Source organism: Pimephales promelas, chromosome 2 (assembly GCF_988280905.1).
Source record: "Pimephales promelas chromosome 2, fPimPro1.hap1.1, whole genome shotgun sequence".
NCBI classification, from domain to species: Eukaryota; Metazoa; Chordata; class Actinopteri; order Cypriniformes; family Leuciscidae; genus Pimephales; species Pimephales promelas.
Genome location: NC_142770.1, coordinates 47,932,875 through 48,077,053, shown reverse-complemented (window position 1 = coordinate 48,077,053; position 144,179 = coordinate 47,932,875). Strand labels below are relative to the sequence as shown.

Genomic DNA, 144,179 nt, shown 5'->3' with positions numbered 1-144,179 from the left:
ATATGACATTTTCCCAAATCGTGCAGCCCTACTAAGCATAGATTATAGATACCATCCCTTCGCTATGTTCTTTTCAATGTGAAGCGTTGCGTGCTGTGACTTGGTGTTGCTTCAAGTGCATCATTCTGCACACGGGATGCGCATGATTGCTTATAATACTTTGGGGAGACAAGGGGGCGTGGCCTAAGGGAATATCACTCGTGATGTTAAGTGATGTTACCCCGCCATCGCTGATACAACCTTTAGCAGTCATGTTTTTGCTTCTTGAGAGAGAGAGAAAGTGTGTGTGTGTGTGTGTGTGTGTGTGTGTGTGAGCAGTGGCGGTTCTAGGCGGGGGCCTGGGGGGGCCAGTGCCCCTGCGACAACAAGCTTGGACCCCCTTGTGGCCCCCCTAAATGTGGAGTCAGTGTGAAATATTTTTTTTATAGTGTGTCACGCATTGAGCATGACAGTCACTCGTTTCAGTCTTTTGTCTCACACTCCCGTCACACATTGTATTTCTCATGCGGAAAAACTATTATTAATATATTTAATATACGCAATTTCTCTGGCCGCGCCGCTCTCACGTGAGAATCAAGCGCGTCTCGCCTGGAGTTCAGCAGTCGACCCTGCTACGCATCAGCCAATCAAAAAAAGAGAAGTGCTACTTAATAGCCAATCAGAAAAGGGCACTATTGTATCTGGGTAAAATTTAACGCAACAACCAATGAAAAAAAGCATATCCTGGAATTGTTCATATGATTCTGTTACATCTTCCGAAAGTTTCTTCACCCGTCCCACAGATGAAACTAATCACTAGAGCTCCGAACATCACTTAGAGCACGGAGTAAGTCATGATCTCCTGTTTTAATGTTACAACAAATTCACAACTTGTTTGACAAAAACTATGACAACTTGACTGATGTAAGATGAATCTTTCCCGTAGCGTAAGCTAGCTTACGCAATGCTCGTTCCCTCATCTAGAGAGAACCGAGGTTACGTTAGGTAATCGATTCGTTTCCCATTTAATTAGTATCAGTCTGTAACTTAGACAACAGTTTTACAGCCTGTTCACTGACAACACCTGCTCAGAACAAGTAGTCTAGGCCTAGTCATCTTATTACACGAATCACGATGACTGACATATTGTCACATTATAAACATCTCTCTCTCCAAATAGGCTTAATAATTTTATTAGCACTAGATAAATTAAAGTGTAATGCATAGTCGATTTTAAAACATCTCTCTCTCCAAATAGGCTTAATAATTTTATTAGCACTAGATAAATTAAAGTGTATTGCATAGTCGATATTATAGGTCACTTTTAAAATCATGTCATATTTTATAATTATATCCTGGCCAAGGATGCATTAATTATTGCTTCTGTCTTTCAAAGATGTCAGGAAAAAAACAATTATAAAAAAGCTCATTCACCCTGAGAGGAAAGCCCCCTAAAAAGGCCAGTTTAGAGGATAATTTGCTGATCTTTTTGCAAAAAAAAAAAAAAAAAACCCCACAAAAATCGTAGATTAATTTGTAAAAAATTATATATATATATATATACATACTGTATATTCAATGTAAAAAAATAAAATGGAAATTCAAATACAGACTGATATATGTAATGCAAATGTAAAAATATAATGGAAATGCAAATTGTTGGATAATTATAAACATGGTATTTTGCTTATTTATGCATTCAGTGCAGTGCAGAAAATGATAAGGTCTAAATGTAACTGGCCCCTCTAACAGTACAACTGGCCCCAGCTTGGCCCCCCCAGTTGAAATGGTCTAGAACCGCCACTGTGTGTGTGAGAGAGAGAGAGAGAGAGAGAGAGAGAGAGAGAGAGAGAGAGAGAGAGAGAGAGGAGAAATGTTACAAAGTTTAATATTGTTTGTAAACTGTGTTTGAGAGAGAGGAAGGTGTTCAGAGAGTCTGTAGGATGTTAAGCTGTTATTTGTTTTATGGACTCAATGTTGAAAATTTAAAACATTTCAAACACACTGTTGGCAGAAGTGAAAAATAAATAATTTTATGAAGTTACAATTTTGTTTGATTCCATGGTGTATTTTACTGAACATGAGTATTTACAATGCAAATTATTGTAATTTACTGGCAAATACTTATCTTGTCTTTTCATTTTATTAAGATCAGATTCTGCATGTAAAATTAAAATAATAAGGTGACTTGACTTGCACTTGACTTAACCTACTACAAGACTTGACTTGACTTGACATAGCCTGTGACTTGACTTGACTTGCCCCCCCCCAAAAAAAATGCTGGTGTCTGCGTTTATGTGTGTGTGTGTGTGGCTGACTGTAGATTTTTTCTGCAAGTCCTTATCTTTTTGCATAACAATTTTGTATTTTTTTAAATGACAAAATATGCATATAACCCTAATCTTTTAAATGTATAGTTTGCTTTAAATAAAAGTAAGATAAATTGGTAAACTACAAATTGGTAATTGAAGCTGAATGAATTTAAAATTAATGTGCTATATTTCAATACATTTGCTTTCCTTAATATTGTAAAACACTAACCTCATTTATATGTGTGTGTATGTGTGTTTGTATGTATATATATTTTGCAAAGCCCTCACTGATGCAAGCTCTTCTGCACACTTCTCTTCGACAGTTAATGCGGAGGTTAAGTTTTTGATGCAGAATAGTTCGTGCAGAATAACCCTCTTTATATATATATATATATATATATATATATATATATATATATATATACTTAAAAAAGCGGGGGTTAAGTTTTTGCACGTCGTGCAGAATAACACTAAAGGCACCATATATATACTTAAAAGTGTGGTTGTTAGTTTTATCTACAGTTACAAAAATCGGTATATACATTGTACTCCTCAAGCCGTACAACTTTCTAATACATAGTCATTAGCTCGGACCAAGAGGAAGTCAGATATTTTGGTCTGAATATGGTGAGCCTCTCTCTGAGCCTACGTCCCTGTATGGCAAGCCCTTTTAACATTTAAAAGCTAAGTTTGCCTGTCCGGAATTAACATTGTAGATATCAACAAAGTCTTTCTGTCTAGTCGTTACACTTTGGATAGTTTGTATTATCATTTAAGATATCTGTAACATAATTGTGACTAGTCGAAATGACAGAGTATGGCAAGCCGTTTTAACATTTAATCATGAAAGGGCCAAAGCCTTCGGCACCGCCACCCGGGTGCCTTTAGGTAACTAAAGGAACCGGGGTTGCGGTGCCTCTGGCTTGGGCCCGCCATCGCTGCTCGCAGCTATATTTATTCTTTAGTATTATTATTATTTTGCTACCTTTTGGGCACTTTTGGGGCCCTTAACGTGCTCGAAAACTCTTGAAACTTTGCACACGGGTCAGAACCCGCGGCCATCAGAGCCGGGCTGAAGATGGTACCCGGGCGTGGCAGGGCAGCTCGTCAGCGCCCCCTGGAACGGGGTCCGAACACTTGGTCCATAACTCAAACACGCTTGTATGTAATAATATGAAACTCGGTACACACGTTGATCTCATCGTTTCATCTATACCTCGCGCTCTTACTTTTTACCCCAGCCCAACAGGAATTTGGCTATTGAGGTTTGTTTGTAAAACGCTCGCAATGGAATGTCAAATACTCCTCCTAGAGCTTTGATCCACATTCGACGAAACTCGGTCAGCGTGAAGTCAAGACATTGAGGATGAAAGTTTGCGAGGGGATTTTTTATATCTCGAACGGTTTGTCCGTGGCGAGGAAACGAAATCATGGCGAGAAACGTGAAACAGGAAGTGTGTTATAACTTCAGCATACATTAACTGATCTTGATGAAACTTCAGCAGTGTGTTCGCTGTAAGAGGACGATCACATGGATGTGACTATTGTGAGTCAAAGTTATAGCGCCACCAACTGGCAGCAGGAAGTGTGTCACTTTCAAAATGCTTAGATATCACCCTTTTATTTTTACCCGATTTGCTTCAAACTTCATATGTATAATGTAAACATACGGCAGATGTAGACCTGTGAATGGATTCTTGATATCTTTGAAACTGTTGCCGTGGCGACGCATCAAACTTTACCCTTCTTTTAGGATGCTTTTAGGATGCTTTTGAGACCCTTAGCATGCTTCAAATTGCATGAAACTCGACAGACACATCACATTTATTAGCCAGTAGACATGTGCAAAGTTGCAGAAACGGGCGTGGTGAGGGCTCAGTAGCGCCACCTTTTGACAAAAGTGGGGTGGTTAGTTTTAACTAGAGTTACAAAAATTGGTATGTATATTGTACTCCTCGAGCCGGACAACTTTCTAATTGACACTTATTAGCTAGGACCCACAGAAACTCAGATATTTTTGTTTGAATATGGCCACTCTGAGCCTTTGGCTGGCTGGCTGGCTGTCTGTGTGTGTGTGTGTGTGTGTGCAGGGGGAGGGGGCTTAACCATTTCACTGCTGTGTGTATGACCTGCATAAAGAAAATACATTTCTCAAGCCTGGTATTTTTTAAATAAGTTTTTATTTTTATTTTTTATAAGTAAAGGCATATAACTAGTTTAATTGTAGTGAATTGACAATAGTTTTATATAATTAGTTTATTAATCAGATTAACTTGGTCAATAAACTTGGTCTGAAAATTTGGTCCATAAATCAAACACACTTGCATGTAATAATATGAAACTTGGTACACATATAGATCTCATCGTTTCATATATACTTCACACTCTTACTTTTTACCCCAGCCCAACAGGAAGTTGGCTATTTAGGGTTGTGTTTAAAATACATGCAATGGAATTTAAATTATTGCTCCTAGAGCACTGAACCAAATTCGCCGAAACTCGATCAGCGTGAAGTCAAGACATTAAGGATGAAAAAGTGCCACGGGATTTTTGATATCTCGAACGGTTTGGCCGTGGCGAGGAAACGAAATTATGGCGAGAAACATGGAACAGGATGTGTGTTATAACTTCAGCATACATTAACTGATCTTGATGAAACTTCAGCAGTGTTTTCGCTGTAAGAGACCGATCACATGGATGTGACTATTGTGAGTCAAAGTTATAGCGCCACCAACTGGCAGCAGGAAGTGTGTCACTTTCAAAATGCCGTGGCAACGAAACAAACTTTAACATTATTTTTTGATGCTTTTGGGACTCTTAGCTTGCTTGAAATTGCTTGAAACTCAACAGATACATCACATTTATTAGCCAATAGACATGTGCAACTATGGCAAAAGATTAAAGTAATGTCAAAAAAGTAAACACTAAAAGCCTCATATCTTCTAAAAATGTAATTATACATCATTTGTTTCTAAATTAAATTATACAAATATTATAACTTCCCCAATTTTTCCTTTTTTTCATTTAAGAATTGTGTTTACGTTCAAAAACAGCCAGAATTGTTGTAAAATTCATAAAAAAATAATAATCTGAGTCATACGTAGTGCTATACTGCCCTCTTGTGTTCAATATCAGGTAGGCCTATTGTGTATATTCCCACCGGTTAATCAACGTGTGACTCCGCTGGGACTTGGGAGCTTTTAAATCGCTTACTTAAAACCGAAAGTCAAAATACGGATGTCCGCACAAGACATTAATGGTGTGGAGTAGAGCGAGCATTTTAAATAAATTCCTATTAAGTAGGATTGAACTAAACAGAAAGAATGTTCACTCTGTTCTGCTGGTTCCTCGCTGGTGGATCATATGATTACTTTGTCATAATCTATGACAAAAATGCTATTATAAACCATATTAATAATAGATAATACACATTGCTCTTATTTTTGAAAAATACATTCATGAAAAACAAGATAACAAAAATCATAAAAAGATATAGCCATGGCTGCTATAAATGTTTGAAATGCATAGGACAGATGTTTAATGACGCAGCAACATATAATTGAAAGGCAATTAATAATCTGTCATTACGTCACTGCATTATGATATTACGGCTCCAATACGGTGCAGCACAAAGCACTTATGTGCATCCCGAGCGGAGAATGATGTGCTTGAAGCCACATGAAGTTACAGCGCATTGAGTCCGTATTGAAAAGTTCAAAGCACAAAGGAAATACATATTTATGAACAGTGTATTATACATTATCTATCTATGCAATAGTTTATTGAGCCTTTTCTTTTAAAGGTTTTAAATTTCAGTTACTGTGTGCGTGAAGAACAATTATAGTGCTCTGACTCTAGTGTTGTGATCTAACCGACAGCGTCCGACACCCGGTAGAAAGTAACACGATTAAGTTACAGCAATAAAGTCCAGCAAGAAAAAGTTTCTTCATTCGAAAATATAGACCTTTAGACCTTTATCTTAAAGATCCAGTATAATAGGATTAACATTGAATCATTGAAGATCGTTTCATCATTGACTGTAACCGAATGTGACGTGCTGTTTGAATGCTGAATGGAGAATGACTGACAGGCGCAGAGAGGGAAAAGTTTGTGTTCTTGAATTTAATGACTTAAATATTAATTTCTATATCACATAATAGCTTCAGAACACTAATAATACAGTACACAAAAACTTTATGGTACTTTAGAAAGTTTTTGTGCCTTTGTGCCTAACATAGAATAGTATATATGCACAATATAGAATTTGAATCAGCCTCGTCAAAGATGGCAGTGTCAGAGCCGATACCGATCCTGAGTATCTAATCGGCGCACTTCTTTTCAACATTCAAATTTGAAATTGAAATTGAAATTGCTTGAAACTCAACAGATACATCACATTTATTAGCCAGTAGACATGTGCAAAGTTTCAGAAACGGGCATAGTGCAAGGACTAAATAGCGCCACCTTTTGACAAAAGTGGGGTTGTTAGTTTTATCTACAGTTACAAAAATCGGTATATACATTGTACTCCTCAAGCCGGACAACTTTCTAATACATAGTCATTAGCTCGGACCAAGAGGAAGTCAGATATTTTGGTTTGAATATGGTGAGCCTCTCTCTGAGCCTACGTCCCTGTATGGCAAGCCCTTTTAACATTTAAAAGCTAAGTTTGCCTGTCCGGAATTAACATTGTAGATATCAACAACGTCTTTCTGTCTATTCGTAATTACATTTTGGATAGTTTGTATTATCATTTAAGATATCTGTAACATAATTGTGACTAGTCGAAATGACAGAGTATGGCAAGCCGTTTTAACATTTAATCATAAAAGGGCCAAAGCCTTCGGCACCGCCACCCGGGTGCATTTAGGTAACTAAAGGAACCGGGGTTGCGGTGCCACCGGCTTGGGCCCGCCATCGCTGCTCGCAGCTATATTTATTATTATTATTATTAGGGCCCAAGCCCTGAAAGGGCGAAGGCCCTATTGTTTTCCTTAGGATTATTCTTTTCTATTATTATTATTATTATTAGGGCCCAAGCCCTGAAAGGGCGAAGGCCCTATTGTTTTCCTTAGGATTATTATTATTATTATTATTATTTATACGACTATTCGGGCACTTTTGGGGCCCTTAACATGCTCAAAAACTCTTGAAACTTTGCACACGGATCAGAACCCGCGGCCATCAGGGCCGGGCTGAAGATGGTACCCGGGCGTGGCAGGGGGGCTAGACAGCGCCCCCTGGAACGGGGTCCGAACACTTGGTCCATAAATCAAACACGCTTGCATGTAATAATATGAAACTCGGTACACATGTTGATCTCATCGTTTCATCTATACCTCGTGCTTTTACTTTTTACCCCAGCCCAACAGGAAGTCGGCTATTTAGGGTTGTTCGTAAAACACTCGCAATGGAATTTTTAATACTCCTCCTAGAGCTTTGATCCAAATTCGACGAAACTCGGTCAGCGTGAAGTCAAGACATTGAGGATGAAAGTTTGCGAGGGGATTTTTGATATCTCGAACGGTTTGGCCGTGGCGAGGAAACAAAATCATGGCGAGAAACGTGAAACAGGAAGTGTATCATAACTTCAGCACACATCAACCGATCTTGATGAAACTTCAGCAGTGTGTTCGCTGTAAGAGGACGATCACATGGATGTGACTATTGTGAGTCAAAGTTATAGCGCCACCAACTGGCAGCAGGAAGTGTGTCACTTTCAAAATGCTTTGATATCACCCTTTTATTTTTACCCGATTTGCTTCAAACTTCATATGTATAATGTAAACATACGGCAGATGTAGACCTGTGAATGGATTCTTGATATCTTTGAAACTGTTGCCGTGGCGACGCATCAAACTTTACCCTTCTTTTAGGATGCTTTTAGGATGCTTTTGAGACCCTTAGCATGCTTCAAAATGCATGAAACTCGACAGACACATCACATTTATTAGCCAGTAGACATGTGCAAAGTTTCAGAAACGGGCGTGGTGAGGGCTCAGTAGCGCCACCTTTTGACAAAAGTGGGGTTGTTAGTTTTAACTAGAGTTACAAAAATTGGTATGTATATTGTACTCCTCGAGCCGGACAACTTTCTAATTTACACTTATTAGCTAGGACCCACAGAAACTCAGATATTTTTGTTTGAATATGGTCACTCTGAGCCTACATGTCTCTGTGTCTTTGGCTGGCTGGCTGGCTGTCTGTGTGTGTGTGTGTGTGTGTGTGTGTGTGTGTGTGTGTGTGTGTGTGTGTGTGTGTGTGCGCGTGTGTGTGTGTGTGTGCAGGGGGAGGGGGCTTAACCATTTCACTGCTGTGTGTATGACCTGCATAAAGAAAATACATTTCTCAAGCCTGGTATTTTTTAAATAAGTTTTTATTTTTGTTTTTTATAAGTAAAGACATATAACTAGTTTAATTGTAGTGCATTGACAATAGTTTTATATAATTAGTTTATTAATCAGATTAACTTGGTCAATAAACTTGGTCTGAAAATTTGGTCCATAAATCAAACACACTTGCATGTAATAATATGAAACTTGGTACACATATAGATCTCATCGTTTCATATATAGCCTACTTCACACTCTTACTTTTTACCCCAGCCCAACAGGAAGACGGCTATTTAGGGTTGTGTTTAAAACACATGCAATGGAATTTAAAGTATTGCTCCTAGAGCACTGAACCAAATTCGACAAAACTCGATCAGCGTGAAGTCAAGACATTAAGGATGAAAAGGTGCCAAGGGATTTTTTATATCTCGAACGGTTTGGCCGTGGCGAGGAAACGAAATTATGGCGAGAAACATGAAACAGGATGTGTGTTATAACTTCAGCATACATTAACTGATCTTGATGAAACTTCAGCAGTGTTTTCGCTGTAAGAGACCGATCACATGGATGTGACTATTGTGAGTCAAAATTATAGCGCCACCAACTGGCAGCAGGAAGTGTGTCACTTTCAAAATGCTTTGAAACCACTCTCTTATTTTTAACCGATTTGCTTCAAACTTCATCTGTATAATGTAAATACACGGCAGATGTAGACCTGTGAATGAATTTTTGATATCTTTGATACTGTTGCCGTGGCAACGAATCAAACTTTAACATTCTTTTTTGATGCTTTTGGGACTCTTAGCATGCTTGAAATTGCTTGAAACTCAACAGATACATCACATTTATTAGCCAGTAGACATGTGCAACTATGGCAAAAGATTAAAGTAATGTCAAAAAAGTAAACACTAAAAGCCTCATATCTTCTAAAAATGTAATTATACATCATTTGTTTCTAAATTAAATTATACAAATATTATAACTTCCCCAATTTTTCCTTTTTTTCATTTAAGAATTATGTTTACGTTCAAAAACAGCCAGAATTGTTGTAAAATTCATAAAAAAATAATAATCTGAGTCATACGTAGTGCTATACTGCCCTCTTGTGTTCAATATCAGGTAGGCCTATTGTGTATATTCCCACCGGTTAATCAACGTGTGACTCCGCTGGGACTTGGGAGCTTTTAAATCGCTTACTTAAAACCGAAAGTCGAAATACGGATGTCCGCACAAGACATTAATGGTGTGGAGTAGAGCGAGCATTTTAAATAAATTCCTATTAAGTAGGATTGAACTAAACAGAAAGAATGTTCACTCTGTTCTGCTGGTTCCTCGCTGGTGGATCATATGATTACTTTGTCATAATCTATGACAAAAATGCTACTATAAACCATATTAATAATAGATAATACACATTGCTCTTATTTTTGAAAAATACATTCATGAAAAACAAGATAACAAAAATCATAAAAAAATATAGCCATGGCTGCTATAAATGTTTGAAATGCATAGGACAGATGTTTAATGACGCAGCAACATATAATTGAAAGGCAATTAATAATCTGTCATTACGTCACTGCATTATGATATTACGGCTCCAATACGGTGCAGCACAAAGCACTTATGTGCATCCCGAGCGGAGAATGATGTGCTTGAAGCCACATGAAGTTACAGCGCAGTGAGTCCGTATTGAAAAGTTCAAAGCACAAAGGAAATACATATTTATGAACAGTGTATTATACATTATCTATCTATGCAATAGTTTATTGAGCCTTTTCTTTTAAAGGTTTTAAATTTCAGTTACTGTGTGCGTGAAGAACAATTATAGTGCTCTGACTCTAGTGTTGTGATCTAACCGACAGCGTCCGACACCCGGTAGAAAGTAACACGGTTAAGTTACAGCAATAAAGTCCAGCAAGAAAAAGTTTCTTCATTCGAAAATATAGACCTTTAGACCTTTATCTTAAAGATCCAGTATAATAGGATTAACATTCAATCATCTTGAAGATCGTTTCATCATTGACTGTAACCGAATGTGACGTGCTGTTTGAATGCTGAATGGAGAATGACTGACAGGCGCAGAGAGGGAAAAGTTTGTGTTCTTGAATTTAATGACTTAAATATTAATTTCTATATCACATAATAGCTTCAGAACACTAATAATACAGTACACAAAAACTTTATGGTACTTTAGAAAGTTTTTGTGCCTTTGTGCCTAACATAGAATAGTATATATGCACAATATAGAATTTGAATCAGCCTCGTCAAAGATGGCAGTGTCAGAGCCGATACCGATCCTGAGTATCTAATCGGCGCACTTCTTTTCAACATTCAAATTTGAAATTGAAATTGAAATTGCTTGAAACTCAACAGATACATCACATTTATTAGCCAGTAGACATGTGCAAAGTTTCAGAAACGGGCATAGTGCAAGGACTAAATAGCGCCACCTTTTGACAAAAGTGGGGTTGTTAGTTTTATCTACATTTACAAAAATCGCTATATACATTGTACTCCTCAAGCCGGACAACTTTCTAATACATAGTCATTAGCTCGGACCAAGAGGAAGTCAGATATTTTGGTTTGAATATGGTGAGCCTCTCTCTGAGCCTACGTCCCTGTATGGCAAGCCCTTTTAACATTTAAAAGCTAAGTTTGCCTGTCCGGAATTAACATTGTAGATATCAACAACGTCTTTCTGTCTATTCGTAATTACATTTTGGATAGTTTGTATTATCATTTAAGATATCTGTAACATAATTGTGACTAGTCGAAATGACAGAGTATGGCAAGCCGTTTTAACATTTAATCATAAAAGGGCCAAAGCCTTCGGCACCGCCACCCGGGTGCATTTAGGTAACTAAAGGAACCGGGGTTGCGGTGCCACCGGCTTGGGCCCGCCATCGCTGCTCGCAGCTATATTTATTATTATTATTATTAGGGCCCAAGCCCTGAAAGGGCGAAGGCCCTATTGTTTTCCTTAGGATTATTCTTTTCTATTATTATTATTATTATTTTTCTTACGACTATTCGGGCACTTTTGGGGCCCTTAACATGCTCGAAAACTCTTGAAACTTTGCACACGGGTCAGAACCCGCGGCCATAAGAGCCGGGCTGAAGATGGTACCCGGGCGTGGCAGGGGGGCTCGTCAGCGCCCCCTGGAATGGGGTCCGAACACTTGGTCCATAACTCAAACACGCTTGCATGTAATAATATGAAACTCGGTACGCATGTTGATCTCATCGTTTCATCTATACCTCGCGCTTTTACTTTTTACCCCAGCCCAACAGGAAGTCGGCTATTGAGGTTTGTTTGTAAAACGCTCGCAATGTTATTTGAAATACTCCTCCTAGAGCTTTGATCCAAATTCGACAAAACTCGGTCAGCATGAAGTCAAGACATTGAGGATGAAAGCTTGTGTGGGGATTTTTGATATCTCGAACGGTTTGGCCGTGGCGAGGAAACGAAATCATGGCGAGAAACGTGAACCAGGAAGTGTGTTATAACTTCAGCATACATTAACTGATCTTGATGAAACTTCAGCAGTGTGTTCGCTGTAAGAGGACGATCACATGGATGTGACTATTGTGAGTCAAAGTTATAGCGCCACCAACTGGCAGCAGGAAGTGTGTCACTTTCAAAATGCTTTGATATCACCCTTTTATTTTTACCCGATTTGCTTCAAACGTCATCTGTATAATGTAAACATACGGCAGATGTAGACCTGTGAATGGATTCTTGATATCTTTGAAACTGTTGCCGTGGCGACGCATCAAACTTTACCCTTCTTTTAGGATGCTTTTAGGATGCTTTTGAGACCCTTAGCATGCTTAAAATTGCATGAAACTCGACAGACACATCACATTTATTAGCCATTAGACACGTGCAAAGTTTCAGAAACGGGCGTGGTGAGGGCTCAGTAGCGCCACCTTTTGACAAAAGTGGGGTTGTTAGTTTTATCTACAGTTACAAAAATCGGTATGTATATTGTACTCCTCGAGCCGGACAACTTTCTAATTGACACTCATTAGCTAGGACCCACAGAAAGTCAGATATGTTTGTTTGAATGTGGTCTTGCTCAATCTGAGCCTACATCTCTTTCTTTGCCTGTCTGTGTATGTGTGTGTGTTTGTAGGGGGAGGGGTCTTAACCATTTCACTCCTGTGTGTATGGCCTGCATAAAAAATAAATGCCTTAAGCCTGGTATTTTTTTAAATAAGTTTTTTATTTTTTATAAGTAAAGGCATATAACCAGTTTAATTGTAGTGCATTAATAGTTTTATATAATTAGTTTATTAATTAAATTAACTTGGTCCATAAACTTGATCTGAAAATTTGGTCCATAAATCAAACACACTTGCATGTAATAATATGACTTGAGTGTTAATCACATCATGTTTTCAGTTTGAATATAAAATATATAAATGATGTAAAAAAACATAAAGTTGATCCAGCTGGAGCGCAGGCTGAGAATAGCGCTGTCATGACTGGATCAGAGATCATCAGTCATGCCTTCTCATACCTTACGCGCACACCACGCCCACTTACATCAGATCACATCAACATGTCAGCCGGAGGGATAACGAGGGTCGTCGTCGCTTTTGGATTCAAGAATTTCTTACAACAAGATGGCAAAAGAACAGCGCTTTGCAAGACATGCAACGTTAAGATCGCGGACAGTCAGATGACAACCTCCAATTTCGTCCGTCATTTGAAGAGCCATATTCTGCCCAGTAAGTGCTTGTCAATTTGTTAATGTTATCTGGTTAGCTCGTTCGTAGTTAGCTAGCTAATGTAAGTTAAAGGAGAACTCCGGCGCAAAATTACACATTGTTACCTAGTCAACCGTTATCTGAGATTTGTTTTCATGACTGCCGAACGTAAATAGTTTTATAAAAACAGTTTAGCCTATACGTGACGTCCGACATTCTGCATATTGTGTTATTTTGTTAAGCCCCACTAAAGGCATAAAAAACTGTAAAGCACAATCAAGTTTTCACACTATATTCCAAGACTTCTAAAGTCATTCAATAGCTTAATGTGTGGTAAAATTAATATTTTAGTCTCTAAGTTAAAGTTAACGGAAAGTCATCTCGCCTCAGTCATTCTCCATGCATCAGCATTCACACAGCGCGTTGCGTTCGGTTGCGACAGTAACACGACGACACTCTCTTCAAGATGTTCCCAATATTATACTTTATTTGTAGATAAGGCATAAAGGTCTATGATTTGCATAAAATGACTATCTTGCTGGAGTGTATTGCCCTTTAGAATACACTAAGCATTAGTGCTGCACGATTAATTATATCGCAGTCGTAATAGCGATCTCAAACCTATGCAATTATATAACGCAAAATGCCGCGATTTTATATGAAATAAACAAAGTAGGGCTATTAGCGCAGCTAATGTCATCCTTTGACTAGTGTTACAAGATCCCCCTCTTATTGGTTCAAATGCCTTTTCGCATTTTGCACGACAAGAAGTGAAAAGCTGCCTGTGAGTGCCCTAGATTAGAATAGATGATACTCGCATAATGCGCATGCACTGACCGTGTGCCAGCCCAGAATAAACAGTTCTCTTTCGAGCTTGAACGAACAATAGCACACACAATTATGCCAAAATGTGGTTTTGTCTAGTATCTTCATAACATAAGAAAAGTCTATGGATGAAAAGAGTTGTGCTATGAGGCGCGTGTGAGATCCGCGTCTCGGCAACGGGTGCTCTTAAAGGGCCAGCAGCGAATAAAGCGTTCTTTCAGTAAAGTTAAAAGAACAAAGGGAAATTAGAAAATTACTCACTGATCTTGAGTAAAGAACTTTTGTAGCTTTTATAAGGATTATTATATATATAATTTATGATTCAGGCAGCGCAGACTGTTTGATAACTTTATTCAATTTCTGTACCTGTTAAGACAGGAAGGGCACAGGTAAATATGTTTTTTATTATGGGTTTATGTGGGGATTGTTTGAAGTTCACTTAACTTAAAAGCTGTTATATATTTTTTTTAAGCCTAATAATTTTTTAAAAAGTTGATGGCTTTCAATTGATGGAATCACTGTAATGTTGGTTTGGTTGATGGTTTATTAGGGCCCAAGCCCTGAAAGGGCGAAGGCCCTATTGTTTTCCTTAGGATTATTCTTTTCTATTATTATTATTATTATTATTATTATTATTATTATTATTATTATTTTTCTTACGACTATTCGGGCACTTTTGGGGCCCTTAACATGCTCGAAAACTCTTGAAACTTTGCACACGGGTCAGAACCCGCGGCCATCAGAGCCGGGCTGAAGATGGTACCCGGGCGTGGCAGGGGGGCTCTTCAGCGCCCCCTGGAACGGGGTCCGAACACTTGGTCCATAACTCAAACACGCTTGCATGTAATAATATGAAACTCGGTACGCATGTTGATCTCATCGTTTCATCTATACCTCGCGCTTTTACTTTTTACCCCAGCCCAACAGGAAGTCGGCTATTGAGGTTTGTTTGTAAAACGCTCGCAATGTTATTTGAAATACTCCTCCTAGAGCTTTGATCCAAATTCGACGATACTCGGTCAGCATGAAGTCAAGACATTGAGGATGAAAGCTTGTGTGGGGATTTTTGATATCTCGAACGGTTTGGCCGTGGCGAGGAAACGAAATCATGGCGAGAAACGTGAAACAGGAAGTTTGTTATAACTTCAGCATACATTAACTGATCTTGATGAAACTTCAGCAGTATGTTCGCTGTAAGAGGACGATCACATGGATGTGACTATTGTGAGTCAAAGTTATAGCGCCACCAACTGGCAGCAGGAAGTGTGTCACTTTCAAAATGCTTTGATATCACCCTTTTATTTTTACCCGATTTGCTTCAAACTTCATATGTATAATGTAAACATACGGCAGATGTAGACCTGTGAATGGATTCTTGATATCTTTGAAACTGTTGCCGTGGCGACGCATCAAACTTTACCCTTCTTTTAGGATGCTTTTAGGATGCTTTTGAGACCCTTAGCATGCTTCAAAATGCATGAAACTCGACAGACACATCACATTTATTAGCCAGTAGACATGTGCAAAGTTTCAGAAACGGGCGTGGTGAGGGCTCAGTAGCGCCACCTTTTGACAAAAGTGGGGTTGTTAGTTTTAACTAGAGTTACAAAAATTGGTATGTATATTGTACTCCTCGAGCCGGACAACTTTCTAATTTACACTTATTAGCTAGGACCCACAGAAACTCAGATATTTTTGTTTGAATATGGTCACTCTGAGCCTACATGTCTCTGTGTCTCTCTGTCTTTGCCTGTCTGTGTGTGTGAGTGTGCAGGGGGAGGGGGCTTAACCATTTCACTGCTGTGTGTTTGACCTGCATAAAGAAAATACATTTCTCAAGCCTGGTATTTTTTAAATAAGTTTTTATTTTTATTTTTTATAAGTAAAGACATATAACTAGTTTAATTGTAGTGCATTGACAATAGTTTTATATAATTAGTTTATTAATCAGATTAACTTGGTCAATAAACTTGGTCTGAAAATTTAATCCATAAATCAAACACACTTGCATGTAATAATATGAAACTTGGTACACATATAGATCTCATCGTTTCAGATATAGCCTACTTCACACTCTTACTTTTTACCCCAGCCCAACAGGAAGACGGCTATTTAGGGTTGTGTTTAAAACACATGCAATGGAATTTAAAGTATTGCTCCTAGAGCACTGAACCAAATTCGACAAAACTCGATCAGCGTGAAGTCAAGACATTAAGGATGAAAAGGTGCCAAGGGATTTTTGATATCTCGAACGGTTTGGCCGTGGCGAGGAAACGAAATTATGGCGAGAAACATGAAACAGGATGTGTGTTATAACTTCAGCATACATTAACTGATCTTGATGAAACTTCAGCAGTGTTTTCGCTGTAAGAGACCGATCACATGGATGTGACTATTGTGAGTCAAAATTATAGCGCCACCAACTGGCAGCAGGAAGTGTGTCACTTTCAAAATGCTTTGAAACCAATCTCTTATTTTTAACCGATTTGCTTCAAACTTCATCTGTATAATGTAAATACACGGCAGATGTAGACCTGTGAATGAATTTTTGATATCTTTGATACTGTTGCCGTGGCAACGAATCAAACTTTAACATTCTTTTTTGATGCTTTTGGGACTCTTAGCATGCTTGAAATTGCTTGAAACTCAACAGATACATCACATTTATTAGCCAGTAGACATGTGCAACTATGGCAAAAGATTAAAGTAATGTCAAAAAAGTAAACACTAAAAGCCTCATATCTTCTAAAAATTTAATTATACATCATTTGTTTCTAAATTAAATTATACAAATATTATAACTTCCCCAATTTTTCCTTTTTTTCATTTAAGAATTATGTTTACGTTCAAAAACAGCCAGAATTGTTGTAAAATTCATAAAAAAATAATAATCTGAGTCATACGTAGTGCTATACTGCCCTCTTGTGTTCAATATCAGGTAGGCCTATTGTGTATATTCCCACCGGTTAATCAACGTGTGACTCCGCTGGGACTTGGGAGCTTTTAAATCGCTTACTTAAAACCGAAAGTCGAAATACGGATGTCCGCACAAGACATTAATGTTGTGGAGTAGAGCGAGCATTTTAAATAAATTCCTATTAAGTAGGATTGAACTAAACAGAAAGAATGTTCACTCTGTTCTGCTGGTTCCTCGCTGGTGGATCATATGATTACTTTGTCATAATCTATGACAAAAATGCTATTATAAACCATATTAATAATAGATAATACACATTGCTCTTATTTTTGAAAAATACATTCATGAAAAACAAGATAACAAAAATCATAAAAAAAATATAGCCATGGCTGCTATAAATGTTTGAAATGCATAGGACAGATGTTTAATGACACAGCAACATATAATTGAAAGGCAATTAATAATCTGTCATTACGTCACTGCATTATGATATTACGGCTCCAATACGGTGCAGCACAAAGCACTTATGTGCATCCCGAGCGGAGAATGATGTGCTTGAAGCCACATGAAGTTACAGCGCAGTGAGTCCGTATTGAAAAGTTCAAAGCACAAAGGAAATACATATTTATGAACAGTGTATTATACATTATCTATCTATGCAATAGTTTATTGAGCCTTTTCTTTTAAAGGTTTTAAATTTCAGTTACTGTGTGCGTGAAGAACAATTATAGTGCTCTGACTCTAGTGTTGTGATCTAACCGACAGCGTCCGACACCCGGTAGAAAGTAACACGGTTAAGTTACAGCAATAAAGTCCAGCAAGAAAAAGTTTCTTCATTCGAAAATATAGACCTTTAGACCTTTATCTTAAAGATCCAGTATAATAGGATTAACATTCAATCATCTTGAAGATCGTTTCATCATTGACTGTAACCGAATGTGACGTGCTGTTTGAATGCTGAATGGAGAATGACTGACAGGCGCAGAGAGGGAAAAGTTTACGTGTTCTTGAATTTAATGACTTAAATATTAATTTCTGTATCACATAATAGCTTCAGAACACTAATAATACAGTACACAAAAACTTTATGGTACTTTAGAAAGTTTTTGTGCCTTTGTGCCTAACATAGAATAGTATATATGCACAATATAGAATTTAAATCAGCCTCGTCAAAGATGGCAGTGTCAGAGCCGATACCGATCCTGAGTATCTAATCGGCGCACTTCTTTTCAACAGTCAAATTGAAATTGAAATTGCTTGAAACTCAACAGATACATCACATTTATTAGCCAGTAGACATGTGCAAAGTTTCAGAAACGGGCATAGTGCAAGGACTAAATAGCGCCACCTTTTGACAAAAGTGGGGTTGTTAGTTTTATCTACAGTTACAAAAATCGCTATATACATTGTACTCCTCAAGCCGGACAACTTTCTAATACATAATCATTAGCTCGGACCAAGAGGAAGTCAGATATTTTGGTTTGAATATGGTGAGCCTCTCTCTGAGCCTACGTCCCTGTATGGCAAGCCCTTTTAACATTTAAAAGCTAAGTTTGCCTGTCCGGAATTAACATTGTAGATATCAACAACGTCTTTCTGTCTATTCGTAATTACATTTTGGATAGTTTGTATTATCATTTAAGATATCTGTAACATAATTGTGACTAGTCGAAATGACAGAGTATGGCAAGCCGTTTTAACATTTAATCATAAAAGGGCCAAAGCATTCGGCACCGCCACCCGGGTGCATTTAGGTAACTAAAGGAACCGGGGTGGCGGTGCCACCGGCTTGGGCCCGCCATCGCTGCTCGCAGCTATATTTGATCATTATAGGTGTTATCAATCATTTATTGTTGTTGTTGTTTTTAGTTTGAGTTGAGAAATAAACATTAATCTGTGTGTGCATTTTACTTTAGAACCAAGCAAGTTGGACTCATGAAACCATTTTATTATATCGGAGTCGCAAATCGCAATTGCAATATTGGCTCAATAATGGCAATATGACATTTTCCCAAATCGTGCAGCCCTACTAAGCATAGATTATAGATACCATCCCTTCGCTATGTTCTTTTCAATGTGAAGCGTTGCGTGCTGTGACTTGGTGTTGCTTCAAGTGCATCATTCTGCACACGGGATGCGCATGATTGCTTATAATACTTTGGGGAGACAAGGGGGCGTGGCCTAAGGGAATATCACTCGTGATGTTAAGTGATGTTACCCCGCCATCGCTGATACAACCTTTAGCAGTCATGTTTTTGCTTCTTGAGAGAGAGAGAAAGTGTGTGTGTGTGTGTGTGTGTGTGTGTGAGCAGTGGCGGTTCTAGGCGGGGGCCTGGGGGGGCCAGTGCCCCTGCGAAAACAAGCTTGGACCCCTTGTGGCCCCCCTAAATGTGGAGTCAGTGTGAAATATTTTTTTTATAGTGTGTCACGCATTGAGCATGACAGTCACTCGTTTCAGTCTTTTGTCTCACACTCCCGTCACACATTGTATTTCTCATGCGGAAAAACTATTATTAATATATTTAATATACGCAATTTCTCTGGCCGCGCCGCTCTCACGTGAGAATCAAGCGCGTCTCGCCTGGAGTTCAGCAGTCGACCCTGCTACGCATCAGCCAATCAAAAAAAGAGAAGTGCTACTTAATAGCCAATCAGAAAAGGGCACTATTGTATCTGGGTAAAATTTAACGCAACAACCAATGAAAAAAAGCATATCCTGGAATTGTTCATATGATTCTGTTACAACATCTTCCGAAAGTTTCTTCACCCGTCCCACAGATGAAACTAATCACTGGAGCTCCGAACATCACTTGGAGCACGGAGTAAGTCATGATCTCCTGTTTTAATGTTACAACAAATTCACAACTTGTTTGACAAAAACTATGACAACTTGACTGATGTAAGATGAATCTTTCCCGTAGCGTAAGCTAGCTTACGCAATGCTCGTTCCCTCATCTAGAGAGAACCGAGGTTACGTTAGGTAATCGATTCGTTTCCCATTTAATTAGTATCAGTCTGTAACTTAGACAACAGTTTTACAGCCTGTTCACTGACAACACCTGCTCAGAACAAGTAGTCTAGGCCTAGTCATCTTATTACACGAATCACGATGACTGACATATTGTCACATTATAAACATCTCTCTCTCCAAATAGGCTTAATAATTTTATTAGCACTAGATAAATTAAAGTGTATTGCATAGTCGATATTATAGGTCACTTTTAAAATCATGTCATATTTTATAATTATATCCTGGCCAAGGATGCATTAATTATTGCTTCTGTCTTTCAAAGATGTCAGGAAAAAAACAATTATAAAAAAGCTCATTCACCCTGAGAGGAAAGCCCCCTAAAAAGGCCAGTTTAGAGGATAATTTGCTGATCTTTTTGCAAAAAAAAAAAAAAAAAAAAAAAACCCCACAAAAATCGTAGATTAATTTGTAAAAATTATATATATATATATATATATATATATATATATATATATATACATACATACTGTATATTCAATGTAAAAAAATAAAATGGAAATTCAAATACAGACTGATATATGTAATGCAAATGTAAAAATATAATGGAAATGCAAATTGTTGGATAATTATAAACATGGTATTTTGCTTATTTATGCCTTCAGTGCAGTGCAGAAAATGATAAGGTCTAAATGTAACTGGCCCCTCTAACAGTACAACTGGCCCCAGCTTGGCCCCCCCAGTTGAAATGGTCTAGAACCGCCACTGTGTGTGTGTGTGTGAGAGAGAGAGAGAGAGAGAGAGAGAGAGAGAGAGAGAGAGAGAGAGAGAGAGAGAGGAGAAATGTATTAAAGTTTAATATTGTTTGTAAACTGTGTTTGAGAGAGAGGAAGGTGTTCAGAGAGTCTGTAGGATGTTAAGCTGTTATTTGTTTTATGGACTCAATGTTGAAAATTTAAAACATTTCAAACACACTGTTGGCAGAAGTGAAAAATAAATAATTTTATGAAGTTACAATTTTGTTTGATTCCATGGTGTATTTTACTGAACATGAGTATTTACAATGCAAATTATTGTAATTTACTGGCAAATACTTATCTTGTCTTTTCATTTTATTAAGATCAGATTATGCATGTAAAATTAAAATAATAAGGTGACTTGACTTGCACTTGACTTAACCTACTACAAGACTTGACTTGACTTGACATAGCCTGTGACTTGACTTGACTTGCCCCCCCCCCCCCCCCAAAAAAAATACTTGGGACTTACTTGAGACTTGACGGTTAAGACTTGAGACTTACTTGAGACTTGCGTGACCTGCGCCCATCTCTGCTCTAAGTTTTAAGACAGTTCAAATGGAAGTTGGGAATTATGTGTTGTTTGAATAAATCTCCTAGGAGAAATACATCAAATTACAACGAATGTGTTTACCAATCACCACCATACTCAGTGTGCATGAAGTCAAGACATTGAGGATGCTCAATTCCGGACGGATTTTTGATATCTCGAACGGTTTGGCCGTGGCGAGGAAAATAATTTTATGACTAAAAAAGGACACATAAAATGTGTTAACTTTGCTCGTTTTACCTACAGTTACAAAACATGCCACGTATATTGTTCTTGTCAAGCCGATCAACTTTCTAATTAACAGTAAGAAGCTCAGACCAAAAGTAGGGATGCACCAAATATTCGGCCGCCGAAAATTTTCGGCCGAAAATGGCCCAAAAGTGCATTTTCGGTTTTCGGCCGAAAGACTTTTATCACCGAAATAATACGGCCGAAATGTTGTGATGACGCAAACAGAAACCGCGACCTGCACGTGCTTGTCTGAAGCAACATGTCTGTGGTGTGGACGTATTTCAGTGTATCTGAACCCGCGACAGCGCGCGCACCGCTCTTGACCCGCTCGGAACCGGAGTCGTCGTCATGGCGGCACGCATTGTTTGGAGCAGGAAACAATTAAAAATTATAAATTAGACTCGCGCTGAGGAGGCAGGCGAAAGTAAACAAGGCAGCGCGAGTCTCCACAAACAGCGCGTGCACCGCTCCAAACGGTCGAGGCGTTTATACTTGACGCGCTCTCCGTTGTAACTGTTACTATTCCTTGAAACGACAGGGGACGACTCAAGCAACTGTCCTCTAACCATCAGGAATCGGCGAGAAGAAGACAGATAAATACATGACAATGTTTATTTTTTAGTATTCCACCACCAATACAAAAATAATCATGTAAAGTAAAACCCAGTAAACCCTGAGATTATTACTTGTGACGTTACAAAAAAAAATATGTATATGGGAACATGTATAGAACTAAATTAATGCTCTACATTCACTAAAAATGTTTCATTAACTTTCATGTACATTTGTATTAAACATGGACCATTGTTCATTTAAAAAGGCTTTTTATGCTATTGTATGCTACATTTTTTAAAATGTAACTAATTTAGACCTGCAAACTGTGTGCTAGTGATGAGAAGTTTGCGGTTGGCTTTGTTTTTGAGAGAACATTTCATTTTAAAACCTTTCTGCAGGCCAGTAGATTATTATTTAGTGCACACATGAGTGGGGTCAAGTTAAACATTTTAGTTTGAATTTTATTTTATACTGTGCATTGTGCTAAATATATATTTGCATAATTTGTAATTGATTTATTCTTTGAAAATGTTATATTAATTTATGCAATTGCAATGCCTTGATTTTAGTAAAGTTTGCACAGTCATAGCCATAAATGCAATGATACTAATAATTGGCATAATTTCTTTCGGTGTTTCGGTTTTCGGCCTTGGTTTCCTTTTTTTCGGTTTTCGGTTTCGGCCAAGAATTTTCATTTCGGTGCATCCCTAACCAAAAGAAAGTCAGATATTGCAGTTTGGATGTGTATCTTGTCTCTATCAGTGTCTGTGTGGGGAAGAGGGAGGGGGGGGGGGTTGCTGGTGTCTGCGTTTATGTGTGTGTGTGTGTGTGTGTGTGTGTGTGTGTGTGTGTGTGTGTGTGTGTGGCTGACTGTAGATTTTTTCTGCAAGTCCTTATCTTTTTGCATAACAATTTTGTATTTTTTTAAATGACAAAATATGCATATAACCCTAATCTTTTAAATGTATAGTTTGCTTTAAATAAAAGTAAGATAAATTGGTAAACTACAAATTGGTAATTGAAGCTGAATGAATTTAAAATTAATGTGCTATATTTCAATACATTTGCTTTCCTTAATATTGTAAAACACTAACCTCATTTATATGTGTGTGTGTGTGTGTGTGTGTTTGTATGTATATATATTTTGCAAAGCCCTCACTGATGCAAGCTCTTCTGCACACTTCTCTTCGACAGTCAATGCGGAGGTTAAGTTTTTGCACGTCGTGCAGAATAACCCTCTTTATATATATATATATATATACATATATATATATATATATATATATATATATATATATATATACATATATATATATATATATACTTAAAAAAGCGGGGGTTAAGTTTTTGCACGTCGTGCAGAATAACACTAAAGGCACCATATATATACTTAAAAGTGGGGTTGTTAGTTTTATCTACAGTTACAAAAATCGGTATATACATTGTACTCCTCAAGCCGTACAACTTTCTAATACATAGTCATTAGCTCGGACCAAGAGGAAGTCAGATATTTTGGTCTGAATATGGTGAGCCTCTCTCTGAGCCTACGTCCCTGTATGGCAAGCCCTTTTAACATTTAAAAGCTAAGTTTGCCTATCCGGAATTAACATTGTAGATATCAACAACGTCTTTCTGTCTAGTCGTTACACTTTGGATAGTTTGTATTATCATTTAAGATATCTGTAACATAATTGTGACTAGTCGAAATGACAGAGTATGGCAAGCCGTTTTAACATTTAATCATGAAAGGGCCAAAGCCTTCGGCACCGCCACCCGGGTGCCTTTAGGTAACTAAAGGAACCGGGGTTGCGGTGCCTCCGGCTTGGGCCCGCCATCGCTGCTCGCAGCTATATTTTATGTTTGTTTTGGGATTTCATTTTATGGCGCGCCGCTTACCTCTCTGTATACACAATATGGCGGCCAATATAAATACAAGAGGTTATAATGGTTGCCCTGCTAACTTCATAAGTTGGAATGTTAAATCACCTAATCATCCAGTGAAATTTAAAAAAAAGTATTCTCACACCTAAAACAGCTCAGTGCAGATATTGTATTCTTACAAGAGACACATATATGTTCTTGTGATAGTTCTCTCCTAGTTAGGGGATGGCCTCGCCAGGTGTATCAATTAAATTTCTGCTCAAAGGCTAGGAGTATTGCTATTATGATAAGCAAAAATGTACAGTTCACACCATCTCATGTGCAAACTGACTTTACAGCACTGTAAACCCCAATAAGTTCATATTACTCAAAACTTTTGTAGAAACCGATTACATAATAACTTTTAAGGTAAGCACTTAATTTTTTTAAGTAAGATTTTCTTAAAAGTTACAATCTAATCAAACTTAAACATTTAAATATTATTTTTAATTGTTTTAAGTGAACCATGCTTAAAAATATTAAGTTTCTACATACTTAATTATATATTATTACAAAATAATATTTTGATCCAATGGTTCTTAAATAAAAATCTATTAACTCAAAAATATATTTATTTTATACAAAATATACAAAAATCAACTTCAGCTGTACATTTTCTTTTTTTTTTCTTTTATTCAGTCTTAAAATGTTTATACAAACATGTCAGAACACTTCAACAGCAGTCATTTTTTAAAACTCTGTTCTAGTTCAGAGGTGTCTAACCATGTGCCATGATCCGCTACTAGTTTCACCACCCAATAACTGTAAGTGTGTTAACCAGTGAAATTACCTGGTGAAGTATTCAGTTGGAATGAAAACCTGCATTGACACAGCACAATTAAACACCTCTGCTCTAGCTACAATTATAACTAACATCTTTTAAACTCAATTAGTGTATGGTTGTGTGTGTGTGTACACATGTCTACATATTAAACTGGATAAAGATAATAAGGAACTGAGCATCTTAAATCACTTAATATAAAAAGTATGGAAAGAAATGCTGATTTCTTAAAACTGCATTAACAGCCATGATGACCATGCAGGTGCAAAGTAAGTTGGTTATGTGGGCACAGATAAAACAATCAATATAAAACCAATCAAATTATGCAATCAACCTCTTTACAAGTTAATGATACAAAATATGATACAAGATTTGTTGTATACAAAACAAAAGTGTTAATGTAACTTACCAATAAAGTTGAGCTCTGGTGACAATGAATGTAGGTCTGCCCATGCACACAAAAACAGACAGCAAGATAACTTGTTATTCACAAATATTAGCTCAAGAGATAGTGTACGGCCAGCTTTATATGTTAATAAATTAGGCTCCAAATAAAAGAAATGGTGAAAAATAGGTTACAGCCTAAATGAGTCACCTTGACTTTGGGGAATGCACTTCTCTGCACTTCTTACGATTCAACCTGTAATGAAAAGACGTTTGTAAAGGTTTAATGAAAACTAGCAGAGTACATTTCGTTAACTTATTTCCATAACCTTAACTTGAGTAAAAGTTACAGCTAACTTCCCAGATAGCAAACTGACATTAAATCAACGTGGAAATATGACATCGAAACAACGTTGATCTGACATTGTTTTGCTCATCGAATTAACGTTGAACCAACGTCAGACGCGTCATTCTTTCAAAACTAACGGAAAATCAACTTGAAATCAACGCGTTGTTTTAACGTTATGAAAGCAAACCAATTTTCGATTTTCATTTAGCTTTGAAGAATGCCGCGTCTGACGTTGGTTCAACGTTAATTCGATGAGCAAAATCAACGTTGTTTCGATGTCATGAGAGACGTTGTTTCCACGTTGATTCAATGTCAGTTTGCTATCTGGGTTTAGCCACTGCTAGCTCATTTGGGTGCATGTAGGAATAACATCACATTCAATTTACCAGAGCAGGTCACTTAAAGGAGAACTCTGGTGAACAATTAACCTTTGGTCTAATAAAACATCAGTACATAGTCAACCGTTCTCTGAGATTTGTTTTCATGATAATCGAATGTAAAGAGTTTTATCTCTAAAAACTGTTTAGCGTATAATGCTAGTAATGGGGGCATTGAGTAAGTAAAATGAAATCGCTAGTTTATACCACTAACAAAGCTCAAAATAGCCCCACACTAACACAGCAACATAATGAGGCTCCATACATGCAAAACGAAGCATTGAGAACTTTGTAAGTGTACAGACCGTTTAATAAGAAGATACTTTATGAAGACAGTTCACTTTGTCTATACAGACAAAAGCCATCTTAAAAAATAGTCTCGATAAGTCAAACCACGAACGTCGTGCTAAGTGATCTGAACTGTATGAAGTTCAGCGAACTTCTGAACTGTATTCATATTCAACGGCGTTCGGGGATCGACTTATCGAGACTATTTCCTAAGATGGCTCCTGTCTGTATACACGAAGTGAACTGTCTTCATAAATGTGCCAGTTTTGCGGTTGATTTGAGTGTCTGATAGTGTTGGAAATCATCGTCCAGCTGTGTGCGGTGCCAGGTTATGAACGCCATTTTCTTGGCCTTGATTGCCTCTTGGACGTACTTACTCCACCACCATACTTGTTTGTCTATAAATCGCCACCCTGGCTTCGTCGAGCCAAGGGCACCGGTGGCAGCATCAAGAATGCTGGAGAGGATATCGTCCCAGATTTTTTCAACTGATTGGTCGAAATTGATGTCTAGTGCTTGGAGGGCCATCGCAAGCTGCTGCTTTTGTTCCTTCAATTTCCACCACTTGACCGGCTCAGGCCCAGTGATTCTCGGTTTAGGTTTCCGCTGCAAATTAAGTTGGAAGTTGAGGACGAGTGGCCGGTGTTGGGGGCCGATATTCTCTGAGGGGATCACCTTGGCATCAAGTGCCAGTTTCAGGTCACCTCGTCGGATCATCCAGTAGTCGATCTGGGCTCTGTGGCTGCCACTGGTGTAGGTGGCCAGGTGCCTTGATCTCTTTTTGAAGAAGGTGTTGACGACGACGAGGTCATGAGCTTCAGCGCAATCCAAGATGCGGGCTCCCTCGTCGTTGCGTGTACCTAGCCCCTGTCCTCCATGGACTTGATCGCATCCTCCACGATCTTCGCCAACACGGCCGTTTAGGTCTCCTCCGACCAGGATGTATCCGTCTGTGGCGATTATCTGTAGGTGGGCGCCGAGGGTTTCCCAAAACTGGTCCTTCTCCTGATCGGTACAGCCTACTTGAGGGGCATAGCATGAGATGACTCAGAGGGTGGTTTGGGCCGGAAACAATCTTGATCGAGATTAGGCGGTCAGAGATGTTATCAGTGTTGTGCATGAAAGCGTTCAATGAACGACGTTCACTGAACTCGTTCATATTTTCGCAGAACGCTGAACTGAACGAATCACTTTTCATACAATGAACGTGAACAAGAGCGGCGCTCACTCTGTCAGGAATAAACGAGCAGCACGCACAGTTCACGTTCACGCTCATTTGAAAAGTCAGGTTTTACCTCCAACCCCCGTTTTGAGTCGCCAAATCCACCCCCCGACAGTATAGAGGTGGAGACTTTGTCTATTATCACTGGGTATGTTAGACGAGGTCGAAGTATTCATAGTACGGATAGGGGGTAACTTGAAGGGAGGGTGGGGAGTCGCAATAGTGTGCATACTTGGAGTGCGCGCGCGAGGCAGATCTGGCCGCGCTCGCGCTGCACGTATCATTATGATCTGCGCTTTTCCATAACGAGTGATCTTTTGAACTAAACAGGTCTTATCTACTTGTTTTTGTGTGTCATATGAATAATAAATGCCCCATACATGGAATCAGAGTGCCTACTGTATGTAGTAAGTTAAGTTGTTCAGCTGCTAGCTGGTCATTTTCTTTAGACAAATATAATCAGGAAGATTGTTTTATTATAAATGAATGTAAATAGCATTTTCATCGTTTACTCACTGTTTACTTCCTTTTGAAGGTGTGAAAATGTGTTGGTTGAGTATTGCACATTGAGCAGGGTAAGCCCAAGCTAATTTGACATTACAGTACATGACTACTTTGGTCTGGTTTACATAGTTACTGCCATTCGGAATATGCTGGATTTTTGTCAGTAGACTTATCTTTTCCCCATGAACCTGAATATACCTTTTTAAAGTCCTGGGTAATTTGGTTCATGCTGGCTAAATAAAAGTTTCATTGAACATACAGTATACCTTGATTGCACCTTATATTTTCCAATTTCCATATATCATGATTACACATTATTTAAGGGGTAAATATATTCTCAACATTCTTTTTCTCCTGGCTATAATAATTGTCTCTTGTTTATTGGTACAATAGTTTTGATTAGTTTTGGAGTGGCAGTGATTTGCAGCTGGTAAAGGATGGTAAAGAGGTTCTATTGAGTAAGATAGTGGCCTATCTTAAAAAAATTAACTATGAACGTGAACTAGTTCATTATCATCTGTGTGAACTGAACTTTGAGCTAGTTCTTTTTAAGTATGAACTGGCACAACACTGGATGTTGTCGACTTCGGCTATGCTGTCTCGTAGTTGTTGGCAGACGGCCATGTCTACTCCATTTCGGCTTGATGTGACACCATGATAGATGAGTTTGTACCAATGTTCTCCAATGTCTCTTGCCTTTCTCCCCTTCCACTTGGTCTCTTGGATACACGCGATGTCGATGCGTCTGGTCTTAAGAGTATCAGCCAATTGCCACATGAAGTGCCAGACCGTCCATGGGCTAAGCTGGGTCCTGACATATTTACTTATAATTGAACAGATCACATACTCGTTGTTGATTATTTCTCTAAGTACCCTGAAGTGGTGAGTCAGAGAACCAAGACAGCACAAGAGATCATCAACAAGCTGAAGTCTCTTTTTGCCAGGCATGGAGTGCCGGACATGCTGGTGAGTGACAATATGCCATATGCCAGTCAGGCTTTTCGCCAGTTTGCCGCAGATTGGAACTTTAACCTGGTGACGTCTGGTCCTACATATCCTCAGTCTAATGGATAGAGTGAGAGGTTTGTACAAACAATAAAACAGCTTATGATTAAAGCAGCAGAGGATGGCAAGGATGATGTTTTTAGTGCATATCACCTCATTTAGTTTGGCTCCAGGTCCGTAGAACTGAAAGAGCCCAATGTTCCCCACAGAACAAGCCCACACTTGCTGGCCTGAGCGAAACCTCCAGCGGGAGTGTAAACACACTCGTATGAAAGCATCTCTATCTGCGTTTAGCAGGAAGGGTGTTGATTTCCCGGTGGACGAAACACTGCGTACACAAATCTTTCTCTCTCTGACCCACTGTCATTGCTGCCCCAACATGCATCATCTTTGAGCAAATAAATAAAAATGCATTTGGCGTTTTTATTAATTTCCTGCATAAAACCCCTTAATAAACACAGTTGGACTTTTTTCTGCAGTTGGGAGCAAAATCTTTCTAGAAAAGATTCCGAGGCTAAACAGCAAACAGCTGAAAAGCTCTGCCGGATGAGAACTTTCCAGAAATCCTGGCCTTACTGTAAAAGATTATCGTGATTTTAATGGCAACAGAGTGTAGTACAATGCTACGGTGACAAACTGTTAATTGATTAACAGAAAGTTCCCATACTATTGTGACGGATCGTCTGCCTCTCCCTTGTAATCAGCGCTGCCCCGTCCCTTAATTCGCCACCCTCCACCAGGTTCCCGACTGGAAAGGGTGTAATTGAAGAGGAGGGTCGCTGATGAGGAGAATTGGCGGCGTGTGATGAGGCATACCTGACGAGAATGAAGCCTCATCACTGCCGCCTGTTAAATGCTGGACAGGAGACCAGTCTCTTCCCTGAGCATGCACACGGGTGTCCTAGTGGGTCCAGGAAGGGAGCGCGGAGGGATCCCCCTTGTCATTTACACAACTGCCATTTCACTGAGGGTGAACTCACTCAATAAATAAAAATAATAATTAAGCACTGAATTTGGTGAAGGTATTTTAAAGCTGTAGTTTTTGCTATGTTAAGTGACTAACATACCTTGTGCCAGTTGGTGGGAAAGAGAAGAGGCCCGAAAGATTCTGGAATCATGCACTGAGCCAGGCCATTTTACCTCTACATTTGTGTTGATGCAATCAGCATCACAAATCATCTAAATAATTAAAAATGTAGGTCACTACATTGTGCGCACACACACACACACACACACACATATATATATATATATATGAGAGAGAGAGAGAGAGAGAGTTGATAATGCATTTGCTATGAATAGAACACTGGTGCCCAGCTTATTGTAGAGAACAATCGCTTCTAGTCTACAATATAACCTCTGTGAGACTGTACCTGTACATTGATACTGTGTAATGATTTCCTAATAACGAAATCTGCTTCATGCGGACCAGACGGGCGCTTTATGCGCACGTGGGTGCAGTCCAGAGCTCTGATAACATTTGGGAAAGCCACAAAAGTTGAGTGTTTTTTTAAGTGCATTAACAGACAATAAATATTTTCATTTTCTATATAGTTCTTATTTGAACTTACCAGCGATTCCATAAAAGGCCTGTTTAATACTGTGAATCGCTCTGTGGCCAGGGAAGGTGATGAACACATTAAGTAGTTTTTTTAAAGACAGGTAGGCTACACAATCCGTACAGAGCGGCAAAACGATGCTTTGCTGATATTCTCTGCATCTCCAACTGTGTACAAAAATGTTCCGCTGGCAAAAAAGCGCTTTATTGCGCCGTGTGCTATTTGCGATGTGTGGGCTCAGTAATCTACAAATATATGTTATCCCTTCCCTCGAGAATCTATACCGCTCATGCAGGTAGTAGTCAGAAAAAGCCAACGGGTCTGCCCTGTCCCCGAAAGTACGTTCTCTTCGAAATGCTCTGCGTATGATTATCGCTCCCTCATCCACCACCTCATCAATGAAAGGACACGCCATGACTACGAGTCCTCCTACACATATGGGTGGAGGTCCCTATTTATAGACATTTAATTGATTCATTACAAAAATCACACCAATTAAACAAATAGGCCTATTCCTTTACTTACATTAGTTTTACTTTTTGTATGTTCGAATGTATTACATTCAAACTTTTTAAAGTGCATTTGTTTTTATTGTTGGACTGATAGTTACATTAAATATAAGTGGCAGCATGCCAGAGAGCCAAATGTCACATTCCCAGTGGGTCAGTATTAAAACGGTAGTCTGGTTAAGCATCATTAGCCTGTCAGTTAGCCTGCCCCGGACCAGGCTAGTTTCCCAGCATAAGTTTCCAGGGTAACTGAGTTTGAACTATTTTAAGTTTGCTTTATGAAACAGAAATCAGCGACAATAAGTTTGACTAACCAAAATAAGCCTGCCTTATTTTCTAATCTTGTTTTATGGAACAACCCTCTGGTATCTATGTTTTCGGCATTATCCAAGGAATCTATTAAGATCAGTTTCATTGCAATATGTCTTCAAAAGTTATTAGCATTTTCGGAAATGAATTATAACTTTGGACCAAGAGGTGGCGCTGTCTCAAAATCTTTTGAGTACCTTCAGGGCATGCTGCTTATGGCACACACTGAGTTTCGTAATGTTAGACCAAAGCATTTGTTTAGTATAGCATTTTATTTCACAAAAATGTATTGAAGTCAATGGAAATTTCATGTTTTGTTCTCTTATAGTGCAAACAAGAAGCTCAGTCCCACAATTTTTTATTATGTGTCCTCAGAGTGAGCCCATACATATGTGTCTCAATTTTAGACACATTTATACACATTTATATGAAAAAACACGTAAAAAATGACTGACACATGACTTTGATTGAGTTTTACTACCCCTTAGAATCAATATTTTCGCTTTGGGCGTTTTAGTGTATAGCTATCAACCTATGTTTCCAATTTTCTGACGGTGGTTCAGTCTCGATCGGAACAGCGGTTTCAAAGATATCGCCAAATGTTTTTTTCGCACTAAATCGCTACGCTACACCAACCGTAAGACGAAACCCAGCATGTTTGGTATCGTTGGACTCGGCAACGATTGAGGAACGCAATGAGATGACTCCCATGAAAATAAATCAACCACAGCCAGAGTTATAAGCATTTGGAAAATTAATTTTACCACTAGGTGGCGCTGTTTCAAAACTTCTCAGGCTCCTTCAGGGCATCGTACTGATGACCCATACTGAGTTTCGTAACAATTTGTTCATGCGTTCAAAAAATACAGCATTTTAGCACATAATTCAAAATGGCCGACAGCTAAAATGGTCGATCTGGGAAAATTGGATATCAGTCGACTCGGCATGACGCCCTGAATCTAACAAGACCAAGTTTATGATTTTTGGACAAACCTTTCAGAAGTTATGAGCAAAAATAGCCATTTTTCATATCTGCTGACCACTAGGTGGCGCTGCGTTGAAACGCTGCATGTAGCCTCAGGTCATGCTTGTGATGACCAAGGGGGTAATCCATCAGCCGGATGTTGAAGCTGCCTACTTTCGCAAAAGTAGTTTTTTTGGACAATTCAAAATGGCGGCCATTTTTTTATGACGGAAAATGATGTCATAGGGTGCGATCGAATCGTCATGAGCTCAGGAATTTTGTTGATAGGCCTTACGGTTCAAAAGCTATTAGCATAATAAAAGTGAAACTTTGGACAGTTGGTGGCACTAGAGGGAACGAGTTAGAGACACCAAAATTGGTGTATTTTATGTTGGGACTGTACTCTATCAGAATGTCAAACCAAAACAACTTTCCCGCAAACAATTCTATGGGCTGCCATAGACACCCAGTCGGAAGAAAAAAGAAAAAGAAGAATAAAGAACGGGAACAGATACAATAGGTGCCTAAGCACCTGCGGTGCTTGGCCCCTAATTACAATACAAGTCAACTCCTATTTTCACTTTAGGAACATTTCACGAGTTCACACTCACTAATGATCAGAGAATAAAAATAGTTATGCGTATTTGGCGTGCTGTCCGGGGGGAGGGCTCCGAGCTCGGAAATTGGGCCCGAACCCAGAGTACTCCCCCCGTATCTCTGTTTAGGAAGATAATTAGGCAAGTGTGAGGAGATGGGGTGGTGGAGGGATGCTGAGAACAGTCGAGGAATAAGGGTGAGTCAACTGTGTGTTTTTATAGGCTTTACTTGTGCTGATTGAGTGAACCAGTTGATTACTGATTGCTGACAGCTGGCTGACTTGATTGTTTGATCATTAGAACGTGATCCTCCCGAAACTTGTTAATAAAACATCGATTCACGAGTTCACACTCACTAATGATCAGAGAATAAAAATAGTTATGCGTATTTGGCGTGCTGTCCGGGGGGAGGGCTCCGAGCTCGGAAATTAGGCCCTGTTGTGGAAAAATTTAATATTAACTAATATGAATAATAGCCATCATATGTTTTTCTCTCTCTCTCACACACACACACACACACACACACACACACACACACACACACCCACACATACACAGAGTGGTAGAACAAATGGCCCTGTTTCTTATGTTAATTATACAGCCCTGGGGTGGCAAGGAGGGGCATGGTCACCTTTTGAGACAACAGATGTGGAAAGTTACAGAAACTAGGAAGGAGGAGTTTTACTGTATAAAATGTCATGTTTGTGGTAAATCAAACAGGTCTTCTGGTTTTCCGAGCTGGGTAGCTGCGGCTCTGAAAAGAGGCCTCCTCACAAGAATAAACCTTTTCTCTTTATTACAGTTTGCCTGTTCGGAAAGTTTCTTATACCTTTGATGCTGTTTTCATTAACCTCTAAAACTTGCCATTACAGTTGGTGTCAGAAGTGTTGATCCTGTGCAGAATCTTCTTTCTCCTGGTCGTGGAACGGATTGGACGGAAAGTGCACAACCCCGGCAGCAACAGGCGGCCGGTCTCATACCTCGATGGTTTGAGATAGAACTCAAACACAGGTTAAGAGAGAGAGAGCCAACAACCGCATCCAGACCAGGGGAAATGAAATCTCACTAGGATTAAAAGAATCCGTGGCAATTACAGAAAAGGAAAGGGCATCTCTGGGTAAGAAACGGCAAATTGTTTTATTGATGTTAAGTGTTGATGGTTGTGAGTGAACATGAACCGTATTGGCTGAGTTTGGTTCTTTGGTACGAGCAGAGTTAGTTTTTTGAGGGAGAGATTGATCTGACAGTATCAGACCGATCTCTAAAAAAAAAACTAAGCTCATGTAGATGGACGGAAGTGGATGCGACGTACCATAATTGCTCGTAGGTGTACAGGGAGACACCTTGGTGTACAGGTAGAGACACCCAGTGAACAGGAGATTCACAACTGAAGTACAGGTTTAGGCAAAATCCTGTTGTAAACTAATCATTCTAGTAAAAGCGGGCGGAGAACCGCGCTTGAATTAATTCTTGTAAAAGTGAACGGAAGAATCACGCTTGATTGATTTGGTGCACAGGAAAAATAGTAAATCGTATTTACAGAGCAAATTTGCTAACCTTGCCGATACGAGGTGACAGAATCGGGTCTGCTGAAGACGTTCAACAGATTATTAGACGCGCGTCGAGGAAAAAATCCAAGAGGGGAGATTCAGCCAATATGGGGTCATCTAACCGTAGACTAGGTAATTTTTACAAACCAGTTTTCGGTCAAATGAAAAATAAGTGCGATTAGGAAAGAGGGTCCGTGAAAAGCAACAAAGGGGGTTGCTGTCGGTGTTTTTTTGTTTTTTTTGTTTTGTTGTCGTGTGTTTGTGAGGCTCTGACGGAGCAGAATTCTACTGATAAACAGTGTGTTTGTGATTTCCAAAATGAAAGGATCTGAATGTAGGGGAAGAAAATAGGAAAATATGGGTTTTTCCTGATAGAATTTAACAATGAATTGTTGGATTGAGGATAGATAGATGGTAGGAAAAATGTGAGTTTTTCCACGCAGTGAGTTGTTGGATAGAATCAGAATGTAGAAATAAAATGTAGAAGGATGGTTTATGCATGTAGGGGAAGAAGGCAGGGAAAACAATAGTGTTGGAAGAAAACACCAGATAAAGAAGAAGCTGGAATATAAAAGGGAAAAAAATAGAATTCATGACCATTTTTGAACACTTGTTAAGTCCAAGTAAGTTGAAATGGTATGAAAGGTTTATCAAGCAGAATATGGAAAAGTATTTCCAGTAAAAGTAAAGTACAAACGTGATAAAATAATGATTGAAATGATGATGTGAATGTGCTTTATTGTATTATAGATATAGTAAATCGTAACTGAACAGTCATGATGGGAAGACAAAAGAGAGCAAAATGCTGTAAGCAGCTCTTCTCTGAAGCTCTAACTTTAAAGATACTTGCAGATTTAGTTTAATAACCATTGTGTTTTCGAACCAAAGGTTTTATAGTGGGGTAGTGAAAAGATGGACTAGCCATCAAACCTTAATTTATCATAAAATAAATTGGAAATTATAGTTTATTTTTATAAAAAATTATAAATAGATAAACAAATGCATATATCCTGGTATTTGCAGATGATGCTTTTTCCTAATAACTGAGAAGGGACTAAGTAATACAGCAAATAGTGCATGCTTATTAGCCCGGCTTCCGGATGCTATAATGGGTTTTGAAATCAGTGTTATTGATGATAATGCTAAATTAAAGACAGTCTGTGTTATGAAGGAATTTTGGATCAGGGAATCATTTCCCTGGATAAGTATGACTAAAGTTAAACTTAAGCAGCTATTTAACATGTAGCTGTGGATGAAAGCTGAGATTTTTAACTGAAAAATGTATTTACAGTATTTACCATTTTGAGGCCAAGAAGATTAAGCCAAGCATTCCAGGTGTCAAACATTAGCTTTTGTCTTTATGCACTTCCTGGCCAGTATAAGTTCAAGATACAGCTTTGCTTTTGTAATGGTTAAGGTTTGACCACTCTGGTCAGACTGATCAGATTAGCGTGTCTGCTGCTGCTGAATCATTTACATTTGCTTTGTCTCAGTGTATTAATGTAATCCTGCCCTCTTTTAAATGGATAAGAATAGTTTTGTGTGCATTTGAATATAGATCAGTGTTTAAGTGATGATATTAACATTTTGGTCTGAGAAAGAACAGGAGGGGGCTTAGAAGGACGATCGTATTATGTATTGTTTTAAGTTAAAAGGGGTGAAGTTGTCATAACAAAGACATTTTAAACAATGTCAACTTTGCATTTAAAGTGTCATAATTTACCGAATGACACTTAATGACAACAGTCATAAACATTCATAAAGACTCCTTCATGTTCACGACAGGTGTTATGTCATGTTTATGACAGTGTCATGTCAGTCTTATGCACACCCCTTCAAATAAAGTGTTACCCAGGATGCTTTTACTGTATTGTCTCTTGTTGGCTGACATGTTTTAATTTGGCTAAAACAATATGGAGCTCGGCCTATATGTGTTGTCTTCCGCTTCTTGACTCTCGCGCCGCGCGTTTGGTTGTCATGACAATGGCGTAGTTTAGAGCGGCACAAGTTGGCGCTCATTTACACTGAAGCAAAACAATATCAGAGTCATCTTTGACACTAGCGGCTGAGGCGGGTCAGGCCGGCATATTCTCAGTTTGCTTTTATGCGGCATTGTGTCTTTACACAGAACTTTGAGCAGACACAGAGCCGCTTTAGAGCAGCCTTAACTCGGCTGTGTAAAGATGCCTATAGAGACAGTTCAAGGGGAAAAGAGGAAAATAACATTCATATTATTCTCACAATCAGTAACAACAGTATGAGCAGAATTACACTCATATTAAACAGTTTAAAGTTCAGAGACCGACAGAAACTCAAGCTGAATTTAAGACTCATTATCTGATGATCTCAGACACAATCTCCACACGCACACACACACACACACACACACACTAGTTTGTTACTGAACTTGAACCTTTATTATTATTTCTAGCGAGTAAAACAAGTAAAACAGCCATTTGAACTTTAAATGAAAATATGATGATGAAAATCATTAAGAACTATTCTTACCACAGTTTCTCCAGCTTATAATGTGGATCATCCCTCAGATCCTCCAGCTGCTTCACTCCTGAGTCTCCTAGTTTATTAAATGACAGATGCAGATCTCTCAGGTGTGAGGGGTTTGATCTCAGAGCTGAAGCCAGAGCAACACAACCTTCATCTGTGACTCCACACTTATACAACCTGTAGAGAACAATGACACACATTAAGCCTATATCCAGAGATAAACACAACACTTAAACTATAAATAACATAATGCTGTCAATACCCAGGTGAAAAAGACGTTGTATTAAATGTATTAAAAATATATTTGAAATACAAATAGTGTGTTTATAATACATTTGTATTTACAACATGCTTATTTAAAGTGTACTAAAAATTTATTTTATTGCATTTTAGTATATTTCTAAAAAGTATACTAGAAGTACATTGGTAATAAATATATATTTAATTACACTTTTAAGAAATATACTATAGAAAAGCATACTTTTAATGTATTTATAAAAAGTATATTAGTAATATATTGGTAATAAATGTATGCTTTATTATATTTTTAATAAATATGCTAATGATAATTATACTTTAAATGTATTTCTAAAAAGTATATTAGAACTACATTGGTAATAAATATATGTTCAAATACACTTTTAAGAAATACACTATAGAAAAGCATACTTTTAATGTATTTCTAAAAAAGTATATTATTAGTACATTGGTAATAAATGTATTCTTAATTATATTTTTAATAAATATGCTAATGACAATCATGCTTTAAATATGTTTCTAAAAAGTGTACTAGAAGTACATTGGTATTTAATTACATTTTTAAGAAATATGCTAAATACAAACATATTTTAATTGTATTTAAAAATGTTTTACTAGAAACGCAATGCAAATAAATATACACTTAATTACACTTTTAGAAATATGCTAAAAACAAACATAGTTTTAGTGAAATTTTAGTGTATTTACAGAAAGCATACTTGTTGCTAAATTAAAGTATTTTTTGTGTTTACTTTGTGTGTATAGCAATTTGTAACCTTACTTAACTTATTTAACCTTGTATAGGACTAGAGCAATATATTTTTAATATTTATGTTATACTGTAGCATGTGCTTCAGCCCTGCTTTAAAAAAATATTGTGAAAAACAACTGAGACATATATCTATCTATCTATCTATCTATCTATCTATCTATCTATCTATCTATCTATCTATATATATATATATATATATATATATATATATATATATATAAAGTTTAAAAATTACAAGTAATGCACTTCTATACTTCTGCATTAATTAATCAAATAGTCTTTTCCACAAAACAAGTGAATACCAGTACTTGCACACATCAACATAAAAGATCAGGTACATACTAGAAAAACTAAATAAATTTTTTAAAGCTTTACTCTTACATTTGTTTAGCCAAAATGAATAAAAAACCTGTTTATAAAGCATGTTATGTTTATATTAACAGAGTTGTTTCTTTTTTTGTGGCCGTTAGTTAGTTAGTATTTCCAGTTGCATTCATTTGGACCAATCAGAGCTAACCTTTTCAAAACAAGCTTGCCGGCAATTGTCCAATCACACACTGCCATTTGAACTTACATGTTGGGCGGGGCGCAGACAGCGGATACTGACTGTCTGTGGTATCCCATTATAGCTTCGGATATTTCAACAGAAATCATGTATTTTCCAAATTTTGCTTTGTTATTTCACTGACTCTGACCTATGTGGATAGCACCGATCTAATATTAAGAGAACACACGAGCAGATTACCAGGTCGTCAGCTCCCGCGAACAATTTAGCAGTGAAGAGGACAACGCAGAGGTGCGCCGCCACGACATGGACAGAGCAAGATACTGCCAGAAAAGATCTTACTTCTTGGTGGTAAGTTTATTAGTTTAAGTGATTAGTATAATTGGCTTTATTCTCACTTTGGGTTTAGTTTAAAATATTTTCAGAAGTTGGTGACGATGTTCTGTGGATTACTGGCGTTTCTGTTGATTTGACACTAAAGCGAGTTAACGTTTATCCATTGACGTCTATCAACTTAATGTTATAGATCTAGACAGTGAAAACAACTATAAAAACATTGCACACTGTGTTTGCAGAAAAAAAAGGTTATTAATGGTGATTACACAACAGGCTTGATTGTCCCTAAGTAACTTCTTGTGTTTTAAATATTATAATATATTTTAAACTCTAATAAAACTTACACATTTGTAATATTTAATTCATAGTAAAATCTAATTAATTATTAGTAGGCTGTCAGTTTTCATGTCAATTCGATAAATAAATTAAGTTGTAATCACCAACTATAAGCTTTCACAAAACCAATTATTAAATATCTTGCACTGAGAAATTAAAATGATGCTAAATAATAAAATGAGAGATTTTATATTTAATATTTAGCCTAGCCAAGGAATTTGCACATTGCAAAGACATTTTTTTATTAAACCTAACCGTGAGTAGATGAGGTCAAGTCGAGTAAGTAGTAGTTGATCCTCTTGATTTGTAACTTTTTGTTGGTGAAAAACAACAAAAAAGGCAATAGTGTGTCAAATAGCAGCTAAGTAGCTAAGTGACCTATTATATATTAACACGTATTTGAAAAATGAATATGTATTTTGCCTGATTATGCATTGAATTATGCAATCACATAATCGTGTTTTTCTCAAGGGACTGATTTATATGATTTTATGTGTGGCATTCAGCTTTTTTACATTTAATCAAGTCGTTATCAGCTGTCACCAACTTGTAACTTTCAATAGAATGTTCTGTCTTTATTAATAATGAATAATTAATAATAGCGTGGAAGTTACAGTAATGGTTCATTAAATATGTCACCATTTAAACAAAAGACAAATTATATATGAAGAACACAAACTAGTGTTTGTTCTGCCCTAACTTTGTATAACATGCAACTTGATTTTTTCTTGTAGAGCTTCCAGGGATATTAGCATCTCTCAAAGAGGCCCTGGAGTCCATGAAACGAGGTTCATTCAGCTCAAGCCCAAGATCATCTGAGCTGTGCCTTCCTGAAACCTCAGAAATGGTTAGAAAATTCTTTATGATAAAGAAAAATCCTATTTGTTATAATAATTATATCTGAATTTTTGTGCATTAAGTGTTCTGAATTAAGTAACAAAGTGACAGCTTTTTATTAGAATTATAAATGAACAAGTTTATACTAATGCTTGTTTTTTTTATTCTTTCCAGATTTCCCTCGGTGGTTCTGATGTCCCCAAAAGAGTCTATGGCAGACTGAAAAAGTCACGAACTTCTCTTTTTACTCAAGATTTGGCCACTTTACTTTTTGCTATTGTATTTCACTTTGTTTGACTTAAAGGATTAGTTCACTTTAAAAAAAAAAAAACCTTTTGCTGATAGCTTACTCGCCCCCATGCCAAGATATCCATGTCATTCTTTCTTCAGTTGAAAAGAAATTAAGGTTTTTGATGAAAACATTCCAGGATTTTCTCCATATAATGGACTTCATTGGGGACCAAACGGTTCAAGGTCCAAAAGACAGTTTCTATGCAAACTGTTCAAAGGGCTTTAAACGATTCCAGACGATGAATAAGGGTCTTATCAAGCGAAACGATCGGTCATTTAAAAAAAAAAAAAGTTTAAGTTTTATAAGCTCAAATGGTCGCCTTGCTCTGTTCTGTTATGCATGTTCATGACTCTCCTATTTGAACTCGTTCATCAAAATTAACAAATCTTTTTCCGAGTCATTAGGTTCATTCAATGAACGAAATGAATGAATTGACTCGAAAAAAGATTTGTCAGGGCTGCCAACTCTCAAGCATTCAGCACGAGACTCTCGCAATTGAGCCAATTATCATGCTTTCACGACAAATTGACTGTTAGCCATTGGACCCTGAACCGTTTGGTTCCCAGTGAAGTCCATTATATGGAGAAAATCCTGGAATGTTTTCATCAAAAACCTTAATTTCTTTTCGACTGAAGAAAGAAAGACATGGACATCTTGGAAGACATGGGGGTGAGTAAATTATCACCAAAAGTTTTTTCAAAAGTGAACTACTCCTTTCAGTTAGTTTATTTATTTATTTATTTATTTTTGTTCTGTTTAATACCTCTGCAAATCAATGCATTTTATGTTAATGTATTTTGTTTAGTTTTCATAATGCTTTACTGATGTAGTGCATTAAAGTTTATCTTTCAAAGAGTGTTTGTGTGTTTTGTAGAAATATTTTTTTACTGGGTTTTGTTGAATTCAAATGTTTAAATGTATTTTCAATACATTAAAATATATTATTTTTATATTAAATGGTTTTTGGAAAAATATATTTTTAATATGTTAATAGTGGGTCCTATAGTGTTCTACTAATACATTATTAATAAGCTGAAATTATATTTAAAATATACTTAGAACGCATTAATGTGAAGCTAAAAATATACTAATGCTGTATTTCTAAAGTCTATTTAAAGTGTATTAAAATACACTTTAAATAAGTGCTATTATATTACATTAAATGTACTTAAAATGGTTCCATTTTAGCACAATTTAGTATAATAAAATATATTACTATTACCTTAAAATTGAACTTAAATACATATTAAAGTACACTTAATATACTTGAAGTTGTTTCAATTTAGCACATTTAATACATATTTAATACGGTATACTTAAAATACATTAAGTATATCAAAATAAGTACAATTTAAATATATTTCCTTTTCACCTGGGTATGAAATATACATTTCATATTCATGTGTGTGTGTGTGTGTGAGAGAGAGAGAGAGAGAGAGAGAGAGAGAGAAGTATATGTATGAGTGTGTCATGGGCACAGCTGCACATTTGTTGAGGGGTTTGCAATATCAGTGTTAGTGCCACCCATCACACACACACACACACACACATTACAACTGCACATCCTTTGGGTACCCAGGTGAAAAGGAAATGTATTTAAATTGTACTTATTTTGATATACTTAATGTATTTTAAGTGCACCGTATTAAATATGTATTAAATGTGCTAAATTGAAACAACTTCAAGTATATTAAGTGTACTTTAATATGTATTTAAGTTCAATTTTAAGGTAATAGTAATATATTTTATTATACTAAATTGTGCTAAAATGGAACCATTTTAAGTACATTTAATGTAATATAATAGCACTTATTTAAAGTGTATTTTAATACACTTTAAATCGACTTTAGAAATACAGCATTAGTATATTTTAGCTTCACATTAATGCGTTCTAAGTATATTTTAAATATAATTTCAGCTTATTAATAATGTATTTGTAGAACACTATAGGACCCACTATTAACATATTAAAAATATATTTTTTCCAAAAACCATTTAATATAAAAATAATATATTTTAATGTATTAAAAATACAGTTAAACATTTTAATTCAACAAAACCCATTTAAAAAAAAAATTTCTACAAAACACACAAACACTCCTTGAAAGATAAACTTTAATGCTCTACATCAGTAAAGCATTATGAAAACTAAACAAAATACATTAACATAAAATGCATTGATTTGCAGAGGTATTAAACAGAACAATAAATAAATAAATAAACTAACTGAAAGGAGTAGTTCACTTTTAAAAAAAAACTTTTGCTGATAATTTACTCACCCCCATGTCTTCCAAGATGTCCATGTCTTTCTTTCTTCAGTCAAAAAGGAATTAAGGTTTGATGAAAACATTCCAGGATTTTTCTCCCTATAATGGACTTCAATGGGAACAAAACGGTTCAAGGTCCAATGGCTAACAGTCAATTTGTCGTGAAAGCATGAGAATTGCTCAATTGCGAGAGTCTTGTGCTGAATGCTTGAGAGTTGGCAGCCCTGACAAATCTTTTTTCAAGTCAATTCATTCATTTCGTTCGTTGAATGAACCTAATGACTCGGAAAAAGATTTGTTAATTTTGATGAACGAGTTTGAATAGGAGAGCTATGAACATGCATAACAGAACAGAGCAAGGCGACCATTTGAGCTTATAAAACTTAAACGTTGTTTTTTTTTTTTTAAATGACCGATCGTTTCGCTTGATAAGACCCTTATTCATCGTCTGGAATCGTTTAAAGCCCTTTGAACAGTTTGCACAGAAACTGTCTTTTGGACCTTGAACCGTTTGGTTCCCAATGAAGTCCATGTGGAGAAAATCCTGAAATGTTTTCATCAAAAACCTTAATTTCTTTTCAACTGAAGAAAGGATGACATGGATATCTTGGCATGGGGGTGGGTAAGTTATCAGCAAAAGTTTTTTTTTTTTTTTAAGTGAACTAATCCTTTAAGTCAAACAAAGTGAAATACAATAGCAAAAAGTAAAGTGGCCAAGTCGTGAGTAAAAAGAGAAGTTCGTGACTTGTTCAGTCTGCCATAGACTCTTTTGGGGACATCAGAACCACCGAGGGAAATCTGGAAAGAATAAAAAAAAACAAGCGCATTAGTATAAACTTGTTCATTTATAATTCTAAAAAGCTGTCACTTTGTTACTTAATTCAGAACACTTACTGAAGTATTAATGCACAAAAAGTCAGATATAATTATTATAACAAATAGGATTTTTCTTTATCATAAAGAATTTTCTAACCATTTCTGAGGTTTCAGGAAGACACAGCTCAGATGATCTTGGGCTTGAGCTGAATGAACCTCGTTTCATGGACTCCAGGGCCTCTTTGAGAGATTCTAATATCCCTGGAAGCTCTACAAGAAAAAATAAAGTCGCATGTTATACAAAGTCAGGGCAGAACAAACACTAGTTTGTGTTCTTCATATATAATTTGTATTTTGTTTAAATGGTAAAACATATTTAATGAACCATTACTGTAACTTCCACGCTATTATTAAAGTAATTATTCATTATTAATAAAGACAGAACATTCTATTGAAAGTTACAAGTTGGTGACAGCTGATAACGACTTGATTAAATGTAAAAAAGCTGAATACCACACATAAAATCATATAAATCAGTCCCTCGAGAAAAACACGATTATGCGATTGCATAATTCAATGCATAATCAGGCAAAATACATATTCATGCGGGGGACGCAATTTTTCAAATACGTGTTAATATATAATAGGTCACTTAGCTACTTAGCTGCTACATGACACACTATTGACTGTTTTTGTTGTTTTTCACCAACAAAAAGTTACAAATCAAGAGGATCAACTAATACTTACTCGACTTGACCTCATCTACTCACGGTTAGGTTTAATATAAAAAAATGTCTTTGCAATGTGCAAATTCCTTGGTTAGGCTAAATATTAAATATAAAAACTCTCATTTCATTATTTAACATCGTTTTAATTTCTCAGTGCAAGATATTTAATAATTGGTTTTATGAAAGCTTATAGTTGGTGATTACAACTTAATTTATTTATCGAATTGACATGAAAACTGACAGCCTACTAATAATTAATTAGATTTTACTATGAATTAAATATCACAAATTTGAAAGTTTTATTAGAGCTTAAAATATATTATAATATTTAAAACACAAGAAGTTACTTGTTTCCTGTCTGCTATTATTGGCCAAACTTGATTAATTCAGGTGTGTCTGATTATTGTTGCCGTGAGTACTGAGGTCAGTCACACCTGAATTAGTCAAGTTTGATAATGGCAGACAGGAAACAAGGAGCTGGCTTAAGTTCAGGAAGTAGTGCAGCTGTGCATAAAGTCAATTAGCAGCAGCCTACATCTTTAACAATAAAATGCAACACAAACATTAATACAGCTGTAAAATTAATCCTGTTATATTGATGAAACTGCTATTAATATTAACCCAAAACATCATAATAGTAAAACACTGACTAGGAAAATTTACCACACTATGAGTACCGGTACCCTACTTTTATTCATTACATTCTAGTACTTTTATGTACATTTTGGTGAAAGAAAATAGTTTCTCTGCATTAGTGGGATACAGTATGTGAGAGAGGGATGACTTACTATCTGACCCTGATTATATAACACAAATCTTAACATGCAGAGATGTATTGATTTCAAATATAGAATTTAACATGCATGAAACTGTTTGAAAAACTACATTTATTTTTGCCTGCAGGTGGTATTGCAACAGTGTGGACTAATTATTTTTTACTTTTCCACTCTTTTTCTTTACATTTAGAGAGAACTACAGGATGTTGTTCACCTCTGGAACACTCACAGAATTCGCCCATCCAGAAATGCTGTGTCTCCACATGGACGTCCATTGATGATGTACACTCTACCCCAACTTTTTGGTGCTAGGGAGTACCTTAAAGAGGCATCCCAACAGAAGATACAGGCTTGTAGGGAGGAATGTCGTGAGAGAGGACCATATCCCTGTGATAATACAGTGTTTGACATTTGTTGTCTTGCAATGGCAGAAAACAGTCTTCACCCACCAACCTCTCCAGAGGAAGCCATTGATCTTTTTTTGTTCTTACGTGCTTACATACGTACCCAAATTTAATAATCATAAGTTGTTATACTGGATCAAATGACTGAATGTGAGCACCCACTCATAGCCAAAAACAACAACAGAATTTCAGTTTGGACAGAAAGACTGTGTTTAAGCAATCAATAATAGACAACTCTTTCATAATTGACATTTTCCAAATGAGCTCCTGTGGTGAGGGGGGCGTGGTTGGCACGCTGTCTGCACGGAGAGATGAGTCAAGGGGCTGTGCGGTGAGTAAGTGGATCAAGGACAAGTGATAACACCTGTGTCTGATTCCAGTGATTGGTGTGGAGAGACGGTTAAAGCCAGCACAGTGGGAGAAGAACGGGGAGAGAGAAAGGACTGGGACTTGTGCAGCGATTGAGTGGAAAGAGTGCTGGAGGAAGCAAGGAGAGCTGAATCAGCGTGGAAAGAGTTTGATTGAAGTTGTGCTGTGCTGTAGCGAGACTACGGTGAACGCGCTTTGTGCGCACCTTTTGTTTTGTTTGATTCTGAGTTAATAAAGTCTGTACAAGTCCCAGTATCGCCGACCCTGTCTCCTTCTTCCTATACCTCTACTAAGAACTGTATTACACTGGTGCCGAAACCCGGGAAGAAGGAGTCTGCCGCCGCCATGCAGAGCCCGTCAGGATCGCCATTTGCGGACATCATTCAGTCACTCGCGGCTCTTCAGCGCGACCAACATCAAGCCCTGCTGAGCATGAAGGAAGAACAGGATCAGCGCTTCCAGGCGCTGCTCCAAGGCCAGCAGGAAGACCGCGAGTTGTTCCGGAGCTGCCTCGGCCGGGAGATTCCGGCCACTCCCCCACCAGCATCAGCCTCGGCCACACCATTGACCCTCGGGAAGATGGGTCCACAGGACGACCCGGAGGCGTTCCTGGACCTTTTCGAGAGGTCGGCCGAGGCCCGGGAGTGGCCCAAAGAAGACTGGCCGTTGCGTCTCATCCCGCTGTTGTCCGGTGAGTCCCAGATCGCCGCCCACCAACTGCCAGTCTCGAATCTCCTGGTCTACGACGACCTAAAGCGCGCCATCATTCAGCGGGTCGGCCGGACCGCCGAACAGCACCGACAACGCTTTAGGTCCCTGACCTTAGAAGAGGCCGGCCGGCCCTTCGTGTTGGCGCAACAGCTCCGGGACTCCTGCCGCAAATGGCTGATGGCCGAGGGTAGCGACGTCGAGAAGATAATCAATCAAGTGGTGCTGGAGCAGTTCGTGGGGAAGCTTCCAAAGAGAACTGCCCAATGGGTCCAGTGCCACCGCCCGACGTCGCTGGACCAGGCCATCCAACTGGCGGAGGATCACATGGTGGCGTGCTCGGGGGTCGGCGAATCCCTCCCATCGGTCTCTCTCTCTCCCTCTCTCTCTCTCTCTCTCTCTCCTAAACCTCTCCCCGCTCCCAGGTCTCGAGGGGGCCTGGTGCCCCGCCCAGCGCCGCGGTGGAAGGCTGGCTGGCCGACGGATAGCGGTGCCGCGGGGAGAACGGGTCCGCGGGGGCCGACCGCGGGGGACACATCCACCCTGGTTCCGGGGACAGCCCTCTCCCCACGTCAATCCCTTGGCCCCCTTCCCTCCGCTGGGGCAGCGGTAAAGCCTGGGCCGGCTTGTTGGCGCTGTGGGGACCCGGACCACTTTATTGACCGGTGTCCAGTGATGGAGGTGGGGACCCTGGTCCGGATCCCCGACGCGCCAACGGCCGCCCCCGATCAAGCTGGCCTGTACCAGATACCCGTGAGTATAAAGGGGGGTACTTATCAGGCTTTGGTGGATTCGGGTTGTAACCAGACCTCTATTCATCAAAGCCTGATTCGATCCGGGGCATTGGATAAAAGCCGCGTGGTTAGGGTGCGGTGTGTGCACGGGGTGGTGGAGAGTTATCCCTTAATGTCCGTCGCGGTTCTATTTCGGGGACAAAAACATAGTGTGGAGGTGGCAGTTAACCCGCGCCTCCAGCATCCGCTGATTTTGGGAACTGATTGGCCAGGTTTTGCGAAACTATTGGGGATTTTATGTGCGGATGCCTCTTGGGAAACGAAGCAGCGGGGAAAGACAGCGGTGGTGCAGGTGGGGGATGCTGTACCGGGACCTCTGGGTGCTGCTGCAGGGGAAGAGAGAGCTTTAGAGAGGAATCTCCTCTCTGAGCGCGATGATTTTCCCCTGGAGCAGTCCCAGGATGAAACGCTCAAACATGCGTTTGGTTCGGTCCGTTCCATCGACGGACAGCTACTCCACCCGGACCAACCGCTCTCGTACCCCTATTTTTGCGTGATTAAAGATCGGTTGTATCGGGTGACCCAAGACGCCCAGACAAAGGAAGATACAACCCAGTTGTTAGTGCCAAGGAGCCGCCGGGAAATGCTTTTCCAGGCGGCTCATTGTAATCCGATGGCCGGACATTTAGGGCAACGGGCGACACTAAACCGTCTCATGGCCCGATTCTTCTGGCCGGGCATTCACGAGAATGTGCGCAGGTGGTGCGCGTCTTGTCGTGAATGCCAGTTGGTGAATCCACCGGCCAATCCAAAAGCACCCTTGTGCCCCCTTCCACTGATGCAGGTCCCCTTCGAACGAATTGGTATGGACCTCGTCGGGCCATTAGAACGGTCAGCACGAGGGCATCGTTTTGCGTTAGTCTTGGTGGATTACGCAACACGATATCCGGAGGCAGTTCCGCTCCGCAACATCTCGGCTAAGAGTGTGGCAAGCGCGCTGTTCTCATTAATCTCCCGGGTGGGGATCCCTAAGGAGATCCTCACCGATCAAGGCACGGCGTTTATGTCACGGACGGTTCGCGAACTGTATGAATTACTGGGCATTAAATCGATTCGTACCAGCGTCTATCACCCACAAACGGATGGTCTGGTCGAACGTTTTAATCGCACGTTAAAAACCATGATTCGTAAGTTCGTTCACGAAGACGCCAAAAATTGGGACAAGTGGCTGGAACCCCTATTGTTTGCTGTACGCGAGGTCCCCCAAGCCTCCACGGGGTTTTCCCCCTTCGAGCTTCTCTTCGGTCGTCAGCCTCGTGGGGTGTTAGACGTGCTGAGGGAGACTTGGGAGGACGGACCGTCTGCTAGTAAGAACGAAATTCAGTATGTCCTGGACCTGAGAACAAAACTCCACACCCTGGGGCGGCTATCATTGGAGAATTTGTTACAGGCTCAGAACAGACAGAAACAGCAGTACAATAGGGGGGCTAGACTCCGACAATTTTCACCGGGAGATAAACTGCTTGTATTACTCCCCACGTCCAGCTCGAAATTACTTGCAAAGTGGCAAGGGCCCTTTGAGGTCACACGGCGAGTCGGGGATCTCAACTATGAGGTAATTCGAACAGACAGGGGCGGGGGACGTCAGACGTACCACCTCAACCTACTAAAAAAGTGGGTTGAGGCGGAGGCAGTGATGCTGGCGACGGTGGTGAGTGGGGAGGAGGACCTCGGGCCAGAGGCGAGGGTTAAATCTCAGTCCTTCTCTCTGGCGCCATCTGGTGACCATCTCTCGCCCTCACAGCTCACTGATATTAAAAGGGTACAAGCGGAGTTTTCTGACGTGTTCTCGCCCCTGCCTGGTCGAACGAATCTCATTCAGCACCACGTTGAGACAGATCCGGGGGTCGTTGTGCGTTGCCGTCCGTATCGATTACCTGAACACAAGAAGAAAACGGTTCAGGCCGAATTAGAAACCATGCTGGACATGGGGGTAATAGAAGAGTCCAACAGTGACTGGGCCAGCCCGATAGTTTTAGTTCCAAAACCTGACGGCTCGGTTCGATTCTGTGTGGACTATAGAAAGGTGAACGCGGTGTCCAAATTCGATGCTTATCCAATGCCGAGGATTGACGAATTGCTTGATCGGCTTGGCTCTGCTCGCTTTTATTCGACGCTGGACTTAACAAAGGGGTATTGGCAGATCCCCTTATCTCCAATGTCCAAAGAAAAGACAGCTTTTACCACGCCGTTCGGGTTACACCAATTCGTCACGCTTCCGTTCGGGTTGTTCGGGGCACCGGCGACTTTTCAGCGTTTGATGGACAGAATCCTCCGGCCGCATGCTGCGTATGCCGCGGCGTATCTGGATGACATTATCATCTATAGCAATGATTGGCAGCGGCATATGCAGTATTTGCGTGCTGTCCTGAAAACGCTGAGAAGGGCCGGGCTCACGGCGAACCCGAAGAAGTGTGCAATTGGGCGGGTAGAAGTAAGGTATCTGGGCTTCCACTTGGGTCACGGGCAGGTGCGTCCCCAAATTGATAAGACAGCCGCGGTTGCAACCTGTCCGAGTCCTAAGACCAAAAAGGAGGTTAGACAGTTCCTGGGGCTAGCGGGATACTATAGACGATTTGTGCCTAATTATTCGGACCTCGCTAGCCCGCTGACTGATCTGACTAAAAAGGGCGCTCCAGATACGGTCCAGTGGACGGAGCAGTGCCAGCAGGCTTTTACCCAGATAAAGGCTGCTCTGTGCGGGGGACCGCTTTTACATGCTCCTGACTTTTCTCTCCCTTTTATCCTGCAGACAGATGCGTCGGACAGGGGCTTGGGCGCGGTCCTGGCCCAGGAGGTGGAGGGGGAGGAACGGCCGGTGCTGTACATCAGTCGGAAGCTCTCTAAGAGAGAGACGATGTACAGCACCATTGAGAAGGAGTGTTTGGCCATCCGCTGGGCTGTCCTCACCCTCCGCTACTACCTCCTGGGACGGGAGTTCACCCTGTGTTCGGACCACGCTCCCTTGCAGTGGCTCCACCGCATGAAAGATACCAACGCGCGGATCACCCGTTGGTATCTGGCGTTACAACCTTTTAAGTTTCAGGTGGTCCACAGGCCGGGGGCGCAGATGGCTGTGGCCGACTTCCTCTCCAGGAGGGGGAGGGGGGGGGCTGCAGGCCGGACGGTTCCCCGGCCTGAGTCGGGCGGTGGGGGTATGTGGTGAGGGGGGCGTGGTTGGCACGCTGTCTGCACGGAGAGATGAGTCAAGGGGCTGTGCGGTGAGTAAGTGGATCAAGGACAAGTGATAACACCTGTGTCTGATTCCAGTGATTGGTGTGGAGAGACGGTTAAAGCCAGCACAGTGGGAGAAGAACGGGGAGAGAGAAAGGACTGGGACTTGTGCAGCGATTGAGTGGAAAGAGTGCTGGAGGAAGCAAGGAGAGCTGAATCAGCGTGGAAAGAGTTTGATTGAAGTTGTGCTGTGCTGTAGCGAGACTACGGTGAACGCGCTTTGTGCGCACCTTTTGTTTTGTTTGATTCTGAGTTAATAAAGTCTGTACAAGTCCCAGTATCGCCGACCCTGTCTCCTTCTTCCTATACCTCTACTAAGAACTGTATTACAGCTCCATTTCATCTCTTTTTATTCATCATTATGTAAAAAATACATCTAATCCACACAACTGGGAACAATCCTGTAACTGCAAATGAAAGGTATCAAATGTTGTCAAAATTGGCACATATGTCCTTATGAAGGAACTATTTTGTATCACCAGAAGTGGTCAGACACACTTTGGGCTCATTGTAATCAGGGCAACCATGATGTTTGAATGGCCTTTAAATCAAACTTATTATTGTATGTTGTTATCGTGTGTATGTGCTTTTACACAATTATTTGGCATCATATAAATAAATGGTAAATCAGTGCAGTACAACATTTTTTCTCCCCAGTGTGATTTACTGTGTATGTAGGAAATAGGCCTATTTGGTTAACTTGGTAATGTATGACGGTTTAAATATGTTGACTAAAGAGTGCCGGTGAATGCAGGAACTGCAGTGCATTTGTCAAAACTCAGTAATTCTACTGTGTGAGACAAGATCCATGTGTGTTAAAGGTTTAGTTCACCCAAAAATGAAAATTCTGTCAGTATTTACTCACCCTCAAGTTGTTTTGAAACATTCTTCCAAATATCTTCCTTTGTGTTCAGCAGAACAAATAAACACATAGAGGTTTGGAACAACTTGAGGGTGAGTAAATACTGACAGAATTTTCATTTTTGGGCGAACTAACCCTTTAACAGCAGTAAAGACTGATTTGTTTGAAAAAATCTGTACAAAACCAGAGAGAAACCTGTGCTTTTTATTTGTAAAAAGCAGAACACCTTCTAATGTACAGTACTGCATGTTAGAACAGATTTCCAGTCACTGCCAATAATATTAAGATTTAACATGACCTGACATTACCTCAGGGTCCAAGTTAATTATAATTTCTCAATGAAAATGCAACTTTACAAGAACATTTCTTTTAAATTGTCAGAAAAAGTATGCTCCTAAACTGCTAACAGAAATGATGGCTTACATAAAAGTACATTTAAAACATTGGTACATGTTTCTAATAAATCACTTAAAAATTTAAATGTATTCACATGCACTTATAACTTTGTGTAAAAGACTTACAATTGTTTTGTGGTTAAGTGCACCTTAAAGTATATTAACAAAATGTTCAGCCACTCAATATGTTTCTACAGGCAGTTTAAGTCTGGTAATAACAGCAACTGCATATGGAACTTTGCAAAACATTTGGCCATTGTCAAAATGGAACTTTTTGGTGGAACTATTCAGCACGTCCAAATGTGCTTTGACACACTTTGGGCCCACAACAAACAGGGCAAACTAAATGGCATTTGAATGGTGCCGTATCATTAGCAAAAAAATAAACGGATTATTGTATCTTGTTATCATGTGTAAATGTTTCTATGGGCTGGATATAATCAGAGTGCATCAACAAAATGTTCATCAGCCAGTAAACATGTTTCCACAGTACGGTAATGACATTTCACTTCACTTCACTTAGTCTCTTTATTGAACATGTTAAAAAAAACAACAACAAAAAAACACAACAGCAAAAACTGAATTAAAAGTAAAAATAAATAGTTAATCATCAACATCAAGAAAAAAGATCATCTACAGATGGTCCAAACAACAATCATGTTCAAAGGGGGTAGGAAGAAGTTAGAATAACTTTTCTTGTCCTATCCCCACTTCAATAATATTTTAACTACTTAAAATAACTTACCTAAGGTTTACTTTACCTAAGGTTGAAAAAAAGAAAATCACTGTTCCAGCTCATATCCATCAAGGATTCTTTTTTTAAACATATATTTCAATTGCAATAAGTTTTTACATAATTTTAAATCATTGTTGCTACTGTTCCACAGTATAACACCCTGGGTTGGTATACAGTGCAACTTAGTGTTTGTGCGAATCTGCGGTCTACTAAACATTGATATTCCTCTAAAATTATATGTATTTTCTCGTAATTGGAAAAGCTCTTGGATATTTCTAGGTAATTGGTTGTTGTGAGCTCTAAAAACAATTTGAATAATTTTATAATCAATCAGATCTTTGAACTTTAATATTTTGAGTTTGATGAACAATGGGTTTGTTGGTTCTCTGTATGCTGTTTTATGTATGATTCGAATAGCCCTTTTTTGTAAGATGAAGATTGGGTGTGTATTTGTTTTGTAAGTATTCCCCCATACTTCCACACAATAAGTCATGTACGGGAGTATGAAGGAGCAGTACAACATATTTAGAGAAGCCTTATTCAATAAATCTTTAGCCTTATTTAATATTGCCAATGACTTGGATATTTTGTTTTTAATATAGTTTATGTGAGGTTTCCAGCTTAATTTGTTATCAATAACTACCCCGAGGAATTTTATTTCAGATACTCGCTCTAGTTCTATACCATTTATCATTAGTTTTTTATCCGTGTCAGTTGATCGGTTCCCAAATATTATAAATTTAGTTTTACTCAGATTTAATGTTAGTTTATTTTCATCAAACCAAATCTTCATCCTACTCACTTCCTTTTCCATGGTATCCAGTAGCTTCTCCAAATTTTCACCACAGCACAATAAATTTGTGTCATCAGCAAAAAGAATGGTTTCTACAATTTGCGATACTTCACATATATTATTTATATAGAGGTTAAATAATAATGGCCCCAACACTGAACCCTGTGGCACCCCACATGTAACCTGCAACAGTTGTGATTTATTGTTTTGTATTTCAACATACTGCTTTCTGTTCTCCAGGTAACTGGACAACCATGTCAGTGCAATTCCTCTAATGCCGTATCGTTGTAATTTTTTAATCAATAATTTATGATCTACAGTTTCAAAAGCTTTTTTAAGATCTAGAAATATCCCAACTGCATATTGTTTTCTGTCTATTGCGTTTGTAACTTTTTCTATGAATTCTATCATTGCAAGAGAAGTTGATCTGCCAGCTCTAAACCCATATTGTTGCTCACATAGAATACTATGTTTGGCGATGAAATCATCCAGTCTCTGAAAAAAATTTTTTTCCAATATTTTAGAGAACTGTGGAAGCAACGAGATGGGTCTGTAGTTTTGTAGTATACGTCTATCTCCGGTTTTATATATTGGTATTACTTTAGCTATCTTCATTTTATCTGGAAAGACACCGGTTTGTAGAGACTGATTGCAAATATGGGTTAGGGGTCTTGCTATAGATTCAATAATACTTTTGACTGTACACATATCAATGTCATAGCAGTCAGTAGACTTCTTACTCTTCAATTTTTTTACAATATCAATAAGTTCTTCTTCATCCGTCCCTCTTACAAACATTGTTTCTTCCACAAATAACTTCTTACATTCTACTCCATCACTACTACCCGTCTTTGGAATATCCCTCGCTAGTCTTGAACCAACACTGACAAAGTATTTATTGAATTCCCCAGCAACTGAAGCCCTGTCAGTGATTTCTGTATCATTCGATGCTAACAAGTAACTTGGATATTCTTTTTTCCCATTTTTTTTAATGATAGCATTTAAGACATCCCATGTTTTTTTAATATTATTTTTATTATCCTCTAATAAATTACTGTAATAATCAACTTTACAGCATCTTATAATTTTTGTTAATTTATTTTTATATAGTTTATATTTTTGTTCTGATTCCATTGTTCTTCTCTTTAAGAATTCTTTGTATAATAACTTCTTCTTCTTACATGCATTTATTATTCCTTTTGATATCCATGGTTTCTCAACATATTTTTGCTTTACAATTTTCTTTGCTAGAGGACAATGCTTGTCATATAATCCTGATATGATTGTCATAAATGTTTCATAGGCCCAATTGACATCACTCACATAAACACTTTTCCAGTCTTGTCTCAAAAGATCTTGTTTAAAAGAATTTATAGCATCTTGTGTTTTATTTCTTTTCATCATAATTATAGGAATATCTTTATTCTTCTGCATACAGTTTTGTATAATTGCAAATACTGGCAAGTGGTCACTAATGTCAGTTATTATTAGGCCACTTGAAACCGGTCTGTCAATAACGTTTGTAAATATATTATCAATTAGTGTGGCACTGTGAGTTGTTATTCTAGTTGGTCGTGTAATTGTAGGGTATAAGCTGTTGCTATACATTGAATTGATGAATTCTGTAGTTGAATTATGTTGTTGCGGATTTAGCAAATCTACATTGAAATCACCGCAAACAAACAGAATTTTTTTGTTGTTATGTCTATTATACAACTCCTCAATCTTTTCCCTAAATGTATCAATACAAGATCCTGGTTTTCTGTACATACAGCTTATCTGAATATTTCTTTCTTTCTCTCTCTCAATTTCTACAGTGACACACTCCATAATATTTTCCATTACAAATGACTTGTTACTGACAACTTTACATTTATACATTTTATCAATAAATAGTGCAGCCCCCCCTCCCTTAGACTGGGTCCTATGAACAGAAAACATTTCATATCCCTCAATTTCAATTGCGTCAATTTGCTCATCATCAAGCCAGGTTTCTGATATTGCAATAACTGTGAATTTCCTTTCTAATTCATTTAAACAATGCTTAATTCCTGCTAAATTTGAATTAAGGCTCCTACTATTGAAATGTATGATTGACATTGATCCATCCATTATTATATTTCTCCTATATTGTTTTTCTGTATAATATTCGCATTGACTTTGCAAGTCCTTATAAAAGTTATTTTCAGGATCGATTTCATTTTCAATGTCTTTTGCTTTGTAATCAGTAAATTCAAAACATTTTAATTTCAGATTTTCGTACTTTGTAAATAGGTGGTTTCTGTTCGAGGTCATTGTGGAAGTTCATGAAGTATTTTGTTCAGTGTTTATTCAGTTACCTGCATTGTTCCTGTCGATTTTATTCCACAAACTTATCCAGCTCAGCGACATCTCTGATAATGAGCACTTTCGCTGCCTCTGGTGTGGATCCGTTTAACTTGATAAATATTTTGCAGTTGGAAGTCCATGTTGCTTGGATCTTGTTTTGTTTTCTTAGTATTCGTGCTCTTCTTGCAATTTCCGCGTTCTTCTTAGTAAGGTGTTCATTGATGTATACGTCTGTCCCTTTTAGCTTCCTCCCTTGTTTAAGGAGTGCATGTTTTTTCTTCCTGTTGGTAAACCGGATTATTATTGCAGGTGTAGCCGTTTTGATTTTATTGGGCAGGGTATGACAGGCTTCGATATCTCCGCTGTTAATGGAAATACCCTTACTGTCCATGAAACGCAGCACCTGTTGCTCCAGCGACTCACGATCTTCCTCCGAGGAGTCGACCCCACTCCTTCCCGTATCGACATCCTCCGACGCCATGACCGCTCTGGCATAGCTCCGGTGTTTGGTCCTCAAGCCGCTGACAATGAGGTCGTTACTCCGGGTAAATTGCTCAAGATCGGCCACTCGATTCTCCAGGAAAGTTATAATTTTATCCTTTTCCTTGTTCTGCGTTTTAAGCACTTGAATTTCTCCCATCAGCTCCATGATCTTATTTTGTTGGGCTGCGATTTTTGTAATCTCCGCTGATAAAAAGTCGAGAGATTTCTTAATTTCATCCACCTCGTCGGGTTGGGTTACATTTTTTCTTGGCGGCATCATTCAGATCTCCGTTTACAGCCTTCTAGAGCTGCAGTGTTTTACCACCTTCCAGAGGCCCAGCAAACTCCATCCTACATTCTGGATAAAACTGAAAATGAAAAACATAAAATAAAATAAAATTAATCAACCTGCGCTCATAATGCAGCAACTAAGTGAATTACTTCCCCTATGTGCTCTGTCTCACATTCACACACTATCTAAAGGTAAACAGCTGGCACTGATAAGGATATAACTGGGCAAGAGGGAAGAGTACATGTGAGTGAGTGAGACACTTCTATGCAATGTCCATTGCATAGAAGTTGCTGGACAGTATAGCCTCCATTTCAGCTCGGAGGTCAGGATAGCTGTTGTAAGTTGATGGCAGCTCTAAAGTTGGGCCACACGTATGTGCAATAGGCCGCCTTGATAACCCTTCCAAAGGGGTGAATATGACTTGAATGTCTTTAACGCAGATGACATCAGACCCTGTCACAAATCTCAACATCTTCCGGAGGCCTATCTCATCCAATCCCCTGATGTACTGATGTAAAAATCTCAAACTTTGGTTCTCTGCTGAAGTAGCTGGAGAGGCTGTGATTAATTTTATTACTTTTCGTGTTGATGGTTTAAGATCCTCATACAACTTCTGTATATCCAGCACACTGGGGAAGAACTCCCTGAGAGTTGATTGTGCGACTGCTGCAATGTTATCCAGTGCATATTTCGGCTGCTGGATTATTTGCTTGTGGGCCACTTGGAGAAGCACAGCTTTCAAGTTCTCTTGTGTTGGTACTGTTCTTACTCCCATGCGAACCATAAGATCAAGAAGCTCATCTTCATCATCACCATCAAGGGCGTCTTGCAAAGCAGTGGACAAGAGATCACGCTCAGACTTACTAAGATACAACATTAGAGAGTCAAACAGTAAATCGGGAGAGACAGTGTGTTCACCAAATGTGATTGCAGCTGTAAAAGCTTGAGCCAGCCGAGAAGGAAAATATCCATGGTCCTTTAATCCCTTGACCATTATCCTACCAACAGATTTCCATTCTTCCTCTTGCCATTTTGGGGATAGGGATGGCACCCTCACATCTGCACCCTCTGCTGCACAGTCTAAAAACACTGTCCAGAAGGCAGCATATACATCCCTGGACACGCCAGCCGCATCTGCCCCCATTTCATGAATGAAGCTGTATTTCACAGTGTAGGACATCATCGCTTCATCCTTGAATTGGGTAATCAGTTCCTCCAAGAGATTGACTCTGTGCAGTTTCACTGTCACATGCAAAAGTTCATTAGTAGGACTTAATGGGCCTGCAGGCACTGTGTCAAAATGGACAGGAGTTGAGCTGTGGGAATTGACGTTTACCTGTGCCTCTTCTATAGGCTCATGGAAGATTGTGTCATCAAGATCTTCTAAAAATGGTCCACCTTGCAAAGGGCCAAAAATGATCTCTGATGTATCACACAAAGATGTGAGATCGACAGTCTCTACAGCAGTAGAGACAAAAGCTTCCACAGTGTGTGTCTGCTGTTCACCGTCATGTGATTTTTGTGTCAGCTGCTCATTATCTTCTGTTGTGTTTTTAGCCTCGCTGCATCTGTCTGTTCATCAGTTCCTTCTGTCATCTCTTCATCTGTGAACACTTCATCTCCATTTGTAAGGTGCTCTGTGAACAAGTAAAATCTTAAAATCCAACAATGTTGTGAGTGTACTTTTTCCCACTTTCCCTTTCTCGACTTCTCATTGGGGAAAAATAGCTTTTTAGCTTGTGATAAAATGTCTTTTTTTGTGGCTTTCTTGGAAATATCAAGAACTCTGGTTCCTCCACCATTGCGTTTTCTCACTTGTTTCTTGTCGTGTATCCATCCTAGTTCTATTCTCCTTGTCATCTTCACGGCCCTTTTGTTATTTCTCAGATGCATCTTTGTTGACTGCATAGAATGCTCCTGCTCAAAATCATGATCATGTTCTTTGTCTTTACTGCTTGTCAATGTGCCCATCTTTTTTCTAAGTTTTTCAAATAAGGACAGTCTTCTTAGATCATCACCACCTTTTCTCTGTTTTTCCATACAGAAACGTCTTGCAGCAATCCTATCACCATATGCTGGAATGTAAGCAGACATAGTGGCATCATCTATTTCTCCAATTACCAAGCTGTCAATCTGTAATTTTGATTTGAGACATTTTGGCTATCTTAAATCTAAGAGATAAGTGAAAACTCATTTCTTAGCAGAAGCTACAACTCTAAATTCTCTCTAAACTCTAAAAATTATTTCTATTTTTCTTAACTTGCTTGTCCATTTTTTCACATGGAAAGAAAAAGGAGCTAAAATATTAAGTAATTTAGTAAAACAAGTAAAACAAAAGTAAACAAAAATAAGTAAAACAAAAACTGCCATCTAAAAAAATTGTAACCATTAAGTCTGAGTGACATACTGATGCTGAAAATACAGTGTATTAACAGTGAAAATCCTTGACATCAAAGTTAGACAGGGGACTGATTACTTTCATGTATTCCTCTTTAATTATATAAACATTTACCTCAATTACAAGAAAAGCACTTCTCCCATATATTACTGCTATTATGTACTCCATACTATTGCTATTCCATAGCCTATTGATTCCATACTTCAGCTCCCAACCAAGGCCTGTGCTGGCATCTAAACATTACTCCATCCTTTTAAAGGAACACTCTACCGTTTTCTTTCTTTCTGGGGTTATTCACCGTCTCCCCTCCATTTAGATAGGTGGGCAAATGCATTTTTGTCTCAGTGCATGCATTGTCTTAGTTTGGCAGCGCCGCTGCTAGCTTAGCTTAGCAAAATGAATGGAATCCTATGTTTTCAGGTAGCATGTTGTGAGTAAAAGTGATTAAAAATACTTCTTTTGGCCTGCTTCTTCACAACGAGTAGAAATAGCAATGCAGGTTAACACTAGGCAATTTCCTGGGCAGAGATTGATTTGGGACTATATTGGGGTAAAGCACAGGTGAAGCACTGCTTCATAGGCGTAGAGATATCACACAACACCTGAAATAAAGCTTGCCATAAAGAACGGCTAAAGTAATGATTATGCATGAAACATTTGAATTGTTTATTAATAAACTCGTTTTTTTCAGTCAGTGGCTACAAAGATAAAGTTGACGACGCAGACTCGCAATCTTCGCAGTAGTGAACGGCCTATAGAGAGAAATTCATACTTCATATAGCTATGCAGAAAGTAGCCAATTTCTTTGAGTTTTTAATTGTTTTTTTTAATTGTTTTTTTTTTTTATTAAAAGTAGACATTTCAAGCTTTCTATATACTTCTCAGGTCTGTGAGACAAGTAGATTATATGCTGATTTTCGGTTCATTTATGAGACACACTCCAGTTCACGCACTGGCATCTCTGTGTCCTGATTATATTGTCTACTATATTTGCTTCTTATTTATTAATCCAGGCAAATTTGCTGATGAAACATTGATTAAAATTAAGATACAATTTATCCAAAACAAAATTCAATTTAAAGAAAGGCTTTCTATAAAACAAAATGTAATAAATGGTCAAAATGACCCATTCCAAATGTTTTCAGATATATTGGTATTCTATGATCCTAGCCTATATCTTACTCATCTCATGCGGTTTCCTTTTCATTTAATCAACATAGATGAAATTTAAAAAATAACATTATATTATTTAAACATAAATATATATAAAACGTAGGCTATGTTTAAGTTTGTTTTACTTATATTTAAGCATCACACTGCTCCACTTTGCTCACATGCTCTGGTGTGTGAAGTAGAAATTGGCTACTCTCTGCGTAGCTAGTTCATATGAAGTATGCATTTCTCTCTATAGGCCGTTCACTACTGCGGAGATTGTGAGTCTGCATCATGAACTTTATGTTTGTAGCCACTGACTGAAAAAACTAGTTTATTAATAAACAATTCAAATGTTTCATGCATAATGATTACTTTAGCCGTGAAGCAGTGCTTCACCTGTGCTTTACTCCAATATAGTCCCAAATCAATCTCTGCCCAGGAAATTGCCTAGTGTTAATCTGCATTGCTATTCTACTCGTTGTGAAGAAGCAGGCCAAAGAAGTATTTTTTGATCACTTTTACTCACAACATGCTACCGGACAACATAGGATTCCATTCATTATGCTAAGCTAAGCTAGCAGCAGCGCAGCCAAACCAAGACATTGCATGCACTGAGACAAAAATGCATTTGCCCACCGAACTAAATGTAGGGGAGATGGTGAATAACTAGCCTGGCTAACGCCAGACCACGTATTCTTTAGAATGAGACGTAGTCTGGAAACCACATATTAATTTTCTCGTATTTGAGGCATGGTTTACGAATGCCCAGAGCCGTATTATTGGGTGCTACGAATGTCTATCAAATGCGCCTGTGCTCCCTCCCCGTTCTGTGATTGGTTCCCTATTTCAGGGGAGAATTTGGTTCATGGTGTCCAGGCTGCCTGGCAGCGTGAATAAAATCACGCTGCGGAAAGGCAGCATGGGGAAACCCAGGCTAGTGAATAACCCCAATTGGCTTTATGCACAGCTGCACTACTTTCTGAACTTCAGCCAGCTCCTTGTTTCCTGTCTGCCATTATTGGCCAAATTGATTAATTCAGGTGTGTCTGATTATTGTTGCCGTGACTACTGAGGTCAAGCACACCTGAATTAATCAATTTAGCCAATAATGGCAGACAGGAAACAAGGAGCTGGCTGAAGTTCATGAAATAGTGCAGCTGTGCAAAAAAATTTCAAAAACGGTGGAGTGTTCCTTTAAAACGATATCAAATCACAACAAAATGGAAAGCAGTAGTTGTAAGGGCACAATATTTTATTTTGTGAATATATTTATTATTCAAACATATAAGCAGAGCCGTGGACAGGGTGGCCTGGTGGCTAGAGCCACTGCTCTTCTGACCTCATCAGCTGAGGTGCCCCTCTCGCCCCCCCTCCCCCCTCCCTAACCCACCAGAGGATTCCCTTTCCAAGTCCATCATTAAAAGCATTTATGAAGAAAAGTACTGATTTTTGCCATCGAGTGGTCTAAAAGAGAATTAAGTCAAATGCGCATTTTACCCCAGTGTGACTTCAGAACTGTTGTAACCTACTGTATATCATTTCAATTTATACTGTATAATAAATTAAATGTCCATTACTTCCATTTAAGATGAGGCAGCTTACAGAGTGAGTGAGAGCCCACTGATCATCAAACAAATTAGACAGTTAAACTTGCTGACAGTATATAAATATGCTAGAGTGTGAAAAGGCTTTTAATTATTTAATAATGGGAAGAGTAATTATAACAACATAAATTGGTAAAATTGAGCACTAAATCCTAATTGTTAGGACTACAATAGTGCATGATTATAAAAGGCTCGTTATTAATTCTCTATATTAAGATGATCCTTCCAGTCAAACTTCTTATACGTTGATTTCACCATAGACAATAAAAGAAATGAACACAGCGACCCCATTGATTTCAGCAGAGAAGACTGAAGCCCGATTATTGCACTTCCTATCTGATCGTGACGACAGTCTGACAGTTGTAAATCTTCTATTAGCTGTGCTGAGACAAATCTGAATCACCTAATTCCTCAAAAACACTGTTGAAATATTTTGTGCCGTTATGGACTCTCTATCTATGGGCTTCTCCCTTGACTTTATGCCTCCATGTCCCCCTGATTACCTCATAGACAGTGAAAGATTGTCTGTGAGCTTCTCCTCCTGTCTATATGGCAATGTCTCTATTGTGCGACAGAAAGTCCCATGGTTATGACACAATCTTTAGCCTATTTTTACAAAAATATTTTGTTGTCGTGTTTCTTTAGAAATAAATAATGGACAAATGGTTATTGTAAAAATGGTAAAGTTATTCGCTGTCAAAGTGACGCCAAAATGAATGTGAGTCAATGGGATGCTAACAGCAGGTAAAGTTCTGCTACGATGGTGATTCTAGCAAGGATTTAACTTCCAGCTGATGGATTATTCCCTTGCCTTTTTTGGTTTAAGCCACTGCCCCTAAAAATATCTGTACACGGCCCTGCATATAAGTCAGTACGCCTAAATGTATAGTGGTTATGGTACTGAGTGTTACAGTCTAACTACTGTTACTTATTTATGTAGGGTAGAGACCAAAATTGAATTGACCTAGGAAAGACATGAATACATTGTTGGGAGAGGCAGGTGTACTTGGCATAAAAAAGAAATCGGAAGCACTGGCACTAAATGTAATAGGGTTACACTTTATGATGATTAGTTGTATAATCTGATGAGATTCAGTAACATGTAAAACAATATAAAATAATAAATTGCAGGAATTAATATGCTGTCACCTACATGATCTTGCTGCATTTTCTGAATATTTTCCTCCGGAATCCCTCGACTCTGAAGAAACATCCACAGATCATCATCTTGTGGGAGGGGGGTATTTGAAGACGTAGCCATAGCTGGCCCTAAACAAATGTCGGAAAAATGCAGCATTTATGTGTATGTGTTGCACCACAAACAAATTTAGTAAAGAAACAGTAAAGAAAGCAATGTCAGAATATATTCAACATTATTACTGGTGTAGCACGCTGAACACTATAGTAAACGCCCTGCAAAACAATCAAAATAGTATCATGCATTGCAGGCTCTGAAACTGGCAAAGTTCTGATTGTTTTCTGTTATGTAATGTCACGATGTCCAACGTGCTGCATGCATGCACTAGAGATTTCTGATGTGACTTTTCCTTCCCCTGTGTTCGATGAGATCTTAATTTACAAATTAAGCACTATAAAGTCACTAAAAAAGAGTGGTTTGTTAACGTAACATTCCTCCAAAAAATCAAACGTAATTATCCCCTCGACCTTAAAAGTTAAGGTTCCTTTTGCTGACTAACGGTACAAATGGTAGCTTACATTACATACATTAGCCTACCAACTGCAGTGGATGGTTTAACTGAAGTTAACGACGTAGTAAGTAAAAAATATGCCCGTAACATTAACGTTAGCCTACATACTGCGGTCAAGTGTTTATAAAAAGCTATTCTAACCTCGTTTTACATGTCACGCGAACAGTAGCAGATATCATTTGGCTTAACTATAATAATATAGTAACTATAATAGTTATCTTACCTGCATTGAACCCATATAGGCCTGATTGTTGTTGTTGGAGGGTCAGGCTGATTATCGACGTTTCTTCCTGCAGGTGAGAGCTTTCTCGCAGGATTTTGAGCGATCTCGTTAATTCAGAAAAACAGAGCAAAAACTTTTTTTTCATGAAAAATTAACTCGTTAATTCAGAAAAACAGAACAAAATATTTTTTTTTTCCATGAAAAATTAACTCGTTAATTCAGAAAAACAGAGCAAAAACTTTTTTTCTCATGAAAAATTAAGTCGTTAATTCAGAAAAACAGAGAAAAACTTTTTTTCTCAAGAAAAATTAACTCGTTAATTCAGAAAAACAGAGCAAAAACTTTTTTTCTCATGAGAAATTAACTCGTTAATTCAGAAAAACAGAGCAAAATTTTTTTTTTCTCATGAGAAATTAACTCGTTAATTCAGAAAAACAGAGCAAAAACTTTTTTTCTCATGAAAAATTAAGTCATTAATTCAGAAAAACAGAGCAAATTTTTTTTTCTCATGAAAAATTAACTCGTTAATTCGGAAAAACAGAGTAGATTTTTTTTTTTCTTCAAGTGAATGCAATAGGCCTCCGTAGAATAGAATGTACGGTTTATGGAAAAAAAAAATGAGACAGAGACAGAATTGGCGCAGTAAAGGCTTTATTTGCAACAGGACATTTCTGCAAGATAACAAAAATATGCAATACTTGCCATTTACAGCATTACTGTATGTGAAAATACAAATTATATTGACTGTAATCATCCCGGTCTTCTCCGTTTGGCCACATGTTCTCATCCACATCACACACTATTCTGGCAAGGCATCAAGGCATCTTGGGAAGACTCATTTGGCATTCCTTATTTACCCCTGGCTGTGTTTATGTCTTGGGATGCAGAATCCATTGCATCCAGGAGGGACATTTGGTCCTGATCAAATTTTTATTTATTTTTCCTTTTAGAAGGCAATACAGGTATGTACAAGCCACAGAAAAAGAGTACAGATATATGTAGCCAACATATACAGTATATATAGGCATATGTATGCACACACCTCCATATATACAAGCATTGGCATACATACCTATAGACGATGGTCAAAAACCTTCCATCTCCAGGCTAAGAAAGGGAAAGAGGACATCATCCTCTGATGGGATCAAACCAGGCCATGACTGCACTGGAATTGTGAAATGCCACATTGTCCCATATTTGCATTATTCAATCGGCTGTTTCTCAGTAACAATAGAATAAAATACAGGGGATTTATTTGTTTTTCAAGTCACAATATAACCAGCTGTTTACCTTGACTTTAGCCTGTAAGATTTGGTTTAGAACATGGTGTTATCTGTTCTGACATACAGTGTTAAAGCAATGGTAAATTTGGCAGTAAAAATCCATTGTTTTGGGCTTGTGTGTAAAAGAAGTTCAAGCATTTTAAATTTGTGTTCATTGTATGCATTTTGTGTTAAAGCAACAAGAAATGTGTTAATAGTATAGCTTACACAGCCGGATGTAGTGCTAACTGTGTTAAGAGTTTTGGAAAATTGTTAAAAGTATTGAAAAATCTGTCATAGCAATTGTAAAAAACGGTAATTTAAAGAATAATGTGCAATAAAGTGCCGTTTGCATCAATGTAAATGTATTCGTTCTCTCCTTAATTGTGGTGATTCTTTGGAATCACAACATGCAATTATTTGACTAAAGCCTCGTCTGTGTGTGTGTGTGTGTGTGTGTGTGTGTGTGTGTGTGTAGTCACTGATATCTGCAGCACTCTCCTGCTCTACACACAAACCAGACTTTCTGTCTGTTTTGCTTCTGTGAAAGACCCTATTTCCTGTACTTGTTTTGTTCCTGTAATCAGCGGTTTGGTGGCCGTTCAAAAACACAGGATGTGACTTTCAACACGGCGAACTTATCACAGTCAAAATATGACATCCTGTTATTGTATCAGTTTAAAAATCCTTGGTATAAAAAACTTCGTGCAATTATTTGAGTAATCACTTTATGTGCAATTATTTGACTAAACACTTTATGTGCAATTATTTGACTAAAAACTTTATGTGCAATTATTTGACTAAATGCAAACTTTGTAAGTGAAGATGCACATTTTTTTTAAATAAATGGTACATGTTCTGTGGCTCTTGACCTCTTTATTGTATAGTACAATAAACAATTCAGTTAATGAACATGACATTTTGCTTGTGTATTTTGAATGTTTTAAAGATTTTATCACTTTTCAATATAGTACATAAAAGAGATGACTCTCAACATTGTTTAAGGTTCTTGCAAGAACAAATTTACAGTTACCGTCTCATTTAAAAAAAATTGACAAAAGCCAAGAAAATGTCAATTCCGTGATTACCATCATCTTGTAAAAGATCAAACGTCTGATGGATTTCATTAAGGGTAGTGTCATTCACATGAAAAGTGGTTTCAGGAATTGCAACTTGGTTGCTGAGCGCATCTTCTGCCAAGGGTCCAGTGTCAACATTAATTGAAGAGTCATTCATGTCAAATGCACTGTTCACTGCCATGTTATTCTGTCCAACACAACAAATCACTCCTCTGTACCACAATTGCAAAGGTGTCATGTGTCTGGCCACCTGAACGGTCTGCTCCGCACTGGCCACCCAAGGTGTCTTCACCGCCCTGGCCACCCGAGGGGTCTGCACCACCCTGGCCACCCGAGGGGTCTTTACCGCCCTGGCCACCCGAGGGGTCTTCACCGCCCTGGCCACCCGAGGGGTCTTCACCGCCCTGGCCACCCGAGGGGTCTGCACCACCCTGACCACCCTAAGGGTCTTCACCGCCCTGGCCACCCGAGGGGTCTGCACCACCCTGGCCACCCGAGGGGTCTTTACCGCCCTGGCCACCCGAGGGGTCTTCACCGCCCTGGCCACCCGAGGGGTCTTCACCGCCCTGGCCACCCGAGGGGTCTGCACCACCCTGACCACCCTAAGGGTCTTCACCGCCCTGGCCACCCGAGGGGTCTGCACCACCCTGGCCACCCTATGGGTCTTCACCGCCCTGGACACCCGAGGGGTCTTCACCGCCCTGGCCACCCGAGGGGTCTTCACCGCCCTGGCCACCCGAGGGGTCTTCACCGCCCTGGCCACCCGAGGGGTCTGCACCGGCCTGGCCACCCTAAGGGTCTCCACCGCCCTGGACACCCTAAGGGTCTTCACCGCCCTGGCCACCCGAGGGGTCTTCACCGCCCTGGCCACCCGAGGGGTCTTCACCGCCCTGGCCACCCGAGGGGTCTGCACCACCCTGGCCACCCTAAGGGTCTTCACTGCCCTGGCCACCCGAGGGGTCTTCACCGCCCTGGCCACCCGAGGGGTCTTCACCACCCTGGCCACCCGAGGGGTCTTCACCGCCCTGGCCACCCGAGGGGTCTGCACCACCCTGGCCACCCTAAGGGTCTTCACCGCCCTGGCCACCCGAGGGGTCTTCACCACCCTGGCCACCTGAGGGGTCTTTACCGCCCTGGCCACCCGAGGGGTCTTCACCGCCCTGGCCACCCGAGGGGTCTTCACCACCCTGGCCACCCGAGGGGTCTTCACCGCCCTGGCCACCCGAGGGGTCTTCACCGCCCTGGCCACCCGAGGGGTCTGCACCACCCTGGCCACCCTAAGGGTCTTCACCGCCCTGGCCACCCGAGGGGTCTTCACCACCCTGGCCACCTGAGGGGTCTTTACCGCCCTGGCCACCCGAGGGGTCTGCACCACCCTGGCCACCCTAAGGGTCTTCACCGCCCTGGCCACCCGAGGGGTCTTCACCGCCCTGGCCACCCTAAGGGTCTTCACCGCCCTGGCCACCCGAGGGGTCTTCACCACCCTGGCCACCTGAGGGGTCTGCTCCGCCCTGGCCGCCTGAGGAGTTTGCACCGTCCTGGCCGCCTGATGGACTTTGTGTTTCGTCCTGGCCACCCGATCGACTTTGTGGTTCATCCTGGCCCCCCGATGGACTTTGTGTTTCGCCAGTGTTTCCCAGAACTAAATGTTTTGTCCCTCCTGCCCCACCCTGGACGGTGAAAAGTCGGTATGTATATTGTTCTCCTAAAGCCAGACAACTTTCTAATTTAAAATTATTAGGTCTGACCAACAGAAAGTCAGATATTTTGGTTTGAATATGGTGAGCCTCTATCTGAGCCTACGTCTCAGTATGGCAAGCCCTTTTAAAGGGGGGGTTGACTGCGATTTCACTTTTTTCATTTTAAATAGTGTGTAATGTTGCTGTTGGTGCATGAACAGTATCTGCAAAGTTGCAGCGCTGAAAGTTCAGTGTAAGCAGAGATATCGTCCTTTAAAAATCAGGAAGTATAAATGCCTACAAAAACGAATGGGACTACAGCTGGGTTATGGTACGTCACTAACCCACACATTTGCATCAACCCTCCCTCCGGAATAAGCAGAAAAGGGCATGGCCATATTTCAGCAGCTCCAGCTCGTCGAGTGTGTTGTTCACGCAGCTGTCAGGTCTTCTGTGTTCAGGCTTCCCACAGAAGCTGTACTTCCTCAACAATGGATACAATTTATGTTTGATTATGTTCCTGAAAATGACGATGGTAATCTAGCTCTCTGTGCTGCGCATTTTACGGAAGACAGCTTCCAGAATCTCCACGAGTTCAACACCGGATTCAACAAGAAACATGAAGCAGTTCCGACTTTAAAACAAGAGGCAGCAGTGTTGGGCCACAATCTGTAAGTAGGCTAAGACTTCATCATTTTAAATGTATTTGCATGTATAATTCCAGACGTAACGTTAGCCTTGTGTTTTAGTTTTTTTCAAATGCCAGCGCTGGCTTTATAGCCACTACTAGTTAGCCTATGCTATTTTGTGTCCACGACAAACTCGTACAAACATTATGGATCTTAATTTTCTATAAGTACTAATGTTTTAAACGTATTTTTCATGTGAAAGCTTTAGCATAAGTTCTGCCAGGAAGACTTAATTACCGCGTCAGGTGTTACATTCAGGTTATCCAATCATGTTATCCAATCATCTTATTCTTGTGGTATAAAAGATCGGTATTTACACATGTTTGAGTTTGCAGATGCCGACGCGACAACAACCTCCACCCTCCCCACCACCACCAGGATGGTCCCGTCTACACTTCCCTGGGGGATCGGCTGCGCCCCTGCCTTCGTCTTCAGGCAGGAAATGCTGATCCGCTACCCTCGGATTACGATCTATGGACGGGGCCTACGCCAAAGAACTTTGAAAATAATTGCTTGCTGGGCTGTCAATAAATGGATGCTTTGTAACATCATTTTATCTCCCGAGTCTTTATGGTAGAAATATGCTTTATGACGTTATTTTCGATTTGATCAAGAACGTAAACATACCAACGCTGTTTGAGTATGACATTAGTAGCCAGTCAGTTGCTATTGTTGCCAGTCAGATGCTATTGTGTAAAACATGCAAAACGTGCAAAAAGTTAAAAAATGTAGCAAATTATTATTCAGAAACGTTTATTAAGAGCCGTGTGTGGTGAGGTTCTGTTTGACTCTCTTCATCGCGGCTTTCTCGGTCTGATTCTGCCTCAAACTGATACTGCAGTTCGACACATATTTACATTATGGACCGGACCTCACGTTCCGGAGCGACAGTTTAGCCAATTACAACACACCGGGCCAAACTAACCAATCTGAGCCCACTACGTGTTTCTGAAGGAGTGTTTTCATAGACTCAGGAAGTCAACCGCTCGTTCGAGGACAGAGAGCGCGGCTGACAATAAACGTGAAGTTTATGAAAAATAAGACTTTTAAAAAAAGAAAAAACACGAATACATGTTATATTGCACCCCATAAATACAATCATGCAAAGAAAAAAAGCAGTCAACCCCCCCTTTAAGATTTAAAAGCTAAGTTTGACTATCCAGAATTAACATTGTAAATATCAACAACATCTTTCTGACTAGTCGTAATTACAGTTTGGATAGTTTGTATTATCATTTAAGATATCTGTAACGTAATTGTGACTAGTCGAAACGACAGGTAGAGTATGGCAAGCCATTTTAACTAGGAGTGGGAGAAAAAAAATCGATCCATCGATGCATCGCGATTCTCTCTCCAACGATTCTGGATCGATTCTGAGCCTAGTTTTTAACCAGATGTGCGATGACGCTGAGTTTGCTTTAGAAACACCCGTATTCTGCTTGCTTCCAATTCCTCACATAGGCCTACAAACACCACTCGAACCTTCCGTAAAATAATCTTTCATAAAGTTCGGAAAGATTACGAGCGAATTACGAGGACATTCACAGGCTTCATTGCACGCGCTTCAATGCGCACTTTGTTTGATGTTACACTTGAAGTGTGCTGTCTCGCCCGTCGGTATATTTTCCTTACGAATGCTCTACGAAGTCATCATTTATGTGGTTTGGAATGCAGTGGCCTTATATATTTAAAATATCAACCTCACTAACGGAAGACTGCTTTAAATTTCAAATCCTCACGCGCGCTTTGTTTGTGTAGACTGCTCGCGCATGCGGCTGTGCGTCTCCGTGGTTTAATGTACTTGTGCAAAATTAACGTAAACACAGCCAGTTATGTCTTAAAGGGATACTCCGCCGGGTTTGAAAAGTCCTCTTACCGGCTCCCGCTTTGTCGCATGTCACGTTGGCTGCATTGACGGTGTCAAGTTTCTGGGGGATTTCACGCATCAGTTCTGCTTTAAACTTGACAAATGCTTAGTCAACCACGGACACAGGAATCATCTCAAAAATGGCTTTTACTTTCATTCTTCATTAAAGTTGTTACAATCTTAACTTGCAGTCTCTTCTTTTCATTCATGTCACAATACATTGGAACAGATGAGCTTCATTTGCAGTCAGATTATCTTCAAACAGTAAATTCTTTGATAGAAGGCTTCAAGCTCAAACTAGGTTGATAACCTTTTTAAAAGAAAAACAGGAAGAGAGAAAAAAAATACAAGATCTAATTATAAACGGATATTGACATTACATCACAGCAATATACACTGTACTAGACATTTTAAATTCATTTATAGATAATACTCTTGTTCACAATCGTGTAAAATGTCTCATAGCAATATAAATCAATCAAGCGTCAAGCAGTCATCCTACCAGCAGGGTCTCGGGTTGATTAATCACTGATGCACATCCGATTTGCGTTGTATTTCTCTCTCATACCTCATAACTTCCAGTTACAAAGTTTTCCCCATTTTGTAAAAGGAGGGAAGCTGGAAAAGCCTGCAAGCGACAAGCATTGTTCTCATTTCTCTTGTTTTTGCCTGTGCTTAGTCTCTAATGCGCTCTGAGGAATCAATCTTTATCAGGTGCGCTCGTAATTAGGGTTCGGCTTTTTCCGACAGATGCCGGATGACGTCACCCGGAAGACGGCGCTCTTCGTGCCTTTCCGTAACACCATCTATGACCGTCAATTCGGCGAAACCGAAAGAGAATTCTCTTCAGTAATTTCTCAAGTAATAATAAATTACATGTTTGACTTCACACCTCCCACTTGACCTTCTTGATTCTTGAATCCAAGAGGTCAAACCTACTACTTTCCTTCCAAATCCTTGTACTGTTGTTCCACTGGGAGCAAAACAACTAATCGCCGAACATCCCTACGAATGATGGTTGATGGAATTTTAGTGACTTCCCATTTGGTAATTTTCCTCGTTACCGATTTCTCTGGTCCTGAACAAAAAACTGGGTGACTTGAGGAAACTCTTACTTCCACATCTCTCACAATACCTTTAGGATCAGCATTTGCCTTGGTGACTCTTCCTAATTTGTATTGACTTCTAAGAGCATTCTGGTCTGCAATCCAGACAATGTCCCCTTCGGTAACATTCCTTTCCCTTGTGTGCCATTTACTCCTTACGAACAGGTTTGGTCCTGCCAACTGGCTCCATCTTTCCCAGAACTTGTTAATTTCCCCTTGGATAATCCGTAACCTCCTGTATGGGTATCCTGCAAAATCGAAATCGCCAGGATCTCCTCTTGGGCTTGCTCTTCCCAGCAACAGGGAGTTCGGTGTGACATATTCCAAACAATACTCACGACTTTGAGTTCGTGCATCTATCGGCCTCTCATTTACAAGATTTGCTGCCATATACAGAAAAGTCTGGAATTCCCCCCAGGTGAAGATGCCATCGCCTCCTAGATTGAGAAGAGCTCTTTTCACAACACGAACAGCAGCTTCAGCCGCTCCATTCCTGTGGGGTGAGTTAGCTGGATGAAACTTCCAAACCCACTCAGTTCCATGTTTCCCAGCTTCCTCTTCAAATTCTGGTTTCTTTACTCGCTCCAAGAATTCATACAGATCTTTCAGGGCTGACTGTGCTCCCACAAAGTTCGAACCTAAGTCTGACCACACTTTTGTGGGATGTCCTCTCAAAGCAGTGAACCTCTTGTACGACAACAAGAAACTTTCAGTGGATTGATCGCTTACAACATCCGTGTGAACAGCCCTTGAAGCCATGCAGCAATACACGATGCCCCAAACCTTCAACCTCACCCTTTTCTTCACTTCATCCTTCACTTCAAAAGGGCCGAATAGATCTACCGTAACAAACTCAAAGGGTGCAGCTGGTCCAGTTCTTTCAGGTGGGAGATCACTCATGATCTGCTTGCATTTCTTTGCCCGTGCTTTCCTGCAGATGACACAATTTTCCACCACCTTTTTGGCCAATCTCCGACCTTTCACCACCCATGCTACTCTCCTCATCCTCAGAAGTGTTCCAGCAATCTCTTCATGGTTGACATTATGCGCCTCATGAGCCAGTAGCAGCGATACTCGTGCTTCCATAGGTAATAGTGGAATTGTGGGTCTGTCTCTTCCAAAGGCTTCATATCTTCCTCTGCACACAAGAAGTCCTGTTCCTTCTTCTTTAAACACAACCAGTCTGCACAGTGTAGTCTCAGGGAATTTTGTACTCTTTTGTGCTGCCAAAAAGAGTGCCTTCAAAGCATCCTCCCTTTCCTCAACTGTCAGTACAAATCCACTGTTTCCAACTCTATCTTCTTTCCCAGATGATGAATTTATACTCCTTTTCCCAAGCCATTTTCTCACGCTGCGCCATACCCAGCCAATGACTCTTGCCAACCTTGACAGACTACTGAATCTTTCGACATCCACCAGTCCTCCAGTAATTAGTCTACTCAGCATCTTCCAGTGAAACGACCTCTCAGCTGCTGATACCTTCTTCCCTTCAGTTATCTCCTCCATTTGGGCTCTAGTCACTGCTGCAGTGAAGACTTTCCTTTGGATCTTGTTAACACTTTCTCTAGCATTATCAGCAATTTCAGCTGCTGATCTCTTCGGCCATTTGTCCACTGATTCTTTAAGGAACTCAGGTCTATTTTGCCACATAGAGTCTTCATCAAGATCTTTAGAGCTCGCCCCTCGTGTGATAAAATCAGCGATGTTCAGCTTCCCTGGAATCCACCACCAGTCATCAGTTGCCCCTGTCTTCTGAATCTCTCCAATCCTATTTGCAAAGAAAGTTTGAAACCCATAGCTGTCACGGTGAATGGCTCCCAGCACCGTCTGACTATCCACAAAATGGAACCATTTCTCCACTTTGATTCGTCCATGTTTTTCAAAGTATTTCCTCAGACGAATTGCAAAGACGGCACCACAGACTTCAGCTTTCACTGGATCTCCCTTCAGTTCTAGTGGTGTCAGTTTGGATTTAGACTCAACTAAGCGAACATCCACTCCTTGACTGGTATCCCACCTGAGGTATAGTACTGCACCATAAGCTTTGTCACTCCCATCCGAGAACGTGACTCCCCATGGTTTTCCTTTCCAGTTTGCAGGCGTAAGACTTCTGTGGAACTTTATTTTTTGGAGTCGCACATACTCTTCAAACAATTCAATGGCCTCTCTTCGGATTCCCTCAGAGAGCGCAGAGTCCCATGTATGTCTTGTTAGACACCCACTTCCGCCTTCCTGGAACGCTCTTCTAACGAGAATTGCGCCCTTCTGTTTTACTGGTGTGACTAGACCAAGTGGATCATAGAGTCCCGCTACTTGACTCAAAAGGTGTCTCCTCGTCAATGGATTGGGTGTCTTCAACCTAACCTCCTCTTCAAGAAGATCCTGCTCAGTCCTCACTTTCCTTTTCCTTTTGGAGAAATTTACAGAAGTCATCATATACAGTCTATCCTCCTCCGGCAGGTATCCAATTCCCAGGGCTTTCTCATCCCCCTCTACCAGTTGATTAGGAAGTGTTACAATTCTCTCAGGAGTCAGGCTTGAAACTTTGCTTGTCTTTTCAGATCCAAACCTCCCACTTCGACCAGACCAGACCCATTCCTTCAATGCGAATCCATCAGCTTCAAGGATTTCCTCAATGCCCTTGACAATCTCAGCCAGCTTCTTCCGATCATCTTGAGATGTGAGGATATCATCCACGTAGCAGTCTTCTTTTAGGACTCTTCGCTCCTCCTTCAAATGAGCAAAAGCTGCCAATTCAGCGGTCTCCCTCATCGCTAGTTGTGCGATACAACCTGCTGGACGATCTCCAATGTTAACCCTAGTTATGGCGTACTCTCCTATTTCTTCCTCGGGTGCGTCTCGCCAAAGAAATCTGTGAAGATGCATTTCTCGTTCTTCCAGCCATACTGAATTATACATTTTCCTTATGTCTCCCAACACTCCAAACACTCCTTTCCTGAATCTGAGCAGGACAGCTCTGATAGAATTCAGCACATCAGGTCCTTTTAACAGAAGGTCGTTCATACTCAGTCCCTTAAACTTCTGGCTGCTATTCCATACAAGACGCACAGGCGTGGTGACTGAATGTGGGTTTGGTGCAACTAGATGGCTTACATACCAGACCGGTCCTGTCCACTTGTCAAGCACTTCCTTTGTCAGTTTTACTGCAGCTTCTCTTCTAACCATCTCATGAACCTTTGCAGTGTAAACTTTCTTCCACTCAGGCACCCTCCCAAGCTGTTTTTCGGTTCTCAGAAACGTCGATTCCACTCCGCTCCGATTGCAAGGAAGACAAACAGGGTCTTGGATCCATGGGTACCTTGCATCCCAATGAGGTCGATTGCTATGAGAATCCACTTGCACATAGGTAAGTCCACTTTTTATGATTTCTAACTCTTTTTCCTCAGCCAAAGTCATCTCTTTCCCTCCTGGCTGGCAGGTCCCGCAGCGGCAACCTCCACACTTCGGCTCGCATGCAGCTCCTATGCTATCCCAGCTCCACCATTGAAGGAATTCCTTTCCACTTGTGAATGTGCTTCTTCCATCAATACAGGGAATTTTCTTTGAGATTTTGGAGAAAAATAGTGGCTCACTTTCTCCACGGACCTCTGTATACCTGGTCACAGCAGTTCTCATTGACCTTGCAAAATGTGTCTTCGACTCATAAGCTGTCATATGGATCTCTTCAAACAAGTCTGGGTGTGCCCCACCTACCATTTTTCCAAGTGGGCTGTCCCAAAGGACAAGATCTCCTACAATCTTTACTCTTTGTGGTGCGAGCTTTCCTTCCCGATGACTGAGAAGTAGTTCTATCTTTTCAGGCCTCTTTAGTTCTGCCAACTCAACATCTGGAAAGAACTTTTTCAGTTGCTGTGGACTCACTCTCTTGTGCATTCTTGCAATCTCTTCTAGACCATAACAGACAAGTTGATGTGCTTTGTCTTTTCCTGCTGATGTTCTTACTCGAATTCTGAGGAGATACCTTTTGGTTCTTACACGGATAGCCATCTTACCCACTCCATGAACAACCAGGTTGATTTCTTCTCCACTCAATCCGAGCCTGTCGGCAGCTTTGTGAGTTATATAATTTGTGTCAGATGCCAGATCAATTAGAGTTCCAATTGTTTGTCCTGCATTTGTTGTCACCTCTTTGAGCATCATGATGACTGGAAGTTCCTGAAGTTCATTTTCATCCAACAATCCAGGTTTCCCTTCTTTGGAACTTTCCCTCATAGCTCTGTTGGTAAATGCTTTCATACACCTTTCCACCATTTCAGGAGAAAGCTCAGAGAGAAATTTCTCTTGTTCCACAGTTAGTCTACTTCCTTTTTTCTCCTCCTTGATGGTAACTTTGCTTTCATGTTCAGATCTGGTCTCCCCTTTGGGACAGAAAAGATAATGATGATCTGCAGAGCCTCCTCCTTTGCATTCCTTTCTCCTGCACAGAAACATCTCTCTACACTTACTGTCATCTTCATGATAACCCAAACACCTTCTGCATAACCCAAGCTTCCTGAGGATTACCTTCTTTTCTGTAAATTGCAGTTCCTTGAATTTATTGCAAAAGAAGATTTTACCTTTGTGCTTCTCAGATCCACACACAATGCACACACCTTCAAACGGAGTTATCTTTGTTGACTTAGTAAATGCATAACTTCTCTCTGGCTTTCTGTCCAGCCTTTCCACTTTTTCCGTGACTCTTAGCTGCTCAAGTCTCTCAAGGATTCCTTCCTTCTTCTTCAAAAACTCAAGAAGTTTGTCAAAGTAATTTACTGATGTAACCTCACTATCTGGAGCAGTCACCAAAGCAAGCCAGTCCCTCTTCATAAACTCAGGAAGTTTACTTTCTATGGACTTAATTACAAGAGGATTTTTTATGACCTCCGTGTCTCCAAGGTCAGTAAGATCCACTAAAGCCTTCTCCACCGTTTGGACAAATTCGATCACTTTGCGTGGCTGGTTTCCTCTCATCACAGGAATTCTCTCTAATTCCTCCACAATTTCCATTGTAATTGCATAATTGTTCCCGTATCGATTTTGAAGCACCCTGAAAATCTCTACAGCAGTGTTGTAAGAGGACAAACGAAGATCTTTCACAATCCTGGCATCTATGCTGTCTAATAATTGAATTTTCTTGATCTCCACAGATCCAGAAGGTTCTCCCTGTTGTTGAAGTTTTTCCCAGTCTTTCCTCCACCGATAGAAGTTTCTTTTGTTTCCATCAAACACAGGCAAACTTGCTGGTCTGAATCTCACGATTGGGTTGCTTGGAGGCATAAAAGGCGGTGCGTGTGGCACAGTGGGGTTTGCGACCAATGCATCTTCAGCGGCCCTCCGCGCTCTAGCAAACTCACCCTTCCTTGCTTCGAGCTCATTGCGATCTTCCCTTAATTTCCTCACACGTCCTTCCCAAACTTTCTTTTCGGCATCAGGGGTCCACTTCTCCCAGCTTGACAAAGCTCTTAGTGCTTCTTTAACAAGATTTTCAAGAAAGATGAGTTGAACTTCATAGTTTTCATACTCACTACTATCAATAGCTATGTTTGCTACTCAATCACAAGTCTTCTCCGCTGCAGTTATTGCACCAGTCACTTCATGCAGTCCATATCTTGACCAAAGATTAATTTGAACAATTTTTTCAACTTCATTAAACTTCTCATCACACTCACTTGCAGTTTTCTTAATATCAGCTTCCTGCTGCAATGGCTCTTCATCTTTGCTCTCATCATCCTCCATATCAGCGAGAAGTCCAGATCTGAAATCATCGTTTGTCTCGAAAACCTTTCGTGCGTTAAGTGAGAGCTTTTTGAACTCTTCCTTGAGCTCCTCTTCTAATAGCCTGTGAGCTTCTCTTTTAAGAAAATTGACTTGTCTTGTGAAACCAATTTTTGCAGCAGTCCTTTCTTTTTTAAGTTGCTCAATTGGTTTCCCCACTGCTTCTTCAGCCATTTTCAACTTATCCACTTAACACGTTAACAGCATCAACAACCTTCCTGTCCTTCACCTTTTTGCTCCAATGACGCACAGTCTGAGCTTGGACGTTCAGCACTGCCCCAAATGTGAAGTCCACCGCTGTTATGCTGATCTTCAAACTGTGTTGATAAGCTGGGCTGTCAGCTTTGGTTATCAACTGTCAAGTTTCTGGGGGATTTCACGCATCAGTTCTGCTTTAAACTTGACAAATGCTTAGTCAACCACGGACACAGGAATCATCTCAAAAATGGCTTTTACTTTCTTCATTAAAGTTGTTACAATCTTAACTTGCAGTCTCTTCTTTTCATTCATGTCACAATACATTGGAACAGATGAGCTTCATTTGCAGTCAGATTATCTTCAAACAGTAAATTCTTTGATAGAAGGCTTCAAGCTCAAACTAGGTTGATAACCTTTTTAAAAGAAAAACAGGAAGAGAGAAAAAAAAAATACAAGATCTAATTATAAACGGATATTGACATTACATCACAGCAATATACACTGTACTAGACATTTTAAATTCATTTATAGATAATACTCTTGTTCACAATCGTGTAAAATGTCTCATAGCAATATAAATCAATCAAGCGTCAAGCAGTCATCCTACCAGCAGGGTCTCGGGTTGATTAATCACTGATGCACATCCGATTTGCGTTGTATTTCTCTCTCATACCTCATAACTTCCAGTTACAAAGTTTTCCCCATTTTGTAAAAGGAGGGAAGCTGGAAAAGCCTGCAAGCGACAAGCATTGTTCTCATTTCTCTTGTTTTTGCCTGTGCTTAGTCTCTAATGCGCTCTGAGGAATCAATCTTTATCAGGTGCGCTCGTAATTAGGGTTCGGCTTTTTCCGACAGATGCCGGATGACGTCACCCGGAAGACGGCGCTCTTCGTGCCTTTCCGTAACACCATCTATGACCGTCAATTCGGCGAAACCGAAAGAGAATTCTCTTCAGTAATTTCTGGAAATGCGACGCGAATACTTTTTGTGCGAAAAAACAAACAAAAATAACGAGTTTATTCGACTATTTCTTTTCTTCCTTGTAGGCCAGACTGAGACTTCCTTATAGATTTCCACGACGCATGCGCGAGAATTGCGATCTAAGCAGATCGCAAATCTCGCGCATGCGTCGTGGAAATCTAAGGAATTCTCGTTCTGGCCTACAAGGAAGAAAAGAAATAGTCGAATAAACTCGTTATTTTTGTTTGTTTTTTCGCACAAAAAGTATTCACGTCGCTTGATAAACATATAGTTGAGCCACGGTAGTCACTTGGGATATTTAAACATTTTCTTCATTGACTTTCTGGGCCGTCAAGAGGCAGTCCCTTAGGAGCCAATGTGGTAGTTATACAGCTCTCAAATTTAATCAAAAATATCTTCATTTGTGTTCCGAAGACGAACGAAGGTCTTACGGGGTTGGTACAGCATGGGGGTGAGTAATTAATGACTTAATTTTCATTTTTGGGTGAACTAACCCTTTAATAAATGTTTTGATTCTGTGGTCTCTCTCGAAAAGGCAAAAGTACAGGGGGCTGCTTACCTTGTGGACGCTGGTGTTCTAATGCGCAAATGGACTGCACATAATACCGGTGAAGACTGGGATACAGTTTGGCAGGTAGTCGTTCCATCTCCACTACGACAGCAAGTATTGTCACTGGCTCATAACCCTGCATGGTCCGGACATTTAGGGGTAACTAAAACTTACAACAGAGTCCTCCGACATTTCTTCTGGCCAGGATTAAAATCGGACATTGTGAAATACTGTAAAACCTGTCATGTCTGCCAACTTGCAGGAAAAGTGAACCAACCTGTTCCTTGTGTGCCACTTCAACCGATTCCCGTGATTGGAGAACCGTTTGAGCGGGTGATTGTTGATTGTGTGGGTCCATTGCCAAAAACTCGAACAGGTAACCAGTTTCTGCTTACCATTATGTGCAGTGCCACTCGGTATCCAGAGGCTATTCCTCTCCGGACAATTACAGCTAAGACGATTATAAAGAGTCTGATCAAGTTCTTTTCCACCTTTGGTCTCCCCAGAGTGATCCAGACGGATCAAGGAACTAATTTTATGTCCAAACTGTTTTCTTCTGCATTAAAAACATTGTCCATATCGCATCAGGTCTCCAGCGCTTACCATCCAGAGAGTCAGGGGGCTCTTGAACGCTGGCACCAGACCCTCAAAACTATGCTGAGGAAGTATTGCATGGAGACAGGTGCTGATTGGGATGAGGGTGTGCCCTTTGTTTTGTTTGCTGTAAGGGAAACGGTGCAGGAATCTTTAGGGTTCAGCCCAGCTGACCTCGTGTTCGGACATACACCTAGGGGTCCGTTAAAAGTGTTAAAGGAGCATGTTTTATCTGATGCGCCTAGCAGTGCCCCTAAAAATGTGTTGCACTTTGTAAGTCAGATGCGAGAGAGGCTGCATGCTGCCCGCATGCTAGCTCAGGAGTCTCTCTCTTCTTCTCAGTCTCGTATGAAAAGACAGTATGACAAACAAGCAAAAGACCGTGCGTTTTTGCCAGGGGATCAAGTACTGGTTTTGTTACCAATTCCAGGTTCATCATTGTCTGCCAGTTTTTCTGGGCCATATGTTGTAGAGCACAAAGTTAGTGATACTAACTACATTATTAAAACACCAGATCGCAGGCGCTCTTCTCGTTTGTGTCATGTTAACATGCTGAAGGCCTATCATGTGCGTAATTCTTCCGACACTCCCTCTAGTGTTCCAGTCCAGTCTGTAGGATCCAGCGTGGTGTTGGTGGTACCTGTGCCTACTGTGGACCTAGAGAACAATGATGGTTTGGAATTGCGTCTCTCATTACAACAGTGTAAACGACTTAGTAATTCAGAGATGCTACAAAACTTGCCTTCGTTGATGGAACATTTGGATGGTAGTCAAAAAGATGATCTTGTGTCTCTAATACAGTCTTTTCTTACTGTGTTTCAGGATGTACCTAAGAGCATGTCTGTTTTGATGCACGATGTGGATGTTGGCAGTACAACTCCTATTCGCCAACATCCCTATCGGGTAAATATAAAAAAACGTGAGTTAATGAAAGAAGAGGTTGACTATTTGTTAAAACATGACATGGCAAAACATAGTCACAGTGCTTGGAGCTCTCCGTGTATTTTAGTTCCAAAACCGGACGGCACGTCCCGTCTATGCACAGATTACCGTCGAGTCAATGCAGTATCGGTGCCAGATTCTTATCCGCTGCCCAGGATAGAAGACTGTATTGACCGGATTGGTTCGGCTGTTTTTGTAAGTAAACTTGATTTACTTAAAGGTTATTGGCAGGTGCCTTTAACCCCACGTGCTTCTGATATTTCGGCTTTTGTGACTCCCGATACTTTTGTACAGTATACGGTTATGGCGTTTGGAATGTGCAATGCACCCGCTGCATTTCAGCGTTTAGTTAACATTGTGTTTGATGGCGTCCCTAACTGTACAGCTTACCTTGACGATGTAGTAGTATACTCACCCACATGGGATGAACATCTATCCACGTTGAGGTTGGTGTTCCAACGGTTGGAGAACGCTTCGCTAACCCTCAACTTGGCTAAGTGTGAATTCGGTAAGGCTACTATAACATATCTGGGGAAACAGGTGGGTCGTGGGCAAGTGCGTCCTATTGCTAGCAAGGTGGAAGCTATTGCTAGCTATCCTACCCCTAAGACACGTCGTCAGTTACGTCGTTTTCTTGGAATGGTGGGTTATTACCGGACTTTTTGTAAAAACTTTTCAACGGTAGTAGCACCCCTAACCACTTTGCTTAGTCCAAAAATATCTTTTAAATGGTCTGCAGAGTGTAACTCTGCTTTTGAGTCCGCAAAAGCACTGCTTTGTAACGCCCCTGTGTTAACCGCTCCTAATTTTGACAAACCTTTCAAATTGGAGGTAGACGCCAGTATGGTGGGGGCTGGGGCAGTCCTTGTACAGGAAGATGAGGATGGTGTAGATCGGCCAATTAGTTTTTTTTCCAGGAAGTTCAATCCATGCCAGTCTCGGTATTCTACTATTGAACAAGAAACGCTTGCTTTATTGTTGGCCTTACAGTTTTTTGAGGTATATGTTGGTTCTAGTGTTGAGCCTGTAAAAGTATTCACAGACCATAATCCTCTTACATTCCTCGAAAGAATGTACAATCAGAACCGTCGTCTTATGCGGTGGGCTCTGATTCTACAGGGATATAATGTCTGCATCACTCATGTCAAAGGAACATCTAACGTTGTTGCTGACGCATTGTCCCGTGTGTACCAAGACTAAATGATGTGCAAATGGTGGTTTGCACAACTTTTGGGAGGTGGCATGTTACGTCCCCAGAGAACTGGGTACGTATTATAGTGATTTTATTTTCTGGCATTGCTTGTGGTTCTTGTGTTTTTCTTCCTACAGGTAAGATGGCTTCTGTAACCATTCCAGCAGCTGATTGGTGGTTTAATGGCAGATTGGATCTTGGAACTCCTCCTACTCGTCAGTGGCTGCAGCTGGCTGGGCTCTTTAAAAAGCCTAGTTTTAGATCTGTTCTTTCTCTGCTCTGGGCTTTGCACACTGTTCCTACTGTTGGTGTGGTTGGTATCCCTTTTTGGGGAACCTTGTGATTTGTAGATAACTTTATTGTTGTCTATTTTGAGATTAGGATTGGAACATTTGACAATGCTTTTGATAATGTTGTAATCTGATTTGTTAGCTAGTAACACACTAGTTTTGTGTTCCACTTTTGGAACTTGAGCAGCAGGACTGAGTTTGTTGTTTGTGAATTATTATTATTATTATTTGTGTTAACTTCTCTTTTCTTGTTCTTTGTTTTATAGGGAGTTGGGGGAGTAGATTTAGAGCTACCCCGGGGAATACATCACCCGTTGGCATACTTCTCTGTCTATAAACACCAGTTAGACCTGGGCGGACCACCATCTGTAATTTTGGTTAGGGCGCCTTGATCGTGTGACAGATAGGTGATGTGTATAATTAGTGTAGGTTAGGGGTGGGGTATTTTTGTTTATTTCTTTTCTTTGGTTCGTCCAGCTCTCCCCTTTCTCCCTTAAATTTGTTTATCATTTACATTATTACCGTGACAAAAATAAAGAAACACAGTTTGTACGGTATTTGGAATTTGTCTCCTTTTCTCGCACCACGACTCCATTCCTCTTTTGCTGGCATTTGTGGGTCTGAGCAGAGGGTTCTCAGGTTCCCCTCCCTTTCAGGGGGCTGGAACGTAACAGCAGGATACAGGTGAAACTCAAAATTAGAACATTGTGCAAAGTTATAATTTTGATGATTATGGGTTACAGCTTATGAAAACCCCAAATTTAAAATGTCTGAAAATTAGAATATTACATAGTCTAATCATGCATATGTATATGTAAATATATTAGTTTCACCTTTTAATTTGAATTACTGAAATACATGAACTGTTGCACGATATTCAAATTTTCAGAGTTTCACCTGATTTGTCACACACATTGAGGGATTGTATTAACCAAATTAAAAGTTTACACACAAACATAAACAAACACAATACATCCCTTCCTTTGAAATTAAAAAAAAATGATGAAATGTAAAAGGCAATAAAAACTGGCACATAACCTCACAGAGTCGCAATGTGCTGAATTAGAATCACTTAAAAAAGATTGGATTTTAGTGATTCAAAATGCTGATAACGGTGGAGCACAGGTAATATTAGATCAACATGATTATGAGTCTGAAATTCGGAGACAACTCTCCAATACAGTGTTCTATGAGAAGTTGAAGAGCAACCCTGTATCCCAATTTAAAACATCTCTAGATGACTCACTAAACCACCTTTTAGAGTTGGGACTGTTGACTAAAGTTGAAGTAGATTATATGTTGAACATCCCATTACAACGGTTTTATACACGCTTCCTAAAATTCCTAAAGTTTATAAAGACTTTCCCCTTGAGAGGCAGTTGGTTCACTCACAGAAAGATTTCAGCCTTTGTCAATTTCTTTTTTTCAACCTTTAGTCTCATAATGTATGGCCCTCTTATATCAGAGACACTATGGACTTCATTGAACTCTGAAACTCTATTTCTGTTACATTAAATAACTCTTCTGTTCTTTTTTGTGACCTTGGGTGTTGAATCTTTATATACAAATGTATCATTCCAGGGTGAACTAGAAGCCACAAAACATTTGCTCGATGTTCTAATTGAATTGACCAAATTGGTGTTGTCATATAATTATTTTTTATTTGGGTCTGATTTTTATATACAGATTTCTGCTGACATTATGGGTTTGAAATTTGCCACCAGTTTGCATCCCTGTTTTGGGGTATGTTTGAACGATGCTTTGTGCAGCCAGATTGTAACCCTTTCTTAAGACATATTGTACTATGTATGGAAACAAAACATTGATGATGTTTTTATGCTATGTAATGTGAGACTTAGTTAGAATTGTTAGATTTTCATAGACTGGTTAATGATATGTATTGTTACGTACCCTAATGGCATAGAGGAATGAGGATTTCTTTTCTTTTCTTTTTTTTAGATGTGTTCATGTATCAGGTTTTGAAACCAGCTATCATAAACCTTCTTATTAATACACTTTTACATCCTGCATCACTAAAACGTTCCTTATATATCTTTCATTTTAGTCGTATAAGTTGTATTTTCTGTAGAGACAAACACTTCCAACATCAAGCAGCATTTTTTTATCAGATAGGTTTAGAGCAAGAGCATATAAGAAAGAGTGGATTTAGTCTGCTGCAAGTCATTTTATGAATATGTCACAATGTGAGTGTCTGGTTAAAAGGCATCTTGGACCATCGAGTGAAATTATATATTCAATATACACCACTGGCAAAAGACATAGAAGGTGTTTTTCTTTAAACTTTAGCAAATTGTGGACACATACCCTAATCTCAAGAAATGCTCTGAAAAACCACTGTGTGTGGTATGCAAGAGATCACCTAATCTTCGCAATATTTTAGTTTGAGTGGATTTAACCCCTCCCTCACATTATGATTCACCACGGCAACAACACCCGACAAAAACACGTCCACATATGGTGCGTTCAAGTCATCTCTTAATGTCGTAAAGATCTCATCTCAAAACCTCAGTTTTTGGAACCGAAAGTTGAGGTTCTCAACTTATCTTTACTTACTTATCCTTAAACATAACCGGGTAAGTCACATAGCCTGCTTTCTGAAATACCCCCAGCCCCTGCTCTATGCTCCTATAATCCCTAATGTACAATGTAGCTTTCATATTGTGGTTATAAGAATATGTTGTGGTTATGAAGTTATGATAAATTTGTATATTCCAGCAAGATATTTTGCTGTATTTCCAAGTTAAAGGAACACAATCATAAAAAGCTTCTGCAAAATTAAAACAGCTGTCACCATTATGTTCTGTTGGCTTACTCATTGCTTTAAGTTGTTTTTATTCTCATGTATTCCAGAAAGAAAACAGTACATGTTCATGTTGGTTTATGTATGTTTATTTAACCATTTTATTGTAATCACGTAATTAATACAATCAACTGTAAATTTCAATAAGGTACAAAGATATTTATACTCCATATCAACAGTTTCTGGCTATTTGTTGATTTTATACCAAACCTTTATAAACACCTATGTGTGATGATAGTATGCATTATATCCCCATCTAAAGCAGTCTCTAGAACTTGTTAGAACAGCAGAATGACATTATTTAGATATTATGGCTATTAGTATAATCACAAAAGCATCCATGAAATTCAACATAGCCATGCTATTCCACAATATCCCCCTCAAGTTGGTCCTGTATTACATGCACTAAGAACATTTTTAAACTTTAAAAGTTAGTAAAGGAAAAAAAATAGTACTACTACATTATAAAATTAGAATTAGTCAGACTTAAAAGCATACAAAACTTTTCCCTTTAAAAAAGTGAAATAAGAATAGTATGTTGTCCTGAAAAAGGTTATTTAGTATAGTTTTAGTAACTGAAAAATAACTGAAAGTACTTAAACAATATTCAACATGCAAAACACAACAATGGTAACAATTAAATTTAATCTAATGTAAATTATCAAGTATAATCAATTGCAGGATACAGGTGAAACTCAAAATTAGAACATTGTGCAAAGTTATAATTTTGATGATTATGGGTTACAGCTTATGAAAACCCCAAATTTGAAATGTCTGAAAATTAGAATATTACATAGTCTAATCATGCATATGTATATGTAAATATATTAGTTTCACCTTTTAATTTGAATTACTGAAATACATGAACTGTTGCACGATATTCAAATTTTCAGAGTTTCACCTGATTTGTCACACACATTGAGGGATTGTATTAACCAAATTAAAAGTTTACACACAAACATAAACAAACACAGTACATCCCTTCCTTTGCAATGAAAAAAAAAACCCTCAGCTTTCTTGTTGCATCACTGCATTAATAGGAAATGAATTACAATAATATATGAAATAAAGTGTCAGACCAAATGAAACACCGATCACCATAATAGTGAGTTCAAACAAAAACCTTGGAAAACCAACATCCATTTATGAAGTCAGCTCATGTGATGTTCTTTAAAATTTTCATTTGTATTGACAATTGAACATTTAAAATGACTTTGTAAAATTATTGAATCCAGAAGTGGAGGAAATAAGTGAAATGTCTATTAAGAATTGCCCCGCCTCAAACATCTTTTTTTTTTCTTAACAAAATGGCTCAAGGCATAGTATTGGAATAGTACAGATTACTAGATTTTTAATTGTTATATCAGCATATATATCACATCTTCTGAAGGAGACCTGTCTCCAAAGCACAACATATGCTAATGATGTTCTATTTTGATTGTTTCAGCAGGTTTGCAGCATTAACTCATTGCATTATCCGTCTTTTTTTCTGGAAATATTTGATGTACTATCCCAGTCAATTTTCTTCTTTTGCTCTCTTCTTGATCTTTTCCAGTGCTTCAGCCTTTTTAGGCTCATTTATTTCCTCCATCTTCTCAATCAGAAAATCAATGTGCTGAATTGTGTTCAGAGAAACAGCATTGAGTGCGATCATCTCCAGAGTTTCCACACAGTTAAAAGCTTCCATTACCAGCTTTATTTTCTCAATCTGTAATTCCTGCAGTTCTTCTTTCAGCTTCTGGACCACAGACACACTGCCCCCAATCTTCCCATCATATTCCTTCTTTAAATCTTCATATGTCCTCGTCTCCTTCTTTGTCTTTGTTACATATATTTTTGCTTCTTTGACATGTTTGGTGTAGTGGCATTTCTTTGTGCACACTGTACAGTGATTATCTTTCATCACACTACACCACGAGAGATCTTTGACCCACCAGCAGTCTGGATAATGACAGTTCTCCTCACAGACACTGCAGCACATCGCCTCATATGCCACAGCAGGATCAATATCAACCTTCTCTTGATAGGACACTTCAACTTCATACTCAAAGTTCTTATTGTTCTTGACATATTTCTGGTTCTGATTCAGAGCTTCCTGAGTTTGTTTCAGCTCATTTTGTTTTTGTTCCATCATTTGAACTCGTGATTGGAGATTGGAGATGTTTGAGGTCAACTGCTTCCGTTTTTGTAAAACATGCTGAGTCATCACTAAGGATTTTGGTTTTATGTTTTCAAGAAACTTGAACAATCCTCCCATTCCTCTAAAACTGAGATTCCATGATTGTTCATGGATCATTTCATATTCTTCATCAGCAGAGTCTGCCTGACAATTGTCGAACAAGAAAAACACTGGCTTACTCTTGTCATTCACTGCACACTTGATTTTAGCCTCTTTAACAGCTGTCAGGGCATCTCTTGGTGGCATTCCATTTGAGTGTGTGAAGAGCAAAACAATGTTTTCAGCAATATCTCTTCCAAATAAGGACTGAACAGCATCAAATATGTATTGTTGAAACTCTGAGAGTCGATTTTGTGCTGCTTTAATCACCAGACACACTGCATCTACTTCATTGATCCCTTCTTTGGATCTACTTAAACTAAGCAAACTCATGGCAATATTTTTATCTTTCTCAACTCCACGTGTGTCTCCGTATCCTGGACTGTCGATGATTGTTAGATCAGTTTGACTCTCTTGTAGATAAAACCCATAAACAGTGATGCTGGAGGTCTGACTGTGAACTGATGTTCGGTCACTCTGATCATCTGTGATCTCAAACCAAACCTTGTCTTTTCTCTGAACACCCAACATGTAGTTGATCATCGTGTTGATTAGGGTTGTTTTTCCAGTTCCTGATTCTCCCACCATCAGAATGGTTTTATGGGTTTTTTTTGTGTCTCTCTCACCAAAGGTAATTTTCCTGTACGGTTCAGATTCATCCAATCTGTCTGAACTTTTTTGCAGATGATATTGAGCTGGATTTCCATCTTTAATTAAGATGGCTTTCTTGATGACTTCCATTTTGTTCAATTCTTGACTTAAACTAGTCATTTTTCCCCTCTGTAATGTTATAACAGAAAAACATGTTATTTTAAACTGCTTGTAATATGTTATGGCTGTACATATATTTCTTTTATCAAACAACTTTAATTCACATTAACATTGTATGTTAACACATCAAGCATTTACCATACAGCATGAAGTTGAGGACATTGGAAAAATGAATATTATTTTAATATCAAAAATGGGTTCGAAAAATGGGCGAGACAAGGCAGGCAAAAACATAGTTTTTTTTTTTTTTTTTCACTGGTCAATTTTGAGATTTTGGGCTATTCTTCAATAACATGCCTTTCAGACTTATGCTGAAAAAAAAGTCTAAAATACACATTTAGGTCTTTATTTTACTACACTTTGTCTGTTTGCGTGTGTAGATTTTGCCTAAACTCATCAAAAGTTGGCATTCTAAATCATAACATCGCTGTCCCTGCCATCACATATACCGTTAGAAAGCTCTCCCTCTCATTTGTAATGCTGTCGGATCCAAATATGGAACAGGTAATTTCCTGTTTATCAGCAACCAATCATGAAGTAAAATGGGTGTTCCGGGCAAGATGGCGGAGTGAGTGCATGTGCGTGATGGAGCTGTTCACCCTAAGACATGCATATTAGTGAATCATAGTTACTTTAGATTTGTTTTTGGAGATACATTAACACTGAGTTGAGTGCACCGTCTCTATTTATTGTTAAACTTGTATCATGTAAAATTTTCGCTTCTTAACGTCACACGTGAGGAAAACCTCGGCTAATGGCTTACCTAGCTAGCAAACCACTACTTCAGCAGCATGCAGGTACCGATAGACAATCCGCTTGTCAACAACCTACACGACTACTGTATGGCGGATGTTTCCGGTGATCTCCCTCGGGGACCCAGATTTCCCCTCTCTCCCCATAACTCCTTCCTCAACTCCCTCCAAAAAAAATGAAGCCGCGGTGCTCCGTGGATCTAGACAGTGCAGATATTGTGCAAAGAATCTCAGTCATCTTCAACACGAGAATCGACTCTCTGGAAAAGAGTAAGGAGAAAATGATTTCCAACAATACTCTAAAGATTGAGGGGCTAAAGAAGACTGTTGATTTTGCCTGCGCTGAGATTCGTGAAGTGAAAGGTAAAGTGACACACATTGATGACCGAGTCAACATGGCAGAGAAAAAGACGATCCTTCTGGAACAACGAATCACTGAGCTGGAAAACTATTCGTGACGTTGGAACCTGCGTCTCTACGGTATGGCTGAAAACGTAGCAGATCAAAACGTCCACCAAGAGGTTATACACATCTGCCAGTCAATCCTACCGGAGCACAAGGCCAAACTCCCTGATGTTATTGACTCAGTGCATCGTCTGGGACAACTAAAGAAAGGTACCACCGAGCCTCGAGGGATAATTCTACAGTTTAGTGCTCGTATTTACCGCGACACTGTATGGAAGGCTGCAAAGAAGTCCACCTTCCTGCAAAACAACAAGCTACGTTTTGCCGAAGACCTGTCCCCAGCCGTCAGAGAGCGAAGAATGGTGTTGTGGCCACAGGTGGCTAAAGCGCGAGAACAAGGGAAGGCTGCTTACTTCGTGGGTGGTCGTGCTTTTGCCAACGGGGCTGAACTTTTTCCAGTTACCTGAAAGTGGTAAACGTCACACCTGTTAACATGTGCCTTAAGTCGAGTTAAGCCATAATATCCTTAATACTTGTCATCCACTCTGTTTTTCTAAGGGAAAAAATGTGCACTTTATAAGAATTTTGAGCACTTTAATGACACTCAACTTAACATACCTTCAAGACAACTTTTATTACTCCTGTTCAATTTATTCAATATTCAATATTCTGTAGGCTAACATTTTATGTCTACTGATTGCTAATAACTTTGTGTTAAGTTGTCGTCTGAAAACCTAGATATCTCTTTAGTTTTCACTGTATCACTAAGTTTCGTTTTGCACCTTTCATTTAAGTTAAGTGGTGCAGCTCCTTACAGTATGGTTAAAGTTTAATTTAATCCAAACTTTACTTTTTGCATTGTTCTATTTGTTGTTGTTAATACGTCTTTATCTATCATTACTCTTAATGCCAGGGGGATAAGGAATATTGTTAAGCGCAAGGCGTTATTTTTGTTTGTCAAGCAGCACAAATCTGATTTCTGTTTCATTCAAGAGTCACACTCAGTTCCGGAAGATGGTAGATTATGGAGATCCCAGTGGGGAAATGATCTGTGGCAGGCTCACGGGTCTGAACATTCTGCTGGTGTTGCGACTCTAAAATATAACTTTCCAGGAACTATTCTTCTATCTGTCACTGATACTTCAGGTCATTTTATTTTTCAAGTATTAACCATTGAAAATTTTACATTGATAGTTATCAACATATATGGTTATAATTCTAACCATGAGACGACATATTGCATGAGACTTTAGAGAAACATATACAAAATTCCCTTAATAACTTTCCAAATTCAGGTATAGTAATAGGGGGGGATTTTAACATGATTCTGGATCACAATATTGACTGTTGGCCTCCACGTGTTTCCACTGCAGTAAATGCTAATTTAACTTTATTTATGCAAAAATTTAATTTGGTTGATGTATGGAGATTTAACAATCCTGACATAAATGCTTTTACTTGGAGTAATAGAAGTGCCACCAGACGTTCACGATTGGACTACTGGTTAGTTTCTGATCATTTGAATATTGATAAAATCTCAGTTAATATCATCACAACCCCATTAACAGATCATAATGCTGTCTACATATCTATCCCATTACAATCTGCCCCTTCCTCAAGATGTAGGAATGCCTACTGGAAATTAAACAGTTCGCTTCTAAAACGTGATGAGGTAAAATCAGACATTAAAAAAATAATATTGAAATTCTGGAATAAAGCAATATCCGAGGGTGCTTTTGGTAGCAATTGGGAACTTCTGAAATTTAAAGCTGGCCAATATTTTAGGTATATTGGTAGTATGTTATCTAAAATCGTAAATTGAAGGAAGAAAGAGTGGTCTCTAATATATTTACCTTTTACCAGAAGGACCCTGCAGATATATCAGAAGAGGAACGGTTAACTTTAATTTCGGAACAACTTAAATTAAATGAGATTTACTCCAACAAAGCAAAAGGTGCCTTTATAAGGTCAAGAAAAAGATGGATGGAAGAAGGGGAGCAGAACTCTGCCTATTTTTTCGGCTTAGAAAGATATCATGGGAAACTTAATTTAATCAACTTACTATTAATAATACTGTAACTGATAATCCAAAAAATATAGCTTTTTTTCTGTGCGGAATTCTATAGAAATCTATACAAATCCAAATATTGCCATCAATCATCCACTAAATTCTTGAACTCTCTGATCGTCACTCCGATCTCTCAAGATGATAGGAAACTCTGCGATGACCCTATAACTTTGCAGGAAATTACTTTTGCAATTGAACATTGTAAAAATAACAAATCTCCTGGAGTTGATGGCCTGTCTGCAGAATTTTATCAGGCTTTTACACAAGACTTAGCGCCCTTTCTGCTTGAAGTAATATTAGAAAGTATTGAAAAAAGTTTTCCCCCCTCACTGACCCAAGGCTTAATTACGTTAATCCCCAAACCTAAAAAGGATTCACTGTTTATAGAGAATTGGCGACCTATCTCTTTATTCAACACCGATTACAAAATTTATGCCTCAATTATTGCAAAATGTTTAAAAAATGTTTTCGACCCTATTATTGATGATATCCAATCAGGTTTCATGAGAAATAGACACACCTCAAATAATAATCGGCTTGTCTTATATAATTGATTATTCATTTTTATGTCCTGATGATAGCTTTATCTTTTTCTTAGACTTCTATAAAGCCTTTGACACAGTAGAGCATAATTTTATATTTAAAACCCTTGAGAAATTTGGTTTTGGGGATTTTTTTTTTTTTTTTTTTTTTGTAATGCTGTTAGAACATTGTACTGCAATGGCAATAGCTCTATCAAATTAAAAAGTGGGACATCACTGAGATTTGAGTTGCAAAGAGGCACCTGACAGGGCTGCCCTGCCTCCTTTTACCTATTAATTTTGTGTACTCAACTTCTTTCCACTCATATTAAAAATAGTGCTTTAAAAGGTATTTCAATTGCAGATAGAGAAGTTATTCTCTCCCAACTAGCAGATGATACTACATTATTTTTTAAAAATGCCAGCCAAGTACCAATCGCTATCAAAACAATAGAGTTATTTTCCGCAGCTTCTGGACTTTGCTTAAATCTGAAGAAGTGTGAACTTTTTCCCTTAAAGAAAGCGATACCTCCCAGATCTCTGTAGCATACCGATCAAAGATTATTAAAAATGAGGAGGATAGATGCTCTGTAAACTTTAATTTAATTAGTGATAAGACAAAGAAAAAGTTAAATCAATGGCTGCAGAGGGATTTATCCTTGAAAGGACGAGTTTTGTTGACAAAGGCAGAAGGTTTATCCCGTCTTACATATGCAGCTATCCGCTTATTTGTCAACAAAAAAGCTCTGTAATTCAATTGATAAGTTTCTTTTCAATTTCATTTGGAAAAACAAGACTCATTATGTGAAAAAATCTGTTATTATGAACACTTTTGAACGTGGTGGTCTAAACTTTCTTGATTTTACAACCCTCAATTATACTTTTAAAATAAATTGGATAAAATCCTACATCTACCTGGAATTTTATTCCAAACTATATTTTAGGTTGGTGGTCTAGATTTTTTACTTTTATGTGATTATAAAATAGAAAAAATTCCCCTAATTTTATCGAAATTCCATAAACAAATGCTCTTAGTATGGTCATTAATCTACAAACATAATTTCTCCCCACATAGGTGCTTCATCTGGAATAATCAGCTTATTAAATTCAAGAATAAATCCTTATTTTATAAAGCCTGGTTTAATAATAACATTTTTCTAGTAATGGTTTGTAATGCTAAATTATTCTGAATTCCTTCGAACTTTTGGCATTCCAATCACCCCAAGAGATTTCGCAATTGTTATGGATGCCATCCCTTCTGGTATCTTAACTCTCTTAAAAGGGACTGGAAAACCCGTTTGCCTACCAGCTTTGGACCCTAAGTTAACCTCAGTTGGTAATATTTGTTTCGCAATCACAACGAGGAATAATAATAGGAATATTCACTCTTTATTCCAGAGAGATGTCACATGCATCCCTAATGTTGTTCCCTATTAGTCTAAGTTTGTTGATAACCTGAATTGGGGGATTATTTGGACCCTTCCTTACAAATACCTCCTTACGAATAAAGTAAGAGAAATCACTTTCAAAATGATACATAGGTATTATCCTGCTAAGCAATATCTTCTGAGGTTTAAGCTTGACATTTGTGTTGACAGCTCTTTCTGTGGACTAGTTCCTGAAACAATGGTACACCTGTTCTGGCAATGTCCCTAAACCATTAGTTTCTGGAAAGATCTGTCCCGATATATATTTCTGTTAAACTCATCTCTGATTTTTCTTTGCTATGGAGGGATGTGCTGTTTGGTCTCCATGTTGACAAAGGTAAAAAACAAAAAGAAATATACTTAATTAATCTATTGATCATTTTAGAAAAAATATCATATTCACAAAGCCAAATTTAGTAATTCAAAACCTTCCTTTATTGCTTTTGATAATGAGACGGAACAGTACATCAAAATGATCCATTTATGATTCACAAAATAAGAAGGCTGCTAAAACCATTCAGTTATGCTCCATCTTTAATGTATTAATGTATTTATTTGAAGCTCCCCCTGGCTCTGTTTTTGTTTAATATTGTGTTTTCTGTATTAATGACTTTATTTGTGTCTTACTGTGTGTACTGTTTTGTTAAGATTTAATAAAAAAAAAAAAAATGAAGTAAAATGGCCGATTAACTCGAAATGCGCAATCTCATTGGCTAATGCCAATTTCTGACAACGTGATTTGTTCAGAGTCGTCAAATGACGCGCTCTGACATTATATAGATCACATATACATATACTATAATTTACACACTAGGCCTATATCTACAAAACAATTACACATTTCAGTTTTTGTATAATATAATACTAAACAAATCTGTAATTGTGGGATCCTAAAAATGATCCAAAATGCATATTTGAGAAAATACATAACGAGCCAATGTTTAAAACTCTGCTTGCCGTAGCTCGATTTAATGCGGTAAGCTTGTAATAATGTTTTTAATTCCAGTGGTACTGGTGGATTTCCACAGGAGATTCAAGCATTTCTTTGCGTCATTACGTCACATCTGTACACATAAAGAACAGTCTCGGCTAGTAGACTATATTAAGTCATTACGTCACATTGTAGCCTACTAGCCGAGATTTATAGTCTTTTCTCACAGCACTGGATATAATTAAATATCAATTGGTTGGCGGATCCAGAAAGGTTCAAACGACAATCACCAGCGACAACAGATTCACCCGCTGTAAAATGCAAAAGACTTCGTTCGGACTTCACAGTGGCTACAGAAAAAAAAGAGACTGCAAACGGACCCATGCGAAAACAAGGATACATATCGGAAGGACATTACATGTAGTCACGCAATGCTTGCTTACGTTGTTAACATTAACAACTTGAGAACAAAGCATAATTTGCACAGTTTTGCGTGATATGATAACTGATTCAGCGCAATTTACTGCAATGTCAGAACCAGAACAAAAGTGGATGTTTTTTACTTGTTCAGATGAAATTTTCCGGTGAAAATTCTTATGTTGGTCATACTTCTAAAAAAAATAATCTGTGACTCTGAATGCCAGTATCCACACCGGCGCGGTGACTGACAGCCTCACACTCTCCTCAAACATTCTGATCATCAGTGCTTTGCCGTGTCGAGGGTGTTAAAGTACAACTCACGTAATACACATAGATAGTTTTGAACAGGCTGGTTATGTATTTTCTGAAATATGTATTTTGGGTCATTTTTAACCCAAAAAAAGCTACGGACTGCAGCTTTAATTTCAGAGTTAATTCAACAGCAGTGATGTAGATTCAACAACAAGTTTAACGTTGATTCAACAATATTACCATTGATTATATTTGTTAATTTCAATATTGATTCAGCATCTGTGATGTAGAATCAATCATAGTGTAATGTTGATTCAATAGCATTACCATTTTTTGTTAAACAGCTTCAACATTAACTGAGGATGCAAGAGTGATGGTGATAAAATATGCACTCTGTAATGCGAAATCAATACTATTACCGTTGATTTGTTGAAATCTAAACACTATTTCAACATTAACTGAGGGTGCAAGAGTGAAACTAAAGCAACATCAATTTGTAACGTTAATTCAACACAATTAGCGTTGACGCATAAACACAGACTGATTGTTTCAATGGTTACATGCTGGGTATTCACAGATTTAAACTTTCCGGATCAATAAATCGAGCTAAATGTTGTTAAAACATGAATGACACCCATTTACAATCATGGTAACGCAGACACTGAGCTACAACTCAATTTTCCTCAAAACAAGCTTTATAATATTAAATTGATCTAGAAGTTAGTTTACACATCACTGGTCTCCCACTCGTCACACTTCAGCACTTAGTTCGACAAGTAATAGCACATAAAATAAGTAGGCATATTCTTCTCACAAATTATATTGTTTTTGAGCTTTTTTTTTAGCCAAAGCTAGCTTTGCATGATAGTTGCTTATTGAATTTGATAGCAATACATCTGTCACGGTGTTGAGCAGGCAGACGAGCAGACTGAGTCCAGAATCACGATGAAGATATATTTATTATATAAATACAGGCATGAAGACGGGGTACACCAAGTAACATCAAACATTGACCGACAAAGACAGACTGAAGGAGGGAGAACTAAATACACAGAAGAATCAAACATAATGAGGTGAAGACAGGTGAAACAGATGAACAGGACGCTGAACGGGAGGCTGATGAGGGAGTGAGTTCAGGTGTGCAGACGAGAGGATCATGGGAAGTGTAGTGCTGGAGACGCGGACAGGATGGTGCAGACGAAGGGCTGTGACAACATCGTATAACAGTGAAGTTATTGATTATTTTTCCAATAAAAGGTGAAGTTATTTAAAAAAAAAAATTAATAATCATAAAAATTGTACAATTTGTGTTGTAGTATAACCAGCAGAAAAGCAGTGATGTGTGAACTGAATTTGGTGTCATTACAGTGTTTCAGTGAAGTTATTGAATATTTTTCATAACAAAATGTGCAAACGGGTTTTGGTTTTGCACTTTGCAGATGGTCCCTTATTCGAAACTTGTCTTTCAACCACCTACTTTGAGACATTTATATTACAAAACTCTTTGTGGAAAATTGGGTTGTAAATCGTGGTTGTGACGCTGTGCGGAGAAATAGTGCCGAGGCTGGATCCAAACGCAGTGTAGCTTTATTAACAAACTTAGGAACAGGATACTAGAAGCAGGACTCGAGAATTCAAAAACACCAATGTTCACATACATAAATTCAACAACCAACAAAGACAGGGCAGAAACACAGGGCTTAAATAATCCAGGACAAACGAGCTAGACAAGGTAACAAGGGGGCGTGAGAAATGAGAAACACCTGGGATAACTAGACAGGGAACAACTGAATACAAATTGACAAGACACAAAACCACATCATGACATAGCCCACCCCCTATGGGCGGCTCCTGACGCCCATAAAAAACAACAAAAAGTTCAGGAGGGCGGTGAAGCGGAGACGGTCTTGGGGGAGGGACGGAGGGCCAGGCCCGTGCAGAGGAACGGGACCAGGAGGTAGCCAAGGCGGGCCTGGGCCACAGAGCGTGGGCATACCAGACTGGGCCGGAGACCAGGGCGGAGCAGGACGAGGCGGAGGCCAGGGCGGAGCAGGAAGAGGCAGAGGCCAGGGCGAAGCAGGACGAGGCCAGGGCCAGGGCGGCGCAGGACGAGGCCAGGGCCAGGGCGGAGCAGGACGAGGCCAGGGCGAAGCAGGACGAGGCCAGGGCGGAGCAGGACGAGGCCAGGGCCAGGGCGGAGCAGTACGAGGCCAGGGCCAGGGCGGAGCAGGACGAGGCCAGGGCCAGGGCGGAGCAGGACGAGGCGAGGTCCATGTCTCCATGGCCCTCACAGGGTACCTACTGCCCCCCCCCCCCCCCCCCAAAAAAAAAAATACTTGGGGAAATCCACAGGGATTTGAAGGGCACAGCTTGAACAGAGCTTGAAGGGCACAGGCAGGGCGAGGTGCAGAGGCGGGGCCGGCAGGGCGAGGCGCAGAGGCGGGGCCGGCAGGGCAAGGAGTCTGGGTACGCTCACTGGGGCCTGGCGAACCGAACGAGTCCTCCTTCTCCTCCTCCTGCGGCGGCGCGTCACAGGGCTAGACACACTCGCTGGGCTGGACAACTCACTCACTTGAACAGGAGATTCAGCGCTCACTTGAACAGGAGATTCAGCGCTCACTTGAACAGGAGATTCAGCGCTCACTTGAACAGGAGATTCACTCGCGGGGCTCACGTGAAGCACGGCTGGGCTGACGTGAAGCGCGGGCTTGTTAATGCACAGGTGAAGCGCAGGCTCGTCGTGGCTGACGTGAACCAGCGGTGAAGACGACGAGGGCTTCGCGGGTAATGTGAACTCGGGAGATGTCGAGTAGAAACGAGCCAGTAATGGAGAAGAGGTCCTCCAAGGAACAAGCCCGAGCTATATACCGGTCAAGAGTCCAGTTGGGTAGGTCCCGCGGCATCCATCGAGCGATCCCATAATCCAGCCCATTCAAAAACAGGCCCATGAGCTGGATATCATCTAGCGCTCCCAGATGGCAAATGGACAGTACCTTTGGACAGACTGGCCCTCTTGCAAGAATGACGACAGGTATTCTCCCAGAGCCCGGTTGCTGACAACTGCTGGACCCATTTTGAGGTTGGTTGTTCTGTGACGCTGTGCGGAGAAATAGTGCTGAGGCTGGATCCAAACGCAGTGTAGCTTTGTTAACAAACTTAGGAACAGGATACAAGACTAGAAGCAGGACTCGAGAATTCAAAAACACCAATGTTCACATACATAAATTCAACAACCAACAAAGACCGGGCAGAAACACAGGGCTTAAATAATCCAGGACAAACGAGCTAGACAAGGTAACTGTAGTGTTAAGGGGTTTTAGAGGAGAGGAAGTGATGTTGGAAGGGGGGCTGGAAAAAGGGCACTTTAATAAAGTCATGCTATGACCACACAGGAAGCACTTAACTCTACAGTAACAAGGGGGCGTGAGAAATGAGAAACACCTGGGATAATAACTAGACAGGGAACAACTGAATACAAATTGACAAGACACAAAACCACATCATGACAGTGGTCTACGTTACTATGATTGTAAATGGGCGATATAAACGATATGCAATATAAACGGTACAAAATTGGTCTACGATATGGATTTTAATTCTATTGCATCGCAATAATGCATGTTGACGCAAACTACCAGCAAAATTTAGAGCCACGAGCTGCATCCAACTGCAACACATCATCGTATTCGTCATCTTGAATAAACATGGTTGAAATCGAAAATGGAAGAGCTGGTTAAAAAACCAGTACAACATCCATTGGTTTCGGATTTAAGCCATCCAATGAGCAGCAGCAAATTATACTCTGTAGGGGTAACAGCTCTGACTAACGCCTGTTTCACACATATTCCGTTTGCAGCGAATAGGGTGTTTATTTTTTCCGTACCCATGTTAACAGGCCTGGATGCGGTGCGGCAATGCGTACAGGTGCAGTGCGTATACAGCAGTGCAGCGGTCGTTTCGAAACAGTCTATTTTTGCTGTGCTGTGCGTGCTGAATTAAAGTGACAGCGCATGGTTCATGGTCAAAATGAACATGGATTGATATGAAAATATAGTAATCTTAAAAGTTTTTTACTATTTTTCAATCATTTTCTTTTTAACTTTAACCCTTGTAAACTGTTCGATTTCTGTGCACACCGTTTATAGACCGGGTCAAATTGAGCCTAATTGGATTCAATACAATTCCTTAAAAATCACACTATGAAAAAAAACCCCCAAAGATTTAGATACAAACTGTAAACTTTTAATATCAACATTTGTCAAACATTACAAAACAACATTTCTGAAAATATAATTCATGAAAAAAAAAATTAACCATATTTTAAAACAGTTTTATTCTGACAAAATTTGGAAATAAACAGTATACTAACTTTTATGCATATATTTTACGTTTAAATTTTTTTTTTTTACATTTTATGCTTTGAACATCATAACTGAACAATTCAATTTATATATATATATATATATATATATATATATATATATATATATATATATATGTATATATAAAATGAAGTATAATGAAAATGTTTCATTCTAATGTGCATGTGTATCTAAAAGTGCTCTAACCAAACACAATTGAAAAAGCTAAAATTACAGTGTTTAATTATTTATCAAATTTATCAAATTATTTGCAAATTACAGATGAAAATCTTTGTCAGACACAGAGTAAAATAAGCTCTCATTTCTATATTCAATCTGAAATACCTAGCTTTTAACCAAAATGTTTGTGGGATTTTCAAATGCAGCATTACAGAGTCAAAAAATTTATAAAAAACATTTATTGTATGTATGTTTTTGTTATGTTTGGTTTCTCAATCCCCTGTGAGTGAATAATGAGCTTTCGCACAATTTTGCTTAGTGTGGCATGAGACTTCAACATAGAAAGCAGAAAAAATAGCTCCCAAAGATTGACAGTAAAATAAGTAATTAAATGTTTTTTATTTTGTGTCTGTACAGTTGCTATTGAATTTGACCTATTGACCTATGGGGGTCAAACTGACCCGCGAACACCACAAACGTAATATTATTATTTTTTGTATATGTCAATACACAGCAGCATGTTCAAACTTTGCATGCATGTTCATGATGATAGATAAAAAAAAAGTCACAAAATATCAAGAAAAAAAACAAAGGTTTAATATTATTTCGGGTAACTTGAAATAAATAAATGATAGCTCATTTTTGCCATCTCTGGCTGACAAAATATTTTTCTGTATTGAAACGTATGGAAAAGCTATTTTTTTTTTTTTTTTGCTTAATACGGTTGTAAAAATACAAAATAACAACATATAACCAAACATTGTTATTATTTTGGGTTGGTACAGTTGCTTTAGAGCTTTAAAATATGTGGGTCAAATTGACCCGCGAACATCACAAACGTAACAGTAATTTTGTTTGTATATGTCAAAACACATCAGCATGTTGAAACTTTGCATGCATGTTCACCATGATAAATGAGAAAAAAAGTCACAAAATATTAAGAAAAAAAAAACAGTTAACCAGTATTTCCAACAACTAGAAAATGTAAACGGGTTAAACTGATCTGCAACATAACACAAGGTAATTAAAGCAAGGAAACTACACAGTAACATTACCTCAGCAACACGGCATAATGGATGCACTTGTCTCTTTGTGAAACAAGTTCTTTGTGACTGCAATATTTCTTGTTAAAAAAAAGATTTAAATGCAAAAGAAAAGGTATGAGAGAGGTGTTTTTGTCAATTGTGATTTAATTTAAAACGTTTGCGATGTTACCATAAATGTATAAATGTTTTGCCACTTGCTTGAGCAACTTAATATATAAATCTATGTAGAAGGAATACTACGTTTTTAAGCGTAGGCCTATTAAGTTTAAAAGTGAATAGCCTAAGAGTGAAAGAGTGCGTATTACTACTGTCTGTATACAAATAGAATCGCAATGCTGAAACTCTTTTATATTATTTTATAAAAGACACTGATAATAAAAATAGTGATTTGAAATAAAAATAGAGGATTAATGTTGTTTGTCGTCCAGCCGTAGATCAGTTGCACAGTGCAAACGCATGTGAAAGCACAATAGCGCGTGCTGCTCCTGCACCACACACACACACACACCGCAACACACACCACATATGCACTGCACACGGAGTATATGTGAACAGGCATGCACTAAAGTAAAGAAACCCAATACTTTAAGCTTATTCTTTGTTAAAGTCTCTGCAGCTAGTGTACTTGAATTTTATTCATCTGCAACATTATGTTGTATAACTACAGTTTTGCATAATAAATGTTCTCAAAACGTTTCTTTTTAAAACAAATACATTTAGCAGTTTAGCTTTCCTTAATGTCTATCTAACCTGTTGTGATGGTTCTATTATAATTTATATATCGTTATATATATCATGATATATATCGTTATCGCAAGAGGCTGCAATGTATATCACAATATGGATTTTAGGCCGTATCGCCCATCCCTACTCACAGGTAATCGGGGGAACGTGGAGGCATAAAGTCAAGGGAGAAGCCCATAGAGTTATAAATTTTAAACCCGGAGGCAAGCAGTTGAGTTTGAATTTGAAAGCACCACCTTTTATTATGTTACAAATTTTTTTAGTGAGATTTGTCCAATGCTTGTATTATTTGGTTCAAAAATGTAAATAAAATGTTTAAATGGAAAACTCATGTTTCCTTGTTTACCTAATAAAATGAGGGCCTATATTGTTTTTTGTATAGGTGTATGTTATAGTTTTTAAATGTTTCTATTAGACCTAAATAAGTGTCAACCAGTTTACATTACTATTTGTGACATCAGGTAGCCTATTAAATTATTTCTTCACCCCCGCATTGTGTGTTCATGTTATAATCTGCGTATGTAGCCTTTATGGGATGAAAATAGTTTCAAATATTAAACATTCATTGCTGCATTACTATAAAAAAAAAAATAAAAAAAAAAAACTGCTTTAAATCTGTGCAATAGGCTAGAACCTGCAGCAGGCTTAATTCAAAAATTATTAAAAATACCCAGCAGAGAAGTGATATAAACATTTGTTTAAATACGCTCTTGAGCACATTAATAATTTGCCATAGATCGACATAACATATGTTTTAGTAAAAAAACAACAACAACAAAAAAAGTTTTTGCAATATCAGTGATTTCATGCAGTCATGCCCATTGCTCACTAAAAGTGGCAAACTGCTCTAAAAACTGCTCCCAAACTAAAAAACTGCTCAATATTAAAGCTTATAAAATATTACTTTTTGTAAAGCTGATTTGAAACGATATGAATTGCTTCTTTTACTTGGTCCTCCATGAGTGCGACCAAAGGAGAAACCACAACGACCACAAGCTTTTCATTGCGTCCCATCTTCTTAGCGACCATCGGAGCTACGTTATACTTTTGCCGAATCATTTTGGAAGGACGTCAAAAATATCTTTCCGATCGACAAATGCCTTGATTGCAGTTTTCTGTTCGTCTATTAAAATTAATGCGCTGTCTATTTATTTTACAACAGACATGACAGCGGAATCTATACATCTCAATTCTCCAGCTGCAGTCATCTTTGAGGGAAACCAGTTAAGTGCTCTTTGATAACGTGTCGTATAAAGCCCGCCCTGGCAATTTGATTGGCCCGAACATTTTTTGACTGATCATAATTACTCCTCAATGGATCGAGTCCAGACCGAACTTCCAGACCAAAAAATGTTGTGGGCGGGGTTCGGGCTGGCATCCAGGCTGGCCGTAGCGAGTAAACGGGAGGAAAATGGTTCAACACGTAAGCTATAAAACCTGACAAATGTGTTAGGTGTCGCCCAGCCCGCAGCTCTGCAGATATCTGTCAGCGAGGCGCCTTGCGCCAAGGCCCAGGAGGAAGCGACACTCCTAGTGGAGTGGGCCGTCAACCTGGGAGGGCAAGGAACGTCCTGGGAATCATAAGCCCAGACAATAGCATCCACTAGCCAGTGGGCTAACCTCTGCTTGGAGACAGCCTTCCCCTTCTGCTGGCCTCCGTAACAGATGAAGAGCTGCTCTGAGGTCCTGAAGCTTTGCGTTCTGTTTACATAACAAAGTAGTGCATGTATGGGACAGAGAAAAGCCATGGCTGGGTCTGGCTCCTCCAAGGGCAGCGCTTGCAGGTTCACTCCCTGATCTACAAATGGAGTTTTAGGAACCTTGGGCACATATCCGAACCGGAGTCTCAGAACAACGTGAGAAAGGCCCGGTCCGAACTCTAGGCACGATTCGTCGACCGAAAAAGCCTGCAGATCCCCGACCCTCTTGAAGGAAGCCAGAGCCAATAGAAGAGCAGTCTTTTCATACAAAATGTTTAGCTCTATATCATTTAAGGGCTAAAATGGGGGTCTTTGAAGCGCTCTCAGCACCAGGGCTAAGTCCCAAGAGGGTACAGGGTGCAAATCACGAGGGGGAGTTCACTTTTGAAAAAAACTTTTGCTTATAATTTTCTCACCCCCATGTCAAAGATGTCCATGTCTTTCTTTCTTCAGTCGAAAAGAAATTAAGGTTTTTGATGAAAACATTCCAGGATTTTTCTCCATATAATGCACTTTACTGGTAACCAAACGGTTCAAGGTCCAAAAGAAACTTTCAGTGCAAACTGTTCAAAGGGCTTTAAACGATTCCAGACGATGAATAAGGGTCAAAGTTTAAGTTTTATAAGCTCAAATGGTCGCCTTGCTCTGTTCTGTGAGGCGCGTTCGTGACTCTCCTGTTCGAACTCGTTTATCAAAATGAACTCATCTTTTTTGTGTCATTTGGTTCATTCAACAAACAAAATTAACGAATTGACTCTGGAAAAGATTCGTTCATTTTGATGAACAAGTTCGAACAGGAGAGTCACGAACGCGCATCACAGAACAGCAAGGCGACCATTTGAGCTTATAAAACTTAAACTTTGTTATTTTTTTAAAATGAATGATCGTTTCGCTTGATAAGACCCTTATTCATCGTCTGGAATCGTTTAAAGCCCTTTGAACAGTTTGCAGTTTGCACTGAAACTGTCTTTTGGACCTTGAACCGTTTGGTTACCAGTAAAGTGCATTATATGGAGAAAAATGGAATGTGTTCATCAAAAACCTTAATTTCTTTACGACAGAAGAAAGAAAGACATGGACATCTTGGATGACATGGGGGTGAATAAATTATCACCAAAAGTTTTTTTAAAATTGAACTACTCCTTTAACGAATCTGATGATCAGGTCGTGCTTCCCTAACGAGTTTCGGTCAATCACATCATGATGGGCGGCTATTGCGGCCACATATACTTTGAGGGTGGAGGGAGACAGCCTTCGCTCCAACCCGTCTTGTAAGAAGGAAAGCACGACACTGATCGGGCAAGTTCGGTGGTCTTCCCAGCGGGAAGAGCACAAAATGACCAACAGGTTCCACTTCAACGCATAGAGGGTTGAGCGCAACCGGGATGTGAACAGCACGACGCGACCTCAGAAACTTCTGACTCCATAGGAGGAGATGACGGGCGAGTTGCGACATACGGCAGGAGCGTAGACCACAATGATGATTGATGTACGCAACGGCCGCAGTGCTGTTTGAATTGACCAGTACGTTCTTGTGACGAAGCAACCCTTTGAGGCGGCACAAGGCTAATCGTACTGCTTGCAACTCTAGGCAGTTGATATGCCAATGCAGCTGAGGCCCCGTCCACAGACCTGAGACTGCATGCCCGTTGTACGTGGCCCCCCATCCAATGGCTGAGGCATCTGTGGAGACTACAGCATGCCTGGACACCTGGACTAGGGGCACTCCGGCCCGTAGAAACGCAGGGTCCGACCAAGGGATGAAGGTTTGGCGACAGTGGGGGGTGACTTTGAACTGGAACGTGCCACTCTGCCACGCCCATCTCGGGACTCGATAATGAAGCGGAAGCGCTGAAGCGGTCTCATATGCAACAGGCCAAGCGGTGTTACTGCGGCTGCGGCTGCCATATGCACCAGGAGCCTATGAAATTGCTTCAGTTTGACCGCTGACCTGCCTCGAAAGGACCTGAGGCAGTTGACCACTGACTGGACGCGCTCCTTGGTGAGGTGCGCAGTCTGGTTGACCAATTCCAGCTCCATATCGAGATAAGAGATCCTCGGCGTGGGGCAAAGTTTGCACTTGTCCCGGTTGACCTGAAGCCCCAAATGGCAAAAGGGAGGTTCTGGAGCACCAGGTCCCTGTGATCGCACAACAGATCTCGCGAGTGAGCCATTATGTGAACGACATGTTCTCTCATGGGAACAATGGCCACCTCCACGACCTTCGTAAAGATGCGGGGCGACAGGGCCAGGCCGAAGGGTAGGACCTTTTACTGATATGCCCGACCCTCGAACGCAAACCGAAGAAACGGTCTGTGTCGAGGCAGAATCGAGACATGAAAGTACGCGTCCTTCAGGTCGATCGCTGCAAACCAATCCTGGGGACGGATGGAAAGTAATTGGAAAAGTAACCTTTGTATATATTCAGCGTAGCACTAATAGAAAGGCTATTAAAACTGTCAGTTTATGTTCTCTCTTCAAAATATTTGAGTAATGTAAAGGCCCGTACACACCGGGACGAATATCAGCGCGCGTTATTCGTCAGCGTTTTTCAACGCGTTTTTTGTGTTCACACCCAAGCGTTTTTCGCTGACGATGAGCTGAGTGAACATGCAAATTCATTCCCTGACATTAGATGGCGCTTAATGTAAAACAGAAATAATAATAGAATACTATACTAGGATGATCATAAACATGCTTGTAATAATAGAATACTATACTAGGATGATCATAAACATGCCGCCCACACCACAATGACGTCATTTTTGGCGCGCGCCCTTCGCGCTCTTGCAAACGCGTCGAGTATAAACAAGGCTTGAGGCGTTCCCCATTGCGTCATTCGACGTATTGTTGAGTTCCCTTCGAAAGGGAACAGACTATTCTCTGCTTATGTAATCCATTTGAAATGTGCATTTCTCTCTGGCTCATTCACAAGTGATCGCGAGTCAGGTCAAGAAAGACTATCTCTTGTTTTATGTTTTAGAAAAACACATGTTAATTGAAGCCAAGAAAGACGGTCTTTTGTTTTATGTATTTATTTATGTTAAGTGAATAAAAAGAGAAAGACTGTCGGTCTTCTGGGCTGTGACATTTCTGCTTTTCTTTTGTTTAAACCGATTCTCAAGGTCGGACATCCGGGACTTTTACTCCTGTGCGCGCATAGCAACGCGGCGAAGGGTAAAACAAACAAGCCCCCGCCATTAAGCTACACGAAAGCGGGAGATAAATACGCGTCTAAAATGAATCTAAATAGAAATGTAATCTCAAATGAATGGACAAATTGAGGGACAAATCAAAGAATAACAAAATAATACCACTGCAGGGATGGCCACTCAATTTTCTGCTATGTTATGACATTGCTATGCATAATGGTCGGCAGCTCTACACCGATAAGCAACAATGAAATGCACTAGTATTTTTGTGTTAGCCTTTTTTGGCTTTTTTCTAATAAACTGTGTCCCTCACTGACATTGTAGCTACAAGTTGTGCCACTGACAGACTGAGCTCATTACAGCAACGCCACTTTGTAACACAGTGCTTTTGAATGAACAGTTTTGTTTTAATGAATAAAAAAAATCGATAACATAGTTAATATGTAATCGATGCTTGATTGGTATTTAAACATGACTGCAAGTGTAGGACACATGGTATGTACACATGGTGTTCAGGGGATTTGATGAGGTGGGCCATGCTTTTGGGTTGTTGTACCAAGACTCAGCTGGATGCCGATAGGGACAAGATTGTAATGTTAAACCTACAAGCGACAGCTTTCTGTTGTACCTGGTCAATGCAGGCGCTAGGAGACTGTCTATATATTGATACGACATTATGTAATAACAGATGAAGAAGATATAAATTCATATAGTTAGCTGCTAGCGCCTTTCACAGACATGTAACGTTAGCAAGTCACAAAGCCTTACATGAGTGTTTTATTATTCACTTCTCACCACCGACATATATACATCCGCATACACAGATATCATTCATTATTAATACAAAGTAGTCCGTTAGTATCCATAACTGACATAATCCACAGCAAAACTTCTGTGAATAGATACCTTTTTGATTTGCCTCGGGCATTCGGTTTGTTTTACCCTTCGTGGCCGGTTGCTATGCAGGTCACATGATTAGTGACGTAACGCCGACCGCAAGAATACATTTATCCATTTGTCCTGTTCTGTCAATCTGCGTGAAATATACAATTGAGCCCATTACAAAGGGCAGAGGAAACGGGTCGATTCTCTCCCGATAACAGTCCAATTAGCGGTAAATAAACATTTCAACTTTAAATGTATGAAATAATAGGATTTTTTCGCTTATTCGTTTTCTTTTGGACATTCATATGTTGGTGTTTTGATATTATTTTTAAAAAATGGCGTAAAAGGTTATTAGCCTATATGTTACGATAGTTATTAGGGCCCGAGCACTAACAGTGCGAGGACCCTATTGAAACTGTTAGGATTATTTTATTTTATTTTATTTTATTTTTTTTTATTTTTTATTTTTTCTGCAAAGTAAGTGCCATTTTCGGGGCCGCAACATGCTCAAAAACTCACCAAATTTGGCACGCATGTCAGGACTGGTGAAAAATTTCGTATTTTGTGGGTTTCGCAGATGGGCGGGGCAAAATGGCACGCTAGCGCCACCTAGAAAATTGGAAAAAATTTGCCCCTCGTCCACGTTCAACCTACATGCACGAAATTTGGTGGGGACGTGTATCATATCAAGACGCACAAAAAAGCCTCAAGAACCCATACCCTAAACTCGACAGGAAGTCCGCCATTTTGAATTCGGCGACCGATTTGGGACGATTTACACACTCCGTACTTTAACGAACTCCTCCTAGGGATTTAGTAGGATCAACTTCAAATTTCTAATGTGCCTTCTAAAGGCATTGACGATGAAAAGTTGTGCTATCTGCGCGTTTTCGTCGATGGGCGTGTCCGTGGCGTCGATGACTCGCCATGAAACAGGAAGTTGTAGTAACTTGGCTGTAAATGCCCAGATCTGCACGAAATTTAACACATTTGACAAGAGTCCCGCCCTGATCAAATCTACATGCCGACATTCACCCACAGTCATAGCGCCACCTGCTGGCAACAGGAAGTGGCCTTTAACGAAGCAGTGTGGCAAATGCACAGCCGCACTGGCTGAGCTGCAGAAAATGAAACGCGGCCGCCTCAGACCCCGACGTGCTACAGGTGCGAGGGCCCGCCCATCGCTGCTTGCAGCTTTAAATTTTTTTATTTTTTTATTTTTTTTATTTTTTTTTTTTTCTGCAAAGTAAGTGCCATTTTCGGGGCCGCAACATGCTCAAAAACTCACCAAATTTGGCACGCATGTCAGGACTGGTGAAAAATTTTGTATTTTGTGGGTTTCGCGGATGGGCGGGGCAAAATGGCACGCTAGCGCCACCTAGAAAATTGGAAAAAATTAGCCCCTCGTCCACGTTCAACCTACATGCACGAAATTTGGTGGGGACGTGTATCATATCAAGATGCACAAAAAAGTCTCAAGAACCCATACCCTAAACTCGACAGGAGGTCCGCCATTTTGAATTTGGCGGCCATTTTTGGACGATTTACAGACTCTGTACTTTAACGAACTCCTCCTAGGGATTTAGTCGGATCGACTTCAAATTTCTGCTGTGCCTTCTAAAGGCATTGACGATGTAAAGTTGTGCTATCTGCGCGTTTTCGACGATTTGCGTGTCCGTGGCGTCGATGATTCGCCATGAAACAGGAAGTTGTAGTAACTTGACTGTAAATGCCCAGATTTGCACGAAATTTTACACATTTGACAAGAGTCCTGCCCGGAACTAATCTACATGTCCACATTCACCCACAGTCATAGCGCCACCTAGTGGCAACAGGAAGTGACCTTTAAAGAAGCAGCCCCCGTCGCATGTTTGACCGACATGTACGTAATTTCTGTGGTACATCTACCATGTCCAGACGCACAGAAAAGTCTCTTGGAGCGATGCCCTGAACTCAACAGGAAGTCGGCCATTTCTAATTTTACCGCCATTTTTGGATGATTTACTCATAACGTACTGTAACTAACTCCTCCTAGGGATTTAGTCGGATGAACTTCAAATTTCTGCTGTGCCTTCTAAAGGCATTGACGATGTAAATTTGTGCTATCTGCGCGCTTTCGTCGATGGGCGTGTCCGTGGCGTCGATGATTCGCCATGAAACAGGAAGTTGTAGTAACTTGGCTGTAAATGCCCAGTTCTGCATGAAATTTTACACATTTGACAGGAGTCCTGCCCTGAACAAATCTACATGCCCACACACCCACAGTCATAGCGCCACCTACTGGCAACAGGAAGTGACCTTTAACGAAGCAGCGTAGCAAATGCACAGCCGCACTGGCTGAGCTGCAGAATATACAATGCGGCCGCCTCACACCCCGACGCGCTACAGGTGCGAGGGCCCGCCCATCGCTGCTTGCAGCTTTAATTTTAGGCTGTTTACATTGGAAAATAACTGAGATTCTGCGGCACCCCTAGCCAGTTGTCACGGCAGCACCCCAGGCCGCGGCACCCACTTTGAGAACCACTTACATATGGGTGAATAAGCTCTCTGACAGTGTCATATGGGTTATGTAATGTCATTTTTATTAAAACATATTATTAAAATATAAAAACACGTCTGTATTAAAGAAAAAAAATATTGATAAACACACATGTAATTAAATGTAATTGGAATGTAATTAAATAACACTTTGGGTGTCTTGTTCATTATATTTATTTTCATATAAAAGCAACAGAACTTAAATTACATCCAGCTTATTAGCAGCACCATGCACGAGCGTGAATCCCGTGATATCCGCCTTTGATCCCGGACCGATCTCACAGCTGTCTGATCCACTGCGAGAAGCGAGTCTGTCCGGCTTTCCTGCGCTTTTTTCACTCCTTCTCTCACAGCCGCCTACTCTCGCATACATTTCAGGCGCGGCAAAGGGGCGCATCTCAAACAAGCCTTAATAATACAGCAAACCTGTATTATTATTACAGTGGCAAGGGGGCGCATCTCAAACAAGCCTTAATAATACAGCAAACCTGTATTATTACAGTTCTGAAGGAAAATCAAGTAGCCTACGTAGGAGGGCGGAACAAGCTAGAAACCACCCCCAAATGTTTCAAAGTTATTCTTGCCACTATAACTTATGGCTTCCCAAAGACAAGTTTATTTGCAGACAATGTTGAGCCCTGATATATTTGTATGATTCATTTAAGCCTTTTCATTTGCTTGTCCTTCGGTTGGTCATTCACTTTTTTTTATAAACATGTATTTATTGAATTTTTACAATTAACAAGGATTACATTTACATTTAACAAATAAATTTAACAAAGCGTTTAACAATCAAACTATAAAAGAAAAGAATCCACTCCCCCCACCCCCAAGAAAAAAAAAAAAAACAACCAACGCACTGGATAACGACATTATATAATAATCATACATAGCTTAGGAAATACAGGCAATTAGGTATATATGACCTTCAAGTTTCCAGAGTTTCCTCGGCCTCACAATTCTCCAAAAATGCAAGAAAGGGATTCCAGATCTCCTTAAATTCGGCTGATTTCTTTTTCATTGTGTATGTTAACTTTTCAAGGATAAGGCATGTTGATAATTCTTTCAGCCATCGACCAATAGAAGGGCTCTTGACATCTTTCCAACAGAGAGAGATCAAGCGTCTAGCTTGTGGTTGGTCATTCACTTGTCCGAGTAAAAAAATATGCTTGTCCAGGAAAAAAAAAGTTTTTTTTATGCGTGTTGTAAATACAATTTATTCCAAATCAATATTATCATCACTGTTGACACATCCTATTTAAATCTGCATATGTATGATATTTTAACCTTTATAAAGGGCATTTTACCCTAATCATTTTCAATATAGCCGCTTCATCTTTCATTTCAAATTCTTAAATTTGATCAATACATTAGGCTAATATAGAATAATAAGATGCTAAACGCACCAATCAAATGAAATAATTTACACAGACAAAAATACAACTGCATCACGTAAAATTTAGATCTTAAATATTTTTTGAACACAAAGAAATGTAAAGAATCATACTTTTAAACACGAAACTAAACCACCAGGCCTAGGTGGCGTCAGGCGACGTCTTAATGAGCGAGTCATTTATTCAAACGAGTCGTTCAAACGGCTGATTCAGGAATGGAACACGGTTGAGTGTTCCTGTGAGATGCGTTATGGCTCTGCTGTGATCGTTCCAAACAACAACAAATCAATATTGCGTCTTAAATGCAAGTGACTTAATATTAGCCTAATATAATTGTTTATTGAACTGTAATATAAATCAATGTCACATTTTGAATTGTGATGGTAGCCGATTTGGGGCTCTTGATCCACACATGCTAGCACGAAACTTATATATTTTAGTTTTGTAATATGCACGCAAAAAATTTTTGGCGTGTAAATGGCACGAGAAATAACTTTAAAATTAGTTTCAAGAGATCTGGCTCTATAGGCTATAAGCATACCACCAATAATAAGGGAACACATTTTTTCAAGAAAATACTATCAGTTTTTCTACTTCAAAATGTCAAGTTTAATTCATTGTGTTACTTGTGGTTTCTTTGTAATTGTTTGTGGTACAGGCCTAGCAATTTTGATGTGAAATTGTTTTTACTCCCAACTTTTCCCCCCTATAGGCTAGCCTATATAGCCCAAATATCAAAATTAAATGGATGAAGACGAGAAAGTATAACGCCCAAGTAACAGTAAAATTAAAACAGACAAACTAAAAAGGCAGTGGATATATGATGATGTATTTTTACCTTTCAAAGAACAGAAGTATAGAATATGTCTTAACTCGTTCAAACGGTGGAGGTCTTCAAGGTTACCCAGGAAATTGATGCTAATAATAAAAAAAAAAACATGTAAATAAATGTAAAAAAATATTTACCTTATTTCTCTTATGCATTGTATATACAATATTAGACTATGTTATAATTCAGTAAAATTGTACTTACAATATGTTCTGTGTAAAAGTCTGTCCTACTTCAACCGATAAGAACTAGGCTATACAAAGAACAAGATCAGAAAGCGCTTTTATAGGCTACGAAGCCAACACCTATTACTGAAGATCATGTGATTTATAGGAAAATATGTTATGCTTTTACCTGCCGGACACAATAAAGTTCAAAACTGCATGCAGCCACAAAAGCTGCAGCCACAAACTGCCCGTTCTCGATTTCCAAGAAATCACATGACCTTCAGTAATAGGTGTTGGCTTCGTAGCCTATAAAAGCCCTTTCTGAGCTTGTTCTTTGTTCTCATAATCAGTTGAAGGACAGACTGTTTTACACAGATGATATTGTAAGTAGATCATTTTACTGAGTTCTCACTAAGTTTTCATTAATTTTCTTCATTTAGAGCTGCTTTTAATGCATAAAATCTGTTGCAAACTGTAAGTTTTTCATGACAAATAGTGCTCATTTAAATGATTGCTTAGCCTTCAGTTCTCTAGACAAGCCTGAAGAAACTAAATAAACTTTTTAAAGTTTGTCTTTTGGTCAGAATTTCAACACTTAATATAGCCGGAAATTTTTAGTTTAATCTGATTAACGAAATATTATGATAGCTTCAAGGGGTCCGTGTACGTTGCGTTGTTTTTTCAATAAATATTGAAAGTAGAAAACGGTGCATTTATTCGTTTGTCTTTTCCTTTTTTCTTTCCTTTTTAAACGAAAATATGGCTTGATTTTATGTTTATAGGTCTGTAGAAAATTATGTAAGCTTGTTTCCGCCACTGAATTAAAAAAAAAACGATAATTATGATTGAATTACAATTGAGTTTAGATCTCAAAATTCAGACTTTATCAGAATTGCTGGATATAAACTCGCAATTGACAAGGTTATAGCAATGGATGACTTATTCTGTTGCACGGAACTGCGGAAGAACTGAAAGCGGCACGGGTTGAACTTTGGTTAAACAATCAGCGGATAAGGGGGCATTTCATGCCCACCCACATGTGGAAATCGAATATTCAAAGCGTTTATCCATTTTATACCCCTGAACCTTAATCATAAAATCAAGCCTAAAAATCCAGACTACTTTCGATATTAAATCGAAAAACGAATGAACACTGACCTTTCCAGATGTGACATGTTAACATTTAATTTTAATGTAGGCTATATTATATTCTAATATTTAATCAAAGCATGGTACAAAATTCAACCAGTTTAGGGCAAAGCGAAGAATATCCAATGACCCCCCTTCTGAACGTCTGATTAAAGGATAAATTACATGGCATAATATTTTATGTACAATGAATGTATAGCCGTTTGTAGCATATTATGCTGGCATTAAATCTACCTAATGATGTGTGATGCATTCTTTATACTTAAAAAAAACTGCAAGATATTTGCATATTTTATATTTTTATTAGTGGGTAAGTTGTAATATTAATTTGAAAATAATTGTCCTTTTGTTTTCCTAACATTGTCTTCATATCTAAATACATATTTATTTGTAAAATAAATGTCTTGCATATAAGGTTAACTGGACTGCAAGAGTAAATTTCCCTGCTCATGGTCACCATCAAAAGGCATGGAGCACATGAAGACCTTTGTTTCGTTTTATTAGCATTGCACTGTACTCAAATTTCTAAGTCATCAGTCATGTGCATGTAACAGCACGAATTATCGGCAATATTATATTTGTAAGTTATTTAATTTACTATGTATGTTATTTAATCTATTATGTTGAATATCAAAGCTTTTTAATAGCTATTGGTTAATGAGGGATTTTTGGACACATCAATGATGAGTAAATTTTTTATTTTTTTATTTTTAAGTAAAAAGATTAAATTAGACCCTTGGGTTGAGATGGGATTGGCACAGAATGCCCCAGGTAGAATGTCATTGCTAGTGTTATTTTTTACATTTAATAATTGCAATTAGTTAAGTGAAAATGTTACATTTACATTCATAGTGTTGCTATTATGACATATCTTCAATTTTAATATGGGCAAATAAATATGTAAATATTCATATTTATATAGGCTAAGTCAAAGAATATTTTTACTTTTCAAATGAATATCTTGGGTTTATGCTTTGTCTGACACAGATTATTCCCTTATTCAACTAAATTGTCAAAATTCAATTTTAAATAGACTTTTAATCAATTAATATTAATAAGAATTATATCAAAAGTAATTTCTACTACAGAAGTTTAGAACTCAAAAATGCTTTGCAGAAATTTGCCTTATTTACCTATAGCCTTTATTTAAGATGACTCAATTTCATATATATATATATATATATATATACAGTATATATACAGTATATATACATACCGTCCTTTACAGTTGGAATCCATTTGCCGCTTTTTCCATTAGCACCTCAATGCAGTGCATGAGATCAACGGGGATGGGTCGGACCAAGAGCGATTAGGGGTGGGTTTAGGGATCAGGGGGCGGAGTTGGGTAGGTTTAGGTGTATTTAAGGTGGAAGGAGTTGGATCTGGATCCGACTCCTCCCCGTGGATTTCATGTTCTGCAGTGAGAACCATCTCGCTTTTTTTCAAAGAGATATAGTCGTTTTATCAAACAGGCAGGGTTCAGTCAACAGCGAACAGGGGTGTGTCAGGCAGATGAGAGACAGGCAGTAGATCAGGGGCCGTATTCAAAGAATTTTATACCACTAGGAGTAGGCCTACTCCTAAAATCGCACTAAAATATTTTAGCTAGGAGTTTTCTCTTAAAAGTTATTCACAACGCCTTTCAGACCTAGGCTTAGTAAGGAAAAATGACCACTCTTAAACTATTTTGTGTATGTGTGTGTGTGTGTTTTTTTTTATACAATATATAACACACACATACAGAGGATCACGTAGTATTATTAGGGCCCGAGCACTAACAGTGCGAGGACCCTATTGAAACTGTTAGGATTATTTTTAGGGCCCGAGCACTAACAGTGCGAGGACCCTATTGAAACTGTTAGGATTATTATTATTAGGGCCCGAGCACTAACAGTGCGAGGACCCTATTGAAACTGTTAGGGTTATTTTTTTTTTTTTCTTTTTTCTGCAAAGTAAGTGCCATTTTCGGGGCCGCAACATGCTCAAAAACTCACCAAATTTGGCACGCATGTCAGGACTGGTGAAAAATTTCGTATTTTGTGGGTTTCGCGGATGGGCGGGGCAAAATGGCTCGCTAGCGCCACCTAGAAAATTGGAAAAAATTAGCCCCTCGTCCACGTTCAACCTACATGCACAAAATTTGGTGGGGACGTGTATCATATCAAGACGCACAAAAAAGCCTCAATAACCCATACCCTAAACTCGACAGGAGGTCTGCCATTTTGAATTTGGCGGCCATTTTTGGACGATTTACAGACTCCGTACTTTAACGAACTCCTCCTAGGGATTTAGTCGGATCGACTTAAAATTTCTGCTGTGCCTTCTAAAGGCATTGACGATGTAAAGTTGTGCTATCTGCGCATTTTCGTCGATGGGCGTGTCCGTGGTGTCGAAGATTCGCCATGAAACAGGAAGTTGTAGTAACTTGGCTGTAAATGCCCAGATCTGCACGAAATTTTACACATTTGACAAGAGTCCCGCCCTGAACAAATCTACATGCCGACATTCACCCACAGTCATAGCGCCACCTGCTGGCAACAGGAAGTGTCCTTTAACGAAGCAGCCCCCGCCGTTTGTTGGACCGACATGTACGAAATTTCTGTGGTACATCTAACATGTCCAGACACACAAAAAAGTCTCTTGGAGCAATGCCCTAAACTCAACAGGAAGTCGGCCATTTCTAATTTTACCGCCATTTTTCGATGATTTACTCATTACGTACTTTAACTAACTCCTCTTAGGGATTTAGTCAGATCGATTTCAAATTTCTGCTGTGCCTTTTAAAGGCATTGACGATGTAAAGTTGTGCTATCTGTGCGTTTTCGTCGATGGGCGTGTCCGTGGCATCGATGATTCGCCATGAAACAGGAAGTTGTAGTAACTTGGCTGTAAATGCCCAGATCTGCACGAAATTTTACACATTTGACAAGAGACCCGCCCTGAACAAATCTACATGACGACATTCACCCACAGTCATAGTGCCACCTGCTGGCAACAGGAAGTGACTTTTAACGTAGCAGCCCCCACCGCACGTTTGACCGACATGTACGAAATTTCTGTGGTACATCTACCATGTCCAGACGCACAAAAAGTCTCTTGGAGCGATGCCCTAAAGTCAACAGGAAGTCGGCCATTTCTAATTTTACCGCCATTTTTGGATGATTTACTCATTACGTACTTTAACTAATTCCTCCTAGGGACTTAGTCGGATCGACTTCAAATTTCTGCTGTGGCTTCCAAAGGCATTGATGATGTAAAGTTGTGCTGTCTGCGTGTTTTCGTTGATGGGCGTGTCTGTGGCGTCGATGATTCGCCATGAAAGAGGAAGTTGTAGTAATTTGGCTGTAAATGCCCAGATCTGCACCAAATTTTACACATTTGACAAGAGTCCCGCCCTGAACAAATCTACATGCCGACATTCACCCTAAGTCATAGCGCCACCTGCTGGCAACAGGAAGTGACCTTTAATGAAGCAGCGAACCAAATTCACAGCCGCAACGACTGAGCCGCAGAATATGCAACGCAGCCGCCTCACACCCCAACGCGCTACAGGTGCGAGGGCCCGCCCATCGCTGCTTGCAGCTTTAATTATTTTTTTTTTTTCTTTTTTCTGCAAAGTAAGTGCCATTTTCGGGGCCGCAACATGCTCAAAAACTCACCAAATTTGGCACGCATGTCAGGACTGGTGAAAAATTTCGTATTTTGTGGGTTTCACAGATGGGCGGGGCAAAATGGCACGCTAGCGCCACCTAGAAAATTGGAAAAAATTAGCCCCTCGTCCACGTTCAACCTACATGCACGAAATTTGGTGGGGACGTGTATCATATCAAGACGCACAAAAAAGCCTCAAGAACCCGTACCCTAAACTCGACAGGAGGTCCGCCATTTTGAATTTGGCGCCCATTTTTGGACGATTTACAGACTCTGTACTTTAACGAACTCCTCCTAGGGATTTAGTCGGATCGACTTAAAATTTCTGCTGTGCCTTCTAAAGGCATTGACGATGTAAAGTTGTGCTATCTGCGCGTTCGATGGGCGTGTCCGTGGCGTCGAAGATTCGCCATGAAACAGGAAGTTGTAGTAACTTGGCTGTAAATGCCCAGATCTGCACGAAATTTTACACATTTGACAAGAGTCACGCCCTGAAAAAATCTACATGCCGACATTCACCCAATTCACCCACAGTCATAGCGCCACCTGCTGGCAACAGGAAGTGACCTTTAACGAAGCAGCCCCCGCCGCTTGTTTGACCGACATGTACGAAATTTCTGTGGTACATCTACCATGACCAGACGCACAAAAAAGCCTCAAGAACCCATAACCTAAACTCGACAGGAAGTCCGCCATTTTGAATTCGGCGACCGATTTGGGACGATTTACACACTCCGTACTTTAACGAACTCCTCCTAGGGATTTAGTCGGATCAACTTCAAATTTCTGCTGTACCTTCTAAAGGCATTGACGATGTAAAGTTGTGCTATCTGCGCGTTTTCGTCGATGGGCGTGTCCGTGGCGTCGATGATTCGCCATGAAACAGGAAGTTGTAGTAACTTGGCTGTAAATGCCCAGATCTGCACGAAATTTGACACATTTTACAAGAGTCCCGCCCTGAACAAATCTACATGCCGACATTCACACACAGTCATAGCGCCACCTGCTGGCAACAGGAAGTGACATTTAACGAAGCAGCCCCCGCCGCTTGTTTGACCGACATGTACGAAATTTCTGTGGTACATCTACCATGACCATACGTACAAAAAAGCCTCAAGAACCCATACCCTAAACTCGACAGGAAGTCAGCCATTTCTAATTTTACCGCCATTTTTGGATGATTTACTCATTACGTACTTTAACTAACTCCTCCTAGGGCTTTAGTCGGATCGCCTTCAAATTTCTGCTGTGCCTTCTAAAGGCATTGACGATGAAAAGTTGTGCTAGCTGCGCGTTTTCGTCGATGGGCGTGTCCGTGGCGTCGATGATTCGCCATGAAACAGGAAGTTGTAGTAACTTGGCTGTAAATGCCCAGATCTGCACGAAATTTAACACATTTGACAAGAGTCCCGCCCTGATCAAATCTACATGCCGACATTCACCCACAGTCATAGCGCCACCTGCTGGCAACAGGAAGTGGCCTTTAACGAAGCAGTGTGGCAAATGCACAGCCGCACTGGCTGAGCTGCAGAAAATGAAACGCGGCCGCCTCAGACCCCGACGTGCTACAGGTGCGAGGGCCCGCCCATCGCTGCTTGCAGCTTTAATTTTTTTTTTATTTTTTTTTATTTTATTTTTTTTTCTGCAAAGTAAGTGCCATTTTCGGGGCCGCAACATGCTCAAAAACTCACCAAATTTGGCACGCATGTCAGGACTGGTGAAAAATTTCGTATTTTGTGGGTTTCGCGGATGGGCGGGGCAAAATGGCACGCTAGCGCCACCTAGAAAATTGGAAAAAATTAGCCCCTCGTCCACGTTCAACCTACATGCACGAAATTTGGTGGGGACGTGTATCATATCAAGACGCACAAAAAAGCCTCAAGAACCCATACCCTAAATTCGACAGGAGGTCCGCCATTTTGAATTTGGCGGCCATTTTTGGACGATTTACAGACTCCGTACTTTAACAAACTCCTCCTAGGGATTTAGTCGGATCGACATCACATTTCTGCTGTGCCTTCTAAAGGCATTGACGATGTAAAGTTGTGCTATCTGTGCGTTTTCGTCCATGGGCGTGTCCGTGGCGTCGATGATTCGCCATGAAACAGGAAGTTGTTGTAACTTGGCTGTAAATGCCCAGATCTGCACGAAATTTTACATATTTGACAAGAGTCCCGTCCTGAACAAATCTACATGCCGACATTCACCCACAGTCATAGCGCCACCTAGTGGCAACAGGAAGTGACCTTTAACGAAGCAGCCCCCGCCGCATGTTTGACCGACATGTACGAAATTTTTGTGGTACAAATAACATATCCAGACGCACAGAAAAGTCTCTTGGAGCGATGCCCTAAACTCAACAGGAAATCGGCCATTTCTAATTTTACCGCCATTTTTGGATGATTTACTCATTACGTACTTTAACTAACTCCTCCTAGGGATTTAGTCGGATCGACTTATAATTCTTGCAGTGCCTTCTAAAGGCATTAATGATGTAAAATTGTGCTATTTACGCATTTTCGTCGATGGGCGTGTCCGTGGCGTTGATGATTCGCTATGAAACAGGAAGTTGTATTAACTTGGATGTAAATGCCCAGATCTGAATGAAATTTAACACATTTGACAAGAGTCCCGCCCCGAACAAATCTACATGCCGACATTCACCAACAGTTATAGCGCCACCTGCTGGCAACAGGAAGTGACCTTTAATGAAGCGTAGCAAATTCACAGCCGCACCGGCTGAGCTCCAGAATATGCAACGCGGCCGCCTCACACCCCGACGCGCTACAGGTGCGAGGGCCCGCCCATCGCTGCTTGCAGCTTTAATTTTTCTTTTTTCTTTTTTCTGCAAAGTAAGCGCCATTTTCGGGGCCGCAACATGCTCAAAAACTCACCAAATTTGGCATGCATGTCAGGACTGGTGAAAAATTTCGTATTTTGTGGGTTTCGCGGATGGGCGTGTCAAAATGGCACGCTAGCGCCACCTAGAAAATTGGAAAAAATTAGCCCCTCGTCCACGTTCAACCTACATGCACGAAATTTGGTGGGGACATGTATCATATCAAGACGCACAAAAATGCCTCAAGAACCCTTACCCTAAACTCGACAGGAAGTCCGCCATTTTGAATTTGGCGACCAAATTGGGATGATTTACACACTCCGTACTTTAGCGAACTCCTCCTAGGGATTTAGTCGGATCGACTTCAAATTTCTGCTGTACCTTCTAAAGGCATTGACGATGTAAAGTTGTGCTCTCTGCGCGTTTTCGTCGATGGGCGTGTCCGTGGCGTCGATGATTCGCCATGAAACAGGAAGTTGTAGTAACTTGGCTGTAAATGCTCAGATCTGCACGAAATTTTACACATTTGACAAGAGTCCCGCCCTGAACAAATCTACATGCCGACTTTCAACCACAGTCATAGCACCACCTGCTGGCAACAGGAAGTGAACTTTAACGAAGCAGCCCCCGCCGCATGTTTGACCGACAGGCACAAAATTTCTGTGGTACATCTACCATGTCCAGACGCACAGAAAAGCCTCTTGGAGCAATGCCCTAAACTCAACAGGAAGTCGGCCATTTATAATTTTACCGCCATTTTTGGATGATTTACTCATTACGTACTTTAACTAACTCCTCCTAGGGATTTAGTCGGATCCACTTCAAATTTCTGCTGTGCCTTCTAAAGGCATTGACGATGTAAAGTTGTGCTATCTGCGCGTTTTCGTCGATGGGCGTGTCCGTGGCGTCGATGTTTCGCCATGAAACAGGAAGTTGTAGTAAGTTGGCTATAAATGCCCAGATTTGCAGGAAATTTTACACATTTGACAAGAGTCCTGCCCTGAACAAATCTAAATGCCGACATTCACCCACAGTCATAGCGCCACCTGCTGGCAACAGGAAGTGACCTTTAACGAAGCAGCCCCCGCCACTTGTTTGACCGACATGTACGAAATTTCTGTGGTACATCTACCATGACCAGACGTACAAAAAAGCCTCAAGAACCCATACCCTAAACTCGACAGGAAGTCCGCCATTTTGAATTTGGCGCCCATTTTGGGATGATTTACACACTCCGTACTTTAACGAACTCCTCCTAGGGATTTAGTCGGATCGACTTCAAATTTCTGCTGTGCCTTCTAAAGGCATTGACGATGTAAAGTTGTGCTCTCTGCGCGTTTTCATCGATGGGCATGTCCGTGGCGTCGATGATTCGCCATGAAACAGGAAGTTGTAGTAACTTGGCTGTAAATGCCCAGATCTGAATGAAATTTGACACATTTGACAAAAGTCCCGCCCTGAACAAATCTACATGCCCGCATTCACCCTAAGTCATAGCGCCACCTGCTGGCAACAGAAAGTGACCTTTAACGAAGCAGCGAACCAAATTCACAGCCACACCGGCTGAGCCGCAGAATATGCAACGCGGCCGCCTCACACCCCAACGCGCTACAGGTGCGAGGGCCCGCCCATCGCTGCTTGCAGCTTTAATTTTTTTTTCTTTTTTCTGCAAAGTAAGTGCCATTTTCAGGGCCGCAACATGCTCAAAAACTCACCAAATTTGGCACGCATGTCAGGACTGGTGAAAAATTTCGTATTGTGGGTTTCGCGGATGGGCGGGGCAAAATGGCTCGCTAGCGCCACCTAGAAAATTGGAAAAAATTAGCCCCTCGTCCACGTTCAACCTACATGCACGAAATTTGGTGGGGACGTGTATCATATCAAGACGCACAAAAAAGCCTCAAGAACCCTTACCCTAAACTCGACAGGAGGTCCGCCATTTTGAATTTGGCGGCCATTTTTGGAAGATTTACACACTACGTACTTTAACGAACTCCTCCTAGGGATTTAGTCAGATCGACTTCAAATTTCTGCTGTGCCTTCTAAAGGCATTGATGATGTAAAGTTGTGCTATCTGCGCGTTTTCGTCGATGGGCGTGTCCGTGGCGTCGAAGATTCGCCATAAAACAGGAAGTTGCAGTAACTTGGCTGTAAATGCTCAGATCTGCACGAAATTTTACACATTTGACAAGAGTCCCGCCCTGAACAAATCTACATGCCGATATTCACTCACAGTCATAGCGCCATCTGCTGGCAACAGGAAGTGACCTTTAATGAAGCAGCCCCCGCAGCTTGTTTGACCGACATGTACGAAATTTCTATGGTGCATCTACCATGACCAGACGCAGAAATAAGCCTCAAGAACCCATACCCTAAACTCGACAGGAAGTCCGCCATTTTGAATTTGGCGACCGATTTTGGAAGATTTACACACTCCGTACTTTATCAAACTCCTCCTAGGGATTTAGTCGGATCAACTTCAAATTTCTGCTGTACCTTCTAAAGGCATTGACGATGTAAAGTTGTGCTATCTGCGCGTTTTCGTCGATGGGTGTGTCCGTGGCGTCCATGATTCGCCATGAAACAGGAAGTTGTAGTAACTTGGCTGTAAATGCCCAGATCTGCACGAAATTTAACAGGTTTGACAAGAGTCCCGCCCTGAACAAATCTACATGCCAACATTCACCCACAGTCATAGCGCCACCTCCTGGCAACAGGAAGTGACCTTTAACGTAGCAGCATAGCAAATGCACATCCGCACTGGCTGAGCTGCAGAAAATGCAACACGGCCGCCTCAGACCCCGACGTGCTACAAGTGCGAGGGCCCGCCCATCGCTGCTTGCAGCTTTAATTTTTTTTTATTTTATTTTTATTTTTTTTCTGCAAAGTAAGTGCCATTTTCGGGGCCGCAACATGCTCAAAAACTCACCAAATTTGGCACGCATGTCAGGACTGGTGAAAAATTTCGTATTTTGTGGGTTTCGCGGATGGGCGGGGCAAAATGGCACGCTAGCGCCACCTAGAAAATTGGAAAAAATTAGCCCCTCGTCCACGTTCAACCTACATGCACGAAATTTGGTGGGGACGTGTATCATATCAAGACGCACAAAAAAGCCTCAAGAACCCTTACCCTAAACTCGACAGGAGGTCCGCCATTTTGAATTTGGCGGCCATTTTTGGATGATTTACAGACTCCGTACTTTAACGAACTCCTCCTAGGGATTTAGTCGGATCGACTTCAAATTTCTGCTGTGCCTTCTAAAGGCATTGACGATGTAAAGTTGTGCTATCTGCGCGTTTTCGTCGATGGGCGTGTCCGTGGCGTCGAAGATTCGCCATGAAACAGGAAGTTGTAGTAACTTGGCTGTAAATGCCCAGATCTGCACGAAATTTTACACATTTGACAAGAGTCACGCCCTGAACAAATCTACATGCCGACATTCACCCACAGTCATAGCGCCACCTGCTGGCAACAGGAAGTGACCTTTAACGAAGCAGCCCCCGCCGCTTGTTTGACCGACATGTACGAAATTTCTGTGGTACATCTACCATGACCAGACGCACAAAAAAGCCTCAAGAACCCATACCCTAAACTCGACAGGAAGTCCGCCATTTTGAATTCGGCGACCGATTTGGGACGATTTACACACTCCGTACTTTAACGAACTCCTCCTAGGGATTTAGTCGGATCAACTTCAAATTTCTGCTGTACCTTCTAAAGGCATTGACGATGTAAAGTTGTGCTATCTGCGCGTTTTCGTCGATGGGCGTGTCCGTGGCGTCGATGATTCGCCATGAAACAGGAAGTTGTAGTAACTTGGCTGTAAATGCCCAGATCTACACGAAATTTTACACATTTGACAAGAGTCCCGCCCTGAACAAATCTACATGCCGACATTCACCCACATTCATAGCGCCACCTAGTGGCAACAGGAAGTGACCTTTAACGAAGCAGCCCCTGCCGCATGTTTGACCGACATGTACGAAATTTCTGTGGTACATCTACCATGTCCAGACGCACAGAAAAGTCTCTTGGAGTGATGCCCTAAACTCAACAGGAAGTAGGCCATTTCTAATTTTACCGCCATTTTAGGATGATTTACTCATTACGTACTTTAACTATCTCCTCCTAGGGAATTGGTCGCATCGACTTCACATTTCTGCTGTGCCTTCTAAAGGCATTGACGATGTAAAGTTGTGCTATCTGCGCGTTTTCGTCCATAAGCATGTCCGTGGCGTCGATGATTCGCCATGAAACAGGAAGTTGTAGTAACTTGGCTGTAAATGCCCAGATCTGAACCAAATTGTACACATTTGACAAGAGTCCCGCCCTGAACAAATCTACATGCCGACATTCACCCACAATCATAGCGCCACCGGCTGGCAACAGGAAGTGACCTTTAATTAAGCAGCGTAGCAAATTCACAGCCGCACCGGCTGAGCTGCAAAATATGCAACGCGGCCGCCTCACACCCCGACGCGCTACAGGTGCGAGGGCCCGCCCATCGCTGCTTGCAGCTTTAATTTCCATATATAATTATTATTAAGTTAATCACCAAATTTTTCTCCACACTCTTATTTTTGTATAACAAAAAAATATATATATATCTTTACCAGATAGACGGTGCATTTAAATATCAGGGCCCGTATTCATAAAAATTCTAAAAATCCTCTCAGAAAACTCTTAATTTAGCTTAAAAACTTTGAGTCTTAGCTTAAGAGTGATTCGGGACCAATCTGAGAGCAACTCTGAGTAAGGAAAAGACAGAAACTCTCATCTTAGTGGGTCTGCAACACATTTCTTCTCCCTCTTCATCTTTCTACCATCTCTCCTCTGCTAAAGAAACTCTTAAGCCTCAAGTCCTCATCCGTACTCCTAAAAATGTTGACCTTAAGACCTCTTTTAAGGGTTAAGATGCTTTCTGAATTACTTTTTTCTTTACTAGGATTTTTTCTTTAATTGTAAGAGTAAACGTCCACATTTCTAAGAATTTTTTTTTTTTTTTGAATTTTGACACTAGGAGCTACTCTGCACTAAGATTCTTTATGAATACGGGCCCAGATATTCAACATCAATCCAAAACAATTGGGTAAATACACATTCAAAGAATAAATGTTTTATTGATTCTTCTTCTGTGTTACAAAAGATGCATGTTGTCTCCATATCTCTAAAAATGTTAAGACTACTTGTCTCACTGGATAAATCAAATTAATAATCTTATATGTAATTTCTTTAACTTTATTAGTAAGACACTATTTACTGGGTAAACTCCAGTCCAGACCTCTTTCCATTCAATTGGATTATACAATGAGTTCCAAAAAGGTTTACATTTAGGCAATAATGTAGTCCTACATAATTCTCAAATATACAGTAAATGTTATTGCATTTTTTATCTATAATTTTATTAAAGGGATAGTTCACTTTGAACAGATACTGTATGTGATATGTGTTTGATATGTTTTATATATATATAAGCCGGTGTATATATATAAAGAGGGTTATTCTGCACGACGTGCAAAAACTTAACCCCCGCTTTGACTGTCGAAGAGAAGTGTGCTGAAGAGCTTTTTGTTAAGTTTAAGTCAGTAAAAAATGTGTTAATGTACATTGAACCTCTGTGCTGAATATTGTTTACGATTTCATATGACTGTTTACTAAAGGAAAAAGGGGACTCTTATTATGAAGTTCCCGGAAGTGTGGGGGTTGTTGTTTTTGAGCGTACACCGCGGTGGTGTTACAGGCAATGTGATCGAATAAACGGAGGATTGATTCTAAAGTGTATTTTTTTTGAGTAACATTTGCATCAGTGAGGGCTCTGCAAAATATATATATATATATATATATAACAAACACACACACACATCTATCTATCTATCTATCTATCTATCTATCTATCTATCAATTACAGGAACGTCTGTCTGTCTGTCTGTCTGTCCGTGTGTGTGTGTCTGTCTGTTAATCGCATATCTCTTGAACTCTTAGTCCGATGGATCTCCAACTTCACAAGTGTCTATGGGCACGAGTAAGTGCAGTGCCGAGTTTGAAGTTCTTTGGATTAGAAATGCAAAAGATATCGCTAAAAGAAGCACACATTGGCTTTTGCCATTCTAGCCGCTGGCCACTCCCCCTCTCACACTGCAAACTGACTGAGCACTGCGCTAGCCTGACTATGTCAGACTTCCTACTTCCGCTAATTTCATTTCGCTCCTGTAGTCAGTCTGAGATAGCGGCCTATTTTTCAGTTTTCCACCGGCCTGAAAACAGCCGGCCAGTCAACGAACAGAGGGCGGGCTGAGAGCCGTGACGTAGCCGCTAAGCGCCGAGGAGTACATTGTAGGTTAGAGAAATCGAAAACCGAATACCGAAACAACCGCAGAAATGGGAAACAAGACATGGGATGCAATTCGCTCTGTTATGGAGAACATTCCGGGGTTTTTCAAACTGAAGCAAAAGTCGTTTACAGCCACTCCAGTATTTCGCTCGCATCATCAGTGTTTACAGCTAGGACTGGCGCGTGCAGACGTTTTTAATTTTTGCAAATCATTATAACAAGGACAAATATTAACACTTCAAGCTTAGGCATTTAGGCTACCCATTTTTTTCCGGCTAATTGTAGTAATGACGGATCAGACCTGTTTGGCCATAACTATATGCATAACTATAAGGACATAACTTACCCCCATTCAACGTCAGTTCTCTGTCTTTTACGGCCATGACAATAACGCCGGTTTCCTCGGCTGTGAACGCTCCTGGGCGCGCTCTTATTATCATAATAATAATCCACCATATTTCGTTTCGACATCCTGCTGCATTAGTCCCAGATATGTGATTCATGAACAATCTGTTCATTGTGTATGTCACATGACAAATGAACGTAAGACTCGGAAGCAAGGTAAAGTGATTTATGTTCCCTGTAAATCATTTTTTACTGCATTATGATTTCTTAATTCAGAATATGATCAACATTGCGTAGGTGGATATGATCGGGGAATTTGGCTGTTAAAACATTAAACCACTTAAATAAACAAAATGACTCGAATGACTCTGAAAATCAGTAAAATGAACTTCCTATTCATGACTCGTGAGGCGGCCGCAACTCAGTAATATAAATAACCTAGTTTGTGAATTGTTCATTCCCGGTTGGCACACATTTTGCAGCCCTTACAAAAGCGCCGCTCCCTGTTTACAGTGGAAGCTCGATCATAGATTTGAGTTCGATGCATAATGTCTCGATGCGGCCTTGTCGGCGCATAACATACGTCATAAATAAACTTATCTGATTGGCTTACGGGTAACCAATGATTTTAAACTTCAGAGAAGCGCCCCCTTGCGAGAGAGAAAACACTTCTCTATTATGCCATTCCAGACTCTGTCTACGAAGCAAAGTGAAGTAGCAGAGTCTGGTATTACCAGGCTAGCACTGCGCAGGACCACAGACAGAAGGATGAAGAAAGCAGATTTCCTCCCTCAATCGTCGAGCTTATTCATTTGAGCACTCAAACACACCAAACCAAGTTAACAATTGCTAAAAACACACGGGCATTATTAGCGCAGGACCACAGACAGAGGGATGAAGAAAGCAGATTTCCTCCCTGAATCGTCACGCTTATTCATTTGAGCACTAACACACCAAACCAAGTTAACAATTGCTAAAAACACACGGCCATTATTTTGCACGGGCATTTTGCACTATCTATCTATAAATTGCAGGAATTCTATCTATAAATTACAGGAACGTCTCTGTGTGTGTGTGTGTGTGTGTGTGTGTGTGTGTGTGTGTGTGTGTGTGTGTTTGTGTTAGTCTGATGGATTTCACACTTGACGGGTGTCTTGCTACGGGTGCAGTGCCGAGTTTGACGTTGTTTAGATTAGCTACAAACAAATAAAAATGTCACTGAACTTTTGCTGTGTATTTCTAACAATGAGCACTCAAACACACCAAACCAACAATTACTAAAAAAACACACAAAAACTGATTTTGCACGGGCACTTTGCACAAGTATATATAAAGACAGAGAATATTACTTGCTTTACCTGATTAGAATGCTACCTTGAAAAACAAAATTAATTAAATCTCACCCAACAGAGAAATCCCCCTGCCCACTCCCCACACAGGATTGTCCTCAAACAGAGCACTAATCTGTTTATTTTATTATTTTATACAGAAAAAAAAAATATTTGTAATTCAGATGAGAATGAGGTTAGTGTTTTACAATATTAAGGAAAGCAAATATATTGAAATATAGCACATGGATTTTAAATTCATTCAGCTTCAATTACCAATTTGTAGTTTACCAATTTATCTTAGTTTTATTTAAAGCAAACTATACATTTAAAAGATTAGGGTTATATGCATATTTTGTCATTAAAAAAAATACAAAATTGTTATGCAAAAAGATAAGGACATGCAGGAAAAATCTACAGTCAGCCACACACACACACACACACACACACACACAAACACAGACACCAGCAACCCCCCCCCCCCCACACACACACACACACACACAGACACCGATACAGACAAGATACATATCCAAAGTACAATATCTGACTTTCTTTTGGTCTGAGCTGCTTACTGTTAATTAGAAAGTTGATCGGCTTGACGAGAACAATATACGTGGCAAGTTTTGTAAATGTAGGTAAAACGAGCAAAGTTATAACACATTTTATGTGTCCTTTTTTAGTCATAAAATTCATTTCCTCACCACGGCCAAACCGTTGGAGATATCAAAAATCCGTCCGGAATTGAGCATCATCAATGTCTTGACTTCATGCACACCGAGTTTGGTGGTGATTGGTAAACACATGCGTTGTAATTTGATGTATTTCTCCTAGGAGATTTATTCAAACAACCCATAATTCCTAACTTCCATTTGAACTGTCGTAAAACTTAGAGCACGAAAGTTGTTTGGCCTGATGTGATCTATAAGTGTACAGAGTTTCATATTATTACATGCAAGTGTGTTTGACTCTTTTGAAGAGTCTCAAAAGCATCCTAAAAGAATGGTAAAGTTTGATGCATTGCCACGGCAACAGTTTCAAAGATATCAAGAATCCATTCACACGTCTTCATCTGCCGTGTATTTACATTATACAGATGAAGACTGAAGCAAATCGGGTAAAAATAAGAGGGTGATTTCAAAGCATTTTGAAAGTGACACACTTCCTGCTGCCAGTTGGTGGCGCTATAACTTTGACTCACAATAGTCACATCCATGTGATCGGCCTCTTAAAACGAAAACACTGCTGAAGTTTCACCAAGATCAATTAATGTATGAAGAAGTTATGACACACTTCCTGTTTCACGTTTCTCGCCATAATTTCATTTCCTCGCCACGGCCAAACCGTTCGAGATATCAAAAATCCCGACACAAGCTTTCATCCTCAATGTCTTAACTTCACGCTGACCGTTTTGTGTTTTACAAAGAACCCTAAATAGCCGACTTCCTGTTGGGCTGGGGTAAAAAGTAAAAGTATTAAGTATATATGAAACGATGAGTTCTACGTGTGTACCGAGTTTCATATTATTACATGCAAGCGTGTTTGACTTATGGACCAAATTTTCAGACCCCGTTCAAGGGGGCGCTGTCGATCCCCCCTGCCAAGCCCGGGTACCATCTTCAGCCCGGCCCTGATGGCCGCGGGTTCTGACCTGTGTGCAAAGTTTCAAAAGTTTTTGAGCACGTTAAGGGCCCCAAAAGTGCCTGAATAATCGTAAGAAAAATAATAATAATAGAAAAGAAGAATAACCTCAAGGAAAACAATAGGGCCTTCGCCCTTTCAGGGCTTAGGCCCTAATTAAAGTTTGATGCGTTGCTATGGCAACATTATCTTAGATATTAAATAATGCTTTCACAGGTCTTCATCTGGCGTGTGTTTACATTATACGGATGAAGTTTGAAGCAAATCGAGTAAAAGTAAGAGTGTGATTTCAAAGCATTTTTAAAGTGAAACACTTCCTGGTGCCAGTTGGTGGCGCTATATGTTTGACTCACAATAGTCACATCCATGTGATTGGCCTCTTACAACGAACACACTGCTTAAGTTTCATCAAGATCAGTTAATGTATGCAAAAGTTATAACACACTTCCTGTTTCATGTTTCTCGCCATAATTTTGTTTCCTCGCCACGGCCAAACCGTTCGAGATATCAAAAATACCCTCGCAAAATTTCATCCTCAATGTCTTGACTTCACGCTGACTGAGTTTCGTCGAATTTGGATCAGAGGGAACGAGGGTTACATCCGTTGCAATCCAATTGAGGATGGTGGTCTAATGCACTTGACTTTAATACTGCGAATTCCGTATTTAAGAATAAGTAGATAAAGAACTACTTGAACTCTAAAGGAAACATTTGGAATACATTTGGAAGATGGGGGGTTTCAATTTTTTTTTAGGTGTATTTTTGACGTAAATAAGGTTCCGATAAAGCTTTCTTCTTTTCATAAACAGGTTTTTTTTTTATTATGGATGCTCATTTATAAGCCTAACTTTTCTCCACACACATCTTTGATTTGGAACAATAAATACATTACCTTTAAAAATAAGTCTTTATTTTATAGAAACTGGTACAAGAATGATATTATTTTGGTCAGACAGTTATTTAAGAGTAATGGACATCATTTTAATTACTGTGAATTCCTGAACTATTATAAGATCCCTGTAACTGCTAAAGAGTTTGCAGTAGTATTTGGTGCCATTCCTAGTGGCCTTATTCAATTTTTTGTATGTATCTTCTGAATCTATCTCCACATATACTACCAATAAATATATTATTAATAAAATTATAGACAAAAAATGTGATAACTTTTATATTAGAGAATTATGTAGGACTACATTATTGCCTAAATGTAAACCTTTTTGAAACTCATTGTATAATCCAATTGAATGGAAAGATGCCCGTATTCATAAAGATTCTAAGAATCCTTTCAGAAAACACTTAATTAAGCTTAAAAACTTTTACGTAGAAGTCTTAGCTTAAGAGAAATTCAGGACTGATCTGAGCGCAACTCTGAGTAAGGAAAAGATAAAAAAAAACTTTCATCTTAGTGAGGAGGCGGGGCTGACCCCGTTGCTATGTATGCCACAATCTTTTGAAGACTGTGATTGGTTGGTTGTCCAAGAAGGAAAAAAAGAGCAATTTTAAGTATAGAGTTTACTCACACATACATACACACACACACAGACAGACAGACAGACAGACACACAAACACATTATATTATGTATATATAAATCCCTTCTTTTTTTTTTACCATGCTGTTAATTTCCCATGGTATTTGATTGGCTTAGAACTATAAAAAATGTTCCACTCTTTCCAACACTGATTGATCTCTATTCAAGTGGTGGTTTGAATGTTGGTTTTAATATGACAAACAAGGAATAAAAGATTAGAAAGCCAAACTGGACAGAAGACCAGTGTTTACTGTTAGTCCAGTTAGTGCATGAACACTAGGCCATCATTAAAGAAAAAAACGGAGCAAGAAGCAGACGTGGGAGCTTATAGCGCACATTATTAACGGTTCACGCCCCTGCTTGTGCGCATCAGGGAAGCCTGGTATATTCATAAATGCTGTTTTTTTGAGCCTGCACGGTGGGACATAATAAGGTGGGATATAAAAACTGTGACATAATAAGAGGGTCTGAAAGTGCTGTAATTGTTTGTAGGATCATTGCTGACAGAAGGTTGTGACAGACCCAAATCATCACTGCGGCTTTATTGCATTTTGCCATTTGCCAAATATCTTAATGTAGTGATTACTTTCATTTCTGCCGGTATGGCACTGCGCTGTGTCAGAGATATTTACTTGTCTCTAATAAGATCAGTCACAAACATGATCCCTGCACGATCTCATACCGTCTTAGTAACTCACTGTAATCTATTGCAACACATTTCTTCTCCCTCTCCGTCTCTCTGCCATTTTCTCCTCTGCTAAAGAAACTCTTAAGCCTCTTAGAAGTCCTCATCCGTACTCCTAACAATTGACCTTAAGACCTCTTTTAAGGGTTAAAATTCTTTCTGAATTACTTTTTTCTTTATTAGGATTTTTTCTTTAATTTTAAGAGTAAACGAAGGAAAGAATTTTCTTAGAATTTTGTCACTAGGAGCTACTTTTTGCATTAAGATTCTTTATGAATACAGGCCCTGGAGTTTACCCAGTAAATACTATCTTACTAATAAAGTTAAAGAAATTACATAAGTTATTATATAAGATAATTCATTTGATTTATCCAGTGAGACAAGTAGTCTCAAGATTTTTTAGAGATATGGAGACAACATGCATCTTTTGTAACACGGAAGAAGAATCAATAAAACATTTATTCTTTGAATGTGTATTTACCCAATTGTTTTGGATTGATGTTGAATATCTGGGCCCGTATTCATAAAGAATCTTAGTGCAGAGTAGCCCCTAGTGTCAAAATTCTAAGAAAATTCTCAGAAATGTGGACGTTTACTCTTACAATTAAAGAAAAAATCATAGTAAAGAAAAAAGTAATTCAGAAAGCATCTTAACCCTTTAAAGAGGTCTTAAGGTCAAAATTGTTAGGAGTACGGATGAGGACTTTTAAGAGGCTTAAGAGTTTCTTTAGCAGAGGAGAAAATGGAAGAACGATGAAGAGAGAGAATAAATGTGTTGCAGACAATGGATGACAGTGAGTTAATAAGACACTATAGATGAGATCATGCAGGGATCATGTTTGTGACTGATCTTATTAGAGACAGGCTAATATCTCAGACACAGCGCAGGAATGCCATATTGCCAGAAATGAAAGTTATCTTAAGATATTTGGCAAATGGGAAAATGCAATAAAGCAACAGTGATTTGGGTCTGTCACAACCTTCTGTAAGCAGTGATCACACAAACAATTACAGCACTTTCAGAACCTCTTCTTGTGTCGCAGAAGAGGCCACTGGACATTCCCATCTTGCAGGCTCAAAAAACTGCAGTGATGAATATAACAGCTTCCCTGGTGCGCACAAGCAGGGGAATGAACCGTTAATAATTTGTGCTACAGGCTCCCACATCCACTTCTTGCCCCGTGCTGTGACACCCTGACCGAATTTTCCTTTAATGATGCCTAGTGTTCATTCACTAACTGGGCTAACAGTAAACACGGTTCTTCTGTCCAGTCGGGCTTTCTCGCCTTTCTCGTTTTTTATTCGATGTTTGCTATATTAAAACCAACATTCAAACCATCAGTTAAATAGACAGCAATCAGTTTTGGAAAGAGTGGAACAATTTTTTAAACATTCTAAGCCAATCAAATACCTTAGGAAATTAACAGCATGGTAAAAAAAAAAAAAGTATGTATATATATACATAAATATAATGTGCTTGTGTGCGAGTAAACTCTATCCACCTTTTTCTGCCTTCCCGTGATTCATAGCAGATTCAACTGACGTGACGGTTTTCTACTTCCTGCTGTCTGTTTTTCACTAATTGTATCTTAATTGCAATTAATGTTTCATCAACCAATCGCCTGGTTTTAATAAATAAGAAGTATATAGTAAACAATAGATGATCATGACGGAGGCGAAAGCGCGCAAACTGGACTTTGGTCTCATGAATGAAACTCTGCGTAACGTTTTGGCTAACCTCACAGGCCTGAGAAATATATAGACTATGCATCTTTGAAAGCAGATGTAGACAGGAGTCAAAGGGCTAACCAGCCTAACCTTATAGTACTGTTATTCTGCAGCAGTCGGGGTGATAGAAACTGTCGGATATTTGCTGGATTAGGGAGATGGTGCAGTCATGCATCAGCTATCCTTTGGAAGTTATGAAGCAAAGAAAAAGATTCATTCACAGATTCATTTTGTTTTAATCTGTGATTTATTAAAAAATAACGTGATCAGATCACATTTGAGGAATGTTTTTTTTTTCAATTTAGTTTAGCGATGTGGGGATGACACAATCTAAAACACATGGCAAAAATGCATAGACCAGACTGGAACCGGAAGTTGACTACCGACATCGTCGTCATGGCGGCGCCCATTGTTTAGCGCAGAAAAGGGTGGATACTTAAAAGGCTCTTTTACCAACCAATCACAGTCTTCAAAAGATTGTGTCATAGCAACAGGGTCAACCCCACCTCCTCACTAAGATGAGAGTCTCTAGGGGTGCTTCTCATTTCTTATTTGTGCATCCTCGTTTCTTTTCCTCGCTTCCTTTCCTTGCGTCTCAGCTCCACCCCCTGTAGGATGCGAGGGAAGGAAGCGAGGAAAGGAAATGAGGATGGAGGAATCGAATAAAAGTTTTTTATATAGGCCTACTTTGGAATACTTGATCACGTGAGCGTCACTTCACTGTGTCATCAGCAGCGCTAAGAGGATCTGCCCTTATGTTGTTGAAGTTTGGTTATTTAATAAATTCATAATAAATAGCCTAATAATAAAGATCGGCTACACTGTTAAAATATGTGAGATATTGTGGTTTTGATAAACATGATAAACATGACACAATATAACATCGCGACTACATGAAAAGACTGTTTACTGTTATAAAAAAAACTGATTTGTGAGCTTTAGTGGAACTAAAAGTGTGAGAATAAGCACGAAACGCACGTGATCGTTGTCATGCGGTGAATCCGGCGAATCATGGAACAGCTGTGTCGTCATCAGAGCTTGTTCAGCCGCTCTTGAGAAACTGCGCTGGCTGAGTCCTCCGGCTACTCTCGAAACACTCTTGCGGTACTTTGATAGCATACGTCACAGTCACGTGGAGTCAGCGCTGCATTAAGTCGGACAAAATTTCTATGCGTGCACTGCTTCAAGTCAGCCACCGATCGGTCTGCGCAGAGCTGCATGAGGTCGAACAAGCCTTCTGTCTTTTCCTTACTCAGAGTTGCTCTCAGATCGGTCCCGAATCGCTCTTAAGCTAAGACTCCTACGTAAAAGTTTAAGCTAAATTAAGAGTTTTCTCTGAGGATTCTTAGAATCTTTATGAATAGAGTGCCGAAGTGATGACGTCACTTCGTAGGACAACTCGGAAGCAAGCGGCGCATGGGTTTCCTCAATCGAAAAGATATGAATTTTCCCTATAGACTTTTGGAAAATTAGAAAAAATAAGATCTGTGTTTAACAAAGAGTTGTGACCCTTACACGTTTTGTCTATCAAGATAATCTTTACAAGTTAATCCACAATTTATACATTTTGAAGCCTGTATAAAAAACTTTTGCAAAATAAAAAAAACACAAGCAGACACAATAAAGTTTAAAAAAACACAAGCAGGTTATAACTGTGGGTTTTATGTCATAGATCAAAACGTGAAAATATTTCGAGGCTTTGTTCACCACAGACCTTATTTCAGGCGAATTAGCAAAAACCCATTCAAAAATCCGGGAGTGCTAAAATGCTGACTCACTTCCGCATTTTGGCCTACAAAGTGACGTCGTAACTTCGGCACTCTATACAGGCCCAGGTGTCAGTAATCAGCACCAGGTGGTGACGGTGCCCTCTGGTGGTGATCAGAGGGAGCCACAGAGGCAGGATATGTGACAGTAACTGAAAGTGTGGGTCTACGATGTGGTGTTGGCTTGATTATAAAGACTTTGTTATTAATCATAAAGACCTTTATATATATAAAAAGGTACCCTTGCTTCACTAATACAATAAAAAAAATACACATTGAACATTATTCTGTTTTAACAAGCTGTGCAAAATAATGTTTTTTTTTATATAACTTTTCAGAGAGGAAAATGGCTACTTTAAGACAAGATTTATGCAAAAAGGAAAACATGATCTTAATCGAAGATGGAAATCCTGCTCGATATCGTCTGCAAACAAGTTCAGACAATTTGGTTCAATCTGAACCATATAGAAAAATAACATTTGGTGAGAGAGACACAAGCAAACCTTATAAAACAATTCTGATGGTGGGAGAAACAGGAACAGGAAAAACAACCCTGATCAACACGATGATCAACTACATGTTGGGTGTTCAGAGAGAAGACAAGGTTTGGTTTGAGATCACAGATGATCAGAGTGACCGAACATCAGTTCACAGTCAGACCTCCAGCATCACTGTTTATGGGTTTTATCTACAAGAGAGTCCAATCCATTTAACAATCATCGACACACCAGGATATGGAGGTACACGTGGAGTTGAGAATGACAAGAAAATTACCATGAGGTTGCTTACTTTAAGTGGATTTGATGACTTGGTTCGTGAAGTAGATGCAGTTTGTCTGGTGATTAATTCAACCCAAAATCAACTCTCTGGCAGACAAATATACATGTTTGATGCTGTTCAGTCTTTATTTGGAAGAGATATCGCTGAAAACATCATCTTGCTCTTCACACGTTCAACTGGAGCTCCTCCTAAAAATGCTCTGAAGGCTGTTAAAGAGGCTGAAATCAAGTGTGCAGTGAATGAACAGAATCAGCCAGTGTTTTTCCTGTTTGACAACTGTCAGTCAGAAGCTGCTGATGAAGAATATGAAATTTTACAAGAACAATCATGGAATCTCAGTTTTAGAGGAATGGGAGGATTGTTCAAGTTTCTTGAAAACATTAAACCGAAATCCTTGCTGATGACACAGCTTGTTTTTCAAAAATGGAAGCAGTTAGAAGAAAACATCTCCAATCTCCAATCAAAAGTTCTAATAATGGAACTAAAACAAAATGACCTGAAACAAACTCAGAAAGCTCTGAATCAGAACCAGAAATATGTCAAGAACAATAAGAACTTTGAGTATGAAGTTGAAGTGTCCTATCAAGAGAAGGTTGATATTGATCTCTCTGTAGCCAGTGTGGCGATGTGTTGCAGCGTCTGTGAGGAGAACTGTCATTATCCAGACTGCTGGTCTTACACCCCTCTCTCATGGTGCATCAAGATGAAAGATAATCACTGTACAGTGTGCACAAAGAAATGCCACTACACCAAACATGTCAAAGAAGCAAAAATATATGTAACAAAGACAAAGAAGGAGACGAGGACATATGAAGATTTAAAGAAGGAATATGATGGGAAGATTGGGGACAGTGTGTCTGTGGTCCAGACGCTGGAAGAAGAACTGCAGGAATTACAGATTGAGAAAGTAAAGCTGGTGATGGAAGCTTTTCAGTGTGTGGAAACTCTGCAGATGATCACACTCAACGCTGATTCACTGATCACACTTCTGCACACTGATTTTCTGATTGAAAAGATGAAGGAAATCAAAGAGCCTCAAAAAGCTGAATCACTGGAAAACATCAAGAAGAGAGCCAGAGAAGGAAAACTTTCCCAGGAGAAGGAAAACTATCCGAGGAGCACTATGATGCATAAATGACTAAAAAAATAAAGAAAATGGAGTGACAATAAATAGTGTTCATCCATGATATGCCTAAAAATAAAAATATACTAAAATGTATTTGAAATACATTTATTTTATGCTAAGTATACTACAAATACATTTACAAGTACATGTATGTACTTAATACCCTGCAATTGTAATTAGTATAGCCTACTAAATTGGTATACTTTAAGTCTGCTAAATTGGAACAACTAATTGTGTACTTAATGCACTTTAGTTATCTGTTATCTTAAAATAGTAAGGCTATCTTAAAGGTGGGGTATGTGATTTGCAAAACGGCCGGCCCCATTTGAAAAACATGGACGCGCAATCAAGCACGAGCGAAAACTCAGATGCATAAATACAATCGCTCACATCAGCTTCCTCCCCAAACAGGTTGTTTAGCTAGCTATACATATGGCTGGGCTATAACGTTAGAACAGCTACAATTCTCAAGCGCATATCGTCAGTAAATACAGTTCCCTGATTAGTAGTAAATGTTACTAGTCAATCGGCTTCTCACCTGTCAAGCAGAAAAAAAATGCCACGCATCTGTTGGTAGTAGAACGGGACACGTGCGCGAGGGGGTTGGAGGGAGGGGGGCATGGTAAGACCGTTTGATTGACGCATTTTCTGTCCAATGATATTAGATGGTTCTTGAAAATGATTGGCTGGAGTTTTTCGAGTCCTGCCCGTTCCACAGATGATTAAATTGCTTAATTTTCATTTCAGTGCTTCTAATTTACAGCCAGTAAGTGGGTTACGAATAGGATTTCAAGTGATTTTGAAAAAAATGGTTAAAAAAGAAAATCACATACCCCACCTTTAAATAGTGCTGAAGTTCAACTAAAGATAAACTTAAGTATATTTGATTGTGCTGAAGTGGAACTATTGCAAGTATACTTTAGGTACACTTTAAATATCTTGTATTTAAGATATTTAATCATATGTTATCGTTACTAATAATGTTATTAATATTAAGAAAAGTACTCCAAATAAAGTTTAATTATAATATTTATATCAGTCTCAGTTATATCAAGTCTCAAGCAATATGTCAGTAAATATATTCATGGGTTTGTAGTATAGGTAACATGAAATAAATGTAGGCCTATTTAAAACATATTTTGGTATAGTTGTTTCACTATAGGGCAGACTCTCCAATTATTTCCTCTGCATGTTTTCTCTCCATCACGCACCTAACTCAGAAACTCTTAAGGAAATCCAAAGTTACCAAAACTCATAAATACGAGTTGTGCTGATGTTCTTGTGCATTTGATCTAATCAGTATATTCTTTCTGAGATGACTTGAAAACACTGTAACTGCCTGCTAAACCTTAACACCCATTGGCCTGCCCAGCGTCTATCATTGGTTGAACCAGAAGTTGACATGTCAGACCGCTATGCTTGATCTATGTTTCAAACATGATCTATTTCAAACACGCCATAAAGACAATGCCATCCCATTCACCAACAATGCTGTGCTTTATCTGAACAACCAAACGCAATAGATTGCACACTAATGGTAATCTGTGTTTCGGATTTGGCACATTTGTCAGAAGGAAACTCATTGCAGCTAAAGACACAAGTCTCGCCATGTATTTCAATTCTGAGAATGATTAAATTATTTTAGATGATGCTATGTATTGTTTTTAGATGAGACTTTCTTTTTGTGCAAATCAAAGAAAATAGATAATTTGATTCTGCCAACAGGTGCTGTAATGGGAGAATTTCCAAACACAACTTTTGCCTACAGCGCAAATGTAACGAGCAATTTGCAATAAATTATATTAAATTTGCAATTAAATACTGAAGTAATTCTTTAGTGTTAAATCCTCTGTTGACCTGTTATTAAATGTCCAATACAATTGACTGTATTTGAGTTGGTGTTGCCACTGGTAAAACGAATGAGCTTGTGTCGCAGCAATCCGGGTTCAATCCCAGTCTGTAGTGGTTCCTACATTCATTGTACATAATCTGTTCTCATTGTCTCACTGATGTTCTCCAGATAAGTAAGAGACTGGTATACTGGTGGGTGTCAGTAAAAGGCAAATTCTTAAGCTGTTCCATAATTTATAACATCACTTTATTGTATTTGAAGCACACAATATTGATTATAGTTCAAGTTTACTTGGAATTCCATTGCAATGTGTTTAAAAGCACAAAAATATGTTATCAGTATAAAATTAATGTATGTTCAACACTCTTAAAGTGTAATTGAAATGAATTGTGATGTCACCAAAGTACATTTGAGGTTTATGCTGAGTGAATTATGCATTTCATAACGTAATTACAAAAGTGTATTTAAAGCGTTTAAAGTCTACTTAAGTATACTTGGAATAGTTCCACTTTAGCACAAACAAGTATATTAAAAAACAAATTTGGTTGAACTTCAGCACTACTTTTGGACAACTAAGATGCTTCTAGTACAAAATTAGTCGTTACAATTTAACAGAAAGTATACCTATTTATAGTGGGCTTCATACATTTATACACTGTAAATAAAAAGTCCCTGTTAATTTACAGTAAACTACAGGCAGCTAGATTTGCCTGTAGAATGCTGTAATTTTACAGTGTAGCTACTGTAATCTGCAACAGCAGTTAATACTGTAAAAACATTACAGGGGTGTGCTGTAGAAAATATAAGCTGTACAGTATAATACTGTCAGGTGGTTGTTATTTTAATGTTCCTAATCTCCATTATTACTATAAAATGTATTAAAGTACTTTAATCACTGCTGTTCTTAAAGGTGCATTGCGCAACATTTCATATTAAAAATACCCGTTTTCTAACCCATACATGCTTAAACAATTGCCTGATGGGCTGAATGAGCCCTTCTCTGATCACTGCGATTTCCTCTATAATCCTGTACAGTGAAATAAACACTTCAGGAGGTGGTCTGGGCCGCATTCCAGATGAAACTGAACATGTGTAAATGCATCTGGTTGTTGAAACCACATATGTACATTTTACTACTCCCAAAAATGCTAAAAAAATAAACGCATGAGAGCGCGTGATAAGCTATATGTCATGTTATTTTTGTCAGATATGACGACACGCATCACCTCAGATGAGCAGCTGTATGGAACAGCCAACGCGTCGCAATCTATCGCAAATCAAAGTGACAGTAAGTCGCAGACGCTTAACCTTAACTTCATTAAAAGTAAAGAAACTGATCTTACCAGGGCTGTTGCCACTCTCTCTTATTGCTGTCTTTGCTGATTTTGAAATTAGCCGATGATCAATAAAATTCAGCTCATATCTGTTGCTTTCAATGATGTGCACTTTTATTAAATCTGCATAGCGCGGTAATTAAAGATCGGATTTATATCCGTTTTGCAAAAACACATTTATGTGACCAGGTGTAATGGAATCGTTTTGATAAATCAGATAGCTATCCGATCTGAGAAAACGCATTAAGTGGCCAGAAACAGCCCCTCAGAGAAGACAACTCGAGCGACACAACTTTAGTCAACTTTCCACAAAAGTAGAACATGGATTCAAAGGGGCTGTTTACACCTGGGGCCTCATTTATAAACGTTGCATACGCACAAAAGAAGGCGCACGCCGCTCTCTACGCAATAGTTGGTATTTATAAAAAGCAAACTTGACGGTAAAATGTGCGGTCCTTCACACAAGCTCTGACCCAGGCGTACGCACAAAAACGGGTGAAATGAGAAATGGCGACACCGTCGGCAGTTGGAAAAAACACGTGAAAGTGTGTGAAACTGTAGACGGTTGTGTAAAATAAATGGCAATACTGCCTCATAAATAACACGAAGACTTCACAAAGCAAGTCTTACAATTAACAGCCTACACGAACACCCGTTTGATCGATCTGTAACAGAAATGCAAATTAACACAAAGGCCTATTTCCAAAAAGAAAGAAATATGAAGAGTTCAGATGCAAAAGCCTCTAAATGCCATTTGAAATTTTCTTCTTTAATGATGATTTTTATCAAACTTGTATATTTAAGTTCAGTAATTTCACTTAAATAACAATTAATAGGTAATTATCATTGCCATTTAAGTGAAATCACTGAACTTAAATATACAAGCTTGATAAAAATGATCATTCTAGAAGAAAATTTCAAATGGCACTTAGAGGCTTTTGCATCTGAACTCTTCATATGTTCTTCAATAATATTGGCATATACAATTCATCCACGGAGCAGATATAGCATTTAGATAGTCAGTCAGAAAGATAGATAATTGAGATAGATAGATCGATAAATAGATAGATGTATTATTTGTCCACTGGGGAAAGTTGTTTTCAGCGTAAAAATATCTTCATCAGCTACGGAATCATGGTATTCATGCATATGCCTTTAGTTTGTTTTATTTTTGATAAAATAACGTATGACGTATGTCTCAACCATTCAGAAAGCTGCAAGAAATTACATTTGCGCTGAACTATTTCCCATTTAGATTTTAACCGACATCCGTAGCTTGTCAGATGCAGAATTAAATGGATGTAAATAAAATGTCCCAGCATCATGACGCTTAGTGGCTGATCTTGCGCTCTTAGAAGATGTGGCGATTAAATGGAAGGATTCGGAGTAAACGCATCATCTTCACAACAAAAGGTATTCTGTCCTCTGCATGCGTGTATGTTGGGCATGCATATACAGATACCTAAACACTATGTAACGTGATGAAAAGGCTTCAATGACCACTCAGAGGATGTCAATTATCTTCTTGAGTGCAATCATGTTGTTTCTCTCAATGTTACATTATTTTTTGTGAAACTGAAAAGAAATACAAAAATACTTATTAGAATATAACCAAAATACAATTACTACTTACACAAATTTACATTAACATCGTTAAAGTAATTGTTACGAGATCACATGGCGATCTTTGAAATGTCTGTATAAAGCACGTGGAACCGCTAACGTGCGTCTAATATACTCATCTTAATAAGATACAGATACGAAGTATATAATATTTCAATTATATGAAATAAACTTACAAGCAAAGCTTCTCTGAGGCATTACACAACAACACTGGAATCCAGAGAAAACAGCACGCGATCTCTGCTGCGCATAACTGGAAAAATGGCTACTGAAGTTTGCGTGATTGTCACTATGAAGTACAACAAATAAAGTTTTCCAATGGAAGTTCAACTAAAACTAAAGCAAACAGCGCCATCTAGTGGGGAAGAATGGATAACTCTAGACATAACATAACACTCCCCGTCTGGTATTAAGCATAATGCCATACTTGAATTTTCAACAAGTGAATTCGCATTCACAGAGTAACTTAACACATAAGCAAAACAACCTCTGTAATAGGCCTTAAAAATGTCTTAGCAGTTCCACTCTTTGTAACTTTGAGTTCCAGTTTCCTGACTTTGACATCTGAACTGGGGATGGCTTTGGTGACCAGAGCCATTGGCCATTCGTTCCTTTTCACCTGATCATCTTTCATGAGGACCAGGTCTCCTTCTTTGATATTAGGCTTGTTGTCTTGCCATTTCTTGCGCGATTGAAGAGATGCAAGGTATTCTCGTCTCCACCTTTCCCAAAATATGCTTGCGAGGTACTGCACTCTTTCCCACTGCTTCCGATATAGATCGGCACCTTCAAAAGGTCCTGGAGGTGCGTACGGGGTACACACCTTTTGGTTGAGGATCATTGCTGGAGTGAGGAGAAAGGGCGACTCGGGGTCAGTGGAAATGGGTACGAGAGGTCTTGCGTTGATCACAGCACACACTTCAGCCATTAGAGTTGACAGCATTTCATGAGTCAGATGTGAGGAGCTGATTTGAGGAAGCATGGAGTCTAAGATTCGTCTCGAAAGTCCGATCATCCTCTCCCATGCTCCTCCCATGTGGGATGAATGAGGTGGGTTAAAGATCCATTTGCAACCTTCCTCACTGAGGTATTTGGTTACGCTTGAATCTTTGGTCGAGACCACAAGTGCATTCAACTCTCTGCATGCTCCTTGGAAATTAGTACCACAGTCGGATCGGATGATCTTTGCCTGGCCTTGTATGGCGAAGAAACGGCGAAGCGCATTAATGAAACTTGATGTGTCCATTGACTCTATCAGTTCGATATGAATGGCTCGCACGGATAAACATGTGAATATTACAGCCCATCTTTTACTGAAGGCCTGGCCCCCCGGGTACGGCGAGCTGAAATATTCCAAGGACCAAACACATCCAAGCCGACATTAGTAAAGGGTGGTTCCATGCTGATGCGGTCAGAAGGGAGGTCTGCCATTTTTTGTTCAGCTGTTTTACCGGATTGCGGAAACTCTTTTTTTTTTCGGAAAATCTCCGCTGGATTAGCGGATTGCTCTTTCTGTAAATACTCGGCCTTGATGTTTTACTTTCTCATGGTGATGATTTGTTAGGAGGGTTGCTATGTAACTATGGCCAGGTATGATGAGAGGGTGTTTCTCTCTGCTGAGGAGTGTGGACTGTTCTAGTCTGCCACCAATTCTTAGGAGTCCGTCCTCCAGGATAGGGTTAAATCTCTTGAGAGAATTCTGCTTAGAAATGTCACTCTCATTTTCCAGACAAGTGATTTCTGCTTTATAAGCCTCTTGTTGTGCACACCTGATGATGACGCTTTCAGCGTGAGTCAGTAACTCGGGCGTGTACGAACAGTTGGAGTGGTGCCAGCCGCAACACGACTTTTCTTTGTTTCTGGAAGACTGAGCGACGTGAATAAGAGAAGCAACAGCTCTTTTTAAGGATCTCCAGGTTGAAAATCTTTCAAAGCGGTGAGAACCAAGACCAGAAGTAGGGTTTAAACAGGTGGTGACGTTTGCTCGCACTTCCTGTATCTGGGTCGATAAGATTATAGGAAGCTTCATTCACAGGGGTGGGTGAAGGATGCCGCAGAAATGTAGGACCGGTGAGCCAGTTTGTTTCAGTCAGACGGCACGCAGGAACTGGTCTAGTAGCAACATCCGCAGGGTTTTGTGAGGTTGGAATGTAAAGCCACTGTTCTGGGTGAGAGAATTTTCGAATTCTTTGAACTCTGTTACTGACGTACACATAAAAGCGGCGAGTCTCATTGTAGATATACCCCAATACAACTTTGCTGTCTGTATAGAACAGTAGGGTGTGAGGTTTGATGTCTAGTTCCTGGACGATTTGTTCAGCCATTTCGACTGCAAGGACGGCCGCACACAGTTCGAGTCTGGGAACCGTATGTCCAGTCTGTGGGGCTAGCTTGGCTTTTCCCATAATGAATCCAACTTGACACATTCCATCATGATCCGTCACTTTCAAGTATGCAACAGCAGATATGCTCTGAACAGATGCGTCTGAGAAGATGTGAATCTCCTTTTTTACAGATTGAGAAATGGACATTACGGTGTAAGCTCTGGGAATTTGGAGCTGCTCCAAGTCCTGCAACGATTCGTTCCAGAGGTTCCATTCCGTTTCCTTTTCAGCTGCGAGGGGGCAATCCCAGTCCGACTTCCCATTCGAAAGTTCACGGAGTAGCAGTTTCCCTTGGATTGTGATTGGCGCCACCATGCCAAGAGGGTCAAACAAGCTGTTTACAGTCGCCAGGACTCCTCTGCGTGTGAATGGCTTGTCGCTGAGGTTGACATGGAATGTAAAAGTATCCTTCTGAAGGTCCCAACTCAAGCCAAGACTGCGCTGTAAAGGGGGTGAATCAGTGTCTAGATTCAAATGTTTTAAGTCTTTGGCATAGTCGGCTGGAGAGAATGCGTGCATCACAGCAGGGCTATTGGATGCTATTTTGTGGAGTCTCAAGTTAGAGATGGCGAGCATATCTTTAGTAGCCTTAAGCAAACTGATAGCTTCGTTGATGGAAGGAAATGACTTGAGTCCGTCATCAACATAGAAGCCTCTTTCAATGAAATGTCTCGCATCAGCACCGAACTCCGCTTCCCCATACAAAGCAGCACGTCTGAGGCCATAAATGGCAACAGCTGGGGAGGGGCTGTTGCCAAAGACGTGGACTTTCATGCGGCATTCTACCATGCTTTGGGAGATGTCGTTGTTCTTGAACCACAGAAAGCGG

General features: G+C 39.6%; 3 protein-coding genes and 1 long non-coding RNA gene across 8 annotated transcripts; 3 read left to right on the top strand and 1 right to left on the bottom strand.

Moving 5' to 3' along the window:
• Positions 1-38,425: 38,425 nt before the first annotated feature.
• On the top strand, positions 38,426-41,192 carry LOC148997677 (uncharacterized). The gene is made up of 3 exons (XR_016168968.1): positions 38,426-38,887; positions 39,943-40,055; positions 40,220-41,192. It is a non-coding gene; the product is annotated as an uncharacterized LOC148997677 (long non-coding RNA).
• A 4,409-nt stretch (positions 41,193-45,601) lies between these two features.
• Positions 45,602-50,713, top strand: LOC120482925 (uncharacterized). Its single transcript, XM_089119065.1, has 2 exons — positions 45,602-47,158; positions 50,470-50,713. The coding sequence occupies exons 1-2, from the start codon at positions 46,043-46,045 to the stop codon at positions 50,470-50,472; spliced, it is 1,119 nt and encodes a 372-aa protein (XP_088975191.1). The 5' UTR covers positions 45,602-46,042; the 3' UTR covers positions 50,473-50,713.
• Positions 50,714-84,509: 33,796 nt separating this feature from the next.
• LOC148997676 (uncharacterized) lies at positions 84,510-111,337 on the bottom strand. Of its 4 annotated transcripts, XM_089119056.1 has the most exons (4): positions 111,295-111,337; positions 111,100-111,179; positions 89,056-89,105; positions 84,510-87,494 (listed from the first exon to the last, which is right to left on the bottom strand). In XM_089119056.1, the coding sequence occupies exon 4, from the start codon at positions 87,483-87,485 to the stop codon at positions 85,953-85,955; it is 1,533 nt and encodes a 510-aa protein (XP_088975182.1). In that variant the 5' UTR covers positions 87,486-87,494; positions 89,056-89,105; positions 111,100-111,179; positions 111,295-111,337; the 3' UTR covers positions 84,510-85,952. The 4 variants fall into 4 exon arrangements, with proteins under 4 accessions (XP_088975182.1, XP_088975179.1, XP_088975180.1 ...); XM_089119053.1 differs by lacking the exon at positions 89,056-89,105 and having other exon boundaries at positions 111,295-111,313; XM_089119054.1 differs by lacking the exons at positions 89,056-89,105; positions 111,295-111,337 and adding an exon at positions 88,249-88,497.
• Positions 111,338-111,531: 194 nt separating this feature from the next.
• Positions 111,532-137,976, top strand: LOC148997675 (uncharacterized). Of its 2 annotated transcripts, XM_089119052.1 has the most exons (3): positions 111,614-111,640; positions 123,918-123,986; positions 134,590-137,976. In XM_089119052.1, the coding sequence occupies exon 3, from the start codon at positions 134,598-134,600 to the stop codon at positions 136,167-136,169; it is 1,572 nt and encodes a 523-aa protein (XP_088975178.1). In that variant the 5' UTR covers positions 111,614-111,640; positions 123,918-123,986; positions 134,590-134,597; the 3' UTR covers positions 136,170-137,976. The 2 variants fall into 2 exon arrangements, with proteins under 2 accessions (XP_088975177.1, XP_088975178.1); XM_089119051.1 differs by lacking the exon at positions 123,918-123,986 and having other exon boundaries at positions 111,532-111,640.
• Positions 137,977-144,179: the final 6,203 nt, after the last annotated feature.

Excerpts from the sequence above, each read along its gene's own strand:
- LOC120482925 (XM_089119065.1), top strand. The coding sequence starts at position 46,043 with ATGCAGAGCCCGTCAGGATCGCCATTTGCGGACATCATTCAGTCACTC.
- LOC148997676 (XM_089119056.1), bottom strand. The coding sequence starts at position 87,485 with ATGACTAGTTTAAGTCAAGAATTGAACAAAATGGAAGTCATCAAGAAA.
- LOC148997675 (XM_089119051.1), top strand. The coding sequence starts at position 134,598 with ATGGCTACTTTAAGACAAGATTTATGCAAAAAGGAAAACATGATCTTA.